This window comes from Marmota flaviventris, chromosome 1 (genome assembly GCF_047511675.1).
Source record: "Marmota flaviventris isolate mMarFla1 chromosome 1, mMarFla1.hap1, whole genome shotgun sequence".
NCBI lineage: Eukaryota > Metazoa > Chordata > Mammalia > Rodentia > Sciuridae > Marmota > Marmota flaviventris.
In genome coordinates this window covers 93,948,656-94,092,834 of record NC_092498.1, presented here as the reverse complement: position 1 = coordinate 94,092,834, position 144,179 = coordinate 93,948,656, and the positions used below count along the sequence as shown (strand labels likewise).

Sequence of the window (144,179 nt, the reverse complement as noted above, 5' to 3'; positions counted from 1 at the left end):
GACAGACGGCGGATGGGACTGGCTATAGAAGTCAGCAACTGGGGCAGGCTTGCTCTACCATCTGCCTTCTCCAATTCAGGCTGGTTAAGAAGACTGGACTGACAGAACACAGAGTCCAGATACAAGCAAAGTGCATCTGGGAACAGGCAGCATTTCATAAGTCTGGATAGAGGTAGATTCTTCCAGCCATGGTACAGAGACCACAGGCCAACTGTGAAGAGTGACAGGAAGCAGCTCAGCCAGGCTGAGGGTTTAGAAGTCCCAGCCACTGTTCCGTGCTGTGTAGATCAACTGTTGACTTCTCATCACACATTCACCTCTATTATCCCCATTTTAACATGGAAGTGGGGACCAAGAGAGTGTAGACAACTTGCTCAAAGTCACACAGTTGGCATTCCCACTCAGTGGCCCTGGAGTTCCCAAAGCTGGTGTGTTAGTCATGTTTATAGAATATGACAGAACCCCATCTTCCTACTCAAATCAGAGTAAACGATGCAAAGAGAGAAGATATTTTTTAAAAATTTTTTGTAGTTGTGAGTGGACAGCATGCCTTTATTTTATTTTTATTTTTATGTGATGCTGAGGATCAAACCCAGTGTCTCACACTTGCTAGGCAAGCACCCTGCCACTGAGTTCCAGCCCCAGCCCCAGGAGAGAGGATTTTGATGTAAGAAAAAAAAATTAAGTTTCAAAGGAAAACACACCTGAACATTTTTATAGTCTTCGAGTGGGAAAGGCCTTTCAAGCATGATCTGAAGGTTTTCAACCATAAAGGAAAAGAATGATGAATTATCCACACACACACACAAAAAAATGCAATACTACTCTGATTACAATAGAACAACATAAATAAAGGCAAGAAGTTTAACCACCCAACAAAAATTCTTAAACTCATTAAGATACAGTGCAAGGATTTTTTAACTGAAGTAATTTATAGCTGTGGAAACCCAGAGGTAATCAAAAAGTCAATCAGTACATTTTGGTAGGTCCATAAAATGGAATGATGAATGGTTTGTGAACTGACATTGAAAAATAACCAACATGCATTGTTAAGTTAGAACAAGTTGTAGAAGAGTATGAACAATATGCTTCCATTTTTATTTATAACATTAAATGGATAACATTTTAAGATAATGCATACCTAAAGTAGTTAAAAAAAAAAAAAGACCATTTCTGGTGATTATCTCCGAGGGATTTATGAGGGACTTTTACATCCTATGTAACTCAGGCTTGCATGTTCAGATATTTTGAAGCCAGTGGTAATCATAAATAAAAATAAAAATGTAAGTGACCCTGGGTTATTAATGCCCCACCAACATCCCACTGGTGCCTCCGTACAATTTTTGGAAGATGACACATTCCCTCTGAAATTAAGTCAAGATATTTTTGATAATAATATTTGGAGTTCAAAATAATAAATAATTAGCAAGCAAGACACGTTAAAATCTCCAATCCTGCCGTTTATTAATTCATTTTAAAACAATGAGGTTGCGTTTTTGAAATGGGTAGGTTTTTCTTGGCTAAATCATTTGGAACTTGACAAAGGAATGTTCACAAACCAGGCTGTTAAGTAGCACATAATCAAGCTCCTCTTCCCCTCAGGCTAGTCCCATCCTCCAGAATGCAGCCTTCCAGTTTGTTTGCAAAGAGATGAAGATTAGTGGAGGTTCAAGTCAAGATATGGGGCACAGGAGTAATTGTGGTATTGCCTAAAACCACCCCAACTAGGAATAAGACAAAAGTGGGGGTGTCAGCCCAAGGGGCACATATGCAAAGGAGGTACACAAACACTGGTTTTATGGCCCTTAGATTCCTCATCAACATCAAAAGTTTAATGGTGGGAGGCTGGGGTTGTAGTTTGGTGGTAGATGGCTAGCCTAGCATATATGAGACACTGGGTTCGAGCCTCAGCCCCACATAAAAATAAATAAAATTACCCTGTCTCTAAAATACGAAAAAGGGTATGGGGATGTGCTTCCGTGGTTAAGTGCCCCTGAGTTCAATACTTGGTATTAAAGAAAAAAATAAACAGATAAATAAATTAAAAAACAAACAAACAAAGGTATTGTGTCTGCCTACAAATAAAAAATAAAGAAAGTTGGATGGAGAGGAAGCTTTAAAGAGGACTTTCAGCAGAGCTCTCCCTGTGCTGTGATCCCACACCTGCTGGATCCAGGGAGAGAAACTTAGATGGGACTGCTCAGAAAGTTCACTCAGTACACCCGGCAGGAATGGTCCCAAGGGACCTGTGCCTGCCACTCACTGTAAGAGTAGCAGCGAGGGGCTCCCAGAGGTCTCCAGGGCAAACACATGCCACATGGCAGGCCACAGGTCAAGGCTTTGGTGGATACCTGATGGGCAGCCTGAAGAAGAGAACAGGTGGAAGAGAAGCTGAAGGATCCTTAAGGGCTGCCGAGCAGCCCTTATCAGGGCTGCCAGAGGCAAACCCACCATCTGGGTCAAAGGAGCTGCAAATGAGAAGCTGTTAGTAGCAGAGAGAATTTCAAAGAATCCAGGAACAGCCCTGTGCCATCCTATACCATATGCATGAGAGAAAATCACAGTAAACATCAGTGAGGCCCAGAAAGCAGGAAATCATGTATGAGTATCCCAGCCAAATAAGAATCCCCTGGCTCTTCTCTTCTCCCTCCCAGAGCTCCCCCATAGAGGGTTCAGAAATGCAGACCACTGGGTAAGAACGCTGAGCTCAGTTCTTTCCCCAGCTCTGGTTTTCTGCAGGCCTTAGGAGCAATCAGGGAAATCCCTGATTTGGAAAGAAGCTGGGAATTTTACTATTACATGGACATGAACCTTTCTCAGCCCTGAAGAGAGAAAGCAAAGTGCTGAAACTGTACATGATGGCAAAACTCAGCATCCTAGCACCCGCATGTCATGGGTCTTCTTGGGTGTTCATCCAAGCCCTAAGAAAATGTACAGGGGCAGGGAGAGAACAACTGAAGTTGCTTGGTGATTGCATCCCTAACCCATATGGAAGTCCATAGTTCCAGCATGCATGAAGTTTTCAGGATAGAGGGGAGGATGACATATAGGAAACAAACCACAGTTCCACGAATTGGCTGTGGGTACATAAGGAGCAGAGAGAAGGAGGAAGAGGGGGGTCACTTCATCTGAGGAATCCAATTAGACTTGAGAAGGGAAGGGAGGTTTCAGTGGAACCTTAAAGGTGGGATGGAAGTTTGCCGGGGGCGGGGAGGGTGTCACCACACACCAGGGAAAGGCCAGGCCTGTGCAGAGGCACAAAGGGTGTGCAGTTTACCACAAGTGGCTCACTGTGGCTGGCGCCCAGGGCACTATGAAGGGCAGGCTGGGCAGGAGGCTGAGAACACAGACATACCGTGTGTGGAGGGCAGGGAGTGTGTACGGGGTCAAAATGAGGATGGGAACATGGTTAGATCTGTGTCTTAGAGATCAAACCAACTGTAAGAGTAAGCCAGGAAAGGCCAGTTGTTGCAATTTCCAAGCAAAAGACAGTGAATTAGTGAATGCCATAGTTTGGAGCTAGAATGTCCCCTCAAGGCCCATGTATTAAAGGCTGGGTCTCCAGCATGGGGCTTTGGGGAGATGGTGCTTTGGTGGAGATTTTAAGAGGTAAGACCTAGTGGAGGTCTTTGGGTGACTGGGGCCAGGCCCTTGAAGGAAATTGTGGGACACCAGTTTTTTGTTGTTGTTTTTTCTTACTTCCTGGCCATGAGGTAAACAGTTCTCTGCCATGCGCTTGCACCATGATAAATTGCTCACCACAGACACAAAGGCAAGGGGGACCAGTAATCATGAACTAAACCCTCCACAACTGTGAGTCAAAATAAGCCTTTTCTCTTTGTAAGTTGATTATCTCAGGTGTTTGTTGTAGTGATGGAAAACTGACTAACACAATGACTATACTAAAAATGATTGCACCGCACACTTAAAGCAGTAAACTTATGGCCTATGGATTATATTTCAATAAAAAAAGACAATGGAAGCTGACATTAAGATGGTAATAATGAGAATGAAAACCAGGGGAAAAGATGCCAGAGATATTTAAACAATGGAATACTTTTCCAACTTTTAACACCCAGAACCATTCTCCAAGAACTATCCATTTTACTCCAGCTTCTTAGTTGTTCTCCCTGCAACAAGATTAAATGTTATTTTCCTAGCAGTTATGAAATGGGAAGGCTTCAGGGAAATCCCCTCCATGGGTCCTGCTGTTTAGCAATATTTTTTCCTTATGTTGAAGACAGCTGAGACAAACAGACTTGTATGCTGGCTGGAGGGAGTGATGAGTTGTAATGATAATTTTTTGTTTGTTATATGCCACCAAAAACAAAAAATGATTCACATTTTTTCAAGGTAAAATTCACATGGTATACAGTTAACCATTTTAAAGTTTACAATCCAGTGGTATTTGGTACATTTGCAATGTTGTTCAATCATCACCTCTCTTTAGTTTCAAATTTTTTCACCATCCCAGACGAATACCCGAAACTGATTAAAGCAGTAATCCCTTCTCTCTGTCTCCTTAGAGACACTGATCTTCTTTCTGTCTTTATGTAACTACCTTATTCTGGATATTTCTTATAAAAGGAGTCACATATTATGCAGCCCTTTAATGTACTGCATCTTTCCCTTAACATTATGTTTTCAAAGCTCATTCAAATCATACCACATACCAGTATTACATTCATTTTTTTATGACTAAATACTACTTGACTGTATTGACATACCATAATTTATTTATCTATTCATCCACTGATGGTGCATATCTTAATTCATAATCTTGGGCCTTGAGAGGACAGTCTAGATACATATCTTAATTCTTAATCTTTTATCCCCAATACAATACTATGGAGATTTGTTTGTTTGTTTTTGGTGTCCAGGATTGAACCCAGTCCTATACCACTGAGCCACATCCCCAGCCCATTTTTTATTTTTTATTTTGAGACAGGGTCTTGCTAAGTTTCTTAGGGCCTCACTAAGTTGCTGAGGCTGGCTTTGAATTTTTGATCCCTCCTGCCTCAGCCTCCTGAGCTGCTGGGATTATAGATGTACACCACCATTCCTGGCTTTTTGTTTGTTATAGAACAGGAAATGGAGGCACATAGACATGAAGTGACTTGCCCAGAGTCACAAAAGTAGAGTGAAGTAGCACAGAGATTGGGTCCCGAGCAGTTTGGCCCATTGAAAAACTGTCTGTGAGATCAGTGAGTGAGACTCTAAAGGCACATGTGGAAAGTTAAAAATAAAAACCAAATAAAATAAAAATAATTTTGGTTTTTTTGTTTCTAAGACTGAGGCAGAGAAAAGTGAGGGCAAGAGAAGGGTGAGCAGGAGAGAAAGTCCTGGTAGTGCTCTGTGTGGGGTGCTGTGTCTCAAGACCAATGAGGATTTTAAACAGTTCCCAAACATCTGCTACAAGCAACCCACTGTTTTCATTGTGGATCTGGAGGGACTGAGAAAGCAGGAGAAAGTTCTGTGCCCCTGGTTTGGATCAAAGGTACAGTAGAAATAAAAAGATGCAGAGAGAACAAAAACTTGGCAAAGAAACTAATTAGGAGGAGAACTGATCATGAAAAAACAAACAAACAGAAATTCAAAGAAATCTTGCCAAGGCTTTGGATGTTTGCAATCTGTGGGAAAAGGTTTGGATCAAGCTTATCTAACTCTTAAAGAGATCCTAAGACTTTGATTGATATCAGTTCATATCATCGTATTCATCAGTTTTGCATTACCATAATAAAATACCTGATGCTAGGTAACTTTATAGAGAAAAAAAGGTTATTTTGGCTTGGAGGCCCAAGGTCAAGGGCTACATTTGGGGATGGCCTTCTTGCTGGCAGAGTCCTGAAATATGTACGACACCACTTGACAAGACACAGAGCGCCTGCACATGTGTGTCTTCTTCTGTCTCCCTCTTGTAAAGCAATGGGTTTCAATCATGAGCTCCATCCTGATGACCTTATTTAACACCGATCACCTCCTAGAGGTTCCACCTCCAAACAGCAGAGTCTAATTAAGTTTTCACTCTCTTAATACCTGACCATGGGAATTAAATTCAACACAAGAATCCTTTGGGGGCACACTCAAACCATATCCAGACCACAGCAACTATATGAATTGAAGTTCCAGTACAGAGCTGCCTGTCATAGGTTGTTGCGAGGCACTGCTGGGATGACTCCTCCGCTCTCTTGTAAATACATCATACGTCACACCTCTTCCACTGGCTGGTGTGGCAATGGGAAGGTGGAAACTTAGCTGAGTCTCTAGGGAACCCTCTGATCCAGGATTGATAGAGAAAACCTCACCATTCCTCCCCATCTACAGAGGTCGACGAACCAAAGACTCAGTTCATTAGGCACAGAAAGCCCAAATTAGTTGCCATAACTAGACTCTAGAGCAGATATCTCAGGGCATAATATGAATCCAGGGTCTTTGAGCCTTCCAGGAACCACAGGCAGTGGAGAAGCAGGCCCGGGCACTCCCAGAACAGACCCCGGGTGTATAGTGACTTTTGGGAGGAACTGTTCATGCTCAAACAGTCAAGCAATGAGGAGTGAACTATTAATTCAAGCCCAAAGCAAAACTAAGCCATAATCATTAATATTGCAACAGACTAACTCCTGGATCGTTCACATGGACCATTAGCCATCCTTGGTGCACACTGTGAGGAGCACCGTTCTTCTAGGTTGACAACAGTACAGCCTGGAGCTAACACAGCAGTTTCTGCCATCATGGGAATCTGAATGACTCAAATAGTTGACCTTGAACATAGTGATTTCAATCTTATGTAACCTCTGCTGAAACTATTACATGTAATGTCCACCCGATTTCCCATCTTTTCTTACTTCCACTACTTGTTAGATATGTCAGCCTAGAGAACTGTCTGAGAAAAGGGCCATAAACAATCACCCACAGACAGAATGACCAGCTGCCGTGTAACCAAGAGCCATCCATCCTGGGTAGCATCAAGATCCCTGTAAGCCACTTGCCACATATTAGGCAGTCATTGTCCATATCAGACCCAGCAGTCAGAAGCTCTTGTTCTTAAACTCCACATCCAAAATAGATACACTAAGCTGGGCACCGTGGCACACGCCTGTAATCCCAGCATCTCAGGGGGCTGAGGCAGGAGGATGGCGAGTCAGCCTCAGCAACTTAGCGAGGCCCTAAGCAACTCAGTGAGACTCTATCTCTAAATAAAATACAAAACAGAGCTGGGATGTGGCTCAGTGGTCAAGTGCCCCTGAGTTCAATCCCAGGTACCAAAAAAAGATACTATTTTTAAAATACTTCCATATGTTATATTAAGTTAATGTTTACATTGTGAGACTTTTTGGGGGGTATAATTTCTGCTCCTGGGAGCTTATGTTTTAAAAGAATTAAAACATCTCCAAACTTTTAATTCAATTGATTTTCACAGCTCAAGAAACAAAGGCTTCAGCAGTTTGTTTTATGCAAGTTTATAAGACACTTAAAAGAAATGCAAAACCATTAAATATCAACTTGCCTCCTGTAGGACAGAATGCTATTTCCAACCTGGCCTAGACAGGGTGTGTGAACTTCTGGAACATTCAGACGGCCTCCCAAGTACAGTCAGCCCTTCGTTTCTGCAGATTCCTCACCCATGGATTCAAATTTCCAAAAAAAATTTGGAAAAAAAATAGCATCTTACTGAACACGTGCAGACTTTTTTCCCATTATTATTCTTTAAGCAATGCATCATGAAAACTATATACTTAGCATTTACATTAGATTACGTATTATACATAATCCAGAGATGATCTAAAGTGTGTGGGAGAATGCACCTACCCCCTCTTTAGTCGTATTTGATCTCAAGTGTCATCAAAGACTTGAGATCCAAGCATTTGGGTGTCCTTTGTAGGGGCAGGAAGGTTCTGGAGCCATCTTCCACGGGTACCAAAGGATGACTGTACCTGCAAGCGGGAGGCAAAGGAAATGGGCCAGACAGAGGCTGTCTCCTCCCATGTGCACCCCTCTTCTGTGTCCCTGGCCTTGAGATGGAATCCCACCCCACTGGTTGGATCAGAACTGAAACCCAGTGTTTTCAAGTTGAGAGCAGGAGCTTAACCTCGCAGTGACTTGGTCTGCTTGAGAGTAGGACTGTGGAGTTTTCAGTGGGAAAACTCAGCTTTTCATCGGATTTCACTTTCTGGCCGATGCCTCATGTCCTTCCTGTGCAGTAGGCAGAACTGGTACTTTGATCCCAGTCACCTTACAGAAAAGGTGCCTGAAACTTTTGAAACTCACCACAATTGGTTCAAGCCCGCAGATTAAATTCAGAACCACGTTTTCAATCTACGTCCTGTGGCTGCATACTATGTCTATGCCCCTCCTCCATCATCTGCTGTTTTCCCCAAAGGGAGCTAAGCATGGCCCCTGCCAGATACTGTCCTTCGTGTATTTTTTCCTGGCACCCTGACCCTTTAGTTAGCTATGAATTCTGCTCTGAGCTTTGTGTCCCCAATCTAAAAATTGTTTTTAATGTCAGCAAAGTACACATAATATAAAATCTACTATCTTAAACGTTTAAATGTGCAGCTTGGTAAAATTAATTATGAAAGGAAAGTGACCACAACACTCAGAGCAACCAAGAGATCTTTATTACAGCAGTGCAACAGAGGAGAAAAGAGAGAAAGAGAAGAGAGAGAGAGAGAGAGAGACTACTATCCAGATAGAAAATATATACCACATATATGGGCACCAAAACAGACGGTAGACCAATGGTACAGAATAGAGGACACAGAGACTAACCCACAAAACTACAATTATCTTATATTTGACAAAGGTGCCAAAAACAGACATTGGAGAAAAAAACAGCCTCTTCAACAAATGGTGCTGGGAAAAGTGGAAATCCATACAACAAAGTGAAATTAAACCCCTGTCTCTCACCATGCACAAAACTCAACTCAAAGTGGATCAAGGACCTAGGAATTAAACCAGAGAACCTGTGGCTAATAGAAGAAAAAGTAGGCCCTAATCTCCATCATGTGGGATTAGGCCCCCACTTCCTTAATAAGACTCCTAAAGTGCAAGAATTAAAACCAAGAATCAATAAATGAGATGGACTCAAACTAAAAAGTTTCTTCTCAGCAAAAGAAACTATCTGTGAGGTGAATAGAGAGCCTACAGCTTGGGAGAAAATTTTTACCCCTCACACATCAGATAGAGCACTAATCTCTAGGGTATATAAAGAACTCAAAAAGCTAAACACCAAAAGAACGAATAACCCAACCAACAAATGGGCCAAGGACCTGAAGAGACACTTCTCAGAAGAGGATATACAATCAACAAATATATGAAAAAATGCTCATCATCTCTATCAATTAGAGAAATGCAAATCAAAACCACTCTAATATTTCATCTCACTCCAGTCAGAATGGCAGCTATTATGAAGACAAACAATAATAACTGTTATCAAGGATGTGGGGGAAAAGGCACACTCATACATTGCTGGTGGGACTGCAAATTGGTGCAGCCAATATGGAAAGCAGTATGGAGATTCCTTGGAAAACTGGGAATTTGACCCACCTATCCCTCTCCTCAGTCTCTACCAAAGGATTTAAAAACAGCATACAACAGAGATATAGCCACATCAATGTTTATTGAAGCACAATTCATAATAGCTACGCTGTGGAACCAACTTAGATGCCTGTCAGTAGATGAATGGATAAAAAAAATGTGGTATATATACACAATGGAATATTGCTCAGCAATAAAAGAGAATAAAATCATGACATTTGCAGGTAAATGGATGGAGTTGGAGAAGATAATGCTAAGTGAATTTAGCCAATCCCCCCCAAAAAATGCCGAATGTTTTCTCTGATATAAGGAGGCTGACTCATAGTGGGGTTTGCAGAGGAAGCATGGGAGGATTACTTGAACTCTAGATAGGGCAGAGGGGTGGGAGGGGAAGGGAGGAGGGGGCATGGGGTTAGAAATGATGGTGGAATGTGATGGACATTATTATCCAAAGTACTTGTATAAAGACATGAATTGATGTGAATATACTTTGTATACAACCAAAGATCTGAAAAATTGTGCTCTATATGTCTAATATGAATTGTAATACATTCTGCTGTCATATATTTAAAAAATTAACAAAAAAAGAAAGAAAATATATACCCTATAGCCACGCCCCCAATGAACCACTTCCTCCAGCCACACCCCACCCGCCTCCAGTTACCACCCAGTTAATCCCATCATGGATTCATTCACTGATTAAGTTAAAGCTATAAAATGGTCATTTCTCCTCCAAACCTTCTTGCATTGTCTCACATGTGAGCTTTGGGGGGACATGACTCTAAACCATAATACTTATGTTAGTGAATCTTTATCATGAATCTTTATCCAGTGACTCCAGTGTTGTGACATTATTCAACTGACCCAACATCTATTCCCAAGCTCCTTCTCCTTGGTTATCTTCCTTTATAAAGTTTAGGAAATCTAAAAACTCACTTTCATAGTCTTTCTTGCAGCAATGAGTGACTTCAGGAAAACTTTTACATTCTTAGTTTAAAAAACAGAAACAATTGGGACTACCTCTTCATCTCTCTTCCTATCTTGGATGAGTATGTGATCTCAGGAACTGTGCAGCCATCTTGTGACTATAAAGCACCAAGCTTGGAAGATGGAGAGAGTTTTGATGACACCATTAAACCTCTACATCAATTCTAGACTGCCTACCTCTAATCTTCTTAAGTGAGAAAAATAAACAAATAATTGCATATTCATTTAAGTCTCTGTTTTCTAACTGCTTTCTAACTGGTACATACACTCTTTCCCTAAAAATATAAAGAAAGAAAGAAACAAATAAAATCAGTATGTTGAAAAATGATTTAGTGAGTACCAATGGCTATGGAAATCATTTGGCAAAAGTTGATGAAAAAATTGTTACAATATAGGATCAGGCTGAGAGCACTTGAACCCTGGTCAAACTGAACAAAAAAGAGCAACAATTATGTGCACCTGGTGTGCACAATTGTGGGCACTCAACACTCTTTATGAAGAGGTTTTGCACAAAACTAAACTGAAATTTTACCAAACCCCTTAAGTTAATTCCAGATTACATAAAATACAAAGGAACCAGGAAAAAGTTAAACACTAGCATGGGAATGCCATCAGGAACTCCAGAATGTAGAGAGTTCTATAGAACGTACCATGATTCTTCAACATCTGAAGAACAAGGGAGAGTACCCCTCCCCCCATCCTGCCAAAAAAGAAAAAACTAGCAGTGGAACAAAAGAGGGAAACTATCCATTAAAGGAGCTAAGGACATATCAGTCCAATGCTGTGTTTCAACTCTGTTTAGTACCTTTTTCAAACAGACCCACACTTTAAAAAAACTTACCAGGCCTGGTGATGTAGCTCAGTGGCAAAGCACCTGCCTAACATCTGAGAGGCCCAAGGTGCAATTCAAAGAAGAAAAAGAAAAACCTATTAAACAACCTCATGGGAGAATTTGAACACTGACTGGATACTTGATGTTATTGAAGGATTACTGTTAATTTGTACCTATAGCAAGAGTATTGTGGCAATATATTTTAAAAAGCTAAGTCCCTAAGATACTGCAGTAGCAGTCCAATTAATGAAGATAGAAAGAATGGTAGAAATAGGAAATCACCATGTGGCAGACACCACAGTCATAACAATTGTTCAGGCAAAAGTCAATAGATGATAAATTTAGTAAATAAAAGTAAAAAAAAAAAAAAAAGAAATCTGAAATGTGTGCGGTCTAAAAGTATCTTCCCATAACTGTAAGGGGAAAAACAGGACTTTACAGAACTATCTGTAGTGCACACCTATATTAATATCCCAAGGCTACTGTAACAAATCACAAAAATTTTAATGGCTTAGAATAACACACTATGTATTAGCTTATAGTCTAAAAGGTCAGAAGTAAAAAAAAAAAATTTCCTTCTATTTCAATGTGCCTGTTTAAAAAAAGAAATCCCAAAGCACATATATGAAAATTAATAAGAGCATTGTAGCAAAGTTACTGGACACAAGACAGAAAAATAATAGTTCTACATACCCACAAGTTTTAATTGTAACTTTAAATATGGCATTTATAAGAGCATCAAAAATACTTAAAAATATCCAGCAATAAATCTAATAAAAGATGTGCAAGATTTGAGTGGTGACTATTATAAAACTTCACTGAAACTACTGAAGATGTAAATAATCTGAGAAAGATGTCATGTTTATATATCAGAACAGCGGTTCCTAAACTTCAGTATCATTGGTACCCTAAAACACTAGAGGACCCCAAAGAGATTTTGTGTGAGTGAAGTCTACCTCTGTTTACCATATTGAGTTAAAATTGATATTAAAAATATGTATTAATTCATTGAAAAATAACAAACTCATCATGTGCTAACATGAATAACATTTGTATGAAAAATATTTGTATTTTTAAAATAGTGAGCTCTCTATTCTGGCCCAGATTGCTTGGGAAGTGGAGGGCCCTCTGCACACAATATTATTTCCACTTGGAAAGAGCCAGGGAGGAGCCAGCCCTAAGGACTGTAGGGCTCTTCAGTTCTTGCTGCAACAGCTACTGCTACTAGAACAATTTCTAGCACCAACTGCACTAAATTCTCCTGATGGTAACTTCCATGTGTTAGCCCCTTTTTGAGCCAAATCCCATAGGAAGAGATTTAGAATTCTTGTTTAAATCTCTCACTATAAGTGTAGGTATTAACAGCATTTTACAGGTCAAGAAATTGAGATGCAAAGAAGTTGGGTACCTTTCCCAAAGCTTCATAACTAGATGTGTGACAGCTGGTCTGAGCTTTGCTTCAGGCCTTTGGGGTTATCATACCTTCCAGCGGCTGTCATAAAATGGGACACTAATATTTCTGTCAGCTACAGAACTCCTCACCCCCGGGGGAGAAGCCATCTCCAACTGCAGCCTCATTCGAAGAGAAAAAAAAAAAAAAAAAAAAAAAGGTTTTTAATAGCCTAAAGCCTATCTGAATGGATAGAGTGATTTAGGAACCTGTGCTGATACTCAGCAAAGCTACTCAGTAGCTCATGATCCAGCCATTCTACTGCTAGGAATTTATCCTGAGGAAATCAGACGTGAGAACACATTTGTTCACAAGGTGCACACTGGAGCGTTACTTATATTAGTAAAAAACATTTGCATGTCCAATGATAAAAACCTGATTAAATTATACATATAGTTCATGTGCACCCATATTATAATAATCATGAAGATGTACTGGGTGATTTACCAATGGCCACTCCCCGTTTTAAGAGCTACATGCATACTAATTCATCTAATCTATGTGAAAGGTTACAGAGTGATCCTTAGGAATAGATAGTACAGGGATGTTCATGAGTTGAAGAAATGTTCACGATCTCTTGTTGAATGAAAAATACACATTACAGAACTGTTTTTAAACTGTAGATGTGAAAAGGCAGTAATCAGGACTACTATGTGAAATTACTGTTTTTATTTTCTTCTTTGTGAACTGAATACTTTTCACCATAATAATCATCTATTGTTTTTTAAAAAATAAATACATAGGGCATAAGATGATGCCTGAGGACCTGATGGTGACAGATCTCTCCAGGAGGCGGGGCCACTGAGAAACAAATAGGAGCCTGAACCTAGCTAGCACCATGTCCAGGGAGCCAATGACCCCGGGGGGCTGACCACGGGAGTCCTCAGCAAAGCCAGGAGACCCAACTGGCCCTGGTGGCCCCCGGCCCCGCCCCGGCCCCGCCCCCGGCCCCGAAGCTCCTCCTGCTGCAGCGATCACCAGCGAGGGTGCCCTGCCTTCTGGCCAGCGCTGAAGCAGTTCCAGAGCAGGATACATTCAGGACTGAGATCAAAGGTCTTATTCCAGCTTTAAGAGGCATTCACTGTCCTACTCCTGCTGACTCCTCAGCCCTGCGCTCCAGAAAGGCCATTTGCTTCTGATTCCCCATGTTTCCATGATGCTTTTTCCTCCCTTTCTATATTTTCCAAACTTGCCTTTCCCATTCTCTGCTTCCAAAATGCATTTTCTTTATTCTGAGCCGAGGAATGATGCTGACAAAAACGACCACAGTGTTTATACACCTGCTATAAATCTAAGTGTAGTAGCAAGAATTAAGCAATTTCTTCAAGATCAGCCCAGGCTGTCTGTGATACTGGCAAAGCACTTCTGTATCCCTGACCTCCCCAGATCGGTGAGGCTGGCTGGGCAGGTAAGATGGTCTTTGTTTTAGAGACAGAAAGCCGAGTGAGTCTGGTTGCTGGGAAATGGGAAGTGGGTGGTGGTGGGGAGGCCTAAGAATCCAGGTCTCCCGAATCCTCCTGGGTACAGAAAGCATTGTCTTTGTGGCACACTTGTCCCCACTACCTGAGTCTGATTCAGATCAATCTGAGGTTCGGAAATTTCATCTCCTCTCTAAAATGCAATTCTGAATTCCTCAGTGCCCAGGAAAGGCACTGACAGAGCCGGCAGTCTGTGGATGGAGGATCAGATATGGGTATACACGTGTGTGATCTATTTGAATCCATAAGCCTTGTGAAAAAGCAACTGCCAACAAGTGGGGCTTAAAGAGATTTCAGGTTAAATTCAAGGAGAAATAAACAATGTTGCTCCTACAAACAAATAAGCAAAACCCTACCCAGATCCTGTGGATGAGGAATAGAAGTGTCCCTGTTGCAGAGGTGTGACCTTTGGCCCCTGTTATGTGGAACTAAAACTACCTCCAGTGGAGTCCTGTGTTCTAGGGTGGATGTACTGATAAGCCAGTGCACAGTGATTACTTTTGAGTCTGAGCGGCCTGTCTCCCTGCCTCCTGCAGTCTTGGACTGTTGTTTAAAATATCTGACTTATTTCTTCCTTACAAAACCCTCCTGGACCACGAGTTTGTTGTACTGTGTTGGCAGGTTGGGCCCTGGGACTCACCTCTTCCCTACCTTTCTTATAAAAGTGGCTTGACAACTTCCAGTCAGTGCCTCAGGAGAGGCTGAAAGCAGCAGCAAAGTGGAAAGAATTTTCAGGGAATCCTCGAGCTAGATCCTTGGTGTGACTTAACCTGTCACTAGGACTGGGGCTCAGCCTACTCTTAGTGGCCCTGAGCTCAGCCAGGTCCCTGTGTCCTGCTCAAGGCTTGGCAGAAAAGAGAGCGTCAAAAGCATGAATCCAACTTGAGGAGCTGCCTAGAAAAGATCTCTGAAAATATATTTTTGACACACACCTGACCGACATTCTTTTCTTTTCACAGGGGTTGTGGCACTCCGCTGGGGAGACGGCACTTATGAAGGAGTATGTGACTATATTTTTATTTTATTTTCATACACAGGGGTTGACGGAATTAAAGAATTGACACCTTTTGCACCCATGCTCCAGACAGCACATGAGTCAAATTGGTCCACACATGTATCCACCCTTCTTCGAGCAATTCATGCCTTAAATGTGTAGGAATTGAACCACATTTTAAATGCATCTATTAAATTTGAAGTTAATGAATTCCACTGTGAATTATTTTAAAGTAATTAGCTCCCCAATTTTTTTGTAAGCAGCTTTGTCAAGATACTTACTTGCCTTATGCTTCATCCATTTAGAAATGTGCAAGTCTGCTGGCCAGGTGGTCCATGCCTGTAATCCCAGTGGCTTAGGAGGCTGAGACAGGAGGATCTCAAGTTCAGAGCCAGCCTCAGCAAAAGCAAGGCACTAAGCAACTCAGTAAGATCCTGTCTCTAAATAAAATACAAAATAGGGATGGGGATGTGGCTCAGTGATCTAGTGCTCCTGAGTTCAATCCCCGATACCCCCCCCCAAAAGAAAGAAATGTGCAAGTCAGTGGTTTTAGGTATATTCACAGTTATGTGGCCATCCTATAATCAATCTTAGAACATTTTCATCACCCCTGAAAGGAACCCTGCACCCTTCAGCTACCACTTTCCAGTGGTAGACAATCACTAATCTTCTTTCTATCCTTTTAGATTTACCTGTTGTGGACTGTTCATATAAATGGAATCATGAAATCTGTGGTCTTTTGCAAATGATTTGTTTCATTTAGCACAGTGTGTTCAAGGTTTTCTATGATTGATTTGTGACAATAATATTCCCTTGTAGGAATATATTATATTTTGTTCACCTATCACTTAATGAACTTTGGATTCTTTCTACCTTTGGGCTCTTATGAATAATGCTAATATGAATGTTTATGGGCAAGTTTTTCTGTGTACACATGCTTTCCATTTTCTTGGGTATATACCTAGGAATGTGTTAAAATAAATAATTGGGAGGCCTTAGGCTGAGACATACCCAGTACCTTGGGTTCCTTTAATAAGCTAACTTAAACATAACTCAATGTAAACAGCAAAGGAAAACTTGAGTTCCACTGATCAGAAACCACCAACTACTCTTCAACTAGAGACTTTGCCAATCAGAAAGCTACAACTAACCTCCAACTAGGGACTTTCCACTTTAACCAATCAACTTTATTCTTTGTCCTGTTTCCCTGAACACCCTCTAAAAGTTTCTTCTTGTGACCTCTTGCTGAACTTCATGCCAATTCATGAATCACTGAATGCTCAAACAAACTTGTTAAAATTTTAATGAGCCCAGGTTTATCGTTTAACAAGTGGAATTGTTGGGTCAAATTGTATCTTTACGTTTTGGAGAAATTGTCAGACTGTTTTCCAAAGTGGATGCACCATTTCACATTTCTACCAGCAATGTATGCTCTCTCCATAGCCTAACACCTGTTATTATCTGGCTTTTTGATTAAAACCATCACAGCAGGTATGAAATGATATCTCATGGTTTTGATTTGCATTTCCCTTAGTAGTGCTAAGCATCTTTTCATGCATTTGTACATTTGAACATCTTCTTTAGACAAATGTCTGACACCCTTTGTCCAGTTTTTAATTTTTTTAAAATATTTATTTTTTAGTTGTAGTTGGACACAATATATTTATTTTATTCATTTTTATGTGGTGCTGAGGATCAAACCCAGGGCCTTGCATGTGCTAGGCGAGCACTCTACTGCTGAGCCCCAGCCCCAGCCCCACTTTTTAATTTTTAATTAGGTTCTTTATCTTATTATTGAGTTACATGTATTTTACATACAGGTCCTTTATCAGATATATGATATGCTGTATTTTCTCCCATTCTGTATAATGACTTTCACTTTCTGGGCAGTGTATTTTGAAGCACCAAAGTTTTTAATTTTGATGAAGATTATTTTTTCTTTTGTTATTCGTGTTGTTGATGTCATATTTCATAAACCATTGCCAAATCCAAGGTCATGAAGACTTACCCCTCTGACTTCTTTCAAGAGTTTCTAGTTTTATCTCTTATATTTAGGTCTTTGATCCACTTTGAGTTAATTAGGAGTTGAAGTTAGTTCTTTTGCATTTAGATATCCAGTTGTCCCAGCACCATTTGTTGAAAAGACTATTTCTTCTCATTGAATTGTTTTGACACTCTTGTTGAAAATCAGTTGACTATAAAAGCAAGGACTTACTTCTGGATTTTCCATTCTATTCCTTTACTCTGTATGTCTGTCTTTATACCAGTATCATACTATCTTGACTACTACAGATTTGTAGGTTTTTAAATCAGGAATGTGAATCTCCAACTTTTTTTTTAACATATGTTTTTAGTTATTAATGGACCTTTATTATACCTATCTATCTACCTATTTATTTATATGTGATGCTGAGAATCAAACCCAGTGCCTCACACATGCCAGGTAAGTGTTCTACCACTGGGCCACAACCCCAGCTCCTGTTCTTCCTTCTCAATGGAAAAAGCTGTTTAAGTTATTCTGGGTCCCTTGAGTCTTTATGTGACTATTAGTACAAGCTTGCTCAGTTTTGCAAAGAAGCCAGCTAGGGGCCTTCCAAAGATTGTGTTAAATCTATAGACCAATTTGGGAAGGATTTCCACCTCAACATTTAGTCTTCTAATTCATGAATATGGGATGTCTATTCATTTAAATCTTCTGACATCTGTCAACAATATTTTATAGTTTATAGAGGATAAGTTTTATACTTCTTTTATTAAATTTATTTCCAAGTATTTTGTTCTTTGTATAATATTATGAATGGAGATTGCTTTTCTTAATTTGATTTTTAAATTTTTCATCATAAATGTACAGAAATTTAATTTCTTTTTGCATATTGTGCTTGTAATCTGTACCTTAATTAACTCATTTATTAGTTCTAATAGTTCTTTAGTGGATTCTTTAGGATTTTCTATACACAAGATAATATCATCTTCAAATAGAGATAGTTTACTTCTTCCTTTTCAATCAGCATGCATTTAATCTCATTTTCTTATACTACTATTTTTTTATTTTGTGCTGTTATTTTATTATTTTATTTTATTTTTTGTTATTTTATTTTGTTATTTCATGTTATTGATTTTGTTTTATGTTATTTTGGGATTTTATTTTATTTATGTTGCCCAGGCTGGTCTCAAACCCATAAACTCAAGTGATCCTCCCTCCAGAGTAGCTGGGATTATAGATGTGAACCAGCACATCTGGTCAATCCTAATTTTTTTTATAAGTTATATTCCATGTATGTATAACTTTGTTTTATTTATTCATTTTTATGTGGTGCTGAGGACCGAACCCAGTGCCTTATATGTGCTAGGCGAGTGCTCTTCCACTGAGCCACAACCTCAATCCTAATTTTTAAAAGTAAATCCTAATGTTCATATTTTGGTTTGCTTAAAACAAAGTCAGAAGAGAAAATAGGGGGAAAAAAGAAAACAAAGTTCAATGTTAAGTACACCTCATTAAAACTGCTTTTAAGGAAACAATTTAACTTATCTTAAAGCCATCACACAGAGGGAAGGAAAGTATTTAATATGCTAGTCCATTTTCTTATAAGTTTTTTTTTTCTAGGTGTCTATTTGGATGTTGAGCTATAAATAAAATGAACTCATACTTTACAGGTAATTTACAATTCTATTCTGGGAAACTTATTGTTCAGTCAAGCCCTTTTCAGAATTAAGACAATTTATGAATGCCTTTTTTTTAAAAAAAAAATCATAGCCTCATGGGATGAGGGTATTCTGGAGGGTTTGTGGGTAAGGCTGACCCCAACCCTGCTCAGTGACCCATGGCCACCAGTAATGGCACCCTGCCACAGAGCTTCCAACAGCCTTTCCACCCATGAGGAGAGAATGGTCCCTTCTGTGGGGTGAAAATGAGGATCCCACTGGCTTCCTGGATTTCTTGGACTCTTTTAAATATTCAAATACCCCTCATGTCTGTTTTCTTCTGGTGTTCTTTAATCCATAGACGAGGGTCCAGAGGCTGTTGGAAATGACCTTAAGGCCAGGGGCATTAGAATGTGGGAAGATAAAACCCTGCCCACGACCTGGCTGGGGAGCTATCACCTCTTCAATCGCTGATAGCCAGTCGCCCTGTGGTTTGCCAGGAATGAACCTCTCCCTCTGCATGATCCTGGGCTGATCTCCTCTGGCCCATGAGGTATGAAAAGCAAACCAATCAGCTGTGGGATAGAAAACAATTTGTCCTGCCAGATTTCTTTCTAGTAGGTTCTTTGTGTGGCTTGTTGGTGCTTTTGCATGTCTCTCCAATCATTTATGTGCTGTGCACAAGCACTCCCTAAATGTTATTTAGATAGATGTGACATTAGCATGTTTCCATGTCAATAAGAATAATTCCATAAGTACAAAATATTACACTGTCTGGTTATTATTATAAACAACCACTTCCCAGAAAGATACTGGAAGCTCTTTGGAGAACACAGCACTAAGTTCTTAATGTACTTCTTTGGAGAATGCTGTGTGTCACCAGCACTGTTGACCAGAGTTACGGTTACACCCCAGCTTTCCAACAAGGACAATCCACTGACAATCTCTAGCACTTCACTGTCAGCAGCCAGACGTGGCCAGGACTGTCCAGCGTATGGCCCTCTGTTGAGGTTCTTCCATAAACCCCACAAAGTCTGATAGGGTTGAGGCTACAGAAAAAAATAGTTTTCCTAATGTGGATGTGTCAGGAGTCAGCATTTAAGGAGAAAAATTTTAATTTTAATGTCTATCTTGAAAGAAGTCAATGAGGCAGTTCCTATCAGACACAGGTTGTTCACGGATTGGGAAACTTGAGAAAGCACCAGGTGAGCCAGTGTGGACCCACCCAAGTACTGTACTCTAAAGAGGTCAACCTTGGACCCTCAGAATGAAGGCCAGGGCAGGCACAGGAGCAGAAATCTCTCTGTGTACCCAACAACTTCCTGAAGTCTTGTGGCATTGCTTGTGTTTCTGAGGGTGCCTGGACAGACCCTCCACGGTTACAGCTCGCCATTCTCTCACCTCTGCAAGCCACCTCTGCAGGGAGGTTGAGGATCATGCTCTCAACCTTGGGACACCATCATCACTGCCAGGGCAAGTAGCTCTCTCTTGCTTCTGCTTATGGATTCTCACTTGTCACCACACTCTTCTCCCTCCCCAGTGTGTTTGAGATGTGTCCTCAGGTTTCCTTGTGTGTGCACGCGTATTGTAATTCAAGTGAACAGCGGTGGACATTTGCCCTTCCTCACTGGTGGCTGTGCGTGGCCACGGTTCGTTACTCTTCATGCCTCTACCGGTTTCACGTCAAGAAAACCAAAACCACAAGAGGACAAGCACTTCAGCAGTTTTAGCTGGTGCTGACTTGTGGAGATCCCAAGACCTAGGCAAATGTTACCCATGTTACCTCTGCATGTGTCTCACAGAGAATTAGTCTCCTCAGGGTGCAAATAATGTCAATTGTCACCCGCTCTGGTTTATTGTGAACTGGTTCCAGCTTTCACTCATGAAGCTGGTAGGTATTTAAATCAGATGCTTGAGCACTCTTCCTTTGGATCCTACAAAATCCCTGGATCATGGTGGGGGTCTCAGAGCTCTGAAGCGGTCCCCCAGGTGTTCAGACCTGGGGTCGCCTGGTCAGGGCAGGTACTCAGCAGCATTCACAGGTCTCCCTCTACCAAGAAGGGAGCTCCAGGGCCACTCACACCCTCCACCTGGGGCCTGCCTGGGCCTCCACAGACCCCAAGGAGCAGCACCCATCTTATTCTCTTACCTTGCCGGCTTCCCTCAGCTTTCTGCTTGTTCTTCCCTGACTCTGGGGAGACAGAGGACAGTTTCTCGGGCTGCAGTCCCTTTTCAAGTCTCCAATACACAGGGCATTTGTTTTGCCTCTTTGTACCATCATAGGGATTCATCTTAAAACCACAAAGGCACCTACTTTTCTTTTCTGGCCATAGCAAGATAGGATGAAGACCTTGAGAATAGAAGCTGGGATATAGCTAAAAGGTAGGGTGCTTGCCTAATTATGCACGAGGCCCTCAGTTCAGTCTTAAATACCACCAAAACAAAACATTAACCAAAGACTTTGGGAACAGTAAATCTAGCTGTCTTCTGGAAGGGGGAAATACCTTTCATTCTTTTTTTTTAAAAAAAAATATATATAAGTTGTAGTTGAACACAATACCTTTATTTTTATTTATGTGGTGCTGAGAATCCAACCCAGGGCCTCGACATACTACAAGCGCTGTACCGCTGAGCCGCAGCCCTCAATCTTTCTTAATAAGCCATAAGCCCACTCTTTCCTCATCCCACAAGAATGAACAGAAGGACTTACACAGCACAGCACCCCTGGAGGAGCTGCAGGAGCTGTGGGTTCCTGGACCCATGTGAGTGTTTTTGGATTTTAAGAAGTAAAAAGACATTTTTTTTCCCTTCTCAATCAGTCACTCAACATCCTGTGGCACTGATATTTATTGAGCATATAGTGTACTCTTGATGCTCTGCTAGGCAGCTAGCTAGATACACTCACATTTTATCTTCACAACAATGCTGTGAGATAGAGAAAGTAGTCTCCATTCTCCAAATCAGGAACATAAGACTTAAAAAAAAAAAAAATGTTAAGGAACTTGCTCCGGGTCAAGCAGTAGAGCCAAAACTGCCATCTACCTGTGGCTTAGAGTTGAGGTTTATGTAAATACTCTGGGTTGAAAAGAACTTTATATAACCTCATGCTTTTTAGAAAGTCACATTCCAGCTGCAAAACCTTCCTCTGGCTAAAAGTAAGGATGACTCAGCAAGCAAGCTTGGCCTCATTGGGTTATTCTGGCACCTTCTGCTTGCACATACCCCTTCCCCCGGGGATATATTCAAAACCTGGCTCTGCTAAAGCTCTGGGAATTCATCCTGTGGTTGTTTTGCCCTGTGCTGGCCTCCCTGTGCTTTCAGAAAAGCTTGACAAGGAGTTCAGTCACCAGAAACACCAGTCTCACTTTCAGGGAACAGGTTATCGTGAGGCATAGAACTTGCTGGTCAAGGGAAGGCTCTGGAATTGGACATCCAGCAATGGGTAGCCATGGGCCATCCCCCACTGCTGACTCCGATGCACCCACAAGAGAGACTCCCAGAGGCTGCTAAAATGTCCTTGACCCGGTTAACTGGTAGAAGCAGGAAGCATCTCCCCTACACTGTATGTTTCCATTCTATGGAAAATGACTCCAAAGGACAGCTCTGTCAGGGTTCTGCCACCCTAGCTGTCTTGTTTCTTCACCAGAGGGACTTAGTGGCTGGGCCAGCTGCCTCTAACATAAGGAAATCATTTCTAATTGGTTGTTGTTTTTTGCATAAAAGATCTTTGAGCAGTAGGTGGGAAGAGGCGTTTCAGTCTGACAGATGGAGAAACTGAGGCAAAGAGTAGATGAAAAGTGTGCTTTTCACCAGACAGCAGGAGAGCAGAACGTGGTCTCATGTTTATTCCCCAGACTAGGTTTTTCCACCTGTGACTGCAAGGATCTGCATCAAGTTCATGGCTCTCAAAATTTATTTTAACTTCTTAAACTTCAAAAACAAGGGCCTAGGAATCCAGGGCTCCTGCAGCTGGAGCCCAGAAGGGCTGTGTGAAGGGCCTGGCACTGGAGCAGCACTGCCCCCTGGCGCCCATGCGCATGCATTCCCAGCTCTCCCAAGAGTCTGGGTCCACACTTAACCTCCTCCTCGTTTTCTTCAGACTCACACGCTCCATCTAACTGGGAAGAAGTGGGTAGGTAGGGTACACCCTCCTATGCCCATAACCAGACTTCCTGCCACACAGTGCCAACAGGCTTTGAGAGCCAGAATAACTGTGGTGAGAGGCCATTGTGTGTGGTCACAACTCCAGAAGTTCTGTCCACAAGGGTCTGTCAAACCCAAGCTGAGATTGTCTTGTTCCAGAGAGGTCCTCCATCCACCAAGGACAGGGTCTGAGAAGGGGCTAGTGCTTCCTCTTTCAAAGTCACCAGGGAACTGATGCCCCTGCCTCTTGTCCTTGACTACTTCCCAAATGGGAGCCACTATGGTGATCTGCCTCCCGCCCCTTCCCTCCACACTGGTCACACCCTCAGCTTCCCCCTGAAGCAGTCCCACCCTCCCCAAGCACTTCCACAGTCCCCTCTGGCTGCCCTGCTCCCCTTTCCACAGTCAGCAAACTTCCCTGGGGCAGGCTGAAGGTTTCCACCTTCTGCTCTCCCTGGCTCTTCTCAGTCACCCATGGGAGTGAGAAGTTGGTAAAAGAAGAGGGATGAGCCATATGCAGGCAGGGGGCGGGGTGGGGGGGGCAGATTGAGATGCATAGGCTGTTAAACCCTTAAAGATAAGTACTGCCCACTCCCACCCAATTCAATAATTACACAATTTTAAACTGCAAACAAGTGCAAGTCCAACAAAACCCTGGTTTCCTGTGATAATAACTTAATATCTTCTTTTTTAATTTCAAAATTTAATCTTTTTCCGTTTCAAATTTTTGGAGACTTCAGCAGTGCGGGGCAATGTGTCAGGCAATGTGCTTGGGGGTCATGAAGGGAGGTGGGTATGAAATGTGCTTTGATGTGCAGACTGGTCCAGGTCAGGTGTCCAGGCCAGGTGGAGGCTGCCCTCCATGAGCTTATTGGGTTTGCCATCAGCTCAACTCTGGCTTCTACTGGCAAGCCTACAATGAAACCTTTCAACTGCCCTTGGCCTCAGAGATAGAATGGGAAGCAAAGAGTAAACTTAGTGTGTTCTTTTTTGTTTTTTTACTGTTTTTTATTATGATAAAATTTGCCATTTTAACCAGTTTTTTAGTGTACAATTCAGCAGCATTCATTGCATTCACAATGTAGAGTCCTCACCATTTCCCCCCAAGGTTTCCATCCTCCCAAACAGAAACTCTGCCTAAGCAATAATTCCCTACCCAGCTTTAGCCCTTGTTAACCTCAAATCTACCTCATCTCTATAAATTTGCCTACTCTACATATTTTGCTTAAAAAATGTTTTTAGTTGTAGATGGACACAGTATCTTTATTTTATTTATTTTTAGGTAGTGCTGATGATCGAACCCAGTGCCCCACAAATGGTAGGCGAGTGCTGTACCAGTGAGCTATAACTCCAGCCCTACTCTATATATTTCATTTGTGCAATCATACATTAATTGTCTTTTTGTGTCTGGTTTCTTTCACTTTTAGAATATTATTTTCAAGGTTCATGCATGTTGCAACATGTATGGACCCTCATTTTTTTTTTTTTAATACTGGGAATTGAACTCAGGGGTGCTTTACTCCCAGCACTTTTTGTTGTTATTTTGTTTTTATTTTTTATTTTGAGACAGGGTCTGCTAAGTTGCTGATGAACTTGGGATTCTTCTGTCTCAGCCTCCCTGTCACTGGAATTAAAGGCATGTATCATGGGGCTGGGCCCTCATTTTTAAAAAAGGCTCAATAATATTCTATTGTATGGATAGACCACATTTTGTTTATCCACTCATCCTTCGATGGGCAGGTGGACTGCCCTTTGGCTATGGTGAATGGTGCCGCTGAGGTATGTGAAGTCTCCTGTTCTGGTCCCTCCAGGCCTTCACTTTTTGTGGACCTAGCCTGGGAGTAGAATTGCTGGGTCATATGAAAATTCTACATTTACCCTTTTAAGGAATCAAAATTATCAGTTTTCCTTATTCTTGGTCATATGTTCTGTTTTGACACTCATTTTCTTTTATGATATTCTTAAACCTCTTCCTTAAATGTATATATTTATTTTTAAGGTCCTGAAATACATTTGAACTGAAATAAAATCTGACTGGGTGGTGTAGGAGGCACGCGCGGACCTCCTGTCCCCATGGCCACCGCCTGCATGACGCTCGAACCGCAGCCGGTGAGAAGTAGGGCAGGAGCTGTGAGACGATAAGATCCAAGCCCCTGCAGGTCCCCAAGACACGGGGAGCCCACGTGCTAGAGAGGCGCGGGAGACCGGGCCCTTGCGCTGGCGGCGGCCGCCAGGGGTCGCAGAGGAGCGCGCTCGCCTGAGTCCACCACCTCGGTGGTTTCGCCCTACCCTCGGAGCCCTCCGGGGAAGAGGCTAGCAGAAGTTTTAGCGCCGGCAGAGGGTACCGGAGTCCAGCGCCGCCTCGGACGTGGGGACTAGAGCCTGAAGAGTTAGTCTTGTCTTGGCCCTCAGAAAGGTTTGCAGATGTTGACCGAACCCGATTTTCTGCAGACTGTGCCCTGCCCTTTGTCCCCCAGGATGCTTTGTGCCTGTTTCTCTCAGAGGTCGTGGGTTGCTATGGGGGCAGGAGCATCGCACAGAGCAGAGCCTGCGCATGCAAACCACGCCTTCCCCATGACCCTGCGATGGACCCAATACTAAGAGAAGATTCAATGGAATGAAGGAATGAACAAATTAAAATGATGTTCCACTTGATGGTGAAAGAAGTGAACCTACAGGGTTTATTGGCACCTAATAAACCCAGGTTCAAGGACTGGAGATAACCCTCCTTAAATTCATTTGAAGGAATGTAGTGTAATAATTCAAAAATAGTTAAAAAGAAAATTACTTTGGGCAACATTTAAGTCTAAAATTCGTGGACATTGGACAATCTGTTGTGGGTACCAGCAGAAAGCCAACCCCGGGGTGGGGGTATGCTGGGTTTTGGGTGCACCCATGGCCTGTAGATTAGGGACTGTGGATTAGGGGCCAGCCTAAACCTACACCCAGATTGGGTAATGAAAAGGGAAGGAGAGAAATGGAGTCTCAGGAGGGCTCAGGTTCAAGGGCTGCCTGAGTGTGGGAAGAAGGGGTACAAGCCACAAGCCAACACAGGCAAAGTCCCAGGATTGCTCACCTGTTAGATCTGGAGCTGATACTTGAGGTGTGAGTCAAACTGATTCAAAGGCTCATATTAGCTGCAGAACTGGAATCTCATTTACCCACAAACCCAAAGGGTAGAGAAGTTTGCAGGGCAGGGGGAAGGTGCTGTCTGGCTCATGTGGTTCTTAGTGACCATGTCTGTACCATCCTCCACACTTTCCTGGGGTTTATCAAGTGCTGTGGCAGAGGGAAGACCAAGTTCTCTTTTATGGTTGTAAATCTGGGGTTAACCAAGAGCTGAGGGTCTGTCTATGAGGACATCTGACATAAGTGGGGAGAGGGCAGGGGATAAAACATTCTGCATGATACATCCCAGAAAACTTGGTAAGAGCTGATTTGGGAACTTTTCTATAGAAAAGCCTATAGAAACTCTTGCTTTGGCCAAGATGTGTATAGAAAAGTTCACTGTAGCATTATGTGCAAAACTATGAAACTGTTAACCAGAAAAATGGATACAATGTTGTGGCTGCAGCCATCTATTCTGAACTCTTGTACAGCCCCCTCCCACACTAAACAGGGACTGAGCTGCAAATGCAAGAGTAAATTGGGAAATTATATTGTATGTCTTTTAAAGCTGAGTGGAACATTGCAGCTTGTGCCTTATACTCTCTTGGATCACTTTCTTTGGAAGAAAAGCTGACTACCATGACACAAGGACACTCAAGCAGTCCTCATTTAAGTTCACATGGCAAGGGACTAAGTCCTCAATGTCAACTTGCTAGTGACATTAGAAAGCCCCCTGGAAGCAGATCCTCCAGCCTCGTGTAAATTGGCTATAGCTTGGGCCAACATCTTCAGCCAGAACGTGTTAAACTGCTCAATTCCCGAGCAGCAAAAACTGAAATAATGTTATTGATGCCAGGATTGAGGGGTATTTGCTATGCAAAAATGGATAACTAATGTTATGTAATCATACAGTAAAATTTTAGTCTGCTTGCTTACAAAGGGGTTCAAAATGGCCATGTCATACAATTCTTGAGTTTAGTGCATGCAGATACTTCACAAACACTTGTTACTGTATTTTTCTGATTTGTTCCCTTCCCTTTTATCTCCCTTGATATGTAGGAGTCCTTCTCAGTTTGAATATTGTCTAAATTATTCACATTCAGTAGGAAGAGTTCTTGGAGTTAAGATCATTTCTTGCAGTATAAATTGGAAAGACCATCTCCTCTTCAGGGTGTGAGCTGTAACCAGGCCAAATAACCCAAATCAAAGTCACAAAAGGTGAATTATCAGCAGTGGTCTCCACTCCATTTCTCCTGAGGGATGGAGTCTAACTGGGTATCAAGGAAGTGGAGCTTCAGGTGAGAAAAATGCCAATCAAAATGCCAGGAACCTCTGCCCCGCAAACTTGAGGATAAAGGATGTCATTTTGGTGTCTGAAAGAACTGTGTTCCTGAAATGTTGATTACAATGTTATTTGTTTTTAAGTAAAACACAATATAGATCTATACAATCACATCAGATTTACCCCTGGGAAGGAAAAGTTGACAGTTCCCACTGCTCCCAACATATTCCCTGATTTGTGAAAAGCAGGGGAAAAAAGCTCATATTAACACAAGGGGCCATGCCACAATACACATCAATTCATCTACCACTTGCCAATTTGCTGAAGTCCCTGGATTATTCAAAATACAGGAAACTTCTCTGTGCCTGCCCTGTAATGAAGCATGTATTTAAATATGAAAGAGACCAGCAAAATTCAAAGACAATGGATTTAAATGAGAAAAAAAGTTGTCTTTGCCAGAGTAACTCAGTTACTACTTCATAGTTAATAAAGACATTCACCCAAGGGGATTGTGTGTCCTGCTTTTTACTTATAAATAACCAGGGTGAAAGGCTGCTCCTAGTGACTTCCTGCTTAGTCAGGGAGCTAAGTGGGGTCTACTTTGAAGAGAAAGATATTTGTTGACAGAGTCTAGCCCTCCTACCTCAGCTAGCCCCCCATCCTCTGCTACTTGTCACAGATCTCTGCTCTCAAAGGGGTCAACTACCTGCTGTCACTACCCCAAAGAATTTCAGGAAGCATGAGTGGCATTAGATTCTATCAGGTCCATAAACGCTGATTCTAAAACAGAGGTTGTATGACCAGTAGTGTTTCAGGATACCCCCTTGAGAGCTGGGAGCAGAACAAGGTCTCCTTTTACTTGACCCGCCTTTGCTAATACAAGGCTGGCTGGCTGGGTTCAGCGCCCTATGGGGCAAATGTTCAGGCCAAGAATAGTCTTCATTCTTCCCATGGAACTTTGAAAGGCTTCTAAAGAATACAGGAAATTGTTGACCATTACTTTCTGCTGCAAATGGCTGACACTCAACTTCCAACATTCTATGGATTAATACCAAATTACAGGAAACCAAATTTGCTTCTTTATAAGCAGCAATGACTGACAAAAACAAAACACCTCAACATTATCTGCAAAGAAGAATGGCTTCCCCCCATCCCCAGGGTTGAGGGCAGAACCTGGGGCCTTATGTGAACCAAACCCTCAACCACGAATGGCATATTTTCTAAATCCCATTCCTAACACCTTTCCTCTCTTGACCAGTTACCTTATTTCCATAGTGCCCTAATGTTGACTCCAAAGGCTATTATCTGTATACAAAGAAGCAGGTCTGGTAGCATCACAGCACCACTTGCTCTTACTGAAAACGAATGAACCATCCATCACTCCAAACTGGGAAGAAACCATTCTTTTTGTTCAGCCAGGGCCTCAGATCATCATTTCCACTGCCATTCAAGGAGGGACTATGTTCAAGCGAGCAGTCACAATGTAATAGTTATTCAAAATGGGCAAGAGGTATGGGCTCTATTTGTTTGCTAAAGAAATGAATATCCAAAAAAGGGAGTAACAAGCCCAGCTCACACAGAGCTGAGATTTGAACACAGTGTTTTCTACTTCAGGCTGACCACTCTAAGTAGTGAGCAACTGCTTCTGCTAACAACTCTAGAACCTGTTGAGTGTGGCAGTATAATACAGGCCCCTCTGTCACCCAGACCAGTTCAAACTCTGTCCATTATTGTTTATTGGTTAAGTCACCAAACATCTCCCAACTACATCTGTAGGATTCTCTATCAAGGATTAAAGATAATGTATGCAAATTACTTAGCTAACTGTCTAAAACAGTGTTATAGTTAGTGATGACAAAATGGTCAGGGAAAAATTCCTGAATGATAGGGGACTTCTGCTTACACCTGCAAGCTATTTATTAGAAAGAACTTCAATTTACTGGAGTACCAATTTTTTCTTCCAAATCAAGTAGGCTCTCACAGCAGTCTTCATTAGGACTTTCCTTAGGGATTCAGCAATAACTAAATGTTAACCATACTACTGAAAGCAATGACCCATGAGGTGAAGAGTACTAATAATTGACTGGAGCTTGGGAAGAGTGCTGACCTTTTAATTTCATGCTTAGAACTATTTCATAATGATCATGGTAACACAGCAGTACATTTATGTATTTTAAATCAATACATATAATTATGGATACATTCTCAAAAATATTTTAACAAAAAGGGTCAAGTTTGGAGACAGTGATCCATGCAATTGTCTGGTCAACACTGCTCTTGCTGCACTATGATAATTGTGCTATTTTTCTTCTTTCTTTTTCTTACCTGACTTTATTCCTAGTTCAGTTTCTCTAAAAGGTTACAATGTAGCAAATGTGAAGCTAATGAGTCTGAGAGGAAAAAGTCAGCTATCTTCAGATTTCGAGATTATAACCCACACTACAAATTAAGCAGTGTCAAATTAATGACTGATGTAAACTGTTAAAGTTAAACCGGATAGGGAAACAGATCCCATTCCAGTAGGTGGCAGTAAAACCCTACCACAAGGTTTCCAGCAATTCAATGAGATCAGTGCCTACCCGGTCAACCCTACTTGAGTAGCAGAAAGAAAATCACTGAAATCCTTAGACTGTCTAGTGAAAATAGCCTCCATATGCTTGAAAATCCTGGAGTCAATAATCAAAAGACCCAATAAAGCTACAGAGGTCCTTATATCAACTCAGGTATCCTGGATACATCTTTTACATGGATAAAAGATGTAACAAAGTTTCATTAGGGTGGGGTAATTGAACAATATATTATAATATGTAAAATTTTAAAATGGCAACTATATTCCAGAGGCAGCAGTATTTCACCAGTTAGGCAAGCAAGTCTATAACAACTTTACTTTGCATTCTCCGAATTCAGTAGATTGTTCCTAATACCCTAAAACCAAACCTTTGTGGCTAGGGGTGGTAAGCCCAACCTCTTAACACAAGGAAAAAAAAAAAAAAAATTCCAACAAACAAAAATCTTGCTATTGAAAGTTATTCCTGAACATATGATTTTGGTCTTGGAATAACAGCCACACTTAGGTGTGGGGGAGGAGAATCACAGTTCTACCTTGCATGGGACATGCATTGCATACTTCTGAGCATATTTAGTAAGCATATAATCCCACTGAGATTTATTTTTTAAAAAGTCACACATAGCTGAACGCAGTGGCACATGCCTGTAATCCCAGAGGCTTGGGAGGCTGAGACAAGAGGATTGAGGCACTAAGCTGTCTCTAAATAAAATATAAAATAGGGCTAGGGATGTGGCTCAGTGGCCAAGTGCCCCTGAATTCAATCCCCGGTACCACCCCCAACACAAAAAAACCCAACCAAACAAAAAACAAAACCAAAGTCACTTATACCATCATGTTTTCTATAAACAGATGACATTTTAGGATTAACAAAACTTCCAAAGCAATTTTTAACCAGTCATAGCCATCAAATAAGATAAATGTAAAAGTCTTATAAATCATATTTTTAATGTCTCATGAGATCTACTTTTTAAAAAATGCCTGGAGAGGTGGGGTTTAGGTAAAGTTAAGATTCTATGAGTGATTTTAGTAATATATGTTTAAAATTCAGAACTAAATATCTTTGAAAAGCAGTAAGTATCTTTCAAGCATACTCATTTGTTTGAATACTTCAGCCTCTGAATTAAAAACAGTGGCTAATTAGAATGGTCACTTACTTCTGCTTGGGTCATTAATTCAAAAAAGTAAACAAACGTGGTGAAACATTTTGACCTTAGTAAAAATAAATTATATCTACTTCTTTTCAGTTTTTTTTTTTTTAAACAAAAAAGACCAGTTTCCAGAAACTTGAGAGTACGCACTAATCCAAGTGGGTTGGAAATTGTTCTGCAAGAAATGACTATTAGTGAGACAGAGATGCTATAATCCTTAAATTAGAAAATTAGCATATATGCATTCTAAACAAGACAAGCAACACCAGAGATATCACTGTGGTGGAGGCAAATTCAAGTTGAAAATTTTCTTCCCAAACATATTCTACTTTTATATCAACTTTAAAATATTTAAGACTCTGCACTCTATTACATCACAACATTGTTTATTATGTGAATTTTTTACAATACAACAAAAAATACAGAAATGCAATATATGGAATACAGCTAGATGCAGAATGGTGACTTTTTTTTTTCTCTTTAAGAGGACATGATGCCCATTTCTAATAAAATAAAGAGACTGCATATAGGTAGAAACAGGTTGGTCGTTAGCTTCACAATTTGCCTAGAAATGATCTATAAATGCATTTTCCCCCTGCTACTTACCATAAAATGTAAAAAGGGAGTTAAAGGAAAGTTTCCTTGTTGGTTCCTACCATATGAAAGATGCTATATTCTATTTTAGCAGGGCAAATATATGGAAAATAACTAAATTAAATGTTATTACAAAAATGAAGCAGTAATGAGATTCTGGCTAAAGAGGGCACTAAATGAGAATAATACATATTTAAAGAATCCAAAACAAACAAAAAAGAGGTTGTTATAAAAAAGCTCTAGGTGCACTGTAAGCATATAGGTTTTTTTTTTTTTTTCCATGTGTACTTTTAAACAATGGAAGTGTCAAAAAATAGGGTCAACTGTGTTAGACTAAATTACATTATTGTATAGGCTGCACTGAATGGAACCTTTGTATTATAATTATCATAGAGAAGCATAGTTTGCATCATACTATGGCAATTTATCCTCGATGAAAACCTTCCAGAGTCCTTTTATTTTGGAATATCCTGTAAACAATCAAACCACCAGAACATGATTGTACAACAGTAAAATGTTCTCTTGCATTAAATTGAAGATATCTTTTTAATAAAAATTAAAAAGAAAAAAAAAAAAAAAAAAGAAAATGTAGAAAGGTACTTAGAGCTGTTACTTTCTAAGTACATAACACCCTAGACAATTCAAGGCATCTTAATCTCCATCAAGAACAACAACAAAAAAATAATTTTTGTCATGCTGTTAAATCCATCATTATGGATAAAACTGGTGCAAATTGGTCAAACGGATCCAACAAACACTGATGTCCAAGCTGGCATATTGGCAACTAATACATAACTGGTGGTCAATAGAGAGTTTAAAAGATCTTCCCTTTCTTCTTGTTCTTTTCCAAGGTCCTAAGTGATTAGAAGAAAACAACTGAGACCAGTGACCATGTTATAAATATAAAAGACAAAATATGGTAGCAATTGCTAATCTAACTATATGTTAGATTTTCAAACATTACTTTGTCATTTAAAAAATTATAAGATAAGGAAGAGTAAACTATGAAGACAATGCTACTCTATATTAATACTTTTAAACAATCAAATGTTAGACAAAATTTCAGGATAAGCATTAAAAATATAATAAAACCATTTTAATAATTTTAATATTGAGAACAATTCTTCCCAAATGAAATACCATATTTGAAAAACTTCAGCTAAGGGTGGTGCCCTTTTCTCCTGCTGCTATTTACATTATGAAGTATATTTGCTTTTTCAAATATATTTTTCATTATCTTTGAGCCAATAATTAGTAGAAAGACAGTAAAATTAAGGAGGAGGAATAAATTAAAAGTATTAGAAATTAGATGTACATCCTCATATCTTAAGCTTATCTTAAAGAAGCCATTCAATGCAACTAAAACATACCTAAATGTATAAAAACCTTTGTAACATCATTGTTTTCCATGCATACCAAATTCTGAAAATAACAATTATATCCAACAATCGGGGGGGGGGGGGGGGAAGTAAGATATCAGTTAAGGTGAGTTAACTGGAGAGAACATTTATGGTGCTTTAAAATTGTAATTATAAATTATAGATTAAGTCATGGAAAATATACTGGAAAAATACACTAATGAATCCATCCATATAAAAAGACCCATGAAAGCAACTGTGTGTGAGAATGCATGATAGTGGGTGATAACTTTTAAAATAGTATTCTGATGTTTTTAAAATAGGGAAATAATTATTTAAAACATTAATAAACATATTTCTTAAGAATTTGATATGAGTTACCTCGAAGAGTTCTGTTGTTCTAAAATACGTTGTTGAGCTTCCCAGTTTGCTTTCTCCTCCTCAAACTGACGACGTTTTTCTTCTAATTCCTTATGCTGGGCTTCCAAATTCTTTTTCATTTGCTCATGGCGTCGCTGCAGCTAAATCACAGTATGATATATAAATAAAAACTGTTTAAGAAATCAGAGGCAGAAGAATGTTCCATCCAGGTGTCCTAATGTTAAGAGTATGGGCACTGAGTCATACTGCTATAAATTCAGAGTGCCACCTGGAAAGCACTGGTGAGGATTCCTCCTATTATAGGACCTGCCACCCAAAGTACCAGTGACCCAAGAAAATAATCTTGGGAGACATAAAAAAATGCAACAAACTTACAGTTGTGTAGCACTTTATAATGGACAATTATTATCTTATTATCTCATTTTTCTTTATTCACAAATATGTTGGAGGCTGAGCAGGAAAAACATCATTGCTTCCACTGAACAGATGAGGAAATAGTTGCAGAATTTAAGTGACTTGCTCAAGATCACTAGCCAGAAAGTGACAATACTGGACTTGAACCTAAGTCTCCTAATTCCAAGTTCAGAAAGCTGAGACAGGGGGAAAGAAAGAAGTTAGTTAAGGACCTAAGAGCCCCAAGATCCCAGTAATGGGTAATATCCCCTAATTCTTGTAAAGAAGTGGTTCTCAAATACTGGTCTTCATACGAATCATCTGGGGTGCTTTTTAAGAAAACAGAATCCTGAACCTATCCATATATACTGAATTTGAATCTTTGGGTGTTATGTCTAGAAATATAGGTTATAAATAAGCTCCAGTGATTCTAATGTAGATCGTCCTTACTACACTAAGAATTAATGCTGTAAAGAACTGCTGGCTGAGAGACCGAAAACACTCATGCAAATTAACTTCAGAGCCAAAGACCTTAAGTCTAATGGATCATTAGGTAAATAATAATTTCATAAGAAACTATTCAATCTATTTCTGAATAGTCAATAAATAAAAAAATCAGATTGAATCTTATTATACCAAATGCCCAAGGTCAATTCAACATCTTCAATTGTTCAGAAATTATGTTCTATTGAAGATTTAACTGGTGAGTTAACACCTTGAATTTGGATTATAATTCTGTATACAATTTTTCTTATTTTACAAATCCACAAAAACTAATGTCGTATTTTTTGCTATTGCAAACACTTCAAACAATTCCTACAAAAGAAAGTCACCTACAATACATTTAAGCAAAGATGAGTCAAATCTGAGGTGAAATCTTCCGGATGACAGTAAGTTAGTAAGAAAAAAAACAGAAAATAGGAACATAAGAACATGCTTCCAGTTATTTTTAAATGCCAGGGAATCATGCATAAACAAATGATGCTGGATACTATTTACTTCTAGTATTAGGAAAGAGAGGGACAACAATAAGGGAAAGATTTTAAATGAAAGATTTAAATGATATGGTTCTATTTCTTAAGCTGGGCAATAGGTTCATAGACATTCATTATTCGTAAACTTACAATTATAATACAAATAAGTAATTATGTTCTGTGCTAACTGCATGTAAAAAATAGTATAAGTCATAATCCCTTCCCCTCAAGAAACCTTTGGGGTCAAATGTGTATTGAAGTTCAGAATTTTTCAGATATTAAAGAAGCGATAACTACTTAGGAAGAGGCATATGATATTTAAAAACCTTCTGGGCTATCTGGGCAACAACTATAATCAAATATCTTGTTTTTTTTGCTGTAAAATATGAAAATATTCACAAAAGCAGGAAAAAAACCGCATAGTTCACATTGCATTTTACACTTTGAAATTGTGGAAAACAGGACTGTGGACCTGTCTTGTGATTAAAAGCAAATTTAAGCACAGAGCAGGTTCAAATGCTGGCTTATGACTATGTAGCACACCCAAGTTAATTAACCTTCCTCTCATCTATAAGAGGAGATGAGCAGTTAACACCCACCTTTTAGGGATATGGTATGGATTAAATGACATAATACACAAGAGATGCTTGGTACTATACCTAACACACTGTACTGCTAGGTATAAGTGGCTACACCCACAAATATTTCCAGGAGAATGAATTTGAGATAAACAGTATTAAGCAAGGCTAAAATTGTTTTATTTTTTAAATCTATATTATGTTTATATACATTATTACTCCAGGATGTGCTTACCAACATCACTGTGGTAAGCACATCCTGGAGTGGAGTTCCATGAAACAAGAGGAATGAGCACACTATTTATCTAATAGACTTAAGAGTATAGGGGGGAACTTGGCTCAGATCTCTTCCTAGGTCCCTTTCAATGCTAAGATTCCATCTTTCAAAAAATAATTTCTCAAAACTGCTCTTACCATTCACAGTAATTATGAAAATTCCAGAAGGGTTCTTTGGCTACTGTTTCACAATTGCCTGTTTATAACATTTACTCTTAGGAACAGGTCCTAAACTATGTCTACATTAAATTAAGTTAAAATATATTTAGATTTTTTTAGTGGAATCTCATTGTGGAGATAAACTAGTTGGCTCATTATTATTACTTTTTCCCCCTTCTCTGGATATGGATTTTTCATATTATCCATTAGTGAGGAGGTAAAGACTCAAAAGGATTTACTTAAATAATAGGCTGATAAACAAAGAATAAACTTAACTCCAAAATATCATCTTAATAATTTATAATAACCATAAGAGATTATTAATTAATTCTTAAGTAAGGGTATATGCCTGCACATTTTGATTGGCTCAATAATTCGGAGGGCACTATTATTGGCATTTAGTGGCAGGTAACAGGGATACTAGTCCTGCAGTACTCAGTAGTTTTAAACCAAGAGGAATTATCCTATAAATTAAACTCACAACAAATGTGATAATAATAAAGGTTTTCATAAGAAATTACAAGAAAAGCCCAGTAATGAAGGAGAAACGTTTCAGATTAAAAACGTTTCCTTGAAGTTATTGGATACTTATGTCACACTCTATCTGTGGATTAGAGTACTTTTGGTTATGTCTTTAAAAACCTTTTAAAAAAAAAAAAGGTTTCAGTATTTTCTTCAATAATTACAAAAGCAATGAGATCAACTGTAAGGATGTAACACAAGAGATCTGAATATCTTTTAAAATATATTTATATACAAACATTATTGGTGAAGACACAGAAAGGGATCTTGCTAAATTTTATCACTAAACATTATTTTTAAAATATTTCTTGTTACTGTCATTTCATATATTTAAAAACAATTATTATTTTATAATTTTTAATTATAGATCAATGTAATTTATGTTGAGCAAACCTATACTGACTTACTTATTCTGGGCTAAGAGTTTTCTTTTCCTTTCTTTTTTTAAATCCAGAAACATTTTTTATTTGTAGTTGACACAATACCTTTATCTTATTTACTTATATGTGGTGCTGAGGATTGAACCCAGGACCTTGCATGTGCTAGGCAAACACTCTAACGCTGAGCCACAACCCCAGCCCCAAGAGTTTTCTTTTCTTAGACATCTATCAAAGCAACTATTCTAAGGATTCTTACCTTAAGTGTATCTTTTTCTCCATCTTTTCTTTTTTGTCACTTTAATGAAGTAAATTCTGCAAGGTTTTTTGTTTGTTTGTTTTTTAAATTAATAGAAACTACATGTAAGACTCAACATCTAGAGGGATTTCAAGACAGCAGATATATGTGCTGGGATACTTTGGCACCACTGTGTACCAATGTTAGAAATTATTTTGATACTACAGTATAAAGTAAGTCCAACTTATTTAGAAAATAATATTCCCTCATTTTCTCCCTGGCCACTGTCCATTTTATTCAGGCATGCCCTTAATTCAATTAAGGTTCTTTCTTTCTCATACACATATAAATAAATTTGTTCAATTATTATTATCCTAACACTAAGTTTTTATTCTTACATTCATTCATAACTCTGACCTTCAGTTTTTTTAATACTGATTATATAGAATGGCTTATATTTTATTTTTCATAATTAAAAAAAAGTTTTTCATTGCTCATTGTAATTCTAATATAATTCATTATAAGTATTCTGCCTACTATATTAGGTCTCCCTACCTAGCACACTGTGCCCAAGCACTTAAATATTGAGTATATATTATTTTATAATAAATATAATACTTGTTTTGATTTCCCCAGTTTGTTACATTAGGGTATGAAATTAATTTTGAAAAAAAATGCATGCAGAAAGTTTGTATTATTATTTTAAAAAGAATACTATATCTGTAAGAGATTACCTCAGCTTCAGAGTCCTTCAATTTTTGAACTTTTTCTTTGACCTTCATTTCAAACACCTGCTCCATCTCCATTTCCATCTTCTTCATCTTGGCTACATGCTCCCTCCTTTCTTCTTCCATTTGTGCCAGAGGGCTCCTGTCATGAACATTAAGAATAATCATTAAACATTTATAAATGAAAATTGTAATACAAAAGTCTAAAAGAACTGGCGAAACACGAGATGCTACAGATGCCATTATTATTTATATGTACCAAATAATTTTTGAAATATTTTACTTACATCATTCTAAGTGATACATGACATGGATTCATTCATGAACAAATGAGATAAAATCCTCAGAAACGTGATATTTTAAACTTGAACTTCCTTCTGTGACAATTTACCAATAAACCTCAATCACTAGTACATAATTATTATAAGAAAAGAACTAAAATAACCAAAGCAACTATGAGATGGTTCTTTGTGAACATCAACTGTAATGATGACACATAAAAGGACCTGTAAAAGGAAAATAAGAAACATTTTCCAAATACATTCACCAAATGAAAAAATAGGAAAAAAATTAATTTTGAATTTTCTTTAAAGAAAAATTGAAAGCATGAAGAAAGTGAGTTAATACATGAAGCATATTTTTAGTTCCACTAAAATTTGAGGAATTTCTGCAATGACTACTGATATCACAATTACATTTTATTACAAAAATTCCAACTATTTGATAACTGAACTGATACTGTTAAAAACAACTACTAGTCAATACTTAGAACACTATTCAGGTTTGAAGAAAATATTTCTAGGCTTTTTAAAATTTTTTAATGTTTTGAAAATTCATCTTTATTTCAAATGTTTCAGTGTTTTAAGTTTTAAACTGTTCAACGGCTTATACACATACACATACGCATGCATGAAATAATAAGGATCAAATATTTTGATATTTATTTTTGAAATGCCAGAATAGGCACTAAGCAGAGTTAAATAAAAAAAATAATAAAAAAACCAGTTTATTTAACACGCGCATGAAAGTCCATGGGCTCAAATCTCTTTGCATAATAATGTTATCATTTTTCATATTGTAAAATATTTACCAATATTTACAGGTAAATTATGCTAAAGCTAGCACATTTAAACATATGAGAGAATGCCAAAATATCCAGGGGAGAATGATGAGTGGGCTCTGTTGTTTTGTAGATATCTGAAAATTAATGAATACACTGAAGCACCTTGAAAGAAGGCAAGCCCTTTTCTGACTTTGTTGATAAACACATTTATTTATTTTGACTCTATAAAAAATAATTTACAACTTAAATGGGTGATTTTATCTCAACAGTGGTAATTTTTTTTTTATTTCCCCAATAATTTAAAGGGCCAATCACTTTAACCTTGATATGTCACACTCTTATGGTGACCTCTCATTAGGCTGAGTATTTCTGACCATACACAGTTCTCTTCTTTCCTATCAAGGAGGACGACAAAAAAGCTTAGATAGAAAATACTACATAAGACAGAATATCAGCTACTACCATTTTTTTCTTAGCAAAAAGGAAGAATAAATATGTACTGCTTTGATGAAGATGATTTGTTATATAATGTAAAGTGTTTAACCTAATACTTCTTTCCAAAGGAAAACTTACTTCTATTTGGAAATTTACAGTGTATTTTACCAACTAAACAACTAAGCAGAAGTTATGAAAATAAAACTAAACCAGACATACTAACTTAGAACAAGAGCCTGCATTTATAAAGCAGTGTTTGTTGAAGAAATTTTAAAGTGTACCATTATTTCATTACAAGGTGATGACAGCCAAGTGCAGTGGTGTTTCCTATAATCCCAGCTACCTGAGAAACTAAAGCAGGAGGACTGAAAAGTCCTAGACCAGTCTGAGCAGCTTAGTGCAGCCCTTTCTCAAAACTTTAAAAAACATAATAAAATAAAGGCTGGTCTTACATCCAGCAAAATTAAGCTTTAGGTTTGATGATGAAATTAAAACCTTCCATGATAAACAGACGTTAAAAGATTTTACAACTCAAAAGCCTGCACTACAGAAAGAAAATCCATGAAAATCAGTAAAGGGAAAACAAATCAAAGGACAAACCAATTCAAGTTAAATACCAAAAAATAAACAGAAATGGCTGGAAATACAAATCATGTCTCAATAATAACCCTGAATGTTAATGGCCTAAAATCATCAATCAAAAGACATAGACTGGGGCTGGGGATGTGGCTCAAGTGCTAGCCTGGCATGCGTGGGGCACTGGGTTCGATCCTCAGCACCACATAAAAATAAAATAAAGATGTTGTGTCCGCCGAAAACTGAAAAAATAAATACTAAAAAAATTCTCTCTCTCTCTCTCTCTCTTAAAGAAAAAAAAAAAAAAAAAAGACACAGACTGGCAGATTAGATTAAAAAAAAAAAAAAAAAAGACCCAACAATATGCTGCCCAAAATGTAGTGTCTACATTCATTAAACATACTCTTCTCAGGTTCAAGAGTCAAATAGACTATAACACAATAATTCTGGTTGACTTAACATACCTCTTTCACCACTGGATAGATCATCCAAACTAAAGCTGAACAAAGAAAATATGGATCTCAATAATACAATCAATAACTTAGACTTAACTGACATATATAGAATATTTCATCCTTCAATGAACGAATAGAATACACTTTCTTCTCAGCAGCACATGGATCCTTCTCTAAAATAGACCATATATTATGCCTCAAAGCTATTCTTAGCAAATACAAAAAAAGTAGAGATACTACCCGCATTTTATCAGATCATAATGGAATGAAATTAGAAATCAATGATAAAATAAAAAATAAAAGCTACTCCAACACCTGGAGACTAAATAATATGCTACTAAATGAGCAATGGGTTGCAAAAGACATCAAGGAGGAGATTAAAATATCTTTAAAGGTGAATGAGAACATAGATACAATGTATCAAAATCTCTAGGACACTATGAAGGCAGTACTAAGAGGAAAGTTCATTGAATGGAGTTCATTCCTTAAAAGAAGGAAAAAGTCAACAAATAAATGACTTAACATTACATCTCAAAGCCCTAGAAAAAAAGAAGAAGAAATCAACACCAAAAGCAGTAGAAGACAGGAAATAATTAAAATCAGAGCTGAAATCAATGAAATTGAAACAAAGAAACAATTGAAAAAATTGACAAAATAAGAAGTTGGTTCTTTGAAATAATAAGTAAAATTGACAGACCCTTAGCCATGCTAACAAAGAGAAGGATAGAGAAAACCCAAATCACTAACATACGTGATGAAAAAGGAAATATCACAACAGACACTTCAGAGATACACAAGATAATTAGAAATTAGTTTTTAATTGTTTTTAGTTGTTGATGGACACAATTTCTTTGTTTTATTTATTTATTTATTTTATATGGTGCTGAGGATCCAACCCAGTGCCTCACGCATGTAGGGCAAGCACTCAACCACTGAGCCACAACCCCAGCCCCAGAAATTATTTTGAAAACTTATACTCCAATAAAATAGAAAATATTGAAGGCATTGACAAATTTCTAGAGTCATATGATTTGCCCAAATTGAATAAGGATGATATATTTCAAATGATGAAACAGAAGACGCCATCAAAAACCTACGAACCAAGAAAAGCCTAGGACCAGATGGATACACAGCCGTGTTCTACAAGACCTTTAAAGAAGAACTAATACAAATAGTCCTCAATTTATTTCAGGAAATAGAAAAAGAGGGAGCACTTCCAAATACATTCTATGAGGCCAATGTCACCCTGATTCCAAAACTAGGCAAAACACATCAAAGAAAGAAAACTTCAGACAATATCTCTAATGAACATAGATGCAAAACTTCTCAATAAAATTCTGGCAAATTATGAGGATGCCCTTAGGCCTGAGCCTAAGTAACTCCATTTTAAATACTCCAGTTTGAAACCTGCAATCTCATCAGGCAGGGCTAACAGAGCCCTCCATTGTGGCCCTCAAGCACAAACAAGTCCACTGGACCAGATGTTTTAACCCCAGGGTAAATGATGTCACTAAGAAATCCAGTGGCAGTTGATAAGGATTAAAAGGAGGGGAGGGGCAAAAGCCCCCAAATTTAGTATAAGTAAAAGAGCAAATGAACATACATTCAGCCAGCCTATACTGATGCCCTCATGCTGAGAGCCTGATGAGGACCTGGACTGACATCCGGACACTTTTCATTGTTTGCTTATCCTCTGCATCTGCCTCACTGCTCTCAAACTCTACAGCCACAACTTGACCTTGGTAAGAGCCACAACTTCTCCCTATGATCCTCTCCTCAGCTAGCCATCAGCTCCACCCCAGAAGCCTGCCTTGGTTCCTGATCTGATCACCATGATCTGAGTGTGCATCTGTTGGATTTAAAGCCTAAGGCTAGAGACTTTTGATCTGACACTTGAACTTAGTGTGCAGAGAGAATGTCTGTCATTAGCCGGTCATGATTAAGTGTGTCTGCAGTGCTTAGAATTAATCTAGAATTGTTTACTGTGAATTAATTAATCCTGAATTGTTTGCTGTGAATTCATTGTGTCTACTGCAGTGCCTAGCATTAAGGATTGTCATTTTCTTGATTAAGAACCTATAGAGTGAAACTGTATGAGTGATTTGAGTGAAAAAAGCATTGCAAAGGGCAGAAGCATGTGGACATTCTTTATTTCTCCCCCTCGACTGCATAAGTGGCACCTTTTGACCATCGAAACACAAATCGAATACAAAAACATATCAAAAAGATAGTGCACCATGATCAAGGATCAAGTGGGGTTCATCTCAGGTTACTAGGTTGGTTAAACATACAGAAGTCAATAAATGTAATTCATCACATCCATAGAACCATACGATCATCTCAATAGACGCAGAAAAAGCATTCGACAAAATAAGCATCCCTTCATGTTCAAAACACTAGAAAAATTAGGGATAACAGGAAAATATCACAACACTGTAAAAGCTACCTATGCTAAGCCCCAGGCCAACATCATTCTAAATGGAGAAAAATTGAAAGCATTGTCTCAAAAAACTGGAAAAAGACAGGGATGCCCTCTTTTACCATTTCTATTTAAAATACTTCTTGAAACACTGGCCAGAGCGATTAGACACATCAGAAAACTTGGGAGCAGACAAAAGAAATTAAAGGTATACAGACAGGAAAAGAAGAATTCAAATTAGCATTATTTGCCAACGATATGATTCTATACTTAGAAGACCTAAAAAACTCCACCAGAAACTTCTAGAACTAGTAAATGAATTCAGCACAGTAGCAGGATACAAAATCAACACCCATAAATCAAAGGCATTTCTGTATATCTGTGGCAAATCCTCTGAAAGGAAAACTACCCCATTTACAATAGCCTCAAAATAAATAAATGAATGAATGGATAAATAAATAAATAAAATAGCAAAAGAGGTGAAAGACCTCTATCTACAACGAAAACTACAGAGCACTAAAGAAATTAAAGAAGACCTTAGAAGATGGAAAGATCTCCCTTGTTCTTGCATAGGCAGAATTAATATTGACAAAAGCACTATATGAGACTTAATGCTTCCAATACAAATCCCAATGACATTCCCCATAGAAATAGAAAAAGCAGTCATGAAATTGCTGGAAAAATAAGAAACCCAGAATAGCTAAAGCAATTCTTAGCAGGAAGAGCGAAGCAGATGGTATCACTATACCAGACCTTAAACTATCCTACAGAACAACAGTAACAAAAACGGCATTTTCTTATATTTCTTATACTAATGGCAGGCGTTTTAATTTTTTTAAAAAAAATTTATGGTACTAGGGATTAAACCCAGGGGCACTATCACTGAGCTACATCCCAATATTCTTTTTTTTTTTTGAGAGAGAGAGAAATTTTTAATATTTATTTATTTATTTTTAGTTTTCGGCAGACACAACATCTTTGTTTGTATGTGGTGCTGAGGATGGAACCGGGCCGCACGCATGCCAGGCGACTGTGCTACTGCTTGAGCCACATCCCAGCCCCCCCAAAAATATGGAACGCTTCACGAATTTGCATGTCATCCTTGCGCAGGGGCCATGCTAATTTTCTCTGTATCGTTCCAATTTTAGTATATGTGCTGCCAAAGGGAGCACCCAATATTCTTTTTTAAAATTCTGAGACAGGGTCTCATTAAGTTGCACAACTTACAATCCTCCTGCCTCAGCCTTCCTCGTCACTGGGAATATAGGAGTGTACACCAGCTACTGGCAGTGGTTTTTAAAACACAGGGATCTCAGATCTCTTGCGCAGAGTGTTAGTGACTGCCCTGAAGTAAGCATACTAAATAGATGTGTGCTTAAGTTCATTTTACTGGTGAGATGACCCAAAGCTTTTGTTAGCTTTTCAAAGGGTTTCTAACTTCAGTTCCTCAAACACTCCCCAAATTTCCTCGTTAGACTCTATACAATAATCTAGTAACTATTATTGAGTTGATAGTCTTAAATAATTGAATATGTATACTTAAGCAACTTATATTATTTAACATATAGCCATGATTAAAAAACAAATATTTCAATATTGTAAATATATTGAATAAATTAGAATTTGAGAGAATAATAATCATTTTAATGTTAAACACATATTCATACTTATAATAACCTAATGCTAATTTTATTTATCTCTGGGAAGAATCAGGCAATTCACATAAAGAATTTATACATGGGCTGGAGATGTGGCTTAAGCGGTAGCGCGCTCGCCTGGCATGCCTGAGGCCCTGGTTCGATCCTCAGCACCACATACAAACAAAGATGTTGTGTCCGCCGAAAACTAGAAAATAAATATTAAAAAAATTCTCTCTCTCTTAAAAAAAAAAAAGAATTTATAGTAATCCATACACATTAAAGGCTATCTACCAGTTTACAAAGAGTAAACCATTTCACCTAAATGAAACCATTAAACCACTAAACCATTTCACCTAAATTATTATTTAAATGACTCTTGAGGAAAAATAGCAAACTACAGAGAAACAATGATGTTTTGAAATGTGCTTTTTGGTGTTGTTGTTTATTTGTTCTAATTAGTTATACATAATAGAATGCATTTTGATTCATTGTACATAAATGGATCACAACTTTTCCTTTCTCTGGCTGTATACAATGTAGGGTTGCACCACATGTGCAGTCACGTATGAATCTAGGGTAATGATGTTCATCTCATTTCACCATCATTTGAAATCTGCTTTTGAATCCAAATTTTAAATATTAGGAATCTGTGCATAGTAAACAAGAACTGACTATATCTTTCAAAAAATAAATAATCCTTTACATGCCGACCTAAAAGATTAAAAAATGAATACTGAACATGTTTAAACACTACTAAAAGCAACAAATAAAGGCAAATGTATAGCTTTGAGGATTAAATAATTAAGGTATGTGCCCTAAGTTAAAAATCTTATGGTAAAATTTGTTACAGTGAGTTAATTTATTCCCCCAATTCTCTTATCAATAACTATTCCAAATCATTATGAAAATATATATTTTAGGCAATTATCTTCTGATAGCCTGTCCAAAGTTCCAAACCTATTAAATATGTCTTTACTTTCAAAAGAAAATCCGCAATAGATGATGTTTGAGATACTTCTTCATCCTTGGTCATGCTTGATCCCTGACCAAATGAACTGATATTCAAATATTATGAAAAAAATGTTCATGCATACCTAAAATGGATCTTTAAATTCTTTAATTTTTAAAATGAATCAGTATTCCACTTCCAGTTATCTTTATTAAAATGATTCTTTTAAAACTATAATACAAAATTGTGCTTACAATGTAGAAAATGCAGGAAAAAGGATTACTTTTTATTATCACATTTAGTATTATTTCTTTTCCCCCCAACTAAAATGGGTGGCTGGAAAAACCAAGTTACATTATTGCCTGTCTGCTTTTTAACGGGAAATTCCCCTACCCCACAGATATGCTAAAAGCTTTGCAAACCCAATCTTGTCAAAGAAATTAATAGCAACCCAGTCAAAGAAATGAAAAAGTCTCATAAAAGGAAAAGAAAAAGGCTACCACATAACCTGAATACCAAACTAAATCCCCAAAGATATAATATAGATATATTTCCTTTCAGGGTTCTCTTTAACAGGGTTAGAATTCTTTTTTTTTTTAATATTATTTTCATGTGAAGATTTTTTTTAATCTAACTTTATTGATTGATTGATTGATTTTTATGTGATGCTGAGGATCGAACCTAGGGCCTTACATATGCAAGGCGAGCGCTCTACCGCTGAGCCATAACCCCAGCCTTGGTTAGAATTCTTTAAAACCACCAGATAATTCACCCTTTGGTGTCCAGTAACAGAATCACAACAAGGGCCACATGAAGTTGGCTCAGCTAAATTCTATCGTGGTTGTATTTCATGACCCACATTTCATTCAAATTATATGTGTGGTATTTCCTGAAGAATACATTAAGCTAGTACATTTAATACTTTCACTCCAATGGTTAGTCACTATATATCTGACATATAGTTTTCATGTAAAATTTTCCAAAAGAATTTCATTTCAACAGATTTCAAAGACGAACAAATTTTCAAAAATTTTGGGAAACAATATTTGTCAGTATTTTATTTTGCCAAATGAGAGCATTAAAACCAATCATAAACAAAATAAAATCCCAACTACTATTTTTATAAAAGTACATTTGAACAAAGAGTGAGGGACATAACTGAATAAATTTAATTTTAGGGGGAAACTTTTATAATTGAAAACCTTTTCATGAAAAGAGTTCTAGGATCAACTCTGAAACCTGTATTTTTAGGAACTCAGTTACTTGTAAAGTTATCCTAAGACCAGAGATGAAGAAGGCTATAGAAAAGAGAGATGAACTGACAAGCAGGAAAGAGCTAACAGGGTGTGCCCCCAAACCTGGAGCATGTTGTCAACCATCTTAAATACTGCTAACGATAGATAAGAGTTCAGAGACAATCAACAGTGATTTTAAGTAAAAGGTACAAGAAAAATCAAGGAAGAAAGCAGCATATAAAACTCTAAAAAACAAATTAGCAAAAAAGGATAGCTCTCCCCTTATTGGGGATCATCTTCTTTCTTTAAGGAGATTTGTAATCTGGATATGGAACTATTCTCCCCTTTCCTTTACAACCCCTTATTGAATGTGTTTGATGGGGGAGGTCTCACTTTCTGTGGCTTCCAACAACCTACCATCCCCCATACAGAAATGCACAAGATACACTCTCCCTGAGAATTTAAGAAGTGGGGCTGGGGATATAGCTCAGGTGGTAGAGTGCTTGCCTCACATGTACAGGCCCTGAGTGTGATCCCCAGCAGCACCACCCCCCCCCCCAAAAAAAAAAAGTACTAAAAAACTGATAACTTATTTGTCAGATACAGGTAATACCTGGCCAGTTGTTAAGAACAGTAACCCTTTCTTGAGTGTCCAGAAAGCCTTGAGACAAGTTAGTATTTAACTAGACAACCTCAGCTACCTTTCAGATTTTAACCACACATTCTCATTCTTGATTTTAAGTCCTTCCAGAACAATTATTTTAGGACCAATTTTCAGATATGCAAAACAAATATATTTTTATTCCATAGTTAAGCACACTCTATTTGCCAAAAATTGCCTCAGAAAATTAAAAATAAGATAAATTAATACTATCCAATGCCTAACATTTTTTAAACAATTTAGCTTATAAACCAAATATGATTAGCACTTTATGAAGTGTGTATTGCCATATAAAGGTTATTTTAACTATAAATTTTGAATAGGGGTTCTTGTATGTATACACACATAAATGTGAGTATGCACACATATACATGTGTGTATGAAGAAATGTTGTTTACTGGGTAATGAAAAAAACAAGTTCCTCAGCAATCAATAAATGAATAATTGACATTATCATCAATTTTCTTTCTTTCTCAAATTGCCTACATTAAACCCTATTTAGATTCCATAAAAAGTAATTTTTAAAAAGAACTATCACCAACATTTTTTAAAGGGACCAAAGAGATTGTCTAGTTGAATTATCTTTAAAATTGGGACTCTATATGAAGTCTTTTAAGTTATTTAAGCATGAGTAGTTTTAAGAGAATCAACTTCCAGATCCTCAACTTCCATACAAATTCTTAGTTAAACTGATCTGCCTGAAATTTCCCAAGTTGCAGATAGCCCTTCTCTCACTTTAAAGAAGAACCTACTCCCCTTCATCTCATTTACTGAGGTATATCTTCAATAATAAATCCATAAAGCATCTGCGTTTCCCAATATTAAAAACGTTTCTATTAAGGGAAAAGCATGTTTTTAGATGTTAGAAACAGTGTTTTGAACCATGTTCAGATGCTCTAAGTTCATACAAAATGAGATGGTTGGAGTACTGGCAACTTTTTTCTTTTTTAAACAATCCTGCTTCTTCCAAGCAACCTCAACCTCTCCCTGCTATCATTGTCAAAGAACACATCACTATGGAGGGAGAGTCCCATTAGAGAAATCCAAACAGAACTTCAATAAGAAGCCTAAACTCATACTTCATATACTTAAACATTAGTCTTTATTTTTAGTTATTCATGGATATGTACCTAGCTGTAATAAAGGCATCATAAACTGCTGATACTATTTTTTTTTAAAATTTAGCTACTATGCTTTTTGAAATTGCTAAAACTTTCAAGATAACATATAACTAATGGATGAACTTTTAAGTGACTTCTTTCAGATTTAATATGTCTCAATGACTTCCTTAAAATTTAGTATGTCATACTCAATGAGGTAATAAATTCTAATCAAACTGTATCAAACATCTTTTACAATTATAGTCATTCTATAATTGGTTTGATCTCTAAAAACATTTCTTTTTCTACTTACTAGCTTCTGGGGCAATTTGCTTTTTAGCATGCAAACTTTTCTTTTTTTATTCCCACAGGTAAACTTTTGTCATGACTCATCTTGACATAGATTTCTGACAGTATTCTTTTTATACTACTTCTACTTTTTATGCTTTCTTCCTGGGTCATAACTGAACTCATCAAGTTAAGCCCAAAGAACAGAATTTTGTATACATTAAAAAAAATTTTTAAATCAAAGCTTAAGATTTACTATTTTTCTCTGAATTACCTTACCTATAACTAATAGGAGGACTACTCCAATTGTACTACTTTAAAAATCTTAAATTTAAAATGTGGAAAAGTAATTTCTCATGTTTAGGATATAAACAATTATTTAATTTTTTAAAAATTAACATTAAGTACATACCTTTAATGAAAAATACATTGGTAGTACATTTTTCTTTAAACATTATATAAAATCATCAGTAGCTTTGTGTATGCTTCTTTTAAATAGTTAAAAGTCCCCAAATTAAAGAAAATACATTTAAAGTAGATTAAAATTTTATGAATATTCACTATTGTAAATCCTTTTGTGTTAAAATTGTTCACATATATTTTGTGAAGGAGAAAAAAAACTAAACCCTATCTCAAATAGGATTTTATATTTTTAAATATGAAAAAGTGACATTTTTCTATTCCATTATAAGGAATATTGACAGCTACAAAAACAACACTATTCCTTTTTTTAAGAACTTTTCTCATTATTTACATGTATGATCCCTCAGGATTCTCTCCAAATGATAAGATAATATCTAGCTGCAATGTACATCATTTAAAATAGTTTTCATTATAGTTTTGGTCTTCAACAATCCAAATAAAGGAAGCATAGGGTATAGACATGGTTACCAAAAATCCTACTTTCTCATACATCTCCCCACACCTCCATCATAAAACCCATCACGGTTTGCAATACGCAATCAGTAAGGCAAAGCTACATGCTTGGTAGTCACACTATTCTCACTAACAAGAAATCCAAATGCTAGCTAATTTACTTCTTGGAATACACAATAGAATATGAATACAGAAGGTAATAAGATTATATTCATTAAAATACTTTTGTTTGGCCCTGTCCAAATAAACTTGGTTCTTTCTTTCAAAATGCTGTGTTTAAAGCTTTTCCTTTTAACAGAAGTTGTTTACTCTCCTTAAAGAGAATATAGGAAGAGTTACTGCTTGTGCACAACTGAAGCCACAGGTGGGCGCCAATACCTGATTCCAGTTCCCACAGAGGCACACACTTCTCTCAGGACATTAATTTTTCTTTTTCTTTTTTTTTTTTTTTTTTTTGGGGGGGGGGGGGTACCAGGGATTAAACTAAAGGGCACTTACCCACTGAGACACATCTCAGCCTTTTTTTTTTTTTTTTTTTAAAGATATGGTTTTTAGAGTCTCGCTAAGGTACTTAGGGCCTTGCTAAGTGGCTGAGGCTGGCTTTGAACTTGCACTGCTCTTGCGTCAGCCTCCCGAGCTGCTGAGATTATAGGTGTATGCCACCACACTTGGAGAAGACATTACATTTTGAATGCCATAATAAATATGAAGTAATGGCCAAAAAAAAAACGAATCTTTACCTTAAAAATAAGTAAAATGAATTTAAGAGATCTTAAAGATAACTATTTTCTTTCCCCAAAAAACTTATTTGCTAAAAGATGTTTAATTTCTAACTGGAATTTTATTAAATGTGTGGTGTATGCATTAGTAAGATGATGGCAAATGACCAGAAGAGAATGCATGATTCTTTAAGGAGCAATATAATAATAATAAAAAAAAAATGCCTCCAACAATTAAAAAACAATATATAAAACTACTAAAACAAAGCTTAACAACACAATTTTCTGCTGTTGTTCACAGGGAACATTATCCAAATTTTCTAATGAGTAATAAGAAGGAATTTGATGAAAATAAAACAGTATAATTATTTACTATGTAATAACTTTTGTGGAGGAAAAAGTATATATACTTACTTTGTAAGTTGCCCTTTATTCTTATTGTTATCAACTCCATTGTAAGTCACAGCTGCCAGTTTTCTGCTTCTGTAGTTCTCATAGTGTACATTATTAGTAACATCTTTCAAGTCCTGCATGTGTGTTCTGTCATAAACAAATAGCAAGAGTTTGCTTTTACTAATGCAAGTTTTACCCAAACAAAAATTTCATACTTAAATAAAGCAAAAGATTATTCTTAATGAAGATTTTTTTTTATCTGTCTTTATTCATATTTAAAGCAGACCAAGGTAAAATACACCAACTTAAGCAACAGAAATTTAGATTCCAAATGAGATTTTAAGAGGCACAAATCCCTTAAAGCAGTTTCTGAAGGATGAACTGTTGAGAGTATTGACCCTGATGGTACATATTTAATTTTACTAGAGAAGGGAAAGGAGATTAGCTCATAAAATCTAAGAGAGATTGCTTTTCTTTAAGCAACTATTACCAGATTAATACACAGGGACACTTCAAGTTGCTTTCAAACAGGGGAATCAATTTAGAGTAAATTTTTGTTTTTTCAAACTCTCCAATGATGACCTATTTGGTTAAATAAATTTTTCTTGCCATATTTGTTTCAGATAGAAAATCAATACACAGAAGATAAACTATACAATTTATATGAAATAATTTCATCATTCTTTAGAGTTCATTGAAGATACTCTGAAGCTGCTCTATGGATATCATTTACCAACAGTGTTCTCACAAGATATGTGGTATCATAGTACTCTATTATCCAATCTTCTCTTTTCTCATCACCCATTACTTTTTAATTTCTTGCATCTGCCATCTTCCATCCTTACCACTTATCACATTTCCCTTAAAGATAACATAAAGATATGCTATATGAACTTCCTTATATCCAGAAAATATGTATGATTACTTCACCACCCAGTTTTGCAAAGTACTTTTAGAATGTAACATTTAACTACTGATTCACCTCCTTCTTTCTGACATTTCCATAGTTCTTTGATAGTGTACTAATCTCTTGTAATACTCTGTCCCTTGATAATTCATACTCTCTTGAGCCATACAGTTACATTTAAAGATCTGCTCTACAGTCAAGTCAGAGAGCTCTTAATTCCTAGCATATGTGGTAGGTGAAACTGGTTGCTAATTTCTTATTGATCCTTAGAAGAGTTCTACTTTCTTCCCAGCCTAGAAGTAAAGGCACTCCAATCCTTTTTGGGAACATACATGTCATAGGTGATACTATCTTACCTCTTCTACTATGAAATCCATTTTGCCAGAAACATGTTATTTCTTTTGTACCCTGACTATAGACACATAGTAACTTCAAAAAAAACTGACAATTAAAGAATGAAGCTAAAATATAACTAATGTTGATTTGGGGAATAAATTACTGTTACTAGCTTCGGTAAGCAGAGAATAAAAATAAATTGTGCCAATATAAAAATAATATTTTATAATTTTAATTATTATATATCACATGTCACTCTATTAATGAAAAATCTTCAAAACACCTGAGGAAAAGTATAGTAAAATACAAGATGTATAAAATAAAAACAAGGTAAACTTATTGTTAACCTATTTTTGTTAGTTTCACTTAACATTTTAGGTAATGAAAGATTTTCCTTTGCAGTAAATCTTTTATATGATTGCATAATTCTGACTTTATTGGGTGGGGGACAATACTGGGGATTAAATTTAGGGCCTTTCATGTGCTAGGCAGGTGTTCTATCAATGAACTACATCTATAGCTCTTAACTTTTGCCAGATATAAAAGCCTTTATTTCTATTTAATCATGCTTTACTTTATCCTTTTAAGTCTCAATCCATTCTCCATTCTTAAAATAATTTGATAATTAGCTATATAGTTTTCCCTAGTTTCAGGAATGTTGTTTCCATTTCCCATTACTGATCTCAAAGTGTTCTCTCTTTTTTTTCCTTCTGTTACTTCTGTACCATCCCATTCCTACACCCTCAAAATATTTGCAACATTTTCTTCTTTCTCGTTTTCCTTGATTTGCCTGCAGCAACCAGTTCTCTTAAATAACAAAATGACACTTCTTTGAGGTTGAATCTTTCTTAGAAGCAATCACTATTCCTATCTTTGGTCTGCAAGATTTCAATTACTTAAGATTTATAGACATCAGCAATATTAGTATTGTTATTTCTCAAGTATCTGTTAAATATTCACTAAGTATTTTTATTTTGAAGACATGAGCTACAAAATACACACTTTTCTCTGGTAGCATATAATCTCAAGATTTTTTTTTTCATATTTTCATACATGCATACTGTCTTGCTGCTTTGTTGATTAAATGTTCCTATAGACATGGTCAATTTGCTCTATAATACTTTTATACTAGAGAGTTCCCCTCACCAGCTGCCAGTCTGTAAACATTCCAAGTAGCTTCTGGACTGAAGGGTCTAGCTCAGTAGTAGAGCATTTGCTTGTTGGGAGGCCCTGGACAAAACAAAACTAAGTAGCTTCTGGCTCAGTAAAATTAGCCTTCCCTTGGTAAAGGAATATAGATAATGGTTGATTATATATTTTCAAAGTACACAAAAAATTTATAGAGTACCACTGTGTCAAGCACCACAGCAGATTTTAAAACAGAGGAAATACAATGGCAATTAATATTTATTAAACAATTCCTACACACAGAATGCCACGAAAGATTGCATTATTACCTCTTTTAAAATCATACCTTAAGAATGGAAGGGAAAGAGAACAGCTTGTAACAGAACCTGAAGTGTTGTGTTCTCAAAACCCTGAGGATACCCTCTCACAAGGTGAGGCCTGGCAACCGCAAGGGTTTAATCAATCTTATCATCCACTTTCTATCAGAAACATCTGATTATGTTCTCCTTTGAAAAAATACCAATTATATGCCAATTTCTTTTACTTCAAAATTTCTCTAGTTTACTATTTTTCCTAATGTATTTCTTGAGATAGTAATCACACTTTCTTAAAATTTCCTCTTCATTTATAAGAGTGGGCTTTTTATTATTCCATGATTTCCAATTATCACCCATGTGTATATTACTGTCTCTAAATAGCTTAAAAGATTCCTGTACATTGGGAAAGTGGGCAGTCTTTATTTCTATTTAATTATAGGGACATAACTGGTGGTTGAAGAGAATATGATGTGAGAGCCTGGAAAAGTAAGATGAAAGGGAGGAGCACTGAAAAGAGGGATTAGGTAGAGAGAGGAAACCATGTGTCTCAACAACACTGTAGTTCATTCTGTTCCATTTTCTTGCTAATGTCTCTAGCACTATTAATATTTTCTTCTCTCTACTGCTGTTTTTTTTTTTTTTTTTTTTTTTTTTTGAGGAGGGTGGGGTGCAATCAAGGGATTGAACTCAAGTGCATCACACATGCTAGGCCAGCACTCCAACCTTGAGCTATGTTCCCAACCCTCCTGCTGCTGCTTTTCTAATTCAAGTCCCTGGGCCTCTTATCAAAATGACCTCAATATCCTAGGCTTTGCTTTTCTTTCAACAGGTATGAAATGCACAAGTTAGGGCTGTTTTTTCACCAGATAGGAAGACTGGTTTTGTTCACAGTGTTACAGTATAAAAACTGTTTCATTCCACCAGCTACTGAACTCTGCACCTTTTAACATTCAAAGTCTAGCTTTTACAGTTTTCCTGTATATTCCACTCTTTATCCTTACTTTCAGTTCTAAACCTCAACATAATGTATGTTGATAGACTGATTTTCCTTTGTATCCCTAGTCATGCAACTTATTTTGTATTTTTGCTAAAACAAACCTTGGAGAAAGAATCCAAGGTGTCTACATCAAGTACTTACTTCATTGCTAAGATGAAAATACCAATTTAAATTAGCCACATTTATAGAGGTAAAAAGTAAATCTGTACAACTCTATTTAAGGAAACAAAACACTTATGCTATTTTCATCACTGTACTTACCTTATCAACATATTTCTTAGAATTGTAAAATCACAATGTTCACCATTTTCAACTGTAAGAAAAAAAATAGACCACATATATTATTTCCACTAAACCAAGTCTTTCCAAAGGAAATCTCACAGGAACTTGGGGGTAAAAACAATGAAAGAATATGTAGAACTGCTTAGATCAATTTTTCATTAAGGTAAAATTCTAATATAGCACTCAGTGGAATGACAAATAATTGCATTATAATATTACTTTACTATAGTTGAATCCTCAGTGATAGATAAGTAAACCTAATAAATGAGCTATGTGGAAACATACAATTCTAAAAATTTGAAAGGAAAAATATGTTTTTTCTCATTGGTAAAGAATATATTTATTCTGTGATGAAATATATTTTTAAAAGTTAGTAGTCTGGATGAGGGGAGAGTCATTTCATAAACACTTTCTTCATAGGTAAACAGAATAAAAAGATGAGCCCCGAACTTAAGATTCTTTATTTTATTTTAAAAATAATAATAAATAAATGTATATATACATATTTATAAACAAATAAATATGTGTGTGTGTGTGTGTGTGTGTGTGTGTGTGTGTGTGTGTGTATTAAGAACACCACTTGGAGGGAGGGGAGAGGCAGCAAACCAGAGATACAATTTCTCCAGTGTAGATTTCTAAGGGGTACATAAGCATAAGTTCTAAAGTCTCAGGCCAGCAACTAGAGGTTCACTGAGTCCAACAGATAGCTAGGAACAAAGGACAGGGTCACTGGTGGGATATCTAGACAATAATCTGGAAGGATATCTAAAATTCACAGAAAGTATTAGATCAAACCAATATAAGAAACATAAATTTGAGGACACACTTGTATTGCTAAGAGATATTCTAAGGTTTGCTGCAATAACATTTTATTGGCATTTAAAAGCTTTTATAAAACTAGTAAAAAGGATCTCTTATAATAATTTGTAAAAATGTGATGGCAAAAAAGAAAGTGATTTCTGCTTTGAGAACTGAGTTTATAAATATTTTCAATGATTCTTGAGGATCCACGACCCATCTGAGACTAAAATAAATGTGATGGGTTTTCTCTCCAAATTGTTCTATTTCAGAGGGTTCAGCAGAACTCTTGGAAGCAATCTTTTGGCCCTGAGTATAGAAGTCCTGAATTATAAGAATGTTTTCAAACAAGAAAACAGAAATTGACCTAATGATGAGATAGAAAATGGGGTGGGGCATTGACAACTGACTTCTAAAGTATTACTACAATGTTAGAATTTAACACATAGTTCCCTGTATGTATTAAAGGTTTGAAAATACAGAAAGTTTGAAAAACATAATGTACTTCTGAAGAAAACAAGACTAAAGGAAAATAAAATCAGAACTATCCTTGAAAATCTGGATTGTTTCAATGTAGTATGCATATTATACTAATTATAAATACAAAGTTTTATTGCATTTATGAGATCTTACAAGTCATTCACTGAAGAAAACCTTACCTTCAGCCACACCCCAAGGATACTGCCTTCCTCTGACCCTTTTGCCATTAACTTCAATGATAGTATTACTACCTACCACAGCAAGAGGTAAACGGTCCTATAAAATAAAGTATTCTTGTTCAAATACATCTCGGTAGTCCTCACAAATCCAAGAATAAAGTTATATTACTCAACAAATTAACAAGAAAATTGATAATAATTCAACATTTTTTGTAGGCCATTAATAAATATTTATAAATTGAGATTATAGATATTACCACCAAAGTAATCAGTGAATACAGTTATATCTTTTCTGAAAATTTAAAAATACTAAGGCAGATGCTATCAAATTATTTGCTAAAAGTCACTCCAAAAAACTGGCCCACACTGTGAGGGAAAAGAATAAAAAATATATTGATATTTAGGGGAAGAAAAAATGAAGCTTGTGATTAATTGTATCTGCCCTATCATAAACCAACAAACAATACAATACTAGAAACAAGAAATATTTTATTTGCTAAATTCTAACTTCAAAATTTCATATCCAAGAAACTTGATTTGTGTTCACCCACATTAACTCGGAGAATAAAACTTTCAAAATTCTTGGGGCTTTCAAAAATACCTAAGTAGCTATTTTATAAAACCCCGGAAATTCTTCATTGTTCATTAATTCAAAGATAACTGGGTTATTAGCCTACATATGCCATTATTTGGTATACCATTTTTAAGTCCAGGGTACCTAAAATCATTTAAGATATGAATGTGCTATTCACCTATTTTAAGCAATGCCTTATTTACATGTAACAGCTAATCAACCAAGTTAACTCCAAAGTTGAATTCAACATTAAACAATCTTGTTTTATAAGCCAACTCCTTAAAACATTGATATTTTTGGTCTTTTCTGTGGAAAAGGTTCCCAAATATTTTCACACACATGTACATGCATGTGTATATATATTTATGTACATATATAAAAATATATGAATTAATCTACCTTTATCTTTTTAACCAGCTTATTTTCTTCTTCATCATCTGTTTCTGGAAATTCATATATTTTAATTTTATGTTCTTGAATTTCTTTCATTATCTAAAATGGAAGAAACAGTTAGCAAAAGAGCTCCATACATAATTAGTATGTTGGCCCTATTTTTAGTAAATTTCTTGGATTCTTACATGAGACCACATAGCTTCTGGTTCTTTACTGTTTTTCAATGATGTAAAACTGTAATTAAAAAAAAAAAACTAACAACAAAAAAAAAACTATGCTAGTCCCACTGAGCCACATCCTCAGACCTTTTTAGTTTTTGAGTCAGGGTCTCACCAGTTGCTGAGGCTGGCCTTGATTATGTGATTCTCCTGCTTTAGCCTCCCAAGTTCTATTTTTTAGACAACTATTATGTTGACAAATAAAACCCAAAATTCAATTGCTTCAAAAATGTTAAAAGTTGGGGCTAGGGTTGTGGCTAAGTGGTAGAGCATTTGCCTAGCATGTGCAAAAGCACTGGGTTCAATCCTCAGCACAACATAAAAATAAATAATAAAGATACTGTATCCAACTACAACTAAAAAAAATTTTTTTTAAATGTTAAAGTCATGGGCTGGGGCTCAACGGTAGAGTGCTTGCTTTCCACATGTGAGGCACTGGGTTCGATCCTCAGCACCACATAAAAATATCTACAACTAAAAAATTAATAAAATTTAATAAAAGTTTTTAAAAATGTAAAACGTCATTTGGTTATAAAACCAAGAGTTCCAAAACTATAAAAACCAGAAAGGGATTCACCAGTTGGTTTCTACCATAATGGCTTTAGGTCATTTATTTACAATAACTGAGATTCTTATTCTAGATATAACTCACCAACTATCTTATTCAGCAGACTAAAACTCACCTAAAAATTTTATACTATGTGGCCAGAATGAGTGAAACTAAATATAACATTGGTTCCAAGAGAAAAATTACACTCTGATAGGTGAATATCCTTGCATGTACAGTGTATAACACAAATCAAAAAGCAACATATACAAGACTGGACAACCCACAGGATGAAAATATGCCCTAGAAATTAAGAAGCTCAAGAGTTAACAAAAATGAAAAGATCAAAGAAGACAACTTGACTCCAAATTCAAAATGGAACACAGACATCCAAATAATTTTCAACTACTTACCGTATTTGAATTTGCAACAAACAAACAGCTAATGTACCTAGAACTCACGTCCTTGCTTACATTTGGTGCTACTCTCAAGGAAGGTATTCTTAATAACACAGACAGTAAACAAAGTAAATTACATGGTTACTATACTAGATAGAAACAAAAAAAAGTAAAAATTGCCCCTGGGGGGAAAAAACAGGACCACATATCTTTCACAACTGGGACATGTCCTACATAGAAAAAAAGAGTAGAAAAAATTGATGAGATGACAAATAAATGACTAGCACACAAAAAGAAGTCATAGTATCAAGCTCTAAGAGTAGTAGTTCTTGAGTACAGGTTGTATATTAAAATGAACTGAGAGAGCATTTTCAAAATAAATACTAAAGCCAGTAATAACTGGTCGGGATAAGCCCCAACAACTCATTTTGAAAAAGTTCTCTAGATGATTTTGATAGACTCCTGGATAGAAATCATTATTCTAAACATACCCCCCCCCCCAAAAAAAAAGAAGAAAGAAAAAAAAAAAGAAAAATAACAACCACTAGGGTTAGAAGTATAACTCAGTGGGAAAGCATGTATGCGGTCTTGCTTTAATTACCAATTCCCAAAAGAAAAACAGGAAAAAAAGAAAAAGGGAACTGTGCAACTACTAGAATGTGACCAATTTGGAAGTAGAGATCATTACTTCTTTGTCTTTTTTATCTCTAAGTTCTCGGTACAAATCCCAACAGAGATATAATGCAAGATAAAGGGAGAAATGTATTACATGATTAGTATTTGAAATTTACACCACAGTATAAGACAAAAACAGGAATGATGGAAAACAAACAAACAAACAAAAACATATTCCTGATGGAAATAAGTCTAGTAAAAACAATATACAAAATATTCTCAAAATTTACATGAATTTAACACAACTTGAAAGCATATTTCAACAGGTTTTTCTTTTTGTAAAAAATTTCAAGGTAATCTAAAATTCATACTGAAAAGTGAAGAACGGTATTTTTTTTTTTTTAATAAAGAGAACTATAACAACAGTAAGAGATAATAACTCAAAAATTTATTTTTTTAGATATAATACAAAGTTTCTGTGGTTTTAAAAAAATACAACACAGGCCTAAAACAGAAACTACAACTACTAGAATGGGAGATAATTCCACAAATTGACCCTACATTTCATAAAATGTCATGTACAATAAATTAAGACAAGATAATGAGGAAAATGTGTCATTATTTAACTCAATATTAGTGATAAAACTGGGTATGAGTTTAGATAAAAGCTTAAACTATGGAACATATATATCTCTAATACATGGGGAAAACATGTCTTCCATAAAATGCAATAAAAATTAAAATATAAAGAGCAAAAGAGAAAAAAGAAAATACACAGTAAAAATGAGAGAAAACTAGCAGAGCATGGTGGCGTACACCAATGTCTCAGGAAGCTGAGGCAAGAGGATTGCAAGTCCAAAGCCAGCCTCAGCAAGTTATCAAAGCCCTAAGCAACTGTGTGAGACCCTGACTCAAAATAATTTAAAAGGTGGGGGTTGGTGGCTGAGGATGTGGCTCAGTGGTTAAATGCCTCTGGGTTGGAGAGAGGATGGGGGAGAGGGAGAGATAAGTAAGAAGGTAGGGAGGGAGGGAGAGAGGGAGGGAAAGAGAGAGGGAGGGAGGGAGAGGGAGAGGGAGAGGGGGCGAGAGAGAGAGAGAGAGAGAGAGAGAGAGAGAGAGAGAAACGCATGCAAGGCAAGGGAGGTGGGGAGAGGAAGAGAGAAAACTAAATATCCAAAATAAAAAGAATCTATAATAAATACATACAGGTAATACTTAATATTATTCTTCAAAAAGTACAAAGGTTTTGAACAAGAAGTTCATGAAAGAAATTTTAAAATGAACAAATCTGCTTTAAAAAAAAAATGTTCAGTCTTTCTGAAAAGTAAAATTAAAAGCTGGTAAGATTAAGTGAAACAAATATACTCATTATAGAAATTTGGTTTGTTTTATTGGGAAAACATTATACAAAATGCAGAGTCAGGGTTAAAGGGCTATAAAAATAACCAGATACTTTCAATGAGCAATCCTAGCTGTGGCAATTCATTCTAAAATAATTCTATAAGGTGTGAGGAGGGGTGGTGATGGGAGTTATTTAAAACAGTCTTATTTAAAAACTGACAAAGCATCAGGTCATTATGATAATGGATAAAAATTTGAGAAGAAAACTAAGGCAGAAGATTATTTTCAGGAGTTATTTTTAATACAATTTGACAATACTGTAAATCCGAAAGAGAAATGTATTGCAACAAATTATGTGAAAAATGGTAAAAACTGCAAATTACATGAATAATGGGAGAAACCCAGGAGTTAACTTATTTTGCTCACCTGCTTTTTAAACTGTTGGCATTCCTCAGGTGTGAGTGTGTCTGCTTTGGCAATAAGTGGGATGATATTCACTTTTTCATGCAAACGCTTCATAAACTCAATGTCCAATGGTTTAAGTCTGAAATACATAGTATTTAATATGACTGAACTGACCAATTTGGGGAAACAGATTCTTCACATTCCCAATGACCAGTAAATACAATTAACTGCTTGACTTACTTATCAGAAACACTCTCTGATGAGGTATTAGGCCAGCCAACAGTTAGGTAGAACAGGACTTCAATCAAGAAACACTGGAGTGACTAAGAAGGCTTTTTGATTCCTGCCCTTGAACACCCAGTTCATAGGGTTTTGGCCCTAATAAAGAATTAAAAAAACCAGAAAGGCTCCTAGTAGAATTTCTTAGAATCAGCTATTTATTAAATTTCACAATCTTCTCAGACAAGATACTTAAGAAAACTTTCAAAATTCATTCTGTCCATTACAATCTGGCTGCTGCCATCACTTTGCCATTGTATTTTTCAAGTCACAAATCTTTCCATATGGATGCTTACCATCACAAATTGCCCTTTGTGTATATCTGTCATCACCCCCTCATAAGCTCTTCTATGATCCTTTAAGGTATTTTATAGGATCCTCTGTGTAAGGCTGGTCGTTTAAAGAAGTACATTCCTTAGAATTCTCTACCTGGCCCTTTTTAAAAAATTCTATATTCTGTATGATTATCATTATTCAATAGATTTTGATTTTCCTCTACAGACCTTTAACTCCCAAATCTTTTTACACAATCTAGATCTCACTTAAGACCAGATTTGTTTACCCAATGGTTAAACTGAGACATCTCATGGGCTCCTTCAAATCAAAAGCTTTATGTTATGGTTTAGATATGAGGTGTCCTCCAAAATCTCATGTATGAGAGACAATGCAAGAATGTTCAGAGATGAAATAATTAGATTATGAGAGTTGGATTTTGTGGGATGAGGTATCCCCCAAAAGTTCACGTGAAAAAATGCAAGAATGTTCAGGGGTGAAATAATTAGATTATAAGAGTCATGATCTAATCAATAGATTCATCATCCACTGATAGGGATTAAATAGACAATAACTGTTGGTAGGTAGGTTGTGGTTGGAAGAAGTAAGTCACTGGGAGCATGACCCTGGGGTTTATATTTTGTCCCTAGTAACTGGAGATCTCTCTTTCCTTCCTGGCTGTAACGTTCTGAGCTGCTTTATTCTACTCCACCCTTCTACCATGATGTTCTGCCTCACCTTGGACCCAGAGCTATGGGGTTGGCTATCATGGACTGAACCTGTGAAACTGTGAACCAAAATAAATCTGTCCTCCTCTACATTGTTTCTGACAGGTATATTCTTCACAGCAATGCAAAAACTAAAACAACCTGAGTCTCAGTATTTCCTCCTCTTGTATGCTTCCCAGCTCAGTGAATGTAACCAATTACTCAAGCCTGAAATCTAGAATTGCTCTCTCTTCTAATTCTCACTTTTGAAGATTCACCAAGATCTGCTACAGGGGAAAACATTCAAACAAATATGTATGCACAGGTACACACACCTCCATTTCCATTACTTTAGTTCAGGCCACCAAGACCTCTGGAATGGAGAGCCACATGAGCCTTTTTGTTTCCCTATAAACCATCTACACTGCAGTCATCCAAATCGGATTTAAATCATTATTTGACTAAAAGCCTTACTGAAGGACACATTCCTTAGGTTATGTGGCTTACAGGGCTAGTAAAGACAAAGATCCTCCATCTGGACTCATTTCTCAGCATTCTTGGCCTATCTTTTGCCATCTCCCACTTCCAATGTGTCAACCTTTATTAATTTCTCACAATTTCTTGAAAGTACCATAACTCAACTGTTGGCCACAGGTTACCACCTTTATCTGAAACATCCTTCAATCCCATCTTCCTCCTATTTGGTTTAATTCCTACTTTTCATTTTGAATCTGGCCAATTTCCTCTGGGAATCCTCTTTAATCTACGACTACGCATTTTCTAAGTGGTAAACACTCAATGAACTGCATATTAATTCCTGAATATGTATTCATTTTGCCCATCCTCTCACTAAAAGATCTTCTCAAGTGAAGGTTTTATCTCATTCATCTGTATCCTCAGCATTTAGCACAATGTTGGACACTTGTGAAGGGGCCCAAATATTTATGAACAAAAAAAGTAAATTACTATAATTTTCTCTATGTTATTTAGGAACTATAAGTGAAAAATCAAAGAAAGTCCTTAAATCTATATCCTACTTAGGACTAAATATTACACCTACATCCTACTTAAGACTAAATATTAATGTTCCAAAGAAGTAAGTAAAGATAATAAGAAATATTTTTGCATAGCAATACCATTCTAAAGTAATATTCCTTAATTTTTATAAAGCAATAAGAGAAACTGGAATAAAGGTCTGTTATTCTATTGACTAATACTGACTTAATAATTACATTGATACTATTTTTAAATAAATAAATAGTTGAAATTGGAAAGATAGGAGTCCAGAGAGTAATACGATATTCCTTTATACTAACAAAAACTATTATACCTCATTGTGGTAGTGAGGCTCACCAGCACAAAAACAGAGGTAAAGAGAAATGAAGATACAAATATGAAAATTTAAGATGGTTGCCTCCTATTGCAAATCTCTCTATCCTGAGTTCCTTGGAATTCATTACTGGCATTCAGAGAATAGGAAATACCATGGGAAAGAGTATAGCTGAAATAACACTATACTATGTATAACAGTGTATTTACCTCACTAATACTAACAGAAAAAAAAAAAAAACCTATCCATCTTTGCGAAAAAATTAAAATTTGCTTATTGTCATCAATCATTACATATATCATTAAATATAAAGTCATGGCCTATTCAATCTCAGATTTCTAAATACATATGGTACAGTTTCCAATTTATACCCATGAAAAGTTTAAATTACCTCTGCTTTATTAAGCTATATAGATAGGCTTATATAAACCAGTGTTAAAGGCAGAATTCAGTTAATTTTTTAATGAAATCTTAAGAGCATTTAATATAAAACATTAAAGTCAAAATACAAGTTAACTAGATTTTATATTTAAAACCAGATAATGATTAATATATTTTAAAATACAGATAAAATTATTTAAATTTTACAGATAACATAAATTTAAGTGATCAGTTTAGCAATATTTCACAATGTTGTGTGATCATTTACCTCAAGAACTCTTCATTTTGTAAAGTTGGAACTCTATACCAAATTAAACAATAACTATTCCCTTCTCCCTCCACCTAGCACCTGGTAACTACCATTCTACTTCTGTGTCTATGATTTTGACCACTGTAAGTACTTCATTCCAATGGAATCATACAGTATTTGTCTTTTTATGACTGGCTGTCTTAGTCCATTTTATGCTACTATAATAAAATACCTGAGACTGTGTAATTTATTAAAAAAAAAAAAAGAAGAAGAAGAAATGTGTTCTTTCACAGTTCTGCAGTCTGGGAAGCCCATGTCAAGGTAGACACAGGTGTGTCTAGTAAAGGCCCGCTCTCCCCTTCTAAGATGGTTTGAATGCTGCATCCCCCATATAAAAGGAGTGTTGTTCCTTATGTGGCAGAATACTAGAGGGGGCAATTCAGTTTCCAAAGGGCTTTCTATTACACTGGTAATTTATTTATGAGGGGAATCATTCACATGAGTTTTGGAGGGAACGAATCCAGACCACAGCACTGGCTTACTTCACTTAATGTAATGTTCTTAAGGTTCATCCATATTGCACCATAAATCTATGTGTTCTTCCTTTTAAAGTAGAATAATATTCAACATGTGGCTATACTAGATTTTGCTTATCTATTCATCTGTCAATGGATACTTGGGTTTCTTCCATGTTTTAGCTATTATGAATAATATACTGCAAATGAACATGCAAAATTATCCCTTGAGAGTTCTGTTTTAATTGTTACTTTAAACTGAGTATTTATTTATAATATCCCAACTTTAAAGAGAAAGGTATTTAAAAATAATCATGACAGGGAATCAGGGAAGTCAATTTTCTAAGTATAAAACGAGGGCCAATGAACATTTAAATCAGTTTTTCCTTTAGGATAAAAGGTAAAACCTTATAAAAGTCTCAATAAAACTCTTCTTAAATTAGTATACAAATTTCACATGCTTACAAAATGACAACAGCAGAAAAACGTTTCATTCAATGTTGACTATATTCATGCTGATTGAAATTTTTCCTCTGTCCCTTCAGTTTTGAACAGGTTTATCTGTTCATTAACAAATTTAGTTTTTAAATCTTGTTTTTAACTAACAGAAAGTCCTTTGTGAAAATTTAAAAAAATAAACCCCCATTAGAGAGAAAAGATTATTTAATCTCAAAGCCTATTTATAGCAAAATCACTGACCACAGGGGAAATGATAAACACCCCCCCACATACACACACACACAAAATAAAGTACAGTATGTTTCTCAGGAAGAAAAAAGTTCTGTATAAAGCTCACTGAATTATATTTACTTTTTTAAAATAGTGGTGGTCAGTATTAAAAGAATGAGACGATTTTAAAATTGAAGTACTGAGTTTGATTTTAACAGCAGCTACCTAACAGTGAGTAAAAAAATGGAACAATAATAACTGAAATAAGAAGTTACGCCTATATCCTCATCCACTTGGTAGGATGAGGTAGAAGACAATAAAATCAATACGTTACTAGACCAATTTATTTCTTCTTCAAAAAAGGAGTCCTTCTAAAAAATAAATCTAGGAACTACTCAAACAAGATAAAAAAGTCTTGATTCATTTACTAAACTGCATGGATTTTCAGTCTTGAGTGAGCAGAGGATTTAGAACTCTACATAAAATTCAGTGTCATATTCTTTTACTTAGTTTATGGTATCACATAATGGGCAAAACTTTGCTCCATTTCTAAAAATAATTAAGCTAACTGTTCAAAAGCATATTTTTGCATATAGGAAATAAAAATTTTTAACTCCCATTCCTGTGACAAACAAAAAACAGCTCAAAGCCTCTACATATCATTTCAATTATAAAACTTTATCTTAAAAAAAAAAATAAGGCATTGGGGGAACCTTCATATTTCCCATGCAATTTTAAGAAATAAATTTCCCCAGGGGGGATGGGAGGAATGTAATTTCATGAGAAATACTAACGCTTGGAGAGTGTCCAAAAGATCTAAAATAATAAAACTGGTTATGAGCTTACTAATTTCTATTGACTTAACTGCAGGTTTAAAATTTCATTCAGCTGACTTCCAGGATCAAGTCCTAACAAATTAAACTAGGTTGATTAAAAAAAAAAAATTAAGGGGCTGTGGCTGTAGCTCAGTAGGAAAATGCTTTCCTCCCATGTGTGAAGCACTGAGTTCGAGCCTCAGCACCACATAAAAAACTAAATTAATAAACAAAGATATTGTGTGTCCATCTACAACTTGAAAAAAATATTTTAAAAATTAAATTCAAGAAGTAGCTGCCGAGGTACTTATAAAAAACTTTATACAGTCTTCTATTTTTTTAAGATTACCTTTTTTGAGCCTTTTAACTAGATGAGTCATTTAAATGATATAAATTTAAAAACTTCTGAGAACAATGTAGAATATCCAAAGGTACACTTTTCACCTCTCTAACCTGCTAGTGCAAAAATGTTGACTATATAATTAAGGTTCCCTGCTCTATCAATAGAGAAAATGGACATCAGACTACAGAAAAGATGGAGAGAGAAACCAAAAACCTTGTTCATTATTTCAACATGGCTTATAAGGAAATTGCTTTACATTACTGCAATTTGAGTATCAAAGGAAAATGTTATACTACATAATAATCTAGTTCTTTTTGGTGAAGAGGTGGAGTTATCATTAAGTGACTGAATTACCCTGAGTTACTGACTCAAACAAAAAGATTGAAGAAGAGTAATTAAAAGCATCTGCAGTTGATAATAACATATACATCTACTCAAAATGACAGAAGAGTACCAAGGGGAAAAAAGGGGTGAGGAGTTTACAGGCTAACTACTAACAAACAGAATAATCAAATCAGATGTACATCTAGACACATGGTCCTACCTCCTAATAAAAAGGTTAGTACTAATGGGTATGAAATGGAAATTATGTGACTTTGGTAGCTAAGATGAAACAGAAGCCAAATGGACTTACTGAAGAAATGGCAAAATTATTTAAAATTTCTTAGCATAAGTCGAAAGACAATTGTTATTGCTACTCCTGCTTATTTGGTAGTTTAGTTAGTGACAAAGTATGGTCAAAACAAACACTGAATTAGTCACGTTGAGACCTCAAACCATGGTGAAAACCCTGCTACTTTCCATGAAGCAGGTACGATACTTACACATGAGGACCTAAGGGATAAAATCACTTGTTAGTTTACTTAGAACTTTAAAAAGTTTGCTGTAAGTCATTTCTGCATGGAATTTGGTCCTTTATCATTGGTCTAGTTTAGTTACATGTGCTTCCTAGAATAAGGATTGTAAAATATGAACATAAAGATGAGAAATACTAAACAACAACAACAAATGCATCAGAACAATCAAGGTACTAACCCATGTCCTGAAGGAGCAACGAAGTATAAACAACACTGCACTCTGTTATCAGGCATCTGACGTCTGTTCACTCGAGATTCTGCATTTAGGTAATCCTCAAATTTACTATCAATGTAGTCAATAACAGGCTGCCAACTGTGGAACGCAGATAAACAACACAATTAAGTTGCAATCTTATAAATGAATGAAAAACTGATAACCATAAGATAATAATCAATATTTTTAATTAGGTAAAAACCAATGTACTAATAGAAGGATCTCAAACTATTCTACTTCTATTCAGAAACAGGTAAAAATTATGTTGAATAAAACTTGTTCATTATTTCAAAGATTTAAAATGCAGTAAGTGTGAAGACCTAGTTAATTATGAACAAATTACTTGGATTGATAACTACAAAAATGCTAAGATACTTTCCAATATGAAAACAATTATATACAATTTAAAAATGGAGATTACTTTAATATTAAAACATTAGGATAAACTTATTTGTGCGTTTTAAGAGAGAAAATCACCTCAAAAACAATGTGGAACTAAAAAAAAAAAAATTCTGTTTATAAAACACTAAGAGAGACAGGTGCCTGTAATCCCAGAGACTCAGGAGGCTGAGGCAGGAGAATAGCAAGTTCAAAGCCAGCCTCAGCAATTTAGTGAGGCCCTGAGCAACTCAGTTAAGGCCCTGTCTTTAAATAAAATACAAAAAGGGGCTGGGGATGTGGCTCAGTGATTAAGTGCCCCTGGGTTTAATTAGAGGTTTAAAAAAAAAAAACTACGATAACTACTTAAGACTAGAATTTCATAAGTTAATTTACTTAAAACTGAAGGTCTAAAAATTGGGTAATTTAGCTAATTATTTAGAAAATAATTTATACAATTATAAATTATAGTAAAGGGAAAGTATGACATTTATTACAATAATGAGAATTCTTATTTATTACACATTTATTACAATGATGAAAATTCTTACCTTTGTTGCTTAAGATTTGTGTTAAAAGTAATTATATGACAGGTATTAACTCCATTTTATAGGAAACAATATTTTCAAATAAGTGGCAAGGTTGACATATGAACTCAAGTCACATCACTTAAAGTTCAATGCTCTTTGCTAACGTAAGTGGTAAGCAAAAGAAGTCTAACCATGCTGATATCTCAAAAGCCTTAGAAAGCAATGAGGACAAACACTTCTTACCAATTGCTATTATCCACTGCATCTCCAAATCCTGGGGTATCAACTATTGTGAGAAGCAACTGGACACCACCTTCTTTGATTAAAACTTTGGATTGTTCCACCTGTAAGAGTCATTTGGTGCAGATGTTAGTATCATACGTGCACCAGGTATTTCCTACAAGGGATATAAACAGTGACAATCAAATTTTTCTAAACCAATTTGGCAATTATTTACAAATTAAATCTACTCTCTTCCACAATTTTCTTTAGAATCAATTATTGCAGCCATTAGAATCCTCAATACTTGAAAGAAAAGCATGTATGTATATAATATACCATTCTCTTGGTAACTCATACTGAGTTTATGGTTCATACTTGACATAAAGAAGGAAAGAGGAACTTTCCTTCTTTATGTAATGAAGTAGTAATAACCACTAGAGCTAAATACTATGTGACCCAAATACACAAACAATATAAATAAATAATTTGTTTGAATAATTTGGTAATTTATTGAGTTCAAATGTGATTAATTATACAAGCATATTTCATCTAGCATTTATAATAAACAACTTCCTGGACTAGTCTCCATATAGTTTTATCCAAACTAATTACTCAAGCAAACTTACTGCCATCCCTAAATATTTTTCAGTCAACTTATATGCTCCATATTCTGAATAACACAATCAATAAAGGCCCAGGTAGTGAAAATGTATTCTCATAAAACTGAAACTTTACTAATTAAAATCTTCAGTTATCTTTCCAATTTTCAAATACGTTCTGTCTGATTAAAGGCTTTAAACTTATACAACAATGGTTCTTGGCACAATTTGTTTTCTACCCAATTAAAGGATAAAATGTGATCATGACCAAGAAAAAAGCAACTTCATATACGATGACTAAAAGGATTTGAAAAGAAAGTGTTTAATTTCTGGGTAGAAAAAGTTTAGCATACTGTTAGAGAATATGGAAATGAGAACTCTATTTTCTCTGTTGCATTTTTAGATACCTGCTCTTGCATACAAAGAGACTAAGAAGCTCAGATTAAAATTGCAGAGCAAGAACACTGCAGCAACTATACCCAATAGTACCAAGAAAATAATACCTAGATAGTGGAATTGTTCTGTATCCACTCTGTCCAATATTGTAACCACCTGGTAATGTAGCTACTCAGCCCATAAAATGGTGACTAGTGCAACTGAAGAGCTAAATGTTTATTTTTATATTATTTGAATTTAATTCAAATTTAAATAGTCACATGTGGCTAGTGACTACCAATAAAAGAAGTTTATTAAGAAAAAACTTGTTAAATCTTGAAAAGAAAACAATCTATAAGATTTAGACATGCATGTCTCTGGAGGACCTTCCTATCTTTTAGACAATTAAGAAGTCAAGGTCTTATCTTTTAGATCAATGATTTTTCAAACTGCTTTGATCTTGGCATAAGCTATCAGTAAAAATTTTGAGCATCCCAAATACAAGCATATTAATCTAATAAACTGGTAATCTGAATATGAAGTATTAATTTATCTGCATATTTAAAAGGCAAACATCAATATAAGTTATAATATTCCTAAGTATTAAAACAAATTTTTAAATTGTGCTCTCTCTCCTGGCTTAGGAAGTCCACATTTTATTTATCTAGTGGTCCTCTAGTTAAAGGACAACCTGGTCAAGTCTACATTTTAAAATATTATTATTATTATTGGATTATTTTCCAGATCCTTCATAAAGACAGGTCATTTATTAATAACTGTCACTAAGCAAAAACATATTAAATAATCAGATTGTCCTTTTACTTGATTTAAAAAATATTTATTCCACATGAATATTCTCTCAGTTTTATTTGAAATCATTTGTTTTCCTTATTAACAAACAGAACCCAAATGCTATCTACATATTACACACCTTAATACAACAACTTAAATTTTAATTTTTTTTCTCTTTCAGGGTACTGGAGATTGAACTTAGGGGTGCTTTATCTCTGAGCTATATCTCTAGCCCTTTTCATTTTGAGATAGGGTCTTGCTAAGTCCTACACCTGAGGCTGGCATTACAGGTGTGTGCCACTGTACCAGGCTAATTTTAAGACATTTCTTATTTAAAAAAAAAATAAAAAGTAAAAAAAGGGACTAGGAGTGTAGATCAGTCAGTGACAGAGTGCTTGCTTAGCATGCATAAGACCATGGAGTTGATCACCAACACAGCCCACCGCCATCCCAAAAAAGGAAAGAATGAACAAAATCAGTTCAATCTAATTGTCTATTGACTTGATAAGAAAAATGAATATTATATGTACTTTAAAGAGTGGGTTTATAAATCTTCTTTTCTTCTTTCACCTATCAAATTCTGTATACCCATACATGGTCAAATACAAAGTCAGTAACATATGGAAGAGATCCAAAAAACTTAACTGTAAACAAGTGCCATTCACAGGATCCAACTGTATCCTATCATCTGGTTTTTCAAGTATCCTCATGAGATCCATGGAAAACAAATTAGTTCAAGTCCAGGAATTTCAAACTTTTCTTAACAAATCTATTCCAAATGGCCACTTTCCCATGCACTTTCCTTAAGCAGGTCAGTCACTTCAGCATATTTTATGGCATCACTCAGAATTCTAAGATTAAATGCATAATTTAATACCAAAGGAATGAAGCAAGGACATTTTCAATGGTTTCTCCCTGAAGAGTAAATAAAACTAAAGCCCATTAGAGGTTTATTCTGGCTTCCTAGATTTCAGAAATCTAAAGTTCTCTCCTTTTTAATGCTATTTAGTTTTCAATCTGAGAGGGGGAAAAAAAACAAACTTTCAATGTTTACCATTTCATAACCAAAAGACTGCTGAGTACACTAAACTTTTTTAAGCTATTGGTTATAAGCCATTTATTAGAGTAAATTAAAATCATTATTTAATTAAATGCACAAAATTTTGGCGAGAAGTTTAAAATTTTGTCAGGAGCTCACTTCTTACTAACACTTGCTCTGTAAATGACATTAAGACCAAAGCTCAGAAAAAACTTTGTATTCCACAGAGTTCAAACATAAGAACTATTAAGATAAAATATCATCTTAAATGCTTCTAAATCTACCACAGAAAAGTAGAAATGACCTACAGTATAATAGTTATACGTAAAGACTGCTTCTTTCTCATCAAGACCCAGAATTATTTTAGTTTATACAAGAGAAAGTTGATACCAAGTTTCTAATTCTGCCTCTACTCTCTCAACCACTACTCACTATTTCTGTCTTCTTACTCTGAGACCTCAAATCCCATGCTCCTTTCATTTTCTATTAGCAATCTCCACTTCTTAAAACCTTTCTTTCCTTTTCCAGTTCCGATTCCGGTCTGGATTAGTCTATCTACTCACCCTTCTGTTTCTGTACCATAAAATTCATGAGTGTCAACCTCAATCGGCTACCTCTAATATTCCTTTTATATGCTTCTTAGTCGCATGCTTCTCATTTCCCAGAACAGTCTTCCTAAAGTCCTCTTCTCTACCATGTCTGTCAACTATGCTGGTCAAAATACCTGCCCCTCTTTTAAAGATAGAGCATTCTCAACCTGTTTGAATCAGCATTGAGTCCTCCCTACTATTCAATGAAAGAGATTTGATTTTTCTTAAAGCTAATTTCTCAGTCCATACTGGGGATCTGATAACTTCCCATTTTTGAATCATCTTGACAATTATTTCCCCTGTATATTCAACCTCTCATCTCTCAGAAACTGAATATAACTATTCTTGAGTCTTTTTGAAATAACCACACTACTCTCTCAACTCTTTACACATACTTCTCTCATTCTTTTCTTGATAGCTACCACTTATCTTCACTTCTCAACCCACTGCCTCCTCTTCTCCATCCCCTTCCCACTTCACTAATATCTACTATACCCAGGTCATCTCTTTAGCATGAGAGTAGCATCCGGGTTACCCACTAAATCGTAATTGTTTATGTAAGTTTTTAAATTGAGAACTTAAGGAACTGTATCTGTTCATCATTACTGTAACCACAAAGCCTGATAATAAAAGCATTCAAATGTCTTGATTGGTTCAAAAAATCAAAACTGCGCTTATAACTGCAGGAGAGTTTTCTAATTGGAGTCTGTAAATTTTTTCAAGGCATCTATAAAACATGCTTTTCTAAGACTAGGATACACTGCTTTCACCTTTTCTTACTTCCACAAATTTTGTACCAACTTAATCTAAAGTAGTGATTTACAGGACTTCATAGACCAAGAAAAGGTTTTAAAGTAGATCAACATAAAGTTGCCAACTAAGAACTCAAAACAAACAAAAAATCTTAACACTGTAGTTTTCACAAAATAATTCCCCCACAGCCCCCCCCCCACCCCTCTCTCGGTGATGCTAGAAATTGAACCCAGTTTCCTAGCCCCATGAATTCTCTTGATAAAATTAAAATGGACTTAATCTTGAATAAAAGTTTTTCCCAAAGAAAGTCAACTTGACAATTCTTTCACTGAATTAACATATGATTTTCAAATACAACAAAATTGTGAGATAAAATTTGTTATCACAGATACAACATATGTGATGCTTTTCTTAATAACTTTGTCCAGGGATCTATACAAGAGATTAGAATATGATGTGGAGCTCATATGTCCAATTTTTTTTTCTGACACTTCATTTTAGTCAGCTATTGGGGGAAAAAAAGATATATATCTCCAAATAAGGAACATGGAACTTTTTCATCCAATTTGAAATATTCCAAAAGAAGTAAGACAAAACACTTCCCCCTTCTCCTTTCCCACAGAGATAGGATAATACCAGTTTGCAGTAGGCCAAGAAAACTCCATAGCAAGAATTCTTAAAGTGTAATACCCAGGTCAGTGGTAGCAAAATAATAAATGTAAATGGAGGGAGGTTGCCTTCAACCAACTATATAGTAAACTTTGTGGAAAGAAATCAGCAACCTGTTTAATAAGCCTTCCAGGAGACCGTGATGCACACTGGTGTTTGAGATATCAGCTCACATCTGGAAATGCACATCTCAGTGTCCTTACGCCCAAGATAGAAAGTTAAGAATCAATCTCAGAGAGCTTCATAATTAACAGTTAAAACAGAACTACTGATAAAAAGGAGTCTTAGAATTAGCTCTCCATTCAGTGTAATACATGATTGTCTTCCAAGACTATAAATGTGAACAAATTTCTCTTTAAGATACAAGTCTTTTGTAAATATATAATCCTTAGAAAGGAAAATATGAAATCGTGGTCTTTATGAAAATTTCATTCCCTGTTTGGGCACATTGCAGGAGAGGATTTTTTCCTTGTTTTTAGTTTTGTTTTGTTTTTGACAGACGTCAGTATTCCAGAAAGCCTCAGGTCAGGACTGGCTTCTGAAACTCAAAATTGTATGTTTAATGTGTCTGGTGATCATGCTTCCCTGCTGAAAGAATTCATTGGCTTCCAAGGGCAGATTATCTGCTAGACTACTAGGCTAGAGAAGAGACAGTCAACTGTAAAAGATGATCATAATCTACTTTCTAGGTCTCTTGAATGATTCCAGTCTAGCATATGCCAGGCTTTTTCCTGGATAAGTGAAGAGAAGAGTATAGATGATCTTCAATTTGTTCCTAGTATATAAAGGAATATCTATAAGACTCAGTCAGGAAAGGATACTTCTCTGGGATTCTAGTTAGGATCATTCTGATTCTCAGTATTAGAGGTCTTATTTTTGATAAAGAAGGAAGATTTGACAGTGGTAAACAAACACCTCTGCCTTAAAAGATCTTGCCAGGGATATGCTCAAATCCCATTACTCCTTTGTCCTCAAGATGGGAAAGTCAAAAACATAGTCACAAAAGGAAAATATATTTGGAAAGTTTCTTAAAGGAAGGCAAACTGAGTTTAGATGATATATTTTTTAAGCATGTCACATCTTCTAGAAAGGTAGCTAGGCTGGGAGAAGATACATATAATGCCCAAAAATGTAAGGGATTTGGATTACTATTTAGGTAAGAAACTCCTGTAAATCAGTAAGGAAAAGATATCAAATATTAAAACAACCATAGCAATTCAATGAAACCGAAGCACTAAATGAGTAGAAAATACCAGTTCAATCTCATTAGCAATGAAAGAAATATATCAACATGATGAGACACTTTTATATTGTTATGCATATGCAAGGGCTATGTTCACCAAAAAACATATACAAGAATGTTTCTATTACTAAGAACCTGAAAACCCACAGGCTATCTAAAACAGAGAGAAGCCATGTGTGGTGGTACCCACTTGTAAACCCAGCAATTTATGAGGCCAAAACAGGAGGATCACAAGTAACAGGTCAGCCTGGTCACTTTAGCAAGCACCTGTCTCAAAAATTTAAATAAATAAATAAATGGTTTGAGGGAGTAGCTCAGTGGTAGAGGGCCTCTGGGTTTAATCACCTGGACCACAACATTAAAATGAAATAAAATAAAAATAAGAAACAAGAGATATGCTGTGATATAATCCTACAAAAGATATTATAGAATAATGAAAAAAACTTACAACTATAGTCAACATGTATAAATAACACAGACTAATCTTTGGTGAAAGAAACCAGCTACAAGTGTCTACATGCAATTCAAAAAACAGGTGAAATTAATCTACAGAGACAGAAGTCAGCAACATGTCTATTTTGAGGGGTATAACACTGAAAGGAAACTCAAGAAAGCATTCTAGGATGCTAGAAAATGTATTATATCTTAATTTAAGTGGTGGTTACATGAGTATATGTTTACATATTTGAAAATTCATAAATCTGCTTAAAATTTGTACCCCTTTTTCCCTAAAAGGCATTTTTCTGATTATAAAAGAACGTCCACTATACAACTGAGTTTAAAAAAAAAAAGGAAAAACATATTCATAATCATACAATGTAGAGAATCAGTGATGACAATTTCATACATGGTAATATGTATACCATGATAGAATAAGCACACTTATGATATTACAAGCAATCTTTCATTATTTGAGTAAATATTTTGTTGTGCACAACAAACTAGATTTCTATGTGTTGAAGTACTGAGATAATAAATACATGTTCAGATACCAGCAAAGGTTACTGCATGGGTGAATCAAAAGAGCTTTGAAATGTACTTCTATTGTTTTAATTTTAAAAAAAGGAAAATAAAACATGTAAAGTTCAAAGCTTTTATGAGTTCAGTGATTGTCGTCCTCTACCCAGCAATTTACTAAAATTTCTTATCTAATACCTAAATGGAAGTCAAGACATTCCCCTAAGTCAGCTTCCAAACCCAAACCTTAAACCTCATGTGTGTACCAACTGAGATTTAAAAAATAGAAGTCCCATCTATTTTAAGTATCTTTCACTAAGTAGCATTAGACACAGGTCAGTCATGTGGCCTATAGTGGTATTTTCTATGAGTTTTGTTTTTGTTTTTTTGATACAGGGAATTAAACTCTCCATACCAAAAAGAGTTAAAGAGGACTGAACCACTGAGCTACATCCCTAGCCTTTTTAAATTTATTTTGAGACAGAATCTTGTTAAGTTGCTGAGGCTAACTTTGAACTTGTAATCCTCCTGACTCAGCCTCCCTAGTATCTAGGATTTACAGGGGTGCGCCACCATGCCTGGCTCTATATTCTTTTAATTACCTTCATGCATAATATACCTATGATGAAGAGATGACTTCACTAATCAACTCACTTTGCCTTTGTCTAAACTGCCTTGTTGGGAAAACTATGTCACTGTGTCAGAATTTAAAAGGAAAATCCAAAATAAACCAAAACATAAGTGGTAATTTGTAAGATTAAACATTACCGATAGGGGAAAGAAATAGTAAAGAAAAAATAATCTACTTATTAAGAACTGGTTGTCTTAAAGACCATAATTTTCTGAAACAGATAATAAAATTCCCAGGATAAGGCCCAGTTTAGAAAACTTGGACAGAGAAATAATCTTAAATAAAGGTAAGGTTTGTTAAATTTAAAAAAAGAACTGGTTAATTCAGGTACCATTTCACTAAGTTCACTAAGTAGCTAAGGTTTAGATACATACTATATACAGTTTGACAGAGTATAGACTGCACCTGACTGCTTGGTTTTGAATTCTATCGCTGCCATTGACCAACTACATGATTTCAGGCATATCACCATCTCTGTACCTCAATTTCTTCACTTGTAAACTGAGAATAACATTACTACAACTACATAAAATTTTTTTCAATAATCAAGTAAGGGGGCTGGGGCTGTAGCTCAATGGTAGAGCGCTTGCTTTGCGCATGTGAGGGACTGGGTTCAATCCTCAACACCACATAAAACTAAATAAATTAAGATATTGTGTCCATCTACAACTAAAAATTTTTTTTAATAAAATAAATTAATACATCTAAAGTGCTCAGAAAATAATAACTAAATGTTAACTTTTATTGTTAATATAGGTCTGGCAATATGCATAGGTTAGAACAATAACAAGAACTTAGAAAGTTTGCTGATCTTGAACTTAAATACCAAAATTAAGACGTTAAGTTCATCTTTTTGCTTAGGATTAAAATTTTCAATGTTGATCCCAAAATAAGCCATGTGAGAACATTTATGCAAGTAATTTTAAATCAAGCCCTATGAAGGTTACCAAAAAAAAAAGGAAACTAAGACTAAGAGAAAATTTAATAAGGCAAAAATAAAAATCTTACTTCACAAAAATTACTCCCTAGGGATCTAATTACTAAACTGCATCTTGCAGTTTGATATATGTGAGTTTCTATCCAACTTATGAAAACTGTTTTTCCATCTGGACAATGAAATAATCATGACTTCTCCAAATCCACTTCTAAGTTTTACCACCTCAATAAAGCCAGCTTCAGAAACGGTTCACTTCCTTCTTCTCTGCTCATGTACTGTGTAGTACTGAATCAGTTCACCAACAAATTTTTCAAACAACAGTTTAAAGCAGTGTTACCAAATAAAAATACAATGTGAGCCACATAAATTTAATTTTTTAGTAGCCACTTTAAAACAAGAAATCAGAGAAATAAATATATTGACCCTAACGTTTCCAAAATGTTATCATTGAACCAAATAATCAATATAAAAACTATTAATGAGGTATCTGACAAGTGTTCAAAACCAGGGAGAATTTATAGTTGCAGAACATTTCAACTTGGACTACTCTCATTTCAAAAGCTCAAGAGGCTGCAGTGGTGAAAAGTAAAAATCTAGAGCCTAGACTCTGATTTGCTGAATAATTAATACAAAGTGTGGTCCACCACTCAGCACTATTGGCATCACCTGATATCTTGTTAGAAATACAGAAACTCAGTCCTACCTCAGACCTTCTAGAATAGAAACTAATTTAACAAGATCCCCAGGTGATCTAGACACATATTAAACACTGATAATCACTAAATTAAATAAAACATAGCTCAGGAGTCTTACCTAATTGCTATTGCCATTCAACTATCATATGACATTATCATCACATGGTCCTTTAAATTCTGTATAATATTTTATTTAAATACTTTGTTTAAATTATGCTTTCTTTCCACTGTCCAACAGAACTTTCTGCAATGGTTAAAATATTCTATATATGTGCCACCCCAAATGGTAGCTACCTATGGCTACTGAGCATATAACAGATTAAAATATTTGTTGCAATTGAGAAACTGCATTTTTTTAATTTAATTTTAATTGATTTAAACCTAGTCCCATGTGGCAAGGGGCTTCCATACTAGACAGAACAATTCTAAGGTTACTGAGAGCCATGGTGTCATTTCTAGGAGTCCTCAGGACAATTCTGGAAGGTCCCAATCAAGACAATTTCTTTGATGAGCTGTACTTTTAAGTTTTCTTTTTAACTTTATGATAGTCATGTTTCTCACTTTACACACTGGCTAAAGTCAAATTTGCATCCTACTTCTAGGTGAATGAAAGATACAGCATGAGTTCTCTCTTGTGTTAACATTATTTCAGCTTGTCATTAATTAATAATACTAATCTACATACCTGCACAGTCTTTTTTATTCTATGGGAAGGACCTGGATACTCTGGAGAATACAAATCTGTGAGGAATAATGAGTTGATCAATGTTGATTTTCCCAGTCCAGATTCACCTAAAAGAAATGAGAGAAGTCTATCAAACTCAACCACTTTAATCAATGTATACATAATACTATAAACAAATTTACTTCATGCAAGTAGTTCTTGATGGGAAAAGTTAATAACATTAAAAAATATATTACAAAAACTCACTATTAGAATAAGTATCTTGTCCTCAGTTTGTTATTAATTAAATGAAATTTATATATTCAAGGATTCTTTTATAATTGTTCAATAATTTTCCCCATTTGTCTTTTACTGTATTGTACATAGATGGCATAGCAAATCCCACTATTATGTATAATTATAATGTGCCAATAAAAATAAAATTATTTTTATTAGAAAGTAGTGTATCCAAATGCTATAACTGGCAATTTTAACAGTAATGTACTCCTAAAGACCAAAGTCGATCATTATGGAAAAAATCCTAGTTGGATTATATATTGTTATTTCAGTGAAATAATCTAGAAAATTATAAATATTTATTATTAAAAAAATATCCTCAGTAAGAAATAATGTAGCTATAAAAGTAGACAATTGCTGATACAAAAAAATTAATCACAATGCACCTCAGTATAAAACTTAAAATCACAAAAAATATTTTCTAATTTATCTACCCACATACCAATGAGTTTAAGTATAAGAATATCTCTCCTTCATGAGCCAGAATCCAAAAACAATGGTAGAAGTGTGCTGGGGAGAGGGAGTTGTTTTTTTAAGCTTTCTACATTTCTGTGTGTTCTAAATTTCCTTTAATAATATTCTATTATTTTTGTAAAATTAAAAAACATTCAAGTGTAAACATCAAAATGGCAAATAAAGAAGCTCCAAGCTCTTATTCCTCATAGAAACAACAAAACAAAATCGGCTGAACTGACCTTATAAGAGTGATAAAAAACAGTGAAAGAGGGGCTGGGGTTGACTCAGCAGTAGAGCTCTTGCCTAGCACGGATGAGGCCCTGGGTTCGATCCTCAGTACCACATAAAAATAAATAAATAAAATAAAGGTATTGTGTCCAACTACTGCAACTAAAAAATAAAAAAGTATATTTTTTAAAAAGTGAAAGACCTATAGGAACAATAAAAAATGCCCAATTGAGAAAAAGTTATAGGCAAAAGAGAGCTTGGCATTTTTTTGAGTTCTTGTTCCAACCCTTCCATAGGTTTGTCTGGGTCTCAAAAAAACAAAAGCCTTGTAGAATGAATTCCTTCCCTTCAAAGAGAAGAGAAAAGAGTTGACCTTTCTTTTAACATTTTAATCAGTCTTAGCTCTGTAAGGACTGATCCATATCTTGCCTAATTTGGATCTCAGGTGGGAGAAGTGGTACTTGAACCATTTATGAAAATGACAAGGAAACTACAAGTCTGCAGCCTGGGGCCACAGACTATAGTAAAGAGCTACAACAGATCATCTAAAGACCCAGAAGAAACAGTGGTGAAAGTCTTTTGGAAATTATGATTTTTACCTTCAGAGAAGTCCTAAAAACTTAAGCTTTCACCTTGAGATGATCCTTAAGCTTAAGCATGCCCAGCCATGCCCACTCTATTAGCAGAGGACTGACTGCCCAGCACAAAACTGATGGAAATGAGGGACAAAACTGCTACAATAGATATCCAACTACATATTATCTATTAGATTCACTTTAGATTTAAGAACTCAAATGGGTTGAAAGCAGAGATTGAAAAAAAAATATTCCAAGCAAACAGTAACTAAAAGAGTTACCATGTTACTACTGTCAGACAAAATAAACTTAAGTCAAAAACTGTTATGATAGTCAAAGGACTTTCTGTATGTTGGTAAAAGTATCAATTCACCAAGAAGACATAAAATCTACATAAACCAAACACTAGCACTTCAAAATACATGAAGCCAGGCTGCGGTTATAGATCAGTTGTAGAGCACCTGCATGCGTGAGGCATGGGTTCTAACCTAAGCCTCAAATAAGAATAAATAAATATATTGTGTCCATATACAATTTTAAAAAAATATGTTTAAATATGTTTAAAAATACATGAAGCCAACCCTGATGGAACTGAAGGGAGAAATAGTTCTATAATAATAGAAACTTCAATACTCTGATTTCAATAATGAATAGAATAACCAACACATAAAACACATAAAAAGATCCATAATTAAAGCAGTAACCAAAAACTTTTCAATAAAGCTGGCCTCAAACTTGTGATCCTCCTGCCATGGGATTATAGGTATGTACCAATGCATCTGGCTAGATTTAATCTTTTGGTTACATGATGTACACTTTGTAGTTATTATATTATGGGTAAAAATGGACTTTGAATCCAATAATAGAATACATAATTTTCTCAAATGCACACAAGACATTTTTCAGGAATGACTAAAACAAGTCTTAATAAAGCCAAAAGAGCCAGGAGCGGTGACATATTCCTGTAATTCCAGTAGCTAGGGAGGCTGAGGCAGGAGGATTGCAAATTCAAAGCCAGCCTCAGTAACTTAGCAAGACTCCATTTCGAAACCAAAAATAAAAGGACCAGGGATGCAGCTCAGTGGTAAAGTGCTGTGGGTTCAACCCCCAGTACCAAAAACAAACAAACAAAAAAGAACAAAAACTAAAGACTAAAATCAAAATTTTATTCCTTCTTAATAAAATGAAACTAAAACTCAGTAACAATGAATTTATACCTACTGGAAAAATTTATACCTACTGGAAATTAACTAACACATTCTTAAATAATAAATGGGTCAAAGAAGAAATCATAAGAGAAAATAGAACATATAGTGAGACAAATCAAAATGAAAACACACATATCAAAACTTACAGGATGCAGAAAACAGTGTTAAGACAGAAAATTTATAGTTGAAAATGATTACATTAAAATAATGATTTTATTCAAGAGTCTATCTTTATACTACAAAGAACTAGAAAAAGAACAGCAAATTAAACCCTAAGTCATCAAAAAGAGGGAAATTTTAAAAAGGTCAGTGCAGATATAGATTTTAAAAAACAATAGAAAAAAATAATGAAAATAAGAAGTCAGTTATCCAAAAGGATCAACAAAATTAACAAACCATTAACTAGAAAGAGAATAGAAAAAGATTCAAATTACTAAAATTAAAAATTAATTCTATTTTACATTACTAGGAAGGTAGAAAGAGTACTGTGAGTAATTGTATGCCAACAAATTGGGAACCTAAATGACAAATTCCCAGCAACATATAACCTATGAAGCCTGAATGATGAAAAAGAAAACATGTAAAAGATCCATAATTAGCCAGGTGCAGTGGCACACACTTGTAATCTCAACAGCTGGGGAGGCTGAGGAAGGAGGACCACAAGTTCAAGTCGGGCTGAGTAATTTTGCGAGACACTGTCTCAAAGTAAAAAATAAAAAAATGGGATGGGGATGTGGCTCAGTGGTAAAGCTCCTCTGGGTTCAAACCCTAGTATAACCCCCGCCCCAACATATAAAAAGATCATAATTATAGTAAGGAGAATAAAGCAGTAACCAAAAACCTTTTAACAAAAAAAAAGTCCTAGACCAAATGGCTTCACTGGTAAAGTCTACGAAAAATTTAAAGAATTAAAAACCAATTCTCCTGAAATTCTTCCAAGAAATTAAAAAGAAAGGATGACAAGCCCACAGCTAATGTCATACTCAACTGCAAAATGTTTATAACATTCTCTAAGAACCTAAGACATGATGTCCACTCTCATCATTTCTACTGCCTATTTGCAGATGACATGATTTTATACTTAGAAAAAACATGAAAGCTGTCGTATTTCTATGAACTAACAAAGAACTACCCAAAAAAGAAATGGCGGGGAGGGGGTTACCTTTAACAGTAGCTACCAAAAGAGTAAAACTCAGGAATAAATTTACCCGGAGTTAAAGATTTCTACAATAAAACTCTGAAACAATTAAGAAAGAAATTGAAGATGATACAAATAAATGGAAAGAAAACCTGTGTTTATGGATTCAAAAATACTGATAAAATGACCATACTGCCTTAAAAAGAAAAAAAAAAAAAACTAGACATAAGTGCAATACCTATCACAATTCCAATGACATTTTTCAGATATAGATAAAACAATCTTAAAATTCACACAGAACCATATAAGACCACAAATAAAGAAATCTTAAAATGAACAAAGCAGGAACCATTATACCACCTGATTCAGATATCTTATACAGCTATAATAGTGCAGAAAACAACATACTAGCATTAAAACGACATAAAGACCAATGGAATAGATTGGCCCAAAATAAAATTCACAAAAAAATTAAATTATTTTTAACAAAGATGTCAAGAACACACGTTAAAGATAGGATAGTGACTTCAATAAATGTTATTAAAATCTGAGTATTTGCACATAAAATTATGAAAGTAGACCTACATCCCATACTGTATTAAAAAAATGAATTACAGATTTAAATGTAAGACTTAAAACTGTAAAACTATTAAGAAAAACAAACAAACAAACAACAACAAAAAAAAAAACTCCATGCTTGGGTCATAGCAATGACTTTGGATATGACCTCAAATAGCACAGGCAACCAAGGCAAAAAAAAAGGTGGGAGTGGGGGGGGAGGGTCCAGAGAAGATGGAGAATTACATCAAATTAAAAAAGGGTTTGTATGGAAATAAAAATAAATAAATCAACAAAGACACAAATACAGAATGTGAGAAAATATCTGCGAAGCATACACGTGATAAGGACTTAATATTCAAAATATTAAACAACTTAATATCAAACAACTCAATAGAAAAAAAAAATCCCAGTTAAAAAAAAGTCAAAAGACCTTTTAATAGACATTTTTTAAAGGGAGATTCACAAATGGCCAATAAGCATAGAAAAAATGCTAAACCTCACTTATCAAGAAGGAAAATGCAAATTAAAACCACAATGTGATTATCACCTCACACCTGTTAACATTTCTATTATCAAAAGAATAAAAAATAAGTTTAGGTATGATTTAGAAAAAGGAACCCTTACACACTGTTGGAAATATAAATATGGTTAGAAAATGATCATGAGGCTCCTCTAACAAATAAAAATAGAATGACTATTGTAGTGGCACCCCCTCCTCCACAGAAAATCTTAACTAAGTTTCTCCAGAAATCTTCACCATAATTGATTTTAGGACTATCAGCAAAAGAGTCAACCCAATCAAACACTGTAAACTTTGTATTTCCCTGTTGCTCTATTTTACTTGGCCATTGGCCTGGAAGAAATCAGCACTCCAGGTCCTGAATGCCCCTTTACTAGTTTTTCACAAACATATATCCAGTATAGTAGTTTGTAGAAGTGTGTTTACAAATGCAAAATGTGATAATAAATATTAAGAGAAATCCTCGGCTAGGGTTGTAGCTCAGTGGTAGAGCACTTGCCTGGCATGTGTGAAGCGCTGGGTTCGATCCTCAGCACCACATTAAAAAAATAATAATAAATGGATGAAATAAAGGTCTTAAAAAAGAGAGAGAGAGAAATCCTTTAACAAGGCCTCTGGCCTTGAGCTGGAGCTTCACAGAGATGTCTACATTTCTAAGATAAAAGAAGTTACCAATTACACTCCATGGTAACAGCTGGCAGGGAGAAGAAAAAAAAGGAGAGAAGGTCTCCCCTTCTCAGGTGTTGTCCTTGAAGGGTTAACTTGCCCAGAACAGTGAAAGAAAAAGCTGCTTTTATGTGAACTTCTGCAGACTGTGAACTTCTTCCTCTTACATGCTGGATATAAAGTTCTGAAACTTCCTGAACTCAGGGTTCAGGGGATTAATTGATTATAGCTAAAGCTGTACCCTCTGAACCTGGCTACAAATAAAACTGTTTCCTGCTATCTTTGGTGCCCTGCTTCCTCTGTCCCTACAACACTATATGTTCCAGCAATCCCTCTACTGGGGATATAACTGAAGAAAATGAAATCTATGTCAAAGAAATTCTGCACCCCTGTGTTTATTGCAGCACCACTGACAACAGTCAACATTTGGAATCAAGGTAAATATGCATCAATGAATGAATGGACAAAGAAACTGTGGAATCTATCAATCTGTCTATCTATGGCAGAAGGGAATCCTGCCATTTGTGACAACATGGATGAATGAGAAGGGCATATATACATTGTTTTTCAAATACTCTTTAGGCTCCAACTTCCTTAAAAAGACTCCTATAGCACAAGAATTAATATGAAGAATCAACAAATGGGATGGATTCAAACTAAAAAGCTTCTTCTCAGCAAAAGAAACAATCAATGAGGTGAAAACAGAGCCTGAGCCTACAATCTGGGAAAATTTTTTTTACCACACACACACACATCAGATACAGCACTAATCCTAGGATATATAAAGAACTCAAAAATCTTAACAACAACAACAACAAAAAACCCAATCAATAAATAGGCCAAGGAATGAACACTTTTCAGAAGATGATATACAATCAATCAACAAATATATGCAAGAATGTTCAACACCTCTAGCAATTAGAGAAATGAAAATCAAAACTAAGATTTCATCTCACATCAGTCAGAATTTAAGAATACAAACAATAATAAGTATGGACTAGGATGTAGGGGAAAAGGCACACTCTTACACTGCTGGTGGGACTGCAAACTGGGTGCAGCCAATATGGAAGGTAGTATAGAAAATCCTTGGAAAACTGGGAATAGAACCACCATTTGACCCAGCTATCCCACTCCTGGGTCTATACCCAAAGGACTTAAAAAAACAGCATACTACAGGGACACAGCCACATCAATGTTTATTGCAGCACAATTTACAATAGCTAAACTTTGGAACCAACCTAGATGCCCTTCAATGGATGAATGAAAATATGGTATATAAACACAATGGAATATTACTCAACAATAAAAGAGAATAAAATCATGTCATTTGCAGGTAAATGGATGGAGCTGGAGAATGTTTTCTCTGATTTAAGGATGATGATTCATAATGTGGTTGGGGGGGCATGGGAGGATTAGATGAACTATAGATAGGGCAAAGGAGAGGGAGGGGAAGGGAGGAGCATGGAGGTAGGAAAGATGGTGGAATGAGATGGACATCATTACCCTAAGTACATGTATGAAGACACGAATGGTGTGACTCTACTTTGTGTACAATCAAGAGATATGAAAAGTTGTGCTGTATATGTGTAATTAATTGTTATGCATTTTGCTGTTATATATAACAAATTAAAATTTTTTAAAAAATAACAAACTACATTTTCACTTAAAAATAAATTTTTTCCTACCAAATTCTTTTTTTTTTTGAAACTTTTAAACTAGATTAGTTATGTGAAACCCTCTGAATTAAAACTAAGTTATGAGCAATTCTGTCATGTCAACAGATGTCTATCAGTTCTTGGATTACTTATACTGAAATTATAGACCAAAGCTCCCAAATCAATTCGCATGTGACATCCTCTAAGGTTGGATATATAAAGAAGAGACATGCTATGTTGCTCAAAACCAGAGTATTATTTCAAGAAACTTTATCAAAGCTTTATGGAAGTTTCCAAAAAAGAGTTAAGAATTAGTAGGCAGAAAAACAACATTTTAAAGGGGAACAATTAAGTTTACTATTTTACCAACTTATTCTCTATATTTCATATGTTTAAGATATATTTACGATATGGACCATGACTATACTAACTAGGTGATCTCTACCAAAATAAAACTTCAAATAACACAGGGTTATCATTTGGTAAAGCAAAAAATAATTTAAGAATTCCATTTAAGAGTACTCACATAGAACTAGTATTTCTCTATTATCTCCAAAATTTATGCTTGCAGTTATTTCTTCTAAGTTATTTATATTTATTTCTAAGCTCATTTGGGCAAAGTAAACTATAATGATAGATTCACAGAACATCACAATTTCCACAATTTTAAGATACACATTTTCCCCAACAACATATTTAAAAACAAATGTCTCAGAATCAAAATGTTCATCTACTATACTATGTCTTACCTCTTCCATATCAATTTGATTAGGTTTCATAATAGATAATATTTTATTACATATTCAGATGGGCGATATAAGCAGAAATGGAATTCCGAAGAAAGGCCACAAAGAAATGTCAGCGATCAAAAACATTTTAACAGAAATGAAGAATGACTGGCTGGGCTTGTAAGTAGACTCTAGACACAGATGAAAAAAATAAACCTTTGAACTTGAGGACATCTCCATAGAAACCTCCAAAACTGAAAACCAAAGAGATTTTTTAAATGGGCAAAAGACCTATTTATAAACGAAAAAAATTATTCAAGGACTGACATAACTACAAAAGGTACAACTATGAATAATGAGAATATAAGAAGAGGGGAACAGATTATTTGAGATAATCACTGATAATATCTCCAAAATATATGTCAGACACCAAATCACAGAGAGCTCAGAGACACCAAAGCAGGATAAATGCCAAAAGAACTAAAACAAGGTGTATCATTTGTAAAAAGAAAGCAAAAAACTAAAAATACAGGGTGAGAGGAGACTACTTATCAACAATAACAACAAAAGAATCACATCTGACTTCTCAGAACCATGTGAGTAAGTGAATAGAGTAAAAAATCTAAGGTGTTCACAGAGAGAGAGAAAGAGAGGACAGGAGAGACAGAAAAAAACAACAACCAACCAACCTAGAATTCTGTAAACTATGAAATTATCCTTCAAAAGTATAAAACCAAGCACAGTGGTGTACGCCTCTGAGGCAGGATTGAGTACAGCCTGAGCGACTAAGTGAGACCCTATCTCAAAATAATAAATAAATAAATAAATAAACAAATAAATGGGCTGGGAATGTAGTCCATTGGTAGAGTGCCCCTAGATTTAAAACAAAAAAAAAAAAAAAAAAAAATAGTGAAGGAGAAATAGATTTTCAAGACAAAAATTGAAGAAATTTGTTGAAAATAAATATACTTTGCGAGAAATGAAATTCTTTAGATAATAGTCAGAAACTTGGGTCTACAAAAAGAAAGAGCACTGAAGAAAGAATAAGTAAAATAAAAACATTGATTTTTTCTTATTCTTAATTTGTCTAAGAGAATATTTTGTTCAGAAATATACTCACATATAAATAGTCAACTGATCTGATCAAAGGAGCAAAGGCAATACAGTGGAGTAAAAAATAATATTTACAACAAATGGTGCCAGAAGAACTGTATATACATATACAACAAAATGAATCTAGAGACAGAACTCAAACCCTTTGTAAAAACATACCCCCAAAAAAGCTGGGTGTGGTGGCACACACCTGTAATCCCAGTGGCTCAGGAGGCTGAGGCAGGAGAATTGCAAGCTCAAGACAAGCCTCAGAAACTTAGTAAGGCCCTGTGTCAAAATTTTAAAAAGGTCTAGGAATGTGGCTCAGGGGTTAAGGGCGCCTGGATTCAGTTCCCAGTACTCCCCCCCCCCCAAAAAAAAAAAAAAACAACCCAATGGATTATAGTTTTAAATTTAAAATAAAAACTGCAGAACTCCTAGAAGACAACATAAAAGGAAACCTGGATGACCTCGAATATAGCAATGACTTTTCAGATGTAACACAAAGGCACATTAATAAAAGAAATCATTGATAAACTGGACTTCATTAAAATAAAAAAAAAGTTTCTGCTCTTTATGTTAAAGTCAATGTTAAGAGAATGAGAGAACAAGACACAGACTAGAAGAAAACATCTGATAAAAGACGCAAAATAAAAGATGCAAAATATAAAAGGTCTTAAAACTCAACAATAGAAAAATAACATGTTTTAAAAATGGACCAAAGACCTTAACAGACACCTTCCCTAAGAAGATAAAGAGAAGGCAAGTAAGTATATGAAAAGATGCTTCACTTCCTATGTTATTAGGGAAATACAAAATAAAACAGTAAGCCAATACATACCTATCAGAATGGCCAAAGTCAGCAGTGACAATATCAAATGCTGGAAAGGATGTGAAGTAATAAAAGTCTCAATAATTGCTGATAGAAATGTACACTACAGCTACTTTGGAAGACAGTTTCGCAGATTCTTAAAACACACTCTTACCATACAATTCAGCAATCATGCTCTTTGGTATTTACCCAAAGGAGTAGAACGCTTACTTCTATACAACAACCTGCAAGTGAATGTTTATTGTAGCTCCATTTATTATTGCCAAAACTTGAAAGCAAACAAGATGTATTTTAGTTGGTGAATGAATAAACAAACACTGGTATATCCAGATAATAGAAAACTTCGGGACTAAAAAGAAATGAGCTACTTTAAGATGCTGGGGATGTGGCTGAGAGAGAGAGCACTTGCCTGGCATGCATGAGGCCCTGCACTCAATCCCCCGCAAGGCAAAAACATGGAGTAACATTAAATGCGCATTCTAAATTTCAAAAGTCAACGTGAAAATGATACATACTGTATGACTCCAATTCTATGACATTATAAAAAAGGCAAAACCAGGGAAACTGTAAAATAATCAGGAATAAATATGAAGAGAAGAGGATATTTAGGGCAGTGACAATATTCTAAACAGAGATTACAATGATGAAAACCATTTATATTTGTCCAAATCCACAGAATGTACAATACCAAGAGTGAAAAGGTAAATTATGTCTTTGGTTGATCATGATGTGTCAATTTAGGTTTACAATTTAACAAATGTAACCCTGTGGGTAGGTGAGGGGAGGGTGCAGCTATGCATGTGTGGGAAAACAAAGAGTATATGAACAATCTTTGTATCTTCTTCCCAATTTTGCTGTGAACCTAAAACTGCTCTAAAAGCAATCTCCCCGCCACCCCGCCTTTTTCTTCTTTTTCAGTACCAGGGATTGAACTGAGCAGTGCTTAGCCACTGAGCCAAATCCCCAGGTCATTTTTATTTTATTTTTTAATTTTTTTTTCCACTTTTATATTAAGGTAGAGTCTCACTAAGTTGCTGAGGCTGATTTTGAACTTACAATCCTCCTGCCTAAGCCACTTGAGCCACTGGGATTACAGGTGTGTGCCACCATGCCTGGCTAAAAAAACATAAAAAGTCTTAAAAAAGAGTAAAGGAAAAAAAAAAAAAAGAAGAAGAAGAATTCAAACTAAGGGAATGTGTTATATGTGGCATGGGAGATCCATATAAAATCATGGAGAGCTTGAATCAAATGTATGAAATATGATATGTCAAGAGCTTTGTAATATTTTGAACAACTAATAATAATAAAAAATCATGGAGAGGTTGGTAGAGTGGCTGAGCAAGGGATGAGAGCCTAAAAATACAGGAGAGAACCCAACTCTGCATAAAAGGAAGATTAAATATGAGAAATGGAGGAGGCTAGTGTTACTACAGCTTCTTAAAGAAATTGGGGATGTTTCATTGTTGACGTGAAAGGGAACCCAGGTTGTACTATAGACCTAGTTTTCTTTTCCCTCACATCAACTTTTTCTATTTCCAAAACTTTCTAAAAGCAACATGTATTTTCCTCTTTATGAATAGTCAAAATAATCAATAAGTATTGCCAAATATGCTTTACAGAGAAATAGTTATAAGTTAACTTCTAGTCACTAAAAAACTGGATAAGTTGCCATTTCTGCTCTGAGATATTTAAACATCCTCATCATGAACAAAATTCACAAGAGTACAATCAATAACTCACAAATAAGGTCTCACACAGACCAAATATCCATAAACATGTAGCCAATAAGAAATTAATAATAATTTTCTTTTACTTATCATGACAAACCCTGTATAATCACATTGAAAATTGAAAACACTGCCAAATTCTGAATACAAAACACTCTCATAGGGCAAAGAGAAACCACTTTGCATAAAATACATTCAGTAAATACTAATTAATCACCTACTTTTTATCAGTTATGAAATTAAAAGTACAAACAGAACAGACCTCCAACTTACACCACAGACTTGCAGGTAGGCAGATAAGAAAAATACCACGAGCTCTATATTTATGTATATTTAAGATGGTAGAAAACAGAACCGTAACTTTTGCAGAGGGGATTAGACAGTCTGGAGAGGTTACAACAAAGGTGAATCATGAAGGATAAATAAAACTTAGCAACATTAAGAAAGGATACATAAAAGAAAGAATTCAGGACAGAAAACAATAAAAATTTAATCAAAACTCTATTGGGTTCTTATCCAAATATTACAGATGAATAAACAAAAACTCTGAGGGGTTAAATAACCTACCAAAGACAAATATCTGTCAAATAGCCGAGCTACATCTCACCCTGAATGGCAAAGCTTATTTCTTAAACCACCAGGTTATATTGCCCATACTCTGAAGAGACTAAAGAACATGCTTCTTCTCCTCTTTGTCTTGGCCTACATAGCCTTAATAGTGAGAACAGACCCAAAGAGTTTTGAATGGGAAAAGAAAAGGTCAAAGCAATTCAAAATTTAAAAGGGGAAAAGAGAAAGCTAAACAGCTTTTGATCTCTTCAGACTAAATACTCTCTACCTACCCAAGCATCAAATTCCACATCTGAAGTGGACCCAAATTAGAACCTTCTCTTTAGCAGGCTGAAGAAAAAGAGAAAAAAGAACCTTTACAAGACATAATTATACTCAGCCAGAATAACACTGTTTCAGTGAACTTTCTTCTAAAGTACTACCAGAAAGAAAAAAGAAAAATAAGCAAGCTCAGACAAATGAGATTAGCAGGCTACTGTAGTGTTTTAATGATTCTATTATACTGTAGAGGTTACCAAAATGTCATTCAAATAAAACTGATAAAATAAAGTTTATAAGCAAGGTCACCTAATTCAAATCATTGTGACCAATGTGACATTGATATGGGAACTCTAAGAACAAGCTATTTTGTAATAAATGAGTAGTTCATTTATTTGGTATACCAGTTAATACAGTACCTGAGAAATATTACAGAAATAGTCTGTAATTAAGTGCATTCCAGCCTTCTCAATGCTTCCTTCAGTACCACGTACCCATACTCCAAATTATCTCAACAATATTTTTTTTTAAAGTATGCCTAGTTTTAAGAAAGCAGTTGTATAACTTTGGACAAGGCTATGGGCAAAGGTTATACCAGTCCATTAAAGCTTAAAATGTCTTTGAAATTTCTTATCCCGCTTCCATCTTAAACTGATTTTTTTTTTTAATATTTTTTATTTTATTTATTTATTTATTTATTTTTAGTTTTTCGGTGGACACAACATCTTTGTTTGTACGTGGTGCTGAGGATCGAACCCGGGCCGCACGCATGCCAGGCGAGCGCGCTACCGCTTGAGCCACATCCCCAGCCCTTAAACTGATTTTGTGACCTTCAGCAAACCACAATTTCAACACCTCAGTATCCTTATCAATAAAATGAGATAAAGGTAATATCTACAACATCACAAAATTGTTTTGAGAAAGAAATTATCTATTAGAACCATATCTTAGTACAGTATATTCTTGACTATAACTCAAGCACTACTTGAACAAAGAATTTGTGAAAACAATCCTAATCAAGTTAACTTTTGCACTACTTAGAAACATTTAATAATAATAAAGTTTGGAATTATATATTCTGGCTTAAGAAAAATTATTTAAGAAAATATAATAGTAAATCTAACTAACATTTTATATTTCCTTATAAAAAATATTTTTTAAAATTCTGGATGATCTGTTTACTGATTCAAATCAATGTCTATTTTATATTATCTTGACTTTGATATGCCCTATATATATGCTGCACAACAAAATCATTATCATTCCCTTGTTTTGTTAGACTTTAAGGGGAAATAACTGGATTAATTTTTTGTCTTTGCTAAAACAAAATATTTTATTACTTAAGAGTTAAGATGTTAAATGCCTTATGAAATAAAAGTACCTAAAATCTGTAATATAACACATGTACTTTAACATTAAGAAGGTTAAAATCACCTGTCTTTCTCATCTTTGAGGTCTAGCCCATGAAAGCCATGTATATTCTACCATATTCAAGAATATTAAATTTCTAGTCTAAGAATAAAATATTCATGAAATGTCTACACATGAGATTTTGAAGAAAACTGCAATATTTACTTATAAGAGTCAAGGTCAGATTCTTTCAGGTCCTTGGGATTAAGATCCTTTAGGACCCTACAAGATTTATAGGACTGTTGAGAGCCACAGCCAAAGGGGCCCCAGCAAACTTCCAGCTGCCTGCTGATGATTGGCTCACAGCCGCCCCAGCAACATCTAGCTGATTGGCTCCTCTGCGGTGATGCTCATTGAGCTGTTTCCCCGAACCTTCAGACTGCCAGCTGATGATTGGCTCACAGCAGCCCCAGCAACATCTAGCTGATTGGCTCCTCTGCGGTGATGCTCATTGGGCTGTTTCCCTGCCCTTTCATACCACGGAGCTGCTCATTTGGGGACTTTTTTGGCTCCGCCCATGAGACCCAGCCAATCGGCCTCAAGAGCAGGAGGATTGTGGGAGGTGGAGAGAGGCTTGTGTTGGAGAGAGAGGCTTGTGGGAAGCCAGTGGTGGCAGTTGGGGCTCTGAGGGTTTTTCCTGAGAGGCTGTTTTGTTTGGAGTGTGTGGTTCTAAAAATAAAGTTAGTTTCTTTTGACAAGTGGCTCCTGATTGTGCCCAGCCAGACTGTCTGCAGCATAGGACAAGCTGGGTGTGGCAGCACAGGCCTATAATCCCAATGGCTCAGGAGGCTGAGGCAGGAGGATAGTGAATGCAAAGCCAGCCTCAGGTACTTAGAAAGGCCCTAAGCAACTCTGTGAGACCCTGTCTCTAAAAAAAAACTTTAAAAATGGCTGGGGACATGGCTTAGTACTTAAGTGCCCCTAAATTGAATCCCTAGTACTCTCCCCACCCCAAAATTTATAGAATTACATATTCTGAAAACTCCTGAAGTCAAAGACAAATGTTTATTTTTGTTTTGTTTAGCATCTCCTCAGTTTGCAGCCATAAGATCTTCAGGGACTAGAAGAGCATAAGATACTTTTTAAGTGATCATTAAATTTTTTTCACATAAATAGGCAATGCAAAATATGATGTAGTTGTTGCCCTCAAAAATGGTAGGAAATGTAAGCTATGCAAATAAACTAACACAATGCAGAATTTGATCTAAACCACGAATGATATAACCAAGAGCAATAGAATTTCAAAAACTTGATAAATCACAGAAGTCTGGAAAGGAGAGCACATTTCAATGAGGCTTTGAAAGATGGGAGTGCCAATTCAGTAAGCATTTCAACTTTTTACTATATTTGTGGTTAGAAGATATTACTTTTATCATCTTGCAATAGTGTGGGAAAGAAAGCAAAGAATGTTTAAAAGCAGGATCTTCAGTTCTTCTAGATTTTTGGTCATGATGGAATAAATGCCTGGTGGTGCTTGTGAAAATGATGACCACATTGTACACCATTTTCGATTTTGTTCTTCAGATTCCCTCTCTCACATTTCCTGGGTTTTGAAAACAGTTTTGTTCAATTCAAATCCTAACTGAATCACAATACAAGTATAGGACTTCAATAAGAAACTTATTAAATTAGCAGTGTTTGACATAAGTACAAAAATACCTCAAATGTTACCTATTATTAAGATACAGGTGTTCATTTTAACTGAAGTAGAGATGAAACAGCATCAAACTATAGTTTGATTTAAGGACTTTTCAGAATATTTTATTCCATTAAATTTTTTTTTTTTTTTTTTTGGTACCAGGGATTAAACCCAGGGGTATTTAACCACTTAACCACATTCCCAGCCTTTTTATGTTTACTTTTAGAGACAGAGTCTCTCTAAGTTGCTTAGGGCCTTGCTAAGTTCCAAAGGCTGGCTCTGAACTCCATATTGTCCTACCTTAGCCTCTCAAGTAGCTGGGATTACAGGGGTGCTGTGGGCAAACTATAGTTTTTAACAGAATTCATATTGATGTCATTTAATAGCTAAGGACCTACTTCAAAATTAATGACTATATCACACCCCAGACCTCTAAAGCCCATAATATCCAGGCAAATATTTTCGGGTATATGATGATGAAGCAGTCCAAATGATTCAAACAACAGATACAATTAAGACAATCTAACAAAGAAGAAAGCATGGAAATATGCCAAATTATAGCAACATAAAGATGGCCAGTGGAAAATGAATCTTAATAAAGGAGGCTTTAAAACAACCAGTTAACCACAAATTCTTAGAAATTCTTCAAAGGAAAGAATTTCAAGGGAAAAAAAAAAAAAAACAACAAGGTCAACAATGTCATCTAAGAGGTTAAAGAAAAAGTGATTAGTGTACAAGAAAAAGGCCTACTAACTTTTAGTAAAAAGCAGCTTTAAATTAAAGGAAAAAGCCAGGGGTGGGGTTGTGGCTCAGTGATAGAGCGCTCGCCTAATACATTAGAAGCCTTGGGTTTGAACTTCAGCACCACATAAAAATAAATAAATAAAATAAAGGAAGAAGCCAAATGGTAAGGAGTTAAGTATGGGTGCAAAATTAAAAAGTAGATTTATCCTTCCTTTCATCTAGCTGTAAAAGAAAAGATACCACCCATGGGATAAAGATGTGTCCTCAAGAAAGGATACTATTCTTTGTTTTGCTTTTTAATATGCTTATCTGATAAAGATTTTCAAGAACAGACTATAATTAGACACTGATTATTTTCAAGACATTCCATAAATATGTGATCTGAAATTTGCTGAAAGACTATATCACGTCCTTAAATTCTATTAAGGTAGCCTTCAATATGCAGACTGATACACATGCTATTCTTCAAATATAAGCTAAATAAGGTTTTCTATGAGCTGACTCTACAATTATCCTAAAGTAAGTTCATTTGAGTTACAATAATTGACCAACAATCCTAAGATCTAACAAACAATTCTTCTACCTAACTAGAAGCAAAGAGTCCAACCAGACACTCAGTAATTACCCCACTGGCCTAGTACATTTGCTATCTCTTTCTTACTATATTCAGAGATAAAAAGTACTCTTTATATAGCCTGGTTCACATGGATAGCTACATTTTTTAATCCTCATATTATGAGAAAAAAACAGCTACTTGGAACATTTTCTTCATGTTTAATTATTTTTAAAAAAGGTTATCACCATTTTTTGGTTAAAATATTGTTTGATTTAGGCTAAAAATATTGTTTGATTTGATCTATCTTTCATAACAAATATAAGTTATTTTACATAACTGAAATGTGATGAAATCAACTTTTTGGATATTGTATCTCCTTTAATGTTACTCTAAATACTTCCTATTATTACCAGAAGTTGTAACTGCTTATTCAATAAACTTTCTTCCTTAAAAATCCAGTATTCTCTTGAATGCTCTTAGTCTTTCAGATTTTGGAAAAAATAAGACTTTCCCTCTAACTTTTAGTTGTGGTCAGCATTCACTAAATTTTAGTTTAAGGGAAACAGGGCTACTTTTGGTTTATCTGAATCAAAGAACATAGAGATTTTGTGGAAATAAAGTTGGAAGGCTCTATGAAGCTAGAGATCCGCTAAAGGCCACTGGGAAAATGAGGAGGTAAATAAAGGGAAGTCAGGAAAGGTGATAGGAGAATACTAAAGAAATGTTTTTACTTGCCTATCTAAAGGATTAAAGAGGGGAAACAAGGTGTCAATTTTTTCTTGAGGAAGGTGTTTTGTTTTTTTTTTTCTACATAGTGATGCTAAGGAGTGGCTTTCAACCTAGAAGGGGGCAGTCTTTAACTGAACAATGACCCAGTCTTTCCATTTCTAAGGATTCTATAAATCTCATATTCCAAAATGACCTATGGACCCTAATCTATACATAATAGGTAAGTAAAAACACCATATTTTGTATACAGGGATACAATGCATCCCTTGTCTTTCTTTTTTCATTTCTAGTTGTAGATCTCAAAACTGTCATTAAAAAGTAATAATAAAAATAGATTTTGCTGTCACATATACCTACTTAGAATAAATAAATTTTTAAAAATTAATAATAAAAAAATTGGGTATAAAATTAACACTTGACTTAGTATGTACGTTCTATATACAGTGTATATACATTAACATATGTGATTATCTCAAGCCCTCTATGAGGTGGGGTAGTCACACAGAACACACTATGGTCACAGAAGTGTCTTCACTCCACCATCATCCATTACTTACACTATGGTCACACAAGTGTCTTCACTTCACCATCATCCAATACTTACAGGTGCTGAAGGCACCCTAATGCTGTAATTCTTTTATTATCATTATTGTTGTTGTTGTTATTATTATTATTATTATTATTATTGCATCACTGTGCAGTGCCTGGCTTAGAAAAGACTACGTAAGAATTTGCTGTAAGAAGGAAATAGATTGAAATTATCTATCCAAAGCTATATAGCTCTGAAGTTTAAAACTAGAATAAGTACAGTATTCAAGTATCATAGTTGCTGTACTTGGTATTATAAGGTAATTTTAAAAGTTGTTTAAATACAGATGCCTAATTTTCATGAAAAATGTAAACCAAAACATGAGTATAAGGAGTTCTGTTATAAAATTTCCAAAATAATTTGTATATTTCAAATTTAAACACAATAATAAGTTACTACTTTAGGGATTCTAATATATCTATCAGACCAGTAAGATGTTACTACCATTAAATCCAAAAAATAACTTCCATACACACACACATATACACACACACACATACATGTGTATATATCACTTATTACATTGCAATTAGTAGTGTGTGTTTCTTCCCTGGAAATTCCTTTGAAGGTAGAATTAACCATTTTCATTTTTATATCATCCAAGTTGATCCAGAATTCCTAGCATTTACTGTTATGCAGTGTATGTATGCTTATCATAATTCAGAGAATAGATTTTAATTGAATTAAAATCTGTTCTCAATTAAAATCTATTTTCTGAATTATGATAAGCATGCTATGAAAGATCTCATCCTGTATGTTATTACTGTATATCATTTACAAATAGGGCAAGGGGTTAGGAGTAGAGCTCAGTGATACAGTGCTTGTCTAGAATGCTCAAGGCTCTGGGTTTATTACCCAGCACCATAAAAACAAACAAGCAAGCAAATACAGCAATATCAAAGATAAATAAACATTTAAAAAACAGCAATGATGAAATATAGATGGTAATAAGACACCTATTTGGGGCATTAAATTGGCAAAGGAAGAATATAATATCCAATGTTGGCAGTATTCAGAAAAAGAGGTATTAATAACAGTGAGTAGGTAAAATGGTACAATCTATTTTAGGGCAATTTTTATTTGTATCAAACCCCTTTTAAAAATGGCCTTAAAAAACAGCAATTCACACTTCCAAAGCTTTAACTGAAAGTAAATAACTGCAAATGCAAGCAAAAACACAATTATAATCATGTTTACTCTGGTATTACTATTAGCTATCAAGTATAACTATTCTGACAACATGGCCAAGTATAATAGATATACACTCTTACAACTAAACTAAACCAAAGGGAGAGAAAGATAAAACCAAGCATCTATGTTTTCAAAAATCAAGTTTGTAATAAATAGTTCTAGGATGATTACTTAGCCCTTTTTCAAAAAAATAAAATGAATATTAAAAAACACAATTTGACCCACAGTCAGTGCAAGATGACCACAATTTACTGCTAAATTTAAAAAAGCAATCATAGAACATTACAGACGCTCACAAACAGGAATACTACATGTTTCTATACTCAAGTGTCATGATGGGTGAAATGGTAATGTTTATTCCCATTTTGCTTTTCTGCATTTCCTAATTTCCTCAATGAAACAGATTAAACACCTGGAAAGAATGCACAAAATTAAAATAGTAGATGCATGGAATTTCACGATTGCTTTTTCCTCTGAACTTTCTTTTCTTAGATTATGTTTTGTTATGCTGTATGGGTGATAAATTACTTTTTTTTAAGTGAGAGAAAATTCACTATTTTATCAACTAAACAATTGAGTGATTTTCAGTATATTTACTGAATGCTGTACAGTCATTAAGTTATTTTATTTAAAGTAAAATAAGAATAGAGAGCTCAAGGAAGAATTTTTTTAAAACACTACTTAAAGCATTCCAACAAACTAATCTCTTAAAAATACCACTAACTACCCAACAGCCTACATATAAAATGAGTCAGTATTACCTTTCTGGTTTGGGTGAGGATTTTTTTGTTGCTATTATTGTGTTTGTTTTTTTTTTTTTTTTTTGAGATGATGGAGGTTGAACCCAAGGCATTTCATATGCTAAGTCCAAGCTCTACCACTGACTTACATTCTCAGACCTACCTTTTAGTATTCGAAAAAGCTAAAATCACTTCAAACACCAATAGTATGGTGGAGAAAAATAGAAACTATGACAGTCACTGTATATACTAACACTGACTACCTCATAAACTATCTCTAATAAAGCATATATACAAAAAACATTTTATGATAAACATTGAATTCCAAAAATGGCTAAACCAATGTTCTAAGCATTCTCCTACTAAAAAATAGAAATGCAAATCTGCTACTAAAGATATTTGGTATAGGTCAAATACATGTCATGTCATTAAACTAAAACAAAAAATCTCTATCATAGAAATCCTGCAAATCTCAAAATTACAGAAATAATCAAATTTTGGGTTTTTTTCTTTAAAGTGGCTTGATGATGGCTTTTCTTTTTTTTTTTTAAGAATTTTTCTTCATAGCAACTTTATTTATTTATTTTTATGGGGTGCTAGGGATTGAACGCAGGGCCCACACATGTGCTAGGCAAGCACTTTACCACTTAGCTATAGCCCCAACCCTCAAAATTAGAATTTTATCTTCAAAGAAATTAATAGTTTTGATACCACCTGTTTTCAAAATATTTACAGACATAGCAATCTACAGTTTTCTGAGTTCTGCCTCCTTCAAGGATTATAGTAAAATCAGGATTTTTACAATTAACATTTTATTCTCCATTATAGTTAAATCTAATTAGGAAGCATACAAAAACAAAGATTCAAAGATAACGTCACAACTTAGGGGTCAGATCCTAAAGTCAATGTGAAATGAAAATTAATCTTATCACCCATACAGCATAATGAAATATAATCTAGCAACTTGTTTTCTTCCTGCACTAAAATAAGTAACTATTCCTCTGAGCAGTTACACAGTGAATGGATTTAATAATTAGCCTTTGGATGTAGTTCGGTAGTAGAACATTTGCCTATCATGCCTGAGGCACTAGCTTCAACCCAAGTACCACAAAAAAAGGGGTGGCATACTGTCATCAGATTAATATTCAATAAGGTGATGCTCATACACTATGAAAGTATGTGGAAGATGAAAGTGACTAGTGGGATAGTAAATCTCCTCTCCCATTTCAAGACACTCTAGGCAGACATCAATTCCCACGGAATAGCAAGGGGAAAAAAAACAATTCATAAAAGGTTCTACAGTTTTATTCTGATTCATGATTTATTCTTTTTTTTTTTTTAGAGAGGATTTTTTTTTAATATTTATTTTTTAGTTTTCGGCGGACACAACATCTCCGTTCGTATGTGGTGCTGAGAATCGAACCCGGGCCGCACGCATGCCAAGTCGAGCGTGCTGCCGCTTCAGCCACATCCCCAGCCCCATGATTTATTCTTAAATCATGACCCCACTCTCACATATACCCACACTTCTCTCTCTCCCCCTTCCCACAGTTTTTTTTAGGGGAAACAAAAGTGTGTAATTGAATTCATGTGAGCTCAAAGCATTATGGTTGCCCTCTACTGAATTGTGCACTAGAACCAGTATTCCAAAATGACCCTCTGAATCATGGTTAAGAACATAACAAAACTGGGCACCACTGTCTCAGCTACTTCAAGAGTCTGATGGGGTAGGGGAGGGTATCACAAGTTTGAGGCCAGCCTGGCAATTTAGTGAGATTCTGTCTCAAAAAAAAAAAAAAAAAAAAAAAAAAAGAACAAAACAAACTAAGGAGCAAAATGAATTTGCTTCTGTCACCTGCTAGTTATGCAACAAAAGGCTAATCTAATACTTTGGTTTCTTCATCTCTAAACTGGGTTCCTTCATAAAATCATTTTATTGAGTATATCAATAGCCATAATAAACATTGTATGCCACATTAATTTTATGCTGGGTTACTATTTTCAAAACTAGAATGCTCACTTGATCTCAACTTCAATTCTATTCTCAAAACTCTGCCCTAAGGGGCTGGGGTTGTGGCTCAGTGGTAGAGCACTTGCCTAGCATGTGAGAGGTACTGGTTCAATCTGCGGCACCACATAAAAATAAAAACAAATAATAAAGGTATTGTGTCCATCTACAACTAAAAAAACATTAAATTAAAAAAAAAAAAAAACCTCTACCCCAATCTTACAATAAGGCATTAATAATCTGTAACCAGGGCAAACTCTCCTGTATTCTTAAACTTCTACAAATTTTCAATTTTTGTATGAGTCTACTGACTTATCTTCATTTTCTGGAAATGCCACCTATTCTTTATGTGTAGTTTATCTTCTCATGCCAATTATATGCTCCTTTTAAGACTCACAATATGGGAACTCACACCATACCTCTTAAATAGGAAAAAAAGGTATTCAAGTAAGTACTCAGGATATATTATCTGAGGCAAGATTACTGCACAAAGGCTTTACAACGAAGTACAAAGAGTTTTAGATGGAAATCACTGATACAGATTCTCAATTTGTGCCAATGTTTTAAGTCTTTTTAATTATTGTTCTTTTTAGTTATACATAACAGTAGAATGTATTTTGACTTATCATATATAGAGAGATATATACATAATCAATGTTATAGATGTTCATCATAGATATACATAATCAATGTTTAAGTCTTAAGAATTATTAAGAGTCAGAAATGTTCTGAATTTAGATCCCAAAAATGAGGACTTCTAAGGAATTGCTTATAGTTTTATTTAAGTCAAGAATATTAAAACAAAGGTTAATTTTTGGCTTACTATGATTAATGCTGTAAAACTCAGTCTAAGTCTGAAAAACAGATCAACATACTGAGACATTTAAAAGATGACTGACTATATATTAGGCACAACTACTACACAGATGAAAAGATTTAGTCTCCGCACACAAGTCTATATAAACATAGCTAAGTAAACAATGCTCAAGAGCTGGGGATGTAGTTCAGTAGTAGGGCACTTGCCTAGCATGCATAAGGCCCTGGGTTTGATCTCCAATACTAAAAAAAAAAAAAAAAAAAAAAAAAAAGACAAGTTCAAGGTGCAGAAGTAAGGATGTAAGGACTTGGATATCTCTTTTCCTTTATCCTCAGTTGAGGTTTAAGAAGGAGGGGAAAAAAAAAAAAAAAAAAAAGCTGAATTTCCCAGAAGGGTTTATCATAAAAGCTTATAGAGAAGATATATTTACAAACTATATATTTAGTCTAAAAAAGCAAGATCAAAAGACTTATCAGATTTTATAATATTTTTCAATGATTTCCTACATAGGTCAATAAAGTAGTAGGAAATATAGTAATAATGGCTTTGTTAAAGAACAAAATTAAATATATACGATGACTTAAATTTCAAAAAGAAAGAAAAAAATAGCTTATCAAATTTTTATCTGAAAAATTGACAAATTTTAAAACATCTGGCCTTGATCACCACACATTATTCTACTAAGTTCAAGAACTTATTGTTCAAACTAAAATTCTAATACCAAAAAAAATTTTTTTTCTATTGTTATAATTCTCCTAATGGACCTATATCAGAGAACTATAACAATTTATCATTTACAGCTACTAAGGTAAGACCCAATGTTTCTTTATATAATGATGATGCTATAAACCTCCAGGAAAAAAGGCACACTTTTCCTTTATTTTATCCATATATCTAGACCCAACTCTGCTCCACAGCAGGAATTTGCAAGCTAGGTATACTATATTTCTACCAAACCATAGTGGGGCAAGTTAACCAACAAATTTACAACTTTCAGACAAGTTTTAAATGTATGTACTGTCACAATGTGTACAACTTCCAAACAGCCACAATCTGACAAACAGGTAAAATATTTTCTCCCCTCCATAAAGGAGTATTTCATAGCTGATTCAATGAATTCAATTTAATACCAAAATAAAAATACTACATGGTAAAACATGATTAACAAAACCTGATAAATACTACCTTAAAAGCTCAGTATTAAATCATTTTTTATTTTTTATTCTAATTTATTATATATGACAGCAGAATGCATTAAAATTCATATTATACACACAGAGCACAATTTTTCATTTCTCTGGCTGTATATAAAGTATATTCATACCATTCATGTCTTCATACATGTACTTAGGGTAATGATATCCTTCTCATTCCACCATCTTTTTTACCCCCATGCCAATATTAAATCAATTTTATTTGTCAAGGATAATTAATCCACTACTCTCCTTTTTACCTGCTTTAAAAATAAATAAATAAAAGTACAATAAAATTGCATCATACTCGTGAAAGGTTCTAAAGTCAGTCTACATGAGGTAAAAATAATAGTCATTTAAGAATAAAACCATCACTTTAAATTACTAATCTTACTCATAGTAAAATGCAGAATATGTTTCTTTATATGTAATAATATTACCAAACTACAGTCAAAATAGTCCTTAATCTTCAAATGGACTATAAAACAGAATAAGATATTCATGACATAAAACACAAAAGAAAAAAATGAGACTGAATTAGAGAACAAGAAGGGTAATATTTAACTCACTCAAGGGCTCATACTCAAAATGGATATAATTCTAAGCATAATCATTTGGATTATGCTTCTTCACCCGACCTCTGAATTTAGAGCACATATTTTTTTCTGTTAAACGCTCATGTGACATGACTTCATTATAGTAGGTAAAGCACAGAACAAACTTATCCTAAAGTAATAAGTAACCACCAGACACTATTTTCTTTTGCAATATCAATTGTAGAGAATCTCTTTTGGGTTCTATTTCACCTCTACTGCCCATCATTTCCAACTTTTGGTTCCCAATAGATAAGATATATAAATCTCATTATACCACTAAGTTAAATTTGAAAATGTAACCATATAAAAAATAAACGATAACATACATTCACTGTAGTTATTTGCGCTATTTTTTTATTATTGTCTTAAATTTATTCAGAGCTAATCAATATTTTAACTGAAACCAAAACTCCATTTTAGTGCAAAATCATATCTTACCTACTACCATAAGTGTGAATTCAAACCCTCTCTTCACTGATTTTCTATAAACTTGATTTGGGAGATTGGCAAATCCCACGTAGCCTTCAAGGTTCTTCGGTTGCTGAGAAAGGTAAAAAGAGGCAAGTTATTCATGTATCAACAACAGTATCCTATCAGACATTTCAAGTTTTATTTACTAATCTACTTTTAAAATTATACAAAATATTATTCATAGAAAATCCAATTTTTTTAGGTTGATACCAATAAAAAGTATTAGTTAATGGCAGAATGGATGAAATGAACAGAGCTCAAATTGATTGATAACATAATGGCTAATTACAAAAACCCCAAGGGAATGACATAAAAATTAGACCTCCCTCAGAGCAGACTTCAATTGACGATAAATTAGTAAGAAGATTCTAACCAACTAATCCAAACAAAATAAAAAAGCACTTTTACTAACAAAAACTCAAATCCCCTAAAAATGTGTTATGAATATTTTTTAACTATAACCTTTATTCTCACTGATTAATTACCACAGGTATGAGTCTCTTGAAATCTGTTTTCTGAATCATGAAATGAAATAAAGTTTAGTTTAAAGCAATTTATTCATAAATTCTTGAACGCTCTCATGATCAATGTCAATCAACAAACAATAATTTTCAAGCTATTATGCCAGGTCCAATTATGCCACTTCAAGGTTTCACATGATCTTGCCAATCTTCAAGGAAATCAAATTTATCCAGATTTTTAAGTACATCATAATTTCTTTGCTATATGAGTTTTTTGTTCTCCGATGACCTCAATGATTATTTAATAAGTAACTTTTAAAAATCTAATTCTAAATTGGTATAGTAAATAAGTCTGAGTTATAACTTGCCCATTGGTAAGAAACACTGCCCATAGTTTAGACCATCTGAGGGAGTAGAGTCTTACTGGCTAATTTCACTTTGGAGGTTAAGTCTTATTCATTATGACAATATAATGGCAAATACTACTTAGAGATACATATTTCTTTAAAAGTTTTGGCCACTTTTACAACAGTACTTTAATAAAAACTCAGGAGATCAAAGCATTAATTCAACACATTTGTATTTAACAAAGTCATCTACGTTCTTCACTAGAATCACATATGTAGCAAAATATTTTATCAATAATCTTTTTTCACTCATAGTTTTTAATCCAAGTATTGATAAGCCAACTCAGTTGATTAAATTGAAAAGCTAATTTTAATGCTAATAATCAGGAAACTCATCTTAACATAGCATTTTAAAGTCAATATTTGAAAGCTTACTATAAGTACAGCTAAAATATGTATTAAATTTAAGGTTTCCTGAGTATACATTTCATCCAACTGTGAGTTAAATTTAAGTAAACTTAAAATGAAAAAATGTCTCTGTATAAATTATGTAGTATACTTACAGCTACTTTGTAAAGAACACAGTTCCATCATTCCAGTGTTCCAGATTCCAAACAGAACAAATTCACAGGGGAACAGTAAACGAGGAATTCCAAGAATTGTAATGACAATTCAATCCAAACAGGAGTGGCAAATCCATTGGAACACAACAAAAGGTAGAAAAATAAAAGTTACTTACATGTAACTCAACAAAATAGATGTAAATCACAAATAAATTGAGAACAGACTTCTCTACACATTTTGGTCTTTTTTTGTGTGTGTTTACGGGACATCAAGTAGTGTGAGTTAAAATTCACACTAGCCTTGCTATTATCCTGTAGTGTGAGTTAAAATTCATTTTCAATAGTTATCCTGCTGAAATATAGAACAAAAGACTCCTATGTTTTTATAAAGGCCAATTACTATGCCTTGCATCTTAAGTCTTCCACATGAAATGGTTGAAAGATGACAGAAGTATAGTTTCAGGAAGATACACAGGCAAAAGCTTTTAATTTTCAATAACGAAAAAAAATATAAATATTTTCATAGTTTCTTTTTTCTTGTGGGTTTTTTTTTTTTTTGGTCAGTCACTGTATTAATAGCAGCCCAAATCAGATAAACCTAAATGTTTTAACTAAAAATCTTCTCATACAATGCTACATTTCAATTCTATTAAAGTGAAATTCAGAGTTAAAAGAAATGTAGACTAGATACAGGAAAGGGAAGAAAGTTAAGATAGTAAGCAGCAACATATGGCAAGATAGGATAAACTGTGAGCTGTGAAAATTAATGAAACAGAGAAGAAAAGACAATCACTGGACAAACTTGCTGTGAAAAGTGTACATATTTACACAAATACAAATCTGTAACCTACTTCTACCAATCTGAGAGAGTTAAGGCATTACTGTAGTTTTATAGTTAATTAAATTTAGTAAATGAAAATCTACTTTGAAACATAATTAATTACAAAATTATTTTTCCCATGACACAACCCTCCAATGACTTCTCCCTCAAAAGTCAAATTCAAATCCCTAACAAAAGACCTACAGTGGTTCTCAACTTCAGCTGCATCTTAGAAATCATCTAGGGAGTTTTGATAAAATACCAATGCCCTGGTTATACTCCATCCAGATCAATTATATCAATTTCTAGGAGTAGGACTCACCCATTAGTACTTTTAAAGCTCTTCAGATAGTTCCCATGAACAGCCAGAGCTAAGAACCACCAATTGACAAGCACCCCGGCCCTCAAGATCTAGCCTTGCTATTATCCTGGCCTAGTTTCCTACAACTCGCCTTACTAATTTTTCTTCCAGACACAGTGAATGTCTAACCACTTTTAAAACACACTAGGATGCTTTAACTTCATGACTTTTACACTCATTGCTTTTTCTTTCTGTAAGAGATTATCATTACACAAATGTCACCTTCAAAGATAGATGTGCCTGTCCACCCTATTTAATCCACTCCTCACCTAGTACTTTGCTGCTTGCTTTGTACTTAAATTTACCACCATCTAACATGTATGTTAATCATACTGTTTATTAGTTTTCTCTACCCCATTGCTAACAAGATTGTAAGCTCCATCAGGGCAGAGATTAAATGAATTACATAAATTGCAGTATCAAAAAAGAAGCCATCTGGGAGAGTTGAAAAACTTCAGAAATTATGGTATTTTAGTCTGCATCTTCAAAGAATCCACCAGACAAAAGACATAACAAAAACATCTAAAGAGCCTGGCTCTGTGTCTTATTCATTGCTTTAGCTTCAGAATAGTCTTTGGTACATACTAAGAAAAGAGGGAAAAGTATTCTAGGTAAAAAGTGGACCCTAAATTAGAGATAAACTTGGTATTTCTAGGAACAACAACAACAAAAAAGGGTATATGAACTGAGGTAGAAAAGAAGATAAAGGAACAAAGGAAGGTATGGACAAGGACATGAGTGATGGGAAATGAGGTCAGGGAAGTAGGCAGGGTATGATCATGTGGGACTCAGCCAAAGTAGAAAGTCTAAATATTATTTTAGGTAAGATGGGAAGCCACTGGAGGGTTTCCACAGGCAAGTGACCTGATTAGTATTTTAAGGATAGTTCTCCCTGCAAGGTGAAGAGTGGAAATAAGAAACTAGTAAAGAGGCTACTGCAATAGTCCAGAAAAGAAAGATATACTGAACTAAAATGGTACGGAAACAATGACAGATTAAGGATTCAAAATATTTTGAAGATAAAGTTAAGAGGATATTGCTGATGGACTGGATGTGATTAGTGAAGGAAAAAGAGATGAAAGATAATTTCTAGATTTTTGGCTTGAACAACTCAATGGCTACTGACATCTCCTAGGGGAAAAAGGAGTAATGGTAGAAGAAAAGATTGAATGGTGAAACACAAAATCAAAAACAGCTTTGAAATGGTTGTTTGAGGTGCCTATTATCTATTTGATATGTCCAGTAGGCAGATTTAAATACATGGCTCCAGAAATTCCAAGACTAGTTAGTGTTGTAAATACAGATTATGACTGGGAAGGGACTAAATTCCCAAAAAGAGATTATAGATAAAAAAGAAGGGAATTCAGAGCCCTATAACCCTAAAATATTGATAGGTAGGATGTGAAAGATTAGACAATGAGAAGGTATGAGGAAAACCAAAGCCATTTCAATAATGGACTAGTCAATCAACTGTGTGGAATGCTACAGAAAAGAAGTCAAATGAAATATGACTCTAAAATTTGAAAGTAAAGTTGCCAGTAACTTTTAAGAAATGCAGTAACTGTTACACAGTAAGAAGAGTGACTAGTTTGGTTTACAGTAGATAATTCTTTGCACTTACTTATTAAAATATTTTGTTATTTCAAAAATCAAATGATTTTGAAACACTTATGGTTCCCTCATATGACTGATATCCTAGATGGGTAGAATTGTCATATTCATCTCTATAGTACTAGCAAAGTGTCATTTACAGAGTTGATAACCAAAAATGGTGGAGGACTGCATTCAGAATCATTTCTTCTGAAAAAAAGTGTTCAAAAATCAAAGACAAATTGGTTTGACTACTGCTGTAAAATAAATTATCACAGAATTTGCATAAAAGTATCCCATCAAATAGAAAAATAAAAGTCTAAAGCTACCTGGCTCCAAATACTATTTAGATAGTACACTATTCACAATATTGATTGACTAAGGCACAAACTTTTCATATCTCATAAGAATCTTTCCTAACCCCAAATTCTAAAATAACCAGTTTGTAATTCTGAAGACTTAACCACCCACTGATTCTTTTCCTGAACAAACAAAATGTTCACAGTGCCAGTTGGGAAATATAATTGCTGGATAAGGAAACATTATTTATAGATGTAAGTGATATAACCATGGTATTTATAAGTATGAGAATTATAAATAAATGTATATTCACCCAGGCTTCTACCTAAAACCTTAAGGTCTTGAAAGTATTCTTTGATTTTAAACATCAGCTCTGTAAAAAGAAACCTTAATCACTATTTCCAGATGAATATATTCATAGTTTTTAGTTATATTCTATTTCTGCGAAAATTTATATTTAAAAAAAAAAAAAAACCTAGAGCTGGGCACAGTAGGGCATGCCTGTAATCTCAGAGGCTTGGGAGGCTGAGATAGGAGGATCTCAAGCTCAAAGCCAGCCTTAGCAACTTAGCGAGTTAAGCAACTCAGCAAGACCCTGTCTCTAAATATTTTTAAAAGGGGGAGCAGGGGAGGCTGCTCAAGATGTGGCTCAGGGGTTAGGTGCCCTGGGTTCAATCCTGAAGAAGGAAAGAAGGAAGAAAGGGAGGGAGGGAGGAAGAAAGAAAGAAGAAAAAACTACAATGCCACTGCTTGCTGGAAATTAAATAAAATGTGGAATAAGATCAATGTTTAACTTATCTAACCTTATTTCTAGAAATCAAAACTACTTAAAGAAAAAGATGCTTATATAACTGAAACTTTTCAAGAATTCTTCATGTTCTTTTGCCATGTTCTTGTTACACAGAATAAAGTCACTAAAATTTGATACCTAAAATCCCATCATTATATTTAAAGGTATGGTATTGTATTTGCTCTAACAAATCTTTCCATCAGAGTAGAAAATCACAACATATTTTGAAATTTGCTCAACATGCTTTTTGGTAACAACAATAAAAAAAAAATAAGCAAGGGGAATTGTAAAAGAATGCAAGCCTAATAAAGACCAAAATCTCAGGAAAATTAAAAATTATCCTGGAAGGATTTTCATCAACCTTCAAAACTCCCCCAATCTTCACAAAACAAGATTCCAATAAAAAATCAAAGTGGTGAAAAATAATAACATACAACCCAAATTTCCTTAATATGTTAGAATTCTATTTCACCTCTTGGTAATTACGATTTTTAAAAATCAGGTTATACAGATCCAAGGATTATATCAATTACTTTCAAATTCAATGATAAACATTTGGTCTTTCCACCTTTGGATTTTAAAATTAAATATATATGTAGATGCACATATGACACACTGTTTTACAAAAAAATAAATTTTTTTCTCCTGAAAATTCAGCTTTGTTTTCCAAATATTCCTTGAATTGTTACAAGCTTTTGGTTAATTTCCAGAGTTCTAAGAAAGTTAATTTTGACCATTCTTGCCTATTTTCTCATTGATTTTAGTGGTGGAGAGAATTTTCTGAGATCTAATTTCTTTGACTGTCACTCTGCCAAATGTCTGAAAATGGTTTTTCTATTCAGTATGCCCTTATCTGTCCATGTCTATTCTTCTAAACCCGTGCTTTTATATCTGCATGGCATTTGATATATGGACATACCATAATGTTTTTTATTTCACTTGTTCAAGGAACTTGTTTTATAATGTTTCACTTTTATTAACAGGGCTTTTTTTTAAAATATGCTGCTATTTAAATCTTACATATTCTCAAGATTATAAATTTGTAGAACTGGAATTTGCTGAGTTAAAGGGAATGAAGATTTAAGCTTTTGGTCCACAAAACCAAACTGCTCCTCAAGTAAGTCATTTAAATTCTGACTGCTCCTCAAGTAAGTCATTTAAATTCTGACAATCATGTAACCGAGTACCTTACATTTCTACATTCTCAGCCAGTACTGGGTCCTTCTATTCATTTCAATTTATTCTCTCAAAACAGATCTTTTGGCAATGATGAAAATGTTCTCTATCTGTGCTGATTATGTTGGTCACTGATATTATGGGCCTGTTGTGCACTTGAAATGTGACTAGTTATACACATACATACATACATACACACACACACACACACACTCTCTCTCTCTCTCTCTCTCTCTCTCTCTTTTGGAGGGAAGCAGTTTGAGAACTAAGCACGATAACCACTTGAGCTATGTCCACGTTTTTCTTATTTTTGACACACTCTCACTAAATTGCCTAGGCTGGCCTTGAATTTACAATCCTTTTTCCTGTTTCCCAAATCACTGGGATTACAGATATGAGTCACTGCACCTGGCTTGAAATGTGACCAGTTCCAAATGATTTTTTAATTCTAATTTCTCTTTTATTTTTTATTCTAATTTGTTATATATGACAGCAGAATGCATTACAATTCATATTACACATATAGACCACAATTTTTCATATCTCTGGTTGTACACAAAGTAGAGTCACACCATTCATGTCTTCAAAAATGTACTTAAGGGGCTGAGGATGTGGCTCAAGCAGTAGCACGCTCGCCTGGCATGCGTGCGGCCCGGGTTCGATCCTCAGCACCATATACAAACAAAGATGTTGTGTCCGCAGAAAACTAAATAATAAATATTAAAAAAAAAATTCTCTCTCTCTCCCTCTTTAAAAAAAAAAATGTACTTAAGGTAATGATATCCATCTCATTCCACTGTCTTTCCTACCCCCATCAAATGAGGTGTTCTAAAGTTTTTAATATGTACATCAGATTATAGAGGTTTACTACAAATAAAAAGAATGCAGAATAATAAAGTCTTTAACTTTTTATATTGACTGAATGTTAAAATGATAGAATTATGGATTACATTTGGTAACATAAAATATTAAAGTTTTTATTATTTAATTTCACCTTTTTACCTTTACTTTCTTAATGTGTCTACTAGACTATATAACTGTATAAACTGTTAATATGTGTGGTTCACCTTATGTTTCTATTGGACAGCTAGAATTTAGCTTTCTAAAAAAAACTGTTTAATAGTAGTATATTTCCTCCCCCTGCTTCTTAAGTTTGTCAGTTACTACACTCCTGCTTTCTTCTGTTTGTTAAAGATGATATCTGACATTTCAGTTTTCCTTTCTGCTCCAAACTGACATTCCAGAATATTTTTAGCACCTATGTGTAAAGTCTTTCATAAGTTTAAGTCTCGTCTTCTTAGTTGTGCTTGAGCCATCACTTTAATATTTATTTATTGATAAAATACATTTTACACTTATTAAAAATGATGTGGAGTTGGCTTCCTCTTTTCATTAGGCTCAAAAGACTAGATGTGGCAGAAGAAAAAACTCAGCAAAACTGAAAATTGATCAAATAACATTAACCAATCTAAGTTAAATATGAAAAGTGGGCAAGAGCCATAGAAATCCACAGAACAAAACCAATCATGCCAATATGTGTATAATGGGAATTCCTAGAGTAGGAGAGAAAAAGAGAAGAGAGGAAGAGAGAGGGAGGAAGGGAGAGAAAGTATTGAAGAACAATGGCAGAAAACTTCCCAAATTTGTTAGGAAAAAAATTAGTCTCCACATTAAAAGATCAGTAAATGCCAAACAGGATAAAATGAGACCCAAACCTCAAACTGTCAAAAAAGAAAGCAAAGACAAAGAGAACCCTGAAAGAAGCAAGTCAGAAGGAACTGACCATGTGCAGTTGTTTCTTCTCAAGAAACTAGAAAAACAACAAATTAAACCCAAAACAAACAAAAATAAGAACATGATAAAGGTTTGATGAGAAATAAAAGAAATACATGAAAACAATGGGGGGGGGGGCGGTCAACAAAACTCTAATTTGGTTCATTGAAAACATCAACAGATCTGACAAATTTAGCAAGACTGACCGAAAAAAAAAAAGTAACACTCAAATTATTTAATAACAAAGGAAAAAGCACTACCCTCTTAGAAAAAAAATTTTTTTAATATTTCAAAGGAACCTATGAACAACTATATGCCAACAAATTAGATAACCTAGAAGAAATATAAAAATTCCTAGAAAGTCACAAACTACCAAAACTGACTCAAGCTGTCTATCAACAAAAGGGTTGGGGATGTAGCTCTGTGTTAGCACATTTGTCTACCATGTAAGAGGCCCTGGGTTCCAACCCTAGCACTGCAAAAACAAAAATAATTCAGAAAATCGGAACTGTCCTATGACAAATAAATGATTAAATTAGAATCAAAAATTCTCTCACATGCATGTGTGCACACACAGAGATAACCAAAACAAAAAATTAAACAAAAGCATAAATCTGCCCACAAAGACAAACCCAAGCCCAGATGTCTTCACTGGTATATTTTACCAAATGTTTAAAGATTGTCCAATCCTTCACAAACTACTCCAAAAAACACAAGAGGAGGAAACAATTCTCAATTTCTTTTATGAGACCAATTTTATACTGATACCAAAACCAAATGCACAAATGGAAACAACAAACCAGTGCTCTTTATATAGACCCCAAAACCATCATTAAAATACTAGCCACAGATTCTAGCAATATGGAAGAAATTACACCATGACCAGAGTGGGATTTATCCCAGAATAAATATGCTGGATTTACATCTAAGAATTAACCAATGTAACACACTAAATTAAGTAAATACACACAACAACCATATGACCATCTTTGTAGAAAAAGAAAATATATTTGACAAAAATTCAATGCTCTTTCAAAATAAACACACTTAACAAATGAGGCACAGAAGGGAACTTCCTCAAACTCATAAGGCATCTAAGAAAACCCACAATATTATACTTAATGGTAAAAGATTGAATGCTTTCACTCTAAAATCAAGAACAAGACATAGTTGTCCACTCATGTCACTGCTAATCAACACTTTGTGGAGGTTCAAGAAAAGGCATTTGGCAAGATAAAAAGAAGGTATCTAAATTGTAAATATAAGGAGTAAAATTATCTCTAATTGCAAATGACATGATCTTATAAACAGGAAATTGATCTATAAATTCAACACTGTGCCTATCAAAAGGCATGAATATCTACATAAAAAGATTTCCTAGATCACATCACATATAACAATCAAAATGGACCAAAGACTTAAATATAAGATATAAAACTATTAAACTCTTAGAAGAAAACAAAGAGTAAATCTTCATGATCTTGGATGAAGTTTCTTAAACATGAACATCAAAAGCACAAGCAATTTTTTTTTAAAAACAGATAAACTGGATTTCATCAAAACTAAAAACATTAGTGCTTCACACACCACCACCAAGTAAATGAAAACTGAAAATTAAAGAAAATATTTGCAAACCATCTAATAACAAATTTATATCCAGAACATAAGGGATTCCTACAACTTAATAAAAGACAAATAACACGATTAAAACTTGAGCAAGAAATTTTAACAGATATTCTTACAAAGATAAACATATATGTCAAACATCATTAGCTGTTAGGGAAATGCAAATTAAAATCACAATGATAACCACCTCATACCTACAAAGATAAGTAAAATTTAAGAGACAATCACAAGTGTGAACAAGAATGTAGAGAAATTAAAATTCCCATAAACTGGTGGTAATTAGGAAATAGTTTGCAGTTCCTCAGAAAATTGAAATGGAGTTACCCTAGAATTGGGAAATTCTATTCTAAGGTATACATATCCAAGAGAATTGTAAATATGTCCACATAAAAACTTATTTAAATGTCCACAGCAGCATTTTTCATAATAGCAAAAATAAATAAATAAATAAAACTCCAATGCCTATAACCAACTGATGAATGGATAAACGAAATGTAAGTATTATCTATACGGTGGAATAATACCAACAATAAAATAGAATAAAGTACTCCTAAGGTATGGATAACATTAAAACATTATACATGGCTTATGTTATGGCTGGGGTTATGGCTCAGCAGTAGAGCGCTTACCTAGCATGTGCAGGGCGCTGGGTTCAATTCTCAGCACCACATAAAAATAAAGTAAAGGTATTGTGTCCAACTACAATGAAAACAAAATATCTTTTTTTAAAAAACATTGTTAAGTGAAAGAAGCCACTCACAAAAGACCACATTTATATTAAATGTCCAGGATAGACAAATCCATAGAAACAAAAAGTAGATTAGTAGTTGCCAGGATCTGAGAAGGAGAGGGTCCAGTGACTGATTACTAATGAGTACAGAGTTCTTTTTTGGTGATGAAAATGTCTAAAAGCAGATAATGGCAATGGTTGCACACCCTTAATATACTAAAACACAGAACAGTACACATAAAAGGGGTTTTAAGGTACATAAATTATATCTCAATATAGGTGGTATAAAAACAAGAATGTATTGTATAATATGCTGCTACCTCTCAGGTAAATGTCCCCTTTCTCACACATTATCTTCTCATTTATCCGAAAAGACAGGACGAAAAAGCCAGAAACTTATACAGCTGGTTACCTCTACAGACAGACTGCAAAGTGGTAGAAAGAAAAGGGAAATGAGAACAGGGGGGAAAAAAAAAAAAGAGGGAAGTATACTTCTGAGTACACTCATTATAAAGAGGTGACTATTAACACCATGTTTCATATATCCCAACAATAACAACGAAATAATCAAAATCAACCAGGATTTGAGAAGAACCCAAAATGGAATACAAAAAATAACAAGTGAAACTAACTGTATTTCAGATTAAGAACATAAAGACACTGAATGGAGTTAAAGAAAAGATAAGTAACTTCAGAAAACAGTATTTTGACTATAATGGTATAAGGCTAGAAACAAAAAGAAGTATACACAAACACTATACTTAATAAGTAAACGTGTATTAGAGCAGTTCTGAAGTTTTATCTGTGTATAACATCCTTTTTCTTTTTAATTTTGAGACAGGGTCTCGCTAAATTGCTGTGGCTGGGTTTGAAATTCAGATCCCCTTGCCTCTGCCTCCCAAACTTCCGGGATTAGCATATGCCACTGCACCCAGCTGTATAAAAATTTTATAAATATTTATGTAAGGGGCTGGAGTTGTAGCTCAGCGGTAGAACACTTGCCTTGTACACATTAAGTACTGCAATTTCTAAAAGACAAAGGAGTTACAAATAAGAAAAACAAATACTAGCGTGAACCCTAAAATGTTAGATGGGAATCTGTATACCAGTTATGAATTTATGGTTCATAACTGTATACATATACAGAAATAAAAATGTGGTTATGAGGCTGGGGATATAGCTCAGTTGTGCATGTGAGGCAAGCACAAAGCCTGGGTTCAATCCCCAGCACCACCAAAAATAAAAAAAATGTGTGTTTATGTACATAAATACATGTGTTCCCTACCTTTGTCTGCTCAAAATAGTAGAAGCATGATACTCCAATAGGGATGCTTCTAATGCCCAGATTTAGTATATAAATACTATTCTCAAACAAAAGGAACCTTAGGCAATGGTTGATTCCAAGCCTTAATCAGGAAAAAAATCAAGATAAGCCAGAAAATAAGGAAGAACTCAAAAAATGACAGGGTCACATTAAAAAGATATGAGAGCCAATGTGAAAGAGCAATCAATTAATATCCATGGGTCCATACTAATATTAATAATTGATGAATTAATGAATAAAAGTTCTTCCTTACAATATAATCCCCTTAAAATGTAGCATGATATAAACAGAAACTATTAAGACAAATAACAAAGTAACAACTACCACAGGCAAGAATTATTGACAGATGCTAAAATTAGAAGGTAAAAATATTAATAATGAGAAATTAAGTATTTGCACATTTCAACAAAATAGCATCTAAAATATACAAAGAACTCTTACAACTCAGTAAGATGAACAGCCCAATTTAAAAATGGACCAAAGATTTCCATAGACCACCAAAGATGATATATGGACAGCAAATACGCAAAGAAGATCCTCAACATTATTAGTCACCAAGAAAATACAATTTAAAACTACAATGAGTTACCTCTACAGATCTACTACAACAACTAAAATTAAGGGTCATTCCAAGGGTTAGTGAGTATATAGAGCTAGTAGAATTCTCACACACTGCTGATAGTGATGTAAAATGTTACAAGTACATCAAAAAATAGTTTTGCAATTTATTAAAAGGATAAACATATCTACCATAATATAGCCCAAGTATTATTTCCCTACGAAAAATGAAATCATGAGCCATCTTATTACAGCTTTTTAAAAAGTCTATAAAATAAAAGCACTGAAAGAGAATACTCCCCAAATTTTAACACTGTGTTATTTTGCTGAGTTTAGAGGTAATTCAGTTTTCTATAATTCTCCATTTTCCAAGTTAAAATTATTAAGAAATCTGAAATTTTTTTTAATTTTCCATTTTTAAAAAAATCACATAGAAAAAAACTAACGTAATATACATAAAAAATCACTATGGGTCTACTTTTCAACAGGGTAAGTCTGATGTTCTTTATTTTTACTTCTGACAAGTTCATATGACTGTCAAGTAAAAAATTATAGGAGATAATGCCAACAAGATCTCAACCATTTATAGGAGATAATTCCAACAAGATCTCAACAACAGATTTGTAATTTTAAGATCACAGATATACAGTTACTGATGTCAGCAAGAATACGTGCAAAATAAAGTTTAGAAGGGTATAACAACAATTAGAGAGATATAACCCTCTGCATATAAATATTATTAATGGAAATGAAAAGACTCAGAAAGACTTGCAATTTGTCTTAAAATGATTAAATAGGGAGGTTAGACTTTTTTGGTTTCAGGAGGCAAATGAGAACCTTTGAATACAAACATTCGGCTCCATCTAAAAATAGGAGCAATAAAGTTTCAGAAAATGAAAATGAAATTTCAAAAATAAAATCTGCTTCCTCAGAAGGTAGTGAATTTCTAAAATAGGTTAGACCAGCTCTGTCCATTAGAAATATAATGCAAGCCACATACATAATTTAAAATATTTTATTAGTTTCATTAGAAAAGCAAAAGGAAGCAGGTTAAAATTAATTTATAATAATATATTTTCTTTAACTCAGTAAATCCAAAGTATTATTTCAACATACAATTACTATAACACGAGATAATTTATATGGGAATATATGGATCCTAACTATGATCCACAACTCAGTTCAAGCTAGCATAATCTAAAGTGATCAATAGCCCTACATGCTCATAACTACCTTATTGGACAGTTTGGGGTTAGACAACTATTTAGCAGTTATACTGCAGAGGAATTAAAGTACTGTGTGCATGACCAGACTAAATGACTTAATGCATTTGCAATCCTGAGATCTCATGAAAATAACAGAAGACATACTCAAATATCAACAATATACTCAAAATTAACTTTATTCCATTTTAATCAGTCACTATTGTACTCTATGCCCTCACATGATATATATGCATTCTTTATTTTATTGTAGCATTCTGAACAAAACCTACCAATTTCATAAGAGAATTCAAGTTATTTTTACTACCTTATATATATATATTCCTCCAACAAGCTTTTTAAAGACATCAAAATTATTTTTTGTCAGAATTTCAAATCCTATGGCTCATAAAATGTTCGATAGTCATCCTAGCATTACCTACCTAATAAATATAAATATAAGTGAAATATTAGTGGTTCCCTGTACTTTCAAAATTTTCTACAACTTTTCTATATTAATATAATGCCATTCAGAAAAATTGAAATGGTATGAACTAGAACATTGTTCCCTTAAAATTTCTGTTACAGCCCTAACCCTACTGTGACTCTATAGTATTTAGAGACAAGGCCTGTTAGGAAGTGATTAAAGTTAAATGAGGACGTAGGGTGGGGTCCTAATCTAATAAGACTCCTATGTAAGAAAAGAAAAAGAAATCAGAGATTAAAAAACAACCAACAGGCATGTTGACCTTGGATTTCCAACCTCCAGAATCAAGAGAAAATAAATGTGTTGTTAAAGCCACACAATTTTTACTACTGTTACTGCAGCCCTCTACACTGAAACAGTTACTAGGAAAATGCTTTTTAAAAAATTATGTAGCACTGGGCTGGGTGGTACAAGCCTGTAATCCCAGAGGCTTGGAAGGCTTAGGTAGGAGGGTCTGGAATTCAAAGCCAGCCTCAGCAAAAGTGAGGCACTAAGCAACTCAGTGAGACCATGTCTCTAAATACAATACAAAATAGGGCTAAGGATGTGGCTCAGTGGTTTAGCACCCCTGAGTTCAATCCCCAGTACCCCCCCAAAAAAAACTGTGTAGCAAACAAAATTATATTATTTAAATTCTTAATAAACTATGATAAATGTTTTTGTGTTTGTAAATTTAATCTACAAGATTTGAAAAGTGCTTTGTTAAGTTACTGAAGTACAAAATAATTTGATTATCTCACTATAGCAAATTTTAATTTTACCAATAATGTAGGTCTTCAACTTATATTTCATTATAAAAAGAAGATTCTATCCAAGGTCAGTACTACATGTATTGAAGCTAGAGACTATGGGAGCTCAAAAGGGCATGCCATTTGTCAGAATTCTGCAATACAACCCCAACAACATCTACAACATTAAGCATAAATATAACTGACAATACATAAAAATTAATAGTGCACCTATGCTGTTACCTGTTAAAAGAGCAGTGTTATGGGAGTTCAAAGTAAATGAAGGATTCATATAGTTGGAGAAAATTTTCCAGAATGGGTAATTATGAGGGGGCCTTCAATTAATGGATAATGGGACCTTAAGAACATCATAAGCAGAGGCAATACTAAATATTATTCAATCTGAGTTAGGAGAAGGCCAAATCAAGAAGGTCCTAAAATGACTCGCTAAACATTTCAAAGAAAATATGAGACAATATGAGGCAGTTATATAAGCATACTAAGAAATCTGAAGTTCAGTATCTGCTGAAACTGAGAGATGTGTTCTAGTGGGTAAATTATACAACCTTTCTGAGTCTTATACCAGAATGATATTCCTATCAGATTACTGTAGGGCATACATGAAATAACTAATATAAAGAGTTTGACATTTCGTATAAAGTACAAAAAATGATAAATAAATTATAGTTGTTATAGGGGTTGTGCAATAGATGATAGCAGCTGGACTGTTATCTTGTAAATAATTCCCAAACTTGGTTGTAATCAGAAGTTATCTGAGAAGCTTTTGATAAAAACACATACCTGGGCCTCAGCCTAAAGTAGGGAATCAAAATCTTGGTGTTATAGCCCAAGAAACAGTATTTTCTTTTTTAAACAATAACCCTAGAAGTCCATACTATAAATAAGAAAAATTAATATTTAAAGTTCTGCAAAACCTGTTTATTTTATAAAAGTATAGTTGTAGGCATAATAATCTTTAAAGATTTATTAATTAAAGTAGGAAGAGATTGGAAGTAATAAGATCAATGAGGAATCTACAGGAAAGAAAGTCCTGTGTTTATCTTCATTACATTCTAATTTGTTAAATAGAATCCAAGTGACCAACTATACTTAGAATACCCAACCTTCGATTAAAAAGCAGTATAACCTCCCAAGTCTACTAAAAAACTTCCAACACACATTCAAATAAAAGACGCTCTTATTATTAAAGTCTGCATACTATAGTGATGCATGCATACCCTTGTTTACAGCAGCACAATTCACAATAGCCAAACTATGGAACCAGCCTAGGTGTCCACAATGAATAAATGGACAAAGAAATTGTGGTAATTATACACAATGGAGTTTTACTGTGCCATGAAAAAGAATGAAATTATGTCATTTGCAGGAAAATGAATGGAACTGAAGAACATTATGTTAAAGGAAACAAGCCAAACTCAGAAAGTCATGGTTCATATGTTTTCTCTTATATGTGGAATCAAGAAAAGAAAAAGAGAAAAGAAAGGTTGGGGGGAAAGGGTGGATCACATGAAAATTAAAGATCAGTAGAGGAGACGAAAGGGACTAGCAGGAGGGGAAGGAAGGAAAGGAAAATACTAGGAAATTATATTGACCAAATTATATTGTTATATGGTATGCAGGTATGAATATGTGACATCAAATCCCATCATTATGTATAATTACAATGTACCAATTTAAGAAAAATTTTTAAAAAAGAAAAAAAGATGCTCCTATCAAGCATAAAATGCCTATCCCCTTGACATTTCCCTTAATCCTGGCCAGTACTAATTCAGATAGTGCATTTATCTCATAGACCAGTTATATGAGATATACTAGCATATGCCATGAAAGTAGGTTTGTAGAATTATTTCTGCATTTCCTTTATTTAAACCAAATATTTAACTTTCATAAGATAGAGGCTGTAACTTTTCAGCAAGTCTAAAAATTATTTCAAAACATCAAAAAGGAAGGGACTATAACTTGGTAATTATCTAAGAGCACAACACCATGCTCTAACACAAATCTAAGTGTTAAGGGGAAGGGTGCTACAAGCCAGCTAACTCATTCTAGTTATCTTGCTGGCTCACAGGTGAATCATCTCCCCCAAGTAACACCTAATGGTCCTACATCAGTCCAACTTTTTATTCTAATACAAATACCCCAATACAAGACTGACTAATTCTATACAGTATACAGTATACTGTAGAGTATTCAATTTGTCATTCCCTAAAAATGAGAAAGCTGCATACAAGTTGTCCTTTATCTACAGTTTTTGCAAATTACAAACAATGACCTACATTCGTTTGGTAGTCCTTTGAATTACATACACATCATTTTATACATCCATAGAATAGTAACTATTCCTACTTAGATTTATTTCCTTTTCACCAAGCACACTGATTATACAGAATAAAAAGCTGGGAACCAGATGACAAAATAGCTCAACAATTATTAGAAAGGCTGAACCTAAATTAAAAAAAAAAAAAAAAGGAGCAACTAAAACAACACTTTTTAAACAGCAAACTTTGAGAGGAAGGCAGGTACATTTACAACAGTTGAAAAACTACATATGGTTTAAAACAAAACTCATATTGTATTATTTAATAACCCCATATCATAAGTAACAGCAGAAAATCAAATATTCCTAATAATGGTTTTTAAAAGTTCAGTGTATTCTACTGAAAGCAGGGAAATTAATCAGTTTATATATAATATAATACGTAAATTAAAACAAGCTTAAAAAAAATAACTGGTGTAGCTAATAAAAAAATAAAATTAAAAAAAAAATAACTAGAAAAGGATAACGAGGTTTGTTAAAGACACTTTTAAAAATGCTATTTATTGGACTGGGTTTGTGGCTCAGTGGTAGAGCGTCGCTTAGCACGTGCAAGACCATGGGTTCAAACCTCAGCACCACATAAAAATAAATAAATAAAGTTATTGTGTCCAACTACAACTAAAATATGCATTTTAAAAAATGCTATTTATTATTCTGAAATACTAATACTATGAAGTGCCCAGAAAAAAATTACTAAACAAATTATAACACTGTAATATCATATACACATTTTTTAAGTCTGCATATATCTTGATACATCAAAACTATATTAAATATCAATTGAATATCTTTATATAAACATTAAAAGAGTTTACAGAATACATTTACATATATTACCTTGGAATATAATATACACAGAGGTTCTCAATCCTGGCTGTTCACCAGAATTACCTATAAAACCTAAAATGCAAATTTCTGGGCCATGCCTCCCACCTAGTAAATTAATGAGCCTCCAAGGATGTTTATGTTTCAAATGCCCAATTAGGGTTTAGAACCACTAACCACTAATATACCACTAATAACAACCGTGAAAAAATATATGTCATTAAGAAAAAATACAAATTAACCTTAAATGATTAAAAGAATTTCAGGGAATTTTCCCCTTCCTGGTGAAATGTTTTGTAATTAATCATGAAAGTATTCATTAAGCTTTCTGAATTACTCTTAAAAATGGTTTAAAATGTTGATGTTTGAGAGTATATTAGTTACTGAAGAATTTTCTTCTTGTACTGATCAATTTACATCCCAGAATGCTACATGTAACAAATGAGGTGGTACCCTGGTTATTTTTTTAAATATTATAAACAGCACAAAAGTAAGACTGCTACAAAGATTTTTGCCTCTTCTTTTTTCAGGGGTGGAGGTGAGGGTACTAAGGATTTAACTCAGGGGTACTTAACCACTGAGCCACATCTGCAGCCCTTTTTTATATTTTATTTAGATACAGGGTCTTGCAGAACTGCTTAGGGCCTCACTAAGTTGCTGGCTTTGAACTTGAGATCCTCCTACCTCAGCCTCCCAAGCCGCTGGGATTATAGGCATGCTCCACCATTCCCGGCTTTGCCTCCTCTTTCACAAATAATAATCTCACTCAAAATATTTAGTGTTCTTTAAAACTGATTGACAGTACCTAATAAAATCATCCTCAAAAAGAAAAGAACTATATTATAATCTGAAAACAATTTGTATAATATATAAAGATATGAAATGTCACTCATGCGAAGAAACATTAGCACAACTTTTAGTTGTGCTAATGCACAACATTGCTGCTATGCAATGTACCAACTGAAATTTTAAGTAAGTAAACATTTTTTTAGTACTACACAAGAAACTAGTGACTCTGGTCTAACTTTCAAGGATAACTTTCAAGTTTCACACAAATCACTTTATTCCAATTTCCTTCAATTCTGCTCACAATTCACCTGCTATGACATAAAAATTCAAAGCACAAATGAATACATTTCAATCCTAAAATATTTCTTTTCTTTAAAGGTATATACTACATACCTTTAAATCATAACTGTTTATTAAGTACCTGCTAGGCCTGAGGATACAAAAGGATATAAAACAGTTCTTAATTTACTGTAGCGATAGAAAAGTCAAAAATCAAATGCAACACAATCTGATATATTTTTACAATATCTAATATCTGAGTGCTTGTTATATGTCAGTCATCAGTCTAAGGATTTTTCCACATATAAACTCATTTAATTCTCAAAATAACCTTATGAATCCCACTTTATGCTAGGAAACAGAAGTCTGTTATTTGCCCTAGGTTCAGGTGAGCTTTAGAGATGACATCTAAATCCAGGTCTGACTCCATAACCTAAGCTTTTTATCACCATGCCTCTATTTCTACTGTCCCCAAGCTACCCATTAAGTCATGATTTGTAATAGCACAATACTATAAATGAAAGTCTCTCAAAAGGAGGACATGTCAAACAAATCATATGCTATCCATATGCTATGGTCTGAGTATATGTCCCCAAAATTCATGTTGAAAATTAATCACCAATTTGATAGAATTCATGGATCAATAATCTTATAGAATAGAAACGAGGATTTATTCCCCCTTCCTACCTCATCTGCCACGAGAGTACTCAGCATTTGTCACCTCCAGGGGAAACAGACTTGGCCACTAGCAGGTAACTGAACCTGCCCATGTTCATTCTTAAACTTTCCACTTTCCAGAACTTTAAGAAATGCATTTTTGTCCTTTATAAACTACCTGCCCATGGGGGCTGGGGATGTGGCTCAAGCGGTAGCGCGCTCGCCTGGCAAGCGTGCGGCCCGGGTTCGATCCTCAGCACCACATACAAACAAAGATGTTGTGTCTGCCGAAAGCTAAAAAATAAATATCAAAAATTCTCTCTCTCTCCCTATCTCTCTCTCTCACCTCTCTCTTTAAAAAAAAAAAAAAAAAAAAAAAAAAGGCACTATGTCAACTACAAAAAAAAATTTTAAAAAAACTACCTGCCCTGAGGAACTTTGTTATAGCAGCATTACAAATGGAGTGAAACACCATAAAATGAATTTATGTAGCTGTATAAAATAAGAATGTTCTTTATATGCTGATATGAGGTAATTCAAGATGGAGTAATGGGAAAAAATTAGGTAAGAAAGAATCTACATCAGGTGCTGGGGATGTGGCTCAAGTGGTAGCACGCTCGCCTAGCATGCATGAGACACTGGATTCAATCCTCAGCACCACATAAAAGATATTGTGTCCACCTAAAACTAAAAAATACATATTTAAAAAAAAAGAAAGAATCTGTCATATGCTACCAAGGGTAGGGCTAGGAAGGACATGCATTTTTATTTTCATATGCCCCTCCCATCAAAAAAAGGAAACAAAACCTTTAGAAGAAACTGTTACCATAGATTGCTTAAAAGTAGGAAACTGTGCGATGTGAAGCTAGAAGCAGGAAAGTAATGATTTTATCCCTTTTTAATCTTCTGCATTTTGAACCAAGTGATTATATTACCTATTCAAAAATAAACTGCCAATAAATAAAAACAATTTCAGAAATAAAAACACCAGAACGTCCATGAAAGCAAGGAACATAGCTGTCTTAATTCAGTGTCTGATCTAAATCCATGAACAAGGTTTATGAAAACCTCAAACTGTTCCCGCAGAAACATTTCGTATATATTTTACAAAGAACAATAAAACTAGGGAAAAATGTTTTTTATTTTATTGAAAAACAGACAATCAGAATCAAAGATCTTTAGGAGCCCATCCCAAGCCTACTATTTATCAAACTCTGGAACACTAACAAAATCTATATTCTTTTAAAAGAACCAAAGGAATCATTTTAACTATTCATGTTTTATACACATGTGAAATCTTATATAATAAAGAAGCTAGAGAAGGGGGGAAAAACTTCAAAAAAATACCCAGAAAAAAACACTTCAAGAGTCAATTAATGTATATATCCCAATAAAGCTGTTTTTTAAAAATAATAATAATCATCTGCGGCTGTATAAAAATCAGATCTCGCCAGGTGTTCTGGCTAATGCTGTAATCCCAGCATGGGAGACCCAGGCAGGAGGATTGCAAATTTGAGGCCAGGTTCAGCAACTTAGTGAAACCCTGTCTCAAAATCAAGAATAAAAATAAAAGGGGCTGGGTATTGTAGCTCAGTGGTAAATCATCCTGAGTTCAATCCACAGTACCCACCCCCACCAAGAGATGAGTGGTTACCTGGAACAGTCAGGGAATAACTACAAAGGGACATAAAGAAACTTCAGGACAGTAGAAATGTTCTATATCTTGCTTGATTGAATATAGGCTATAAGATGTGCATCTATATGTCAAAGTTCATTAATCAAATATTTATAATATGTGCATTTGATTGTATGAAACCTCAGTAAAGTTACTTAATTTCTGAACCATTTAGAAATACAGATTCCTGGGCCCTCTCCCCAGAGACTCAGTGGGTCTGTGGTAGAAACCAGTTAATCTGCATTTTTAGCTCCAGGCCATGATTAATCCTTCATGTGGTGAGGGTCATCAGTTATACTTTGAAAAACACTAACCTATAATAATGTTGAATGTCCAGTAATTACTGATAACATTTTACAAAAAAAATCTGCATTAATGATTCAATTACAAAAAATGAAAACAAAAACAAAAATCTAGCTAGATGATTGTAATTTTCAATTTTGGAAAACACTAAGAATATTAAATGATTGGAGTTCCAGAAGACAGAATTATGAACTAATATGGTTAAGAAACACTTCTTCCCCATCTTCTACAATCCTTCAATGGTTCTCCATCAACCAGTGTAGTGATTCTCACTTAAGACAATTCTGCAACCTCCCTGCTTGCCAACATGGCATTTGACAATGTCTGCATACATTTTTTCATTCTCACAACTAGAGAGGGGATTGTGCTACTGGCATGTTAGTGGGTAGAGAGGCTAAGGATCCTGGTAAACATCCTACAGTACAGGACAGCACTCCACAACCAACAAAGAATTAAAACTCAATTTTCGGGATTCCACCTCTTGGGTCCCCTTCTTCCTCCCGAGAAGTCTTTTCTGCTGTCCTTTAATAAACTTCTAATTTCTACTCTGAAAAAAAAAAAAAAACCAACTCAATTTTCAATATCACCAAACTCAATGTCAATATCACCAAGAATGAGAAACTGATCTCACCTCAAGTGAAGCTACCAAAATACTCAGTAATGGTTACAGAGTTGCACAAAATAACAAAATTAACTATTCTATCTTTAAGCAAGTCCATTTTTACTTCTAGATTAGTAGGGAAGAAGGGGTATCATCATCTTTACATTCTATCAATAAAGCAAATAAATATAGAATAAAACACAAATATCATATAAATACCGAAGATTTTTAAAACTTCAAAATACCCTAAGTGGGATCAGCCTCATTCTATACTCTCAGTCACAGAGTATACTTACTTATTCTCCTATCAGCCTTTAAAGTACTTCTGAAGTTAAGAAATGCTATTTTAAAACATAGTACATAAACCTCAGCATGGCAAATAATACCTCATCTTAGCTAACCCCACTGAGATTTCTAAGGCTACTGGTTACTGCAGAATAGTCTAACCCAGAACTATTAAAAGTATAGTCTATAGACCAGTGAGTCAGTGTGTGAAATGTATATCAGTTTATGTTAGAGAAATATAGAAAAAAAAATCTGGTGGTGCTGAGGACCACAAATTAAGGACATCAGCCATGCTAGGCAAGCATACTACCACTGAGCCACATCTCCTAGATTCTCAGGCCCCAAAGTGGACATTTATACCAGAAAATTTTATGTCTAATAAAAAGACAGGGCTTTTACTTTGTCTTTCTTAGTCCATCTTCATTTACATTTTTTTGGCCTTTTTTAGAAAACATATTTTACAATATCAGTCCACAGTGAGTTGGAAATGAAAAGAGAAAGAAAAGAAAAGAAACAGTCCATTAGTAGGAAGGAACTAACCTATCCTGACAGATAGGTCTAGTAAGTTGGCAAGGTCAAGATGACTCCAGTCTGTCATCAAAGCCCACCTTCTTAATCATTATAATGTATACTTCCATTATCATTAAGATTTTGAACTCAAAGCCCCAGTATGTTACATATACTTCTGAAGAGCTAGACAAAACCAGAATGAGTCACAAAGACTTCTTGTGTATCTGGCCTAAGGCCTCCAACACTGCAAATGAGCCACACATAGCACTTGTTTCTTCTTCAGGTTCAAGCTCAAAACTTAAGTCTCCAGATATATGATGATACAAAAGAACAAGAGAAAACAAAACAAAAGACCATTTTTCCTCAAAGCCCAGTGAATACTCACTGAATGCTACTATTTTCTCTTGGGACACACCTTTGTTTCTACCTGCTTTGGGAGAATGACCTCCTCTCAAGGAGGAATAGGTCCCACATCTCTCTAACATAAGCCACATGGTATATTAACCCAAAGTAAGAAAAACACTCGTAGACTTAACAGCCATCTACTAAAGTCTTCCTTCCTCAATCCAAGAGCACCAACCCTTACCATAAGGATTAAAGTCCTTAGATTTGACCTATCCATACTGCACTTTTTGATGACAATCCCTAGTTTAAAAAAGTTAAATTCTAACAAAAAAGTTACATTCCAACTCAATATAATAGTTGTAAAAAAAAAAAAAAAATTCAACTTCCTTCCAAAGAACCCAAAATGTAAGTATAATATCCTGATATTTTCTATTTTTGTTTTTTAAGAAAAAAGTATCAGTAGAAATTCACAAGTTTGATTTCAAGATCCACTAATGGGTCAAAACCTTCAGTCTTTGAAACACTGCTGTAGAGTACAACTGTCTACATTTAACAGTATGCTCTCATCCAGCAAGCCAAACCCATAAAACAATTTTTCTACACCAGATTCCCACCATACAATAAATCTTGTGTTATCTGCAGTACAAACTTAGCACATAAGAATATACAAATACTTTTGTTTCAAAACTTAGTAAAATATGTAAACAAATGCTTCGTTAAAGTTAAAATAAAAATTTTCAATTTCTAATAAAAAATTGAAGATAGCTAGCTTATTTTGTTAAAATGTGAAACATGGATCTCTGCTGGCAATCAAGTAAATTAACAATACTCTACCACCAGAACACAGTTTATGGTGAATATGAATACCATCATATATGTCTGAAATCAATCTTCTTTCCCTCTACCTTCACTGACTGGTCCCCTCAACTGATCATTCCCCGTTACTAAGACCTTAAAACCACAGATCTAACTCTTTTTCCTTCCTGTTGCTGTTATAGCATAACCCTTTAAACTGCCCTAGACTTGCTCAGATGTTCCCTCAAATCATTTCTATAGAAAAATGCACAAATCCAAACAACCAATTTTATAATAAACTTCAGAAACAAAATCTTTTAATACTAAAAAACCAATAATCAAACATTAAGAAAACATATGTATGAAGAACATCTTTTCTGTAAATTAATCAACTTAAATACAAAATAAATTGCTGTTATCAATTATTAACTTCAATTCTGTAAGCCTAAAACAGATATTTTTAACAACCATTAAAAGGACGTGGCTCCATCACATCGTCCTATCCTAGAATGATACAATGCTATCATGTAAACCATCTATGTAACTTCCACGTTTATTTCATACTCCATTCAACCCTATCTCCTTCAGTCCCACCCACTGAACAGCTGGGCGGGATGAAAGACTGTTTCCTGCTCCCCACCCCCCACCTAATATACTACCCCTAGCTCCCTGCTGTTTGGAGAAATAAGAAATCCAGGCATCTGTAACTGGTTTAGTAATTGTTTATATCCATCCTACAATCTATCAGGATTCTTTAAATCTCATCACTAAAGAGAGACAAGATTTAAAGCCTAAGAGTTTCCTCTTAACCTATGTATAATCTTCACATGGCAGGGAGGGCTGATTATACCCATCCTCTATACACACATAAATATGTAAAACAAGCGAAATCCTGTGAATCTAGATTACCTGTTCATTTGGATTCAAGGGCACTCCGGGAGATATTCTTATTTCATCAAAAACAAAGCCAAAAAAAAAAAAACAAAGCCAAAAGAAATAATTCCTAAACCTGAACTATTTAACAATACGCTTACAAGAATTTAAGTAATAAGTTATCATTTCAGTAACTAAGCAAACACCTGGACGCGAATATCACAGATTCTTTCCCTACAGCTATAAAAAACCAGATCTGAAACAGTGTACTCTAAAAAAGTAACTTAGCAAATGGAAATGTGTTTAAAAAAAAAAAAAAAAACTCAGTTGCTTATTTCATACTACACACACAGTATGAAATGGAACTCAGGAGTGGAAAATGTGAATGAAATGGGCTGTTCTTTTTCCAATATGTGGGGGAGGAAAGGAAATGAAAGGACTTCTTAAGAGAATAACTAAAAATAACTGAAATTACTTCAAAAATTAATTTCCTTAACCTTCACCAATCCCTATCTCCATTCCCTCCCTTTTCCAGGGACCCTTCCCACTCTTTTCCACCTCCTCCGGGGGGCGCCCTTCCAGACATTCTCTTTCCCCTTTTCCTAAAAATTAAGCCCAAACCTCGAGCCAAGCCCCGGATCCTCGGTCCTCAATACTCGCCAGCCAGCCACTGGCCTTCTGGGTTGCGCCCAGGGAAAGGCAACGCCGAGAGGCAGGGAAAGGGAAGGGAGTAGGCGACGCAGTAGTGGGAGCTGCAGCCGCCACTGCCACTGCCGCTGCCGCTGCCTCCACCGCAGCCTCAGCTTGGTGCATCCTTCTTCCTCCCTCCCCGCCGCCGCCCTCCCGGGGCCGGCCCACACAGCACCGTCGCCCGAGTGCGCACACACATCCCCATCCTCCTAGCCAGGCCCACTCCCCACAAGAGGACCTCTGCCCAGGGTGCTACGGACGGTGACTAGAGAAAGCAGGGCCGCGGGAGCTGTGGGCCCGGGAGGAGGCTGAGGGAAGAGAGGGAGGGAAGGCTAGCTAACAGGACCCCGCTCTGGCTGCTCCGGCCGTGGAGGCCGCGGCTCACGTCTCCCCGCGCCCCGGGCCCGCCCGCTGCTGCACAGGAAATGCCGCCGCCTGGGCTCTCCACACGTTCAATTCAAACTGTCACCGCCGCCACCTCCCCTCCCCCCGGGCCCGCCGCCGCCGCGCCCCGGGCCCGCCGTCGCTCCCACCTCCCCTCCCCTCACCATTGCCCCCCGCCTCGCCTCAGGGCGTTCCCCTAGCTCGGCACAGCGGTCTCAGAGCCCCCCGCATCCGGAGCCGCCAACCCTGAGCCGCGGCTGCCCGAAGCTGAGACTCACCCATGGTGCTGCTGTTGACGCTCCTCTCCTCAGCAGCAACGGATCTCGCACTGACCGACATCCCCTCCCCCCTCCGCGACCAGCCCCGGCGCAGCGCAGCCCGCCGATTCTCCAAAGCCGCCTACGCCAATTCCGCGGCGTAGCCTCCCGACGTCTCCGACCCGCTTACGCAAGCGACAGCAGGCGGACTCCTCCACTGGCTCCAGTCCGACTCCGCTCCCTCCTCCGCCCCCCGCCCCCTCAGACGAGGCTTCCGGGCCGAGCCGCGGCTGCCTACAATCTCGCGAGATTACTCCCTCCCCAACCCCGTCGCCTCACCGCGTTTCGAGTATGACTTCATTGGCGTCAGTGCTGTTTCGCTGCTCGGGTTTAGCCGCCATGTTTCAGCTGGCCGCATTTGGTATCTCCATGGTTGTGGATAGTCGGGCCTCTTTATAAGTTTCTTCAGCAGTGCCTCTAAGGCTTACTGCGTTACGTTTTTCGGTGAAAATCCTGGAGATATTGAGGAGTGGTCGGTGGGGTACGAGGGTGGGGTCTTGCCCGGATTAAAGATGGCTGCCTTCAGTGCCGCCCCGCGAAATTTCGCGTCAACTTTGTAACTGCGGGAGCCGCCCGGTTGGCCTCAGCTCTTCCTTACGGAATTGGCGTAAAGCAAAAAGAGGCGCCGCTGAAAGAGACAGGCTGGGAAACTGCCCTCCGGGCGGGGGCTATGTGGGCCCCTAGGCTCCTGGCGTATTTGTGAAAGTTAAGAGACAATTAGAAGCAGGTGTCCATGCCCCCATCCATCCCCGTTTTTTTGACTTTCCGGACACAGTGAAATTAGGCCGACTCTTCCCTCTCGCTGTCAGTTTCTAGTGGCCTGGCACAGCCACAGATTGGGTGCCGCAGCCTCCTTTCCAGGCTTCACGGTCACACTAGTGTTGACCTGCCTTGTTAGTGCCTGGTTCGGTCTTCACGCTCTAGTTGAGGAAATGAATGGGCACACGTGAAACTATTGAGTAACAGTAAAAGAGTCATGAAAGGCTGTGTGATCTTGTACTGTAGCGATTGATATCACTGTTATATGTGAACCCTCCCCAGTTGCTTCTTACTGAAAGTGGCCTCACTTTGCCCAAAACAACTCATGGACTTTTGTACCATTCTTGAAACTGATGGCTCTCTTGGTTATAAAGATCATGCATGTGTGTGATCTTTCTTTATTCAACCGCATGTTAAGGAATTTTGTGTGCATATATATACAAAGTTGCCATGAGCAGCTCAAGAATGTTCATAGCCCCATAGTTTATATTAGTGAAACAACAAATGTCCTCTGATAAAATGGATAAATAAGTTACATTGTTGGAAAAAATGACATACATAAATACTAAAAAATGAAAATCAATGAACTAAAGCTACTAGTTAACATAGAGTGCGTTAACTTGATAATGAGGAGGGGAGCAAGTCGCAAAAAGATATATGTAGTATTCCACAAAAGTTTAAAAATAAAAACTTGAAATCAAACTGTAAAAGTTACATGAAGAAAGACTACATATCAATTCAGAATAATGGTTACTTCCGGAGAGGAAGAGAAGGGAATGTAACCGGAAGGGTTTAATTGTATCTCTAATGTTTTATTTTCTACTAAAAGTAATCTGCAGGAAATGTAGCAGGCAAAACATTAAGATTTGTTAAAGGTAGGTGAAGGGTACATAGTTTTTCAGTTGTAATTTTCTATACTTTTCTGTGTGCTTGAAATATTTCCAAGCAAATTTTTTTGAACTTTATTGTTTTAGTTGTAGTTAGACACAATACCTTTATTATATTTATTTACTTTTTACGTGGTGCTGAGGATCGAACCCAGCGCCTTACACATGCTAGGCGAGCCTTCTACCGCTGAGCCACAACCCCAGCCCCTCCAAGTAAATTTTTTAAGGAAGGATTTTTTTTTTTTTTTTTTTAAGAAAACAACTTGTGTCTTGATATATGCTGTTTCATAAGTCTACATTTTTATTGAATTGCTCATCTAGTCTGTTAGAACTTATCTGCCCAACCATTGTGTTAAATTTCTGAAACTTAAAGTATTTTACTTTGGGAACTTTCATAAGTTTCTATTTTGAAAGAGCAATGTAGTAGGGAGGGTAAATCTATGGACTCTGAAGTTAGAATACCTGGTTTCAAATCCTAGCTCACCATTTATTAGGCATTTGACTAAGGACAAGTGACTTAACCTTTTGTGATCTAGTTTCCTTATCTATAAATGAAGATAATGTTTGCCTAACAAGGTTTTTTTGTAAGAGTTCAATAGACTAATAACATGTTCCTGGTGCATAATAAATGCTTAATAATATTACCTACATATAGATTGACTTGGAATATAAAATTAAGTCATGTACTATTGCTGATACAATTTAATAGTCTGTGAAGAAAAAAATATTGTCCCCTCCCCCATCTCTCTTGAATATTTAAGAAAGATCTCTTAATGGGTATGAGAGAATGAATTGTCATCTTATGCTCTGAAAAGGATGCATTTTTAATGTAAATATTAATAAGTAACTTGCCTGAAATTTGTTCATGCTATCATACAAATTTCACCCCACACAGTAACTTCACGACTTTCCATGGAAATTACATGAAGGATTACAGACAATAACATGATGATATCCTGTGGAACTTTTTCTATAAAGAGGTTTAATAGCCAGTGTTGGGGTGTGTGTGTGTGTGTGTGTGTGTGTGTGTGTTGTAAATTATATGTGGGGTTATACAAAGAATGAGAATTTATTGGTTTTATATTGTATAAAATCAATAAATAAATATCTATATTGTACAGTCTACAGGATTACATTTGTTTAAAAAATATAGCCTAGATCCTAACCTTTTAATTCATATATAGGTCTAAAAGAAAAAAAAATAAACACTGAAATTCCAGACAAACCACATAGATTGTTTCCACTACATATTTATAGTGTCCAACATTGAATGAGCCTTCAACTTTGCCAAGCAATGCTTCTTTTCTTAGTTAGCTCTCTTCCCATTTTCTACATCAGTCTCTTCATATTTTCTTTATTATTCTCAAAACTCCTTCCTCATTATTCTCAACAAAAAAAAATACAAACTATGAAAGAGGAACTCTAACAATTCCCTGTCTTCACACTCATAAACCTACCTGCATCCACACTGTACCTGGCACTATGAATAAACTACCTCCCCTAATCCCCTGCCATCCTCTGAGGTACATATATCTGTCTCTTTGCATTCTGTCTCCTCCTGCCTTCCCTGGAATTTTGCTCAAAGGGTTATTTATTCAGTGAGTTTCTGGATTCTGCCCATGCCACTTCACTGAAATTCTCAACAAGGCCACCAGCAACTTTGAGTATCAAGTGGACCCCTTGCTTGACCTCTTTGCAGCGTTTGATAACCTTGGCCTCCTGAATTCACACCCCTTGATAGTATGAAACTACAATTTTTTACTTTTCCTCGTAGATTTCTGGCCTCTTTATTTTACCTTCCAGGACCTCTTTCTGGCCTGTCACTTAAGTGTAAATGTGCCTCAGAATTGTGGTCTAGTCAAATTGTCCCTATCTCTTTGTACTTTCCTTTTGTGCTCTCCTTATCTTCAGTATGCTATTATATGTGCCAATGTCTCCTGAATCTAAGTTTCTAGTCCAGTTGTCTCTTCTGATTACAAGTATATGTACCTGATTATCTTCAAAATGTTTATCTTGGATGTTCCACAATATCTTTTAAAATATTTTTTAAGTTGTAGATGGACACAATACCTTTATTTTATTTATTTTTATGCAGTGCTAAGGATAGAACCCAGTGCCTCATATGTGTTAGGCAAGTGTTCTACCACTGAACCACAACCCAGCCCTCCACAATATCTTGAAACAATATATCCCAAACTAAAACTCTCATTTTCTTTATGCCTGCTTTTATGTTTCCAATCTCTAACTAGTATCATCATCAAAACACTTATGTAAATCAAAAATTTGAATATTATACAGTCCTTCTCTCTCTCTAACCTCTTCCTATAGCCATCAGAAAGTCCTATTGTATTTGCCTTCCTATCTCGATCTACTATCTCCATTTCTCTCCATCTTTACTATTTTAGTTAAGCCAATAGTGTCACCTGCCTCAAGTCCTAACCTTTCTGTGGTGCCTATAACTCATTCACATTATACTTTCAATGCTTTTTCTATTTCAGTTTCTTGTTTAATTTCTTCAGACTTTTTTCAGGAAACTTACATGATATATAACACATTTCTGGCCAACTTACTATGACTCATGTCTCTAAACTATAGCAATCTTTGCTGCTGCCTCCATCTGGAACTCCATTTTCATTTCTATCCTTATATTCCTTACCTAGCTTTTCCTTTAAATGTCAGTTTAGCCATGATTTTCTCTAAAAGCCTTCCTTGATCTCCCAAGAGTCCAATAACACCTTTGTATTTATTCCTATAGTGGTACTAAAATCACAGTTTTGTAAATACCTCTCTTGCAATGGAGGCTAAACTCCTTATGGGCAGGGACTCTTGTCTCATTCACCTGTGTAACCCCAGCACAAGGTATGGTATTTGTTACTTCATTCAGCAACCATTTTTCAGTGATAACTGGATACTCTGTACTAGAAAAGTAGCTAAAGTATGGAAGGGGGAACCCTGGCAGAGGTATCTTTGAGATGTGCAGTTGTCCCTATAGTCAATATTTTATCATTAATCTTTAATTTAAGGTCAATCTTAATTGGAATACCAGACTTTAAAAAAAGAAAACTTTCATTCTCATTCTCTAATGAACACATACTAGCATTTTCTAGGGGCTACATAAAGTATATAATTGCAACAGATTGAATGCAAAAACACAAAACAATAAAGCTATCTTCTGATAAGCTATAGATTAAAAGGATTTGCAAAAAAAGGTGGGGGTAAACCCCATTTTTCAAACTATTTTTTTAATTTTGGAGGATACAATTATTTTTTCATAAAAAAATGTGTTGTTTATGTGTGCGTGTTGTATTTAACGAATTGTAATGAATTCTTTTTTAAAATGAATTAGTAAATAATATTTTTTAAAAAATATTTTTAGTTGTAGATGAACATAATAACTTTATTTTATTTATTTTTGTATGTTGTCCTAAGGATCAAATCTAGTGCCTCACATATGCTAGGCAAGCGCTCTGCCACTGAGTCACAATCCTATCCTTAAACGTTTAATTTCTAATAAGTAAATATCAACAGTTATATTACACATAAACAAAACTCTTTGCATTTCTCAGTAATTTTTAAGAATGAAAAGGGGTCCTGAGACTGCAAGATTGATAATTGCTGCAACAGCACTATGTGTTCAGTGTAGATGTGTTAAATAATTAGTGAATGTCAGTTTGCCAAAATTCTAGCATACGGCTGCTTAATTTTTTATTATCAGATGGGAGGGAGAATTCTGGGGATTGAATCCAGGACCTCACATAAGCTAAGCATGAATTCAAATCTGGGTTGTATTCCCAGCTATCTTAATATTTCTTAATTCAAACATTTCCTCCAAAATCCCAGAATTTATATTATATTCAATTAAAAACAATCAAAACTCAGGGTTAATAACAAAGTATGCATAAGTAAAACTATTTTTTAGGTAGATGTACTTTGTAAACTATAGAATGTTACACAGATATTCTTATTTTGATAATTATGTTAAAAATGGACCAAAATGCTGTCTTGAGTGGTAGCACCAAGACTACCTGTAATAACCTCATAGTTGACATGAAAATGATAATTTTACAGCCAATCATTTCACAACAATCTAATTTAATCCATATAAAATTTTGTGAAGTGGGTGTTATTCTCATTTTTAGTTGAAGAAACCACAAGAGAAGTAAACTGATTTTATTTAAGATTTTAAAATTTTGTAAGGGCCTAAGACAAGGTTCAGAGATCAAACTTCACAATAGAAAAACAAAAGATACAGCAATAATAACAAAATAAAATCAAAGAACCATGCAACTTGAAGCCCAGAGATTCAAAACAGAAGAAGGAAAAAAAAAAAAAGTTAGAATAAATAGCTCCCATTCTTAAATTCTTTACCTCAGGAGGGTTTCCCTCCAACCCCACCACCACCAGCCAGACTGCCTCAGAAGGTCAGATTTATCCCAGTTTATCACTGGAGTCCAAAGGAGTTTTGAAGTTCCAAGTTTTATGGAAACTTAGTTCTCATTCAGATGACAGTCCCACTTGCCTTGGAGAGGACTCCTATACTTGGTAATAGACTGGCAACACACTTGCTTCTGGGAGTAAAGGAAAAGAGGGAAATCATTTACCTCAGAGTTTTCTTGCCAATCAGCACCTTGCTGTAGAGCTATCCAATCTGATTACACAGTAGAAATACCCCTGAAAACAATACTGGAGAAAAATCCGAAGTACATAAAAGAAAATCTATTATAAGTGGAAAGGCCATTGCTGCCAACTCCCTTTGGTGTTTCCTACTACTGAATCAGAAACTGACTGAAATAGGAAATAGGGACACATGGTTCTATGGGAAACTAGCTGCCTTCAACAACCAGACTTAATATATTGACTTTGGCAGTGATTAAATATCTCCTGCTATATAAGAGTTTCCTGAAAGTGAATTGAATTGAACTTAAGTAACTTTATGTAGATGAAATCGCTTAGAACTTGGCTATCATTTTAGCAAGCAGTAAGAAAACAGCCCTCTCCAATTGTCCTTTTTCTAGGCCTGCATGAGTGACTGTTTTCTGAAGGTGAACCTTAGAGAACTCATATCCAGGAAAACTGGAAATGCAGAGAAGAAGGAAATCCCTGTGCCAGATTAATATGCTTGCCATAAGTGAAACAAATGCACTGGATTACCATGGAGACTGACTGTTGAAGGACAAATGCTTAGTAATATTTAAAAGAGTATGTCCTTATTCCCCTCCTTCATGAGGCTCCCAGCAACAGAGATTCTTATACTATACCTCTAATCATTTGATATTGATTGAATCCAGTATTAAAGAGGTACTTAAGCATCTGATAAAAAGTAAAAGAACACATGGTAGTATTTGTAATTGTTACTCCTGATATAATCCTTTCTATAGAAGGAATCATTATCATGTCTTATTTATGGTTTTTGATTAATACTCTTTTTACCTTTATTAGTTTCCAGAAATTTGTGGATGTTATTACAAATAATAACATCCTGCCAGTAGAACAATATAAACAGATAAACATTTTATGAAATCAAAATAATGACTATCTTTATCATCCAGAATGGTAGCAATACAGGATTAAACACTAGTGTTCAACTGTAGATATTTTCCATTTTAGTTGTTATTCCCAAAGGCTATATTTATGTCCTCCTAGAATCTAAGATACAGAGTTAGAAAAGACTTTCTAACTCTAAATCAGCTACCTACCAAATCTTCTACTTTCTCAAATATGATTTTTTTGTATCATGTACACAGCTATAAATGTTAGAATTTGAATTTAAATGAAGCAGCTGTATTGCAGATGATACGATATTACTGTGTAGCTCTGTGATCTACATATGGCATGGTTGTAACTCCCCCTTTCATGATTTATGGCATACAAGTGAGCAAACTCTTCTGAAATCCTTGTTTCTTATAAAAGTGCTTATTTAATTGTTCATTATTTTAAAATAAGTTTGGGTTTGAGCTAAGCATCAGCAACAGTTGCTATCAATGAGCACTAAACAATTAAAATGTTTTCTCTTATGAAATAGCTGTTTTTCCAAACATGTGAGCACACATGACCATGACCATGCATGACTTTCACTGAGACTGCAGACCCTGAGGCAGACTAAATCTTAGCTGTCTAATGCAGAATCTAATATAGTGAACCTAATATAATTTAGCATAATTCCTTGTACATAGTAGGCATTCCTATTTATTGGAAATGATTGCATTTATTGTAGAGATTCATATATGGCTTAGAAAATTGAATTTAAAAACATCAAAAAGGCAAAAAAAATAGAACTTGAATATTACAAAATAGAGATTATTATGGTATTTTCATATTTGTGCCTTCTTTTTTAAAAAATATCTTTAGTTATAGAGGGACATAATAGCTTTATTCTATTTATTTATTTATGTGGTGCTAAGGATCAAACTCAGAGCCTCACATGTGCTAGGCAAGCACTCTACCACTGAGCCACAACCCCAGCCCTTGTTCCTTCATTTATTCCCAATTTCCATTGTACATTCATAGAAACACATTGAGATGGGATTCCACCTCTTGGGTCCCCTTCTTCCTCTGGGAGAAGTCTTTTCTGCTGTCCTTTAATAAACTTCTAATTTCTACTCTGAAAAAAAAAAAAGAAACACATTGAGAGGCTGGGTGTGGTAGCACACATTTGTAATCCCAGCAACTCAGGAGGTTGAGCCAAGTGGATCACAAGTTCAAAGCCAGCCTCAGCAACTTAGTGAAGCTCTAAGCAACTTAGCAAGACCCTGTCTCAAAATAAAAAATAGAAAAAGGGTTGAGAATGTGACTCAGTGGTTAAACATCCTGGAGTTCAATCCTTACTACTAAAAAAAAAAAAAAAAAAAAAAAAAAACAGAGAGAGAAAGAAATATATTGAGGGGGAAAGGAAAAAAAGGGGGGTGGGGCGGACAAAATTTTTCCTAAATAATTTCCTCCCAGTTTTCAAATGGCAGTTTTCTCTGCTTTTTTTTTTTTTTTTTTTTTTTCCCTCTCTCTCCCGCACACCATTTCCATTCAGTCAAATGAAAGGTTTAGCTGTCTCTGCCATTGGAGAAGTGGGCTAAGGAAAGAAATCTGCCTTTCAGCCCAGCTACTTGAAGTCCTCTCTCCTGCACAGTTCTAGATAAGAGGCAGGCCTGACTCAGCTTCCAAAAGATATAGTAACCTGTTAGTGAAAAGTAAACACAACCCTTCACAGACCTAAGGTACTTAAACAACCAAAGTGATCTCTGAAAAGAGAAGGGGGAAAAACAAGCACAAAAGTAAAAAGCCTCTTCTCAATCCCTGGCAAGTACACTCTCTCTTTCTCTCCTTTTTTCACCAGTATGCAATAATCTTCAGCAAAGCAGTTTTTTGCTTTATGGGTAAAATGAATTGCTGAAGGAAAAAAAAATATCAGAAGACCTTGAGACCAATTATTCCAAGTACTCTTGCTATAATTTTGGGTGAGTCACTTCTTCAGGAAATCAAAAGAATGTCAAATATGTGAAGGTTACTGAGGATGGCTACAGAGCAGAATGCAGATCCTCAAGTAATTTTAAGTTTCCTTCCTACATCTTTCTCAAAGGAGCACAAACGAAGGTTCAAAGTAATGAGGGAAGAGGGGTGGTCAGGGAAAAGAAATGTGTTAAGATTTAAAGGGTACATTATCTTAGTCACTAGGTTTATTTAGGATGATTTAATTATGTGAATCAAAAGACTTATTTAATGAACTTAAAGTGATCTACAAAAGTAAGCTCTTTATTCCCATCAATCAAAGAAAGAAATGTGGGAAACATTTTGTGATAAAGATTTTCTTAATTTTCTTCTTACTATTTTGTAGTTCATATAATGAAAGGTAAGGATAATTGAATGGGAAAATATCTTAATAATGTCTTCCTGTAATCTAATGACAAAAGGAGATACTTCAAAAAATAAATAAATTGTGGGCTGGGGTTGTAGCTCAGTGGTAGAGCATTAGCACATGTGAGGTACTGGGTTTGATCCTCAGCACCACATGAAAAATAAATAAATAAAATAAAGGTGTCCCACCTACAACTAAAATTATTTTTTAAAAAATAAATTATTCACAAAACCCCAAAGATCCTGGAGAGTCTCCAAGTTTCATAATAAATACTTTATTAAATAAACTGTAACAAGGAAGGAGGGTAAGGACAATGAAGGGAGGGACAGAGGTGGGGTGCAAGTGACTAGAACAGCTTCCTTTATAGCAAAGGGGCCTTAACCCAAAGAGGGCCTTCAAGGCTTTGAGAAGAACTTTCAGTTTGCTAGGGCATCTAAAATAAAATAGAGTGGGTGGCCTAAATAACCAAAGTCTATTTTCTCTCACAGTTCCAGAGGTTAAAATTCCAAGATCATGGTATTAGTAAGTTTAGTTTCTGCTGAGGCTTTTCTCCTTTTTTTGCAGATGGGCATCTTCTCTATGTCCTCTTATAGTCTTTTCTCTGTTCTTGAACATCTTTGATTCTTTTTGTGCATCCAAATTTCCTTTTCTGACACCAATCAGACTGGATTAAGACAGCACTAATGATCACAATTTGGCTTAATCACCCTTCTAAGGGCCCCATCTTTAAATCTGGACTCATACAGTGTTGGGGGGGGGGGTATGTGGGGGGGGTGTTGTTAAAGGGATTCAAATGTAAATTCTTGAGGGACACAATTCATCTTATAACATTATCTCTGCAAGTTTGTGAAGTCTAATTAATACGTGTACTGTTTGGGAGTTCCTCTTCTAGATATTTATCCTAGTACCTACCTCAAAGAATGTTTACACAAGGATGCTCACAGCAACAGTGGTTGAAACAGCAAAAAATAAGAAATAACCTAATCAATCGTCTCTTAATAGGAAAGTTGTGCCATAAATTACAGAGTTCAACTATGTGAAGAGAATACTAGACCTGAAAAAAATATTCACAATGTTAAGTGAAAACCTCAAGTTGCAGAATACTGAGTAGAGCCCAAACTTGTGTTTTAAAATTTTATATTTATACATACTAAAAAAATATTTAAAAGGATATATATCAAATTTAAGAATGGTTACCTCTAAAGTATGGGTTGAGCAGTGGGATATTTTACTTTTGATTTGTCCACTTATATAATTTGCAACAGCTTTTTGTTTTTGTTTATTTAAAGTGAAAACAATAATTCCTAAATTATCTTAATTTAATAATTCTTAAATTAAATCTTCTCCCTGAGAAGCATGAGTAGACAGAAAGTATCTAAAGTGTGACACACACTAGACTAAATAATCAAAGGTACCCTTATTAAGCATTAATACCTATTCACTCAACAAATATTTTTGAGCCCCTTCACATATTTTATAACCAGTCCTCACAAAATCTTTTCAAAGCAATAATTAAGGTGGTTTTTTGTTTGTTTGTTTGTTTTGTTTTGTTTTGTTTGCTTGTTTGCTTGTTTGGTCATGGCAGAAAGCAAGATTCAGATAAGTAATTTGCAGAAGTTGCACAGTTAATAAGCAACAAAGCCAAGTCTTTGATCAGCTTTATCATGCTGCCTCATAAGAGTACTTTTTCCTGTTACGTATACAGGATACAAAAAGTTATCATCCAGCTTGACATTATCTTAGAATATCACTTACAGATTACTAATATATTCCCTCAGCAAATACACTACCACCTCTAAATTTGAACAATATGTAAATATGTTTGCTAGCCTCTGGTAAGAGGTATTTGCTGGGATGATGTGGAACTCACAAGTGATATTGATAAATTGAAAATTCTGTGGACTATGTTGGTGGTGGACTGGTATTCCACCAGCATCAGAGTCACTATGCTTACTCTGTTTATTGTAGGGTAGGGCACACTGGTATTTGGAATACTAATAAAGCAGTGTCTGGGTCTATAACTTTAGTTTTTGAAAGAAAGAGGCTTTGATGGATTATGACCACTGATGACCTGCCTTTGTGAGAAGTGTACACACACTTATTGTTCCCTGTGAAAAATGAGGACTTTGTACAAATCCGCTTGTACAGTGGTAGGAAAAGTACTTCAAGAGAATCTCTGAAGCAGCAGAACTCCTGATCATCCCATCTCCTGAAATCTTATCATTTCTCTTCAGATATCAATAGAATCAGTTTTCAAAGGGGCTCCAGCCTATCTACAAGAGTTATTTCAGGGAATTCAGCATATCATCCAAAGTCTTTCTATCCTGTTCTTCATGTCACCCTCATTCCTCTGAGCATATGGTCTTCGTTCAAAGGCAGAGGGTCCCCAAAGCACAATGCTTTTATTTGTCATCAGACATGTGTTACATGAGGTGAATGGAAGTAAAGATCATGAGGACAGCATGTAGGTCTTTCCTAAGGAATTGGGGAAGAAACAGGTAAAATCAGGAAGGTGGTGGACACAAAGAAAAACTCTAATTTCCCTTTGTTGCCTGGACATGATGCTGAAAAAAAATGAGAACCCTGGAAGTCAGGAGTCACTGAAAATTTATTTTACCCTCAAGTGAATGGAATGTGGATATAGTCAACTGCCAGATTCTTCCTCATACTTGAATGGTCTTGCTAGCTATCACCTGGATGAGCCCAACAAGACTTTGCCCATCTTTGTAGACACTATGGAAGGCAGAAAGAGCAGGGCCTTTACAGTTAGAATGAAGTTAAACTCAAATCACAGCTTCAACACTTTCTGACTTTGGGCAAATCAACAAGTCACATAGCTTGTCATGAAGATTAAATGAGATTATACAAGTAAAGAACTTTGCATAGTGCTACACAAAAGGGGCAGAATATACAATTGATCTTTTTAGGGTCTCTGCTTACTATTCCACCAGTACCAAAGCCCAGCCTTGAAACTACACCCCATGAACTCTTGAGTTCTGACCTATTGCCTATATCCTGATGACTCCTTCCTCTAGGCCTTAACCCTATTTTAATATTCCTTCCAGCATCAGGATGCACTTTTAAACACATATCCTGCCTACACCTGCCAACTAAACTCCAAGTTGAAAGCAATGCCAGCTTCAGTCAAACTAGAATCTGGTGGGCCCCTCAGACTTGATGACTTAGTCTAGTGGTTTGCAACTCTTTCTGGGACCACCCCAGACTCAAATCCTCCTATGGGTGGTAACTGGGAATCAACATTTTAAAAGCCTCCCTTCCTTCACTTAGAAGGGCCACCTCACTATTTTTCACTTACGCTTGCTTCTCTGCAGAAGTTCCTAGCATGCCAAGGCCTTGGAATCTACTATGCAGATAATACATGTTTAATAGATACTTATTGAGCGATTCAAAGCTTTCTATTGGATGTTATTTTTTTACTTACAAATACATGTAGCCATGTATTTGTATGTATTTATAAAATTATTTTAAAATAATGGCACATGCTAGATGCTCAATAAATTTTGTTTCCTGAATGATAAAACCTGTTTCATTTATAATGAATGAACTGTTTGGGAGAATACCTATGAGTACCTAGGTTCCACAGAAGTAAATGATTTGATGGTACATCAAAGAGTTTTATAAAGCATGAGGACCATAGGACTAATAATGATGTAATCCTATCCAAATATTAGTTTCAGTGCACTCAAGTTTGTTCTAGAGAAAAAGGAACTGGAGTAAGCAGCTTCTCAAAGGTTACAGCATGTATCAACAGGAAGGAGAAAACTAAGAAAGGAGCCTCATTACTACTAGCTATATAAGCACAATAAACAGACTTATCCACCCCCTACCTTTTTAATTTTTTAGATTTTTTTTATCATAGAAAATTTCAAATATATACCAATGAAGAAAAGAGAGTATAATAAACCCTCATATCTACCACCCAGCTTAGCAATTAACATTTTGTCTATATTGGACTAAGTAATGCAAACTAGGGCGCTTTACTTTAAAGATTGAAAAGAATGTGTAAATAGATGCTCCGGGACTAGGTCAACATTCTTTGGGAAGATTTAAAGATAACATGTACTCCCAGAGCCTATTTACATATATTTTCAACATCTGGCTAACAATTCCTCTTTGAGTTGGATGATTACAACATCCCAAACTCTGCACAATCTCCTAATGAGTGTATATAATAGAGTCACTGTACTTGTCTCTAAAAATAACAACTTATTTATTTTGCAAACTTCAAAAAATTGTGGCTGTGTCCCCATCTGGGGTACAAAGGACCAGTGAGCCCAGTTTGTTGTGGTTCCTGCATTCAATGGCTCCAGATGTGCCACCACCAGGCTAGTCTTATGACAACCCAGGGGGAGTGTAGTTGAGACAGGCTGCATTTCTGGGTTCATTGACTGTAGAGTTTCTGAGTGCGAATGTTTATACTCCACAACAAAACATTAGGGAACAATTAGCAATTTCATAATGAATATGAGTAATTTCTTGGGAATCAGTATTATTTACTTGGTTTGACTATTTCCATGTAGAGTGATATTTCATAATTACTGGGTTTAGTTTCCCTGTCTTTTTTCCCCTCTTTTTCTTCAAAGTATTCAGTTTGTATTTTTATTCCTAGTGCAGGGTCATCCATCAGGTGCTAAATTGTGCTCTGACAGAAAAGTTAATTAAACCACCACTTAAAGAAGAATCCACCATATCATGCTTATTTTTTTGTTGTGCAGACATTTTATTTTTATTTGTTATTTTTAGATATATATGATTGTAGGCTGCATTTTGACACATTATGTATACATG

General features: G+C 35.2%; 1 protein-coding gene and 1 non-coding gene across 3 annotated transcripts; both read right to left on the bottom strand.

Annotated features, from left to right (window-relative positions):
- Window positions 1–31,538: 31,538 nt before the first annotated feature.
- Septin7 (septin 7) lies at window positions 31,539–130,039 on the bottom strand. 2 transcript variants are annotated; one of them, XM_071614006.1, is made up of 13 exons: window positions 104,748–104,904; window positions 103,344–103,446; window positions 78,204–78,310; window positions 68,260–68,360; window positions 67,073–67,207; window positions 60,497–60,614; window positions 56,958–57,050; window positions 55,985–56,081; window positions 54,507–54,558; window positions 50,582–50,707; window positions 37,758–37,893; window positions 33,507–33,646; window positions 31,539–32,621 (listed from the first exon to the last, which is right to left on the bottom strand). In XM_071614006.1, the coding sequence occupies exons 2-13, from the start codon at window positions 103,351–103,353 to the stop codon at window positions 32,582–32,584; spliced, it is 1,155 nt and encodes a 384-aa protein (XP_071470107.1). In that variant the 5' UTR covers window positions 103,354–103,446; window positions 104,748–104,904; the 3' UTR covers window positions 31,539–32,581. The 2 variants fall into 2 exon arrangements, with proteins under 2 accessions (XP_071470107.1, XP_071470102.1); XM_071614001.1 differs by lacking the exons at window positions 103,344–103,446; window positions 104,748–104,904 and adding an exon at window positions 129,840–130,039.
- Window positions 43,765–43,871, bottom strand: LOC114096247 (U6 spliceosomal RNA). Its single transcript, XR_003583392.1, has one exon. It is a non-coding gene; the product is annotated as a U6 spliceosomal RNA (small nuclear RNA).
- Window positions 130,040–144,179: the final 14,140 nt, after the last annotated feature.

What these genes read in the sequence shown, in the direction of transcription:
- Septin7 (XM_071614001.1), bottom strand. Translation starts at nt 129,900, where the DNA reads ATGTCGGTCAGTGCGAGATCCGTTGCTGCTGAGGAGAGGAGCGTCAAC. An exon ending in GTTGCTCCTTCAGGACATGG is followed by an intron (nt 60,615 to 67,072) that starts GTTAGTACCTTG and finishes TATGTATTTCAG; the next exon opens with ACTTAAACCATTGGACATTG. An exon ending in TCCTTGGGGTGTGGCTGAAG is followed by an intron (nt 54,559 to 55,984) that starts GTAAGGTTTTCT and finishes TTTTTCTTACAG; the next exon opens with TTGAAAATGGTGAACATTGT.